The sequence below is a fragment of the Callorhinchus milii genome, unplaced genomic scaffold (assembly GCF_018977255.1).
Source record: "Callorhinchus milii isolate IMCB2004 unplaced genomic scaffold, IMCB_Cmil_1.0 Scaffold4, whole genome shotgun sequence".
In the NCBI taxonomy this organism is placed as follows: domain Eukaryota; kingdom Metazoa; phylum Chordata; class Chondrichthyes; order Chimaeriformes; family Callorhinchidae; genus Callorhinchus; species Callorhinchus milii.
In genome coordinates this window covers 32,932,114-33,076,292 of record NW_024704745.1, presented here as the reverse complement: position 1 = coordinate 33,076,292, position 144,179 = coordinate 32,932,114, and the positions used below count along the sequence as shown (strand labels likewise).

The window sequence follows — 144,179 nt, the reverse complement described above, 5'->3', positions numbered from 1 at the left end:
AATCTCTTTAAAGTATATATCTGAAAATTTCTTGTGGTTAAGAATAATATTTAAGACATCCAATTTAAGATTGACTCTGATATGATCTCATTGTCATTCTGCTTAAGATCAAACATCTCAATGCACAGTCTATAAGTCTACAAGATGGTCGACACGTGAAGCAATGTTTAACCTCCATAATTGAAGGTGACTGGAAAACTTGCAAACTTCTTGGCTTCCAATTCAACAATAAAAATATCAGAATGCAGGCACCAGTTTAAATTTGGAACCTGAGTTTCTGCAGTTCAACCGCTTCCAAATTAAGACGGAATTGAAGAGTTTTCCACAATTATGTGTGATCTTAAATTTTAAGACAAAATGGTCATAACAGGCTAAGAGTAGGTGGAATTTCTGTGCACTAGTCTGAGGAAGATGGAATGTAAAATATATTTAAGATACAGCAGCCACCTACTGATAGTTGACAACTTGCGCCAATAGATATTCATTAGGTTCCTTGTTATGTGTTTCATGTCTACAAAGAAGGATTTAGTAAAGTATTGTTGGTCAATGCAATGTAAATATGATGGATGAGCCATTGTCTGATTAAAAAGAAATTAAAAAGAAAAACTAAATGCTAAAATTCTCAAATAGAACCAGAAAATACTAGGAGTGCATAACATATGAATCAGCATAGGGAAGAGAGAGATAAATGTTTCAGGTATTACCTTTCATCAAATTATTTTGATAAAGGGTATTATTGTTGGATTGGAAGTCCCTTCAAAAACAAATAATAAATTGGGTCACTCAATCCATGACTGTTTGTGGGACACTGCTGTGCGCAATTAGCTTCTGCGTTTCGTCCACAAAATATACAGTTAATTCATTTTACAGTGTATTCTGTGAAGCTTTTTGAGATGTCTCGAAGACATGTTAAGGTGCTATATCAAATGCAAGGATTATTTTTATTATGTGTCTCAGGAACACATGCACATATTCATCACCAGATCCCTGGGGATTAAAGTCATATCAACCAGCACTTCCCCCCCCCTGTAGCTAGTAAGCACAAATCTACAATGATCATTGCAATTGATATAATACCGATATTGTTGAAAGGGCATAAAGGTAACTGCAGTCATGTACAGTGATGATCCATTTCAGTCATGCAGTAGCCAGTTGGTATACAGCAAGGTCCCAGAAAAGGCTATGAAGTGAATGACCAATTCACCTTTAAGACTGATGGCCAGGACACTTACTGTTCTCTTTTTGAATAGCCTTACGGGATCTTTAACGCCCACCCGAAAAACAGAATGTTGTGACCTCAGTTTAAAGTCTCAACGGAAGGAGTGCACTATCAGCCCAGACTATCAGCTCACAGCCCCAGCCCAGACTATCAGCTCACAGCCCCAGCCCAGACTATCAGCTCACAGCCCCAGCCCAGACTATCAGCTCACAGCCCCAGCCCAGACTATCAGCTCACAGCCCCAGCCCAGACTATCAACTCACAGCCCCAGTGGGGACTGAATGCACAACATTCTAACCAAGTGACACAAGCTGACACCTAATAGACTTAGAGCAACCAACATTTCACAAACATAAAATGAAATTAATTAGTTCATAGATTCAAAATAAAGAGGAAAAGAAATAGGAATGGCAGATTTTTTTTAGTAAAAGGATGATTAGCACATGGAGCAAACCATCATGGGTTTTGAAACTATAAATTAACTATAACAGTTTGAAAAATGAACTTGGCAATTTCCTAGAATTGAAAACATTCAGGTTTATTAGATGATGAGATAGATGTGTTGAAGGTATGTTTGGGGGAGCTGGATGGGTAAGTTAGATACACCAGCGATAGATAAACCTTTTCTGAAACTATACTTTCCTTGAGGTGAAAAATACAATGTTTCACATCAGATTCAAGAATTATTAACTGGATTGAAGTAAAAAAAGCCCTTTAGTACATGATTGATCATTTTTCAAATCTTCACACATCTGTTTGGCAACATCTCTAAGAGGCTTTCTGTCACATCTCTTTACTTAATTACAATACTTTACCACTTTGATTTCTTAGTTAATTTCCTTTCAATCCTGTGCATAAAAGTTCCATCGAGTGTTTTGCACATCTCCTTTGGTGATGTTGGTCCCTGATGGGATTTCCCATTGTAACCACTTACCACCAAAGAAACTTTGTGTAATGGACAGTGGAATCTTTTTTACCCAAACGCCCTACAACTGCAGGGAAAATTAGAAATATTCATGAACTCAATAACAATTTGCTGACTTTTCGGCCTTTGTTTAAAAAGTTATTTAAAGATCGGTTCTGATTTGTCAAACAAAACAAAACCTCATAGTAGATTTTAAGAAACAGCAAAAATGCAGCTGCCAAAGCTCACAGAGTATTTATTTCCACAAGACCAATGTCCTGGGGATTGGTAACTCATATGGCGTTGTATTTTTGCAATTTATTTTCAGCGGGAACATTTTTAAAAATAACTGCATATGTAAACTTTGTGTTACTTCAGCGTCAAACACTGGGGTTGTGATGGTTCAATGATACGGTTGTTCACTCCTTCACTCCAGTACTTTGGAAGCTGATGTTCAATGCCTTCCACCGTGCTTCAATATTTTACTATATCTCCTCTAGTCTTTGTGGTATTTTGATCCAGGTTCTCTCAAGACCAATGTGTCAGTTCAGAAAGCAGCTTTAAGTTGAAAATTCCATGGAGGAAAAATAACACGAAAGTGAAAATAAGGGAAAAATTACAAAATAATATTTGACAGCTCATTTGTGGTGAATAATTAGGCAGGAAGGTTGTGCATTATAAAACCTGAACTATTCTGTTTAGCTTTGCATTTCTGAAGTGAAAGATGTGTATCATGTTCTCAGCAGTACAGTATCTCAAAACCATAAAACCTGCTGGTGAAAAGTGGATAATGCTGTCATAAAATTTTGTGTGCTTAAACTCTGAACAGATTTAATACATTTTCTCCTATGTTACACAACTCACATGCTTCAGCTCTCTTTTTGTGTTATCAATAGCCTTCAATTGAATCACTACCCTGCCACTTCATTTAAATTAATAAATGTGCATCTACTAGTATAAAAGCAGGAAAATATTAAAGCTGCGAGAGGAAGCTCAACCACACTTAGAACCTTGTACAGTTGTTTACCAACATAATCCTCAGCAGGATGAGAACTGGGTGCTGTTGATGGCAGGAAAAGCACGTGGCCGGTTGTGGGATAAAATTTTGCCACCCATGCTTTCAAGATTAAAATCTCATGACACTACAACTATATGTAGCCTGTGTATACTTTTCTACAATATTTTGGATCATAAAACATGCGTATGTTTTAAATATTTATTGTAGTAATTACAATACAGCAAGGCTTCATCTCTTAAAATACTCTAAATGCTCCATTGCCTTTTGTTCCAATTCCAGGACACTTTTCCCAATTTACTTTTGATTTATGTGAGCTGTCTTTAATAGATCAATTAATATTGAAGGAAGCTTTTCTCTTAGGATTGATGTACTATACCACTTTGATAATAGAAGCAGCTTCAATTGGGAGGTATAGGGTCTTTCTCTGATGTCCTGGCCAACAATCCCCCGAATAAAATTGATCATTCGCTTCATGGCAGTTTGTGAGCCATTACTTTGTACAAATTATCTGCTGCATTCACCCACAAAAAAATACAGGCAGTTCACTTTACGGTATATCCTGTGAAACACTTCTGAATGTTTCCTGATCTGAAATGCACTACACTGTAAGGAATATTATTACTTGTATTTGTATTTGCGGCTCTAAAAATGGCCAATGCCATATAGTTAACAGCAAGTAAATATTACAATTAACACACACTAAAATATTTGTAAATAGGATAGAATAAAATCAGTGACTTCACAACTTGAAAAGGTGAAGTTTTTTTTCCCACTATTATTATTCTTTGACATACTGTATATTAATGTATCTTTTATGTTCTTAGGAAAATATAAAAAAATACAAATAACTAGGAATTATAAATATCAGTTGTATTTGAGAACTAGGTTAATAGATGAGAGAAATTGTACCTCTCCATGAAATGGAATGGTTACTGTAGTAACCTGTGTGTAAAGGGGAAACAACACCAGCTGTTGTCCAGCAATTATTTGGGACAAATAATGACCCACGCAGTGTAAGTGATCATCGATCAAGTCATTTCAGGGCATCCAAATCACCAAATACAAGATACGCAAAACAGGGAATGGCATTGAGATCTCCAGATATCCGGATCCTGAGTGTCTGTTACAGAGTAGAAATATAAGTAGAAACCTCATCAGGGGGCAGTCATGACAGCAATCTCCTTCCAGCTTAGCTGTGATTTACTGCTGTCATATTTACATAAGTAGCATCACTTTTGGCACTTTTTCAGTCAAACTGTAATCCTACGCTCTGACCTGAATATCATGACCATGGACCATTACAGTTATTTTATTAATCCATGAAATAAAAACCTGTTTTTTTTTGGAGGGGGGCGTCAGGATCTATTTTTCATGTCAGTAAATAGGGAAAATCAAGGCCAAAATATTTGGTGTAACCCTTCTTCCTTCCCTGGATAAATTAGGTGTACATCGGTAAAAAGCTGCCCATTCATTTATATCTTCTGCTCATGTTGAGGGTAGTCAGAGAACACCACAACATTTCTCACAGCGCAACTCCAAACAGCTCCCTCACTCTCAGATTGTTGGCAATAAATGTGAGGGATTCTTGTGCCAAGTAACATACTTGAGCTCCAAAAAAACGTGTCCTGAAGCGGTTATGTACGTAATCCTTGTCCCCGCCTTCAAGGACAGCCTTGCTCTTCCCTATCTCTGTGATCTGTTGACCCCATAGCAACCTGTCCGCTCCCTCCGCTCAGCAGGTTGTGGCCTACTCCACGTCCCCCACCTGGCCTGCCCCACCTTTGGAGGTTGAGCCTTCAGCCTTTCTGCCCCCACCCTGTGGATCTCATTCCCACATTCCCGTTGTCTCACTTCCTCCTATGCCTCCTTCAACGCGCATCTCAAATCCCTCCTCTTCGACCAAACCTTTGGCTTTGGCTACCCTCCTACACTCATTTCTCTCCACCCTCCCGATCCCCGACCCCCAGCTCGGATCCAAATCCCTTACTGTCCAGCGCCTTGGGACGTCCTCCTGACATGAAAAGCACTTTACAAATGTAATTTTGTATTGTATTGTATTGTGAAGTCATCGAATTACGACATCACAGGGTTCAGATGTGAAGTCAAAGGTCAATTAGCGTTTCATTTGGCTGCGAGGTTCCCATTTCCCAAAAGCCTAAAAAAGTCAGAGAATTTGTATATTTTGAAGAAAATTATTTTTAAATAATAATTGATAATGACTGTAATTTTAATAATAATAAATGACTATATTTTGGGGCCAAAATATTCTGTATATTTTTACCAATTTACATTCACCAAAATTTCCAGGTGCTTATGGTTAAAAGCTGATGAAACTGACTTTAAGGATCCCCAAAGATCCTCTTCAAGCTTACAACATGGGACTGATTTTATGTTATCAATCAGTGTCAGTCAGTGACTGTGTGATACAAGTAGAAAGCTGCAGTGAAGTTTTATTAATTTTAAACAATCAAGATCACAAAATTATAACAACCCTTGCATTTAATACACTGCCTTATCACATCATCGAGATATCTCAAAGCACTTCACAAGTAGTGTTGTAAAGTGTAGTGACCGTGTATTTGATAAGCGATTGTACATATTAACACTGAATGCAAACTTTTTTTTAAACTCATCGAATGTCATGAGCAGATAAGTCATAACAACGTTTGGTGAAACATGTCTCTGCATACCACGGTTAAGGCTCATTTCCATCTCGTCATTGGTATTTTGAAGTCATATTTTCTTTAGATTTTCATGAGTATATTTACAGAATAATCTTGCCCCATTATTCCCTGAAGTTAAATGTAATGAAGTTTTATATAATACTGTTTTCAATGCTCAGTCAAAGCATTATGCTTATGTGCAATATATCTCCTTGCAATTTCCTGAGAACACAGACCAGGGATCGATGTAGTCTGTCTGTTCAGAGTTATGTGACCTCTATGGCCAAGTATTGACCACAGGTCGTGTTTATTCTTAAGCCACCAAGAGACCCCCACTCCTCCCTTTGCAATTTTTAAATTACAATACAATTTACAATTATCGCGTCTTTCATGTCAGGAGGACATCTCAAAGCATTTTAAACAGCTGATTGAGCACCCGAGTAATTACAAAATAATATGTGAAGCCAATCGAAATCTAAGCACATGATACATCAGGGACTTTTTCTGGTAACTGGAAGTAAGTCAGGCCAACTCTTTGAAACTCTGCTCTGACACAAACTACTTATGGACAGAGTTGCTTTGGTTGACAGAAATTTAAACAGGATTCTTTATTAATGAATCCTATGAATATATACTGCAAATTGCACACTGATCGGTAAATAAAAAATCATAACTTCTGAGCTTTATTTGGGCACAATTTGTGATGCAAAAAAACAGTTTAATGCCCATTTCAAAATGAAATTCAATTTAGCTTCATGGGATCAAGGGTAAAACTACTATATGTAGAAGAAAGATTTGATAAACCATCTAGTGCTGTACAAATCTTTGAAGTTAAATGCTTCTGGAATTACTGGAGAAAAAAGCAGATTGTGTATTAAAAGAACATTATGGCTAACAAATTGTCTTCTAGCATTTCGTGATCTAACCAGCACAGTTGCATTCGTGTCTATGTTAAAAAATTTGCATTCCCATGTACTTCTGAAGCTCTGATCAAAACTTACCACGGTTTTAATATTCTCTCACATGGAGTCAGAAAAGTGACAGTTTTTTTTTGTCAGCCGGGTGTCTGACACATGCAGAAACCCATCACCAGGCTTAAGTGTATCCAAACCAAACTGAGAATTCCATGAATCCCACCTACACATAGAAATTCCAGAGATAGATTCCTGGAATGGAATGCGCACTCTCTCCCTGGCGGGACGCATCCTGCTTACCTAATTCCAGAAAATATTAGATGCAGGTTGGCAAGAGCCTAGCGTTAGGGACCCCAGAGGGTACGTTGGGGTAACTGCTGGAGTCTAACCAGTTAAAACCGCATAGGTTGCCAGTAATATCGGGTTCTGGCAAGCTTTCCCGCTGCTTGTCCAGCTAGGACCACTCTACCTGTTAGGGCCTTAGTTTGCAGGTTAACAGGAGCGGAGTGGGATGACTCCCTGCCCCAGTGACCTCCAATATTATTATTATTATTATTTAATTGCCAAATATCTAGAAGTTGTCTATTTTTGAATTCCTGTTCCAGATCCACTAAGTGTTACTCATTAGGAGTGATGATCATTCATTTTGATATAAATTGTGACTTATTTTATCTTTTTTATACCACATCTTTGAATCGTTTTGTGATCTGGATCGCTGCAATTGATCATCAATGTAACTCCCAGGATTTCCTTGAGGCTCACAGTTCAGTTATTCTAGAGTCCAATAGAATCCTTTTTGCGGCCTCAAATATTTGTTTGTGTGAAGATTGTTGGCTTCATCTTTTACATTCTTCATTGCTTGATGCTGTTTGCCTTCTGCACCATATCCTTGTTTTGAGTTTAAAGGAAACTCCAGTACTATGTTCCAACCATGATTTATCACTCAGTTGATGTGAAGAAGCAACATGGTGGCTATCTCCAATAGTGAATGGGTTAATTTCCAAAGAGTTCTGATGTACAGTTAAAATAAATGAAAACATATTAGCATTATATTTGACTACAGCAAACAGTGAAGCATTGCTCACAATGACACAAAGCCAGAATGCATTATGTAATGTATTTCTTTATCTCAAGGAGAGTTATTCAATGCCAAAAAGACACTTAAAATCACATTTAAAAGTAAAGCAGACTTGGCATTGCAGTTTGGTTGGTGCAGTGCATTGTACAAATTCTCTGTTATTTCATTTCAGGATTTGAATTCAACCATGAGAAAAGGTTACTTAAAAGTCATATGTTCAAGGGACATCCTGTTCGCCCACAAATATACAGTCAATTCACTTTACAGTATATTCTGTGAAGCGCTTTGAGACGTCGAGAAGACGTGAAAAGCGCTATATCAAATGCAAGGATTATTATTATCCTGTTTCTAAACTGGATCCTCCTTTCTATAGACCTTTTATTTTCCCAACATATTTTGAGGGATGCTGGTTGATAGAACGGGATCACCACATTGTTACTGTAACCTAGTAGGGAGATTCAGACACACCGTAACAAACCAAGGCTTATGTGTAAACAATAGCAGTTCTTAATAATAATAATAATAATAATCCTTGCATTTGATATAGCGCTTTTCACGTCAGGAGAACGTCCCAAAGCGCTTCACAGAACACACTGTAAAGTGAATTGACTGTATATTTGTGGGCGAACGCGGCAGCCAATTGCGCACAGCAATGTCCCACAAACAGTCGTGGATTGAAAATGACCAATTTATTATTGTTTTTGGTTTTGGAGGGATTATTATTAGGCTCTGTGTGGAGTAAGGAAACTTGCCCGAGGTTTCGCCCTCTGCCTGGAATTGAACTCAGGTCTCTCACTTGCAAAGCGAGTGCTCTAACCACTGAGCTACAGGACTCCACAAAGGGTAGAGGGAGGAGGGGGAGAGAGAGAGAGAGAGAGAGAGAGAGGGAGGGAGGGAGGGAGTGTGTTCAGTGATGAGTTTTGGGAGGTAGAGACATAGAGCCCAATGTCCCCAGATTGAAGGAGATGGAGGAGGTGAACTTGCATCAACTACACAAACCAGCCAAATTTTGGGAGCTCTAAAATCTATCTGCTTCTTCTTTCCATAACACAACCCACCAGAGATCTCACAGTCACATTATAGGACTCTGGAGGTGGTGGACTCCCTTATACTCCAGGCTTCGCGACCACATCACTCCCACCCTCGCTCGCCTCCACTGACTCCCCATCTCCCAGAGGATCGAATTCAAGATCCTCATCCTCACCTACAAGGCCATTGACGGCCTTGCTCCCTCCTACCTCTCCGACCTACTATCCCCCCACGTACCTGCCCGTACCCTCCGTTCCTCTGGCTACGGTCTGCTCCACATCCCCCGCCCCAACCGCCCTACCATCGGTGGCCGGGCTTTCAGCCTCTCAGCCCCTAGGCTCTGGAACTCCATCCGCCAGTGCCTTCGCTTTGCTTCCTCACTTTCCTCCTTCAAGGCCGGTCTCAAGACTTTTCTCTTCAACCGTGCCTTCATCTCCCCTCTCGACTCTCTACCCCTTCCTCGCTCCCTTCCCTCCCCTCACCCTGACCATTACCCCCTGCTCGGGTCCCGACCCAACTATCCAGCGCCTTGGGATGTCCTCCGACGTGAAAAGCGCTCTATAAATGCAATCTTGTTGTTGTTGTTGTTGTTGTTGTTGTTATACTCCCTTTTTGATTGGGGGGAGAAACTGCTCCGAACCTGGAGCCAGATAGACTAGTGTAACTGCAGGAACAGCCCTCCCTGTTACTCCTCCTCAGTTGTGATGACTGTTGTGATGAAGTGCTCCGGGACGCAACCCCACGTGAAGGACGCAATATAAATGCGAGTTGTTGTTGTTGACTCTCCAGTGGGCTGCACTTATTCCTCTGCTGCTCTGATCAGGCACACCTCCCAGGTGTGTTAATACATCTCACCACGATACATTTCTAAATAATAAAAAGTCAATGTGTGATTCAATATCTCATCTCAGCCTGCTTCCATCACTTTGGCTACCAATACAGCTGTAGTACGAGAGATATAAGAGTGACTGTGAAGTATCTCCAAAGATCAAGACCATGATAACCATGCTAGATATTGCTAAGTGGTTATCTGATATTGAGACGCTCTGCTATATTGTAACTAGCTTCACTTAGAAAACAGAAATACTCTTAAGAAACAAGAACTTTTGTTTTTATAACATTTGTTCACGTCAAAACATCTCCAAATATTTACAGATAATTACTGCCAAGGGTAGTGGCTGTTTTTTAGGCAAATTTTGCGCTGATTTGTTGTGGCAAGGAGCCATGAAGTGAATGACTAATTTATTTGGAAGATTGTTGGACAAGACAATAGGAGAAAGTCCCTTTTCCTTTCAAATAGTTACTTAGGACCAGTCAGGTACACGGTACCTTAGTTCACCATCACATCTAGAAGATAGAACCACTGACAATGTTGTGCTATTACCAGTATTGCTCAAGAGAATCGGGTTTGTCAAAGAGCTAACATCCGAACGTAGGACTGGAACTGAGCCAAACTGACAGTTCTGGACTCTGCAGTCATATAGACCCTCACACATTGACTTTAAACAATTGGCCTTCAGCCCATGGGCTCTCAAGATCCCAACCACAAATAACTATCCAACTGCACTATTAAGTATATACAGTAATTAAATTTAAAGTATGAAAATCCCGCTTGCCTGCTGTCAACTCTATTTTACTTTTTCTGATCTAGATTAATTATATTGGAGTTTCAAATTACTGTGTTAATTATGAATAGCCAACAAACACTCCTCACCTAATCTTAGGAAACAGAAATGAAGAGTGACCACTTAAGCAATTTCATTACCATTTGGGCTTCGAGTGATTTTTAAAGATTATTTATCCACATCATGTGCTGGGTCCTGTGGCCTGAATGATATAAACATGGCTGGAGACAGGTTACCCAAATGCTTTCAGAGCACTGTGTCCAGTAAAAAGCTTTGGGCAAACCTTGTATAGTTTGTTTGCAGAAGCATTACCAAAGCTATAAATTGCAGTGACACATAGCATCACATGCACATGGTGTTTCCATACCAGTAGTGGCATACAGCCACTTCCTCTTCCCATACAAAAAATAAATCTTTGCATTTGATATAGGCCCTTTCTTGGGAGCATGTCTCAAAATGCTTCACATGATTTAATGTAAGATGCAGTGACTGAATATTTATAGGCAAGAGCAGCAGCAAATTGCACACCGCCATGTTCCACAAAGTAAATGATTATGTTAACTGGAGGAATGCTGGCCCCCACACCGGGAGAAAGTCTCTTCTTTTTTCAATAGTGCTATGGGATCTTTAACCTTCACCTGAACAGGCAGATCAGACCTCAGTTGTGTCTCATCCGAAGAACGGCATCTATGATAATGGAGCAGTGCCTCAGTACCATATTCAAGTACAAGTCTAGACTGTAAGTTTTAGTCCCAATGTGAGGTTTGAACCCCCAACCAAGTTGCCTGACAATTCTAGTGGACTATTATAACAACATCATCAGTAGTTGTTTACCAAAGATTTTAATTTACATTTCAAACTATAATATTGCTCGATGTTGTTTCTCAGATACTGAGTTTGCAAGAAATCCCTTTCCTCCTCCCTTTCGCCCACAACTTCAACACATTGGTACAGTCTGAATGAATCCTTATGCTAAAACGTTGCTTCAATATCAAATATTGATATTTAATTGCAGTAGAAGAGAATGCTGACTATATTAAGTCACTTTCCTCTTCCGTTGGTGTCGAATTCTGCCTCCAGGATGGTAGGTATCAGTCGACCTCAATGCCTGAAAATCCAAGATAGTGTCTCAACATTCATGAATCAATGCAAGGACAGACAATCTCGAGAAAGGTCAGTTGGGTGTGGTGTTTATTATCAAACTGTATGAAATAAATGATGATTCATAATGAGAAATGCATTGTAAAAGTCACAAATGTTACCCCTTTGGAGTATATTTGGACATGAATGTATGATCTTTTAATAATCGAGTGCACAAAGAAATCATTGTCGCTGTATGCTATATGTGAGTTTATTGTATGGCTTTTTGGCTTGTTTGACTGAAGTCTTTTTTATCTCTGAGTCAGCCTGAATTACTGAATACATCTATACCAGAGGTTTGTTGTTAGACTGAATTTATAATCTGTGACAATTGTCAGATAGACAATTTGTGGAGTCCTGTAGTTCAGTGGTTAGAACACTCGCTTTGCAAGCGAGAGACCTGAGTTCAATTCCAGGCAGAGGGCGAAACCTTGGGCAAGTTTCCTTACTCCACACAGAGCCTAATAATAATCCCTCCAAAACCAAAAACAATAATAAATTGGTCAATTTCAATCTACGACTGTTTGTGGGACATTGCTGTGCGCAATTGGCTGCCGCGTTCGCCCACAAATATACAGTCAATTCACTTTACAGTGTGTTCTGTGAAGCGCTTTGGGACGTCCTCCCGACGTGAAAAGCTCTATATCAAATGCAAGGATTATTATTATTATTATTATAGATGGTGGCATCATTCCTGAAAATAAAGTTAAATCCTCAGGCTAAGCAGCCAAGACCAGCCAGGATTCTTTGTTATATAACCACCTCTATCTGGATGACCTCTTCCATAGCAACAAATGTAGGACATTACTTAACCTCAAGTATAGTGTGGAAAAGTGTGAGTTTCAAAAGAAGACAATTATTTTTATTGCTTGAGAGATCGATGATTTGATGTCTTCACGCAAAGGCTTTTTTATATGGAACTTCTGAAATTGCCAAATAATTTTTTTTCACAAAGAAGGTCATTATTAACAAGCTGCTGTGGGCTTCCTGTGAGAGGTAAGCTGTCTGCAGTCAGAAAATTCCTGATCAGAGCTCTACAGAATTCCCTGGCCCTGAAATCTCAAGCTGTGCATCTGTCTTTTGCTAATATTTAAATTTTTCATTTCCCAGAATCGTTTAAAACAATGCTGATTCTTGTGGTTGAAATAAATTGACGAACAAATGCTTTTCCATACTGTTATTGCAACTGGGTGACTCCAAAGTGCTCTCATTCTTCAAACATGCCGTGGTGGTTGGCTGAAGGTGATTCAGGAGTAGAGGCTGACAACAAGAGTTCCTTGGAGGCACGTCCTTGCTTCCTTTGGAGTATTTGCTTAGCTCACTGTACATGGTGCACAGGACCTGGAATATAATACTTCAGGGTTTTCAGACCTAGTTCTTGCCAAACTGAACAGTTGTGCAGTTGAAGGTGTTTAACCCTATCACTTTCAGAATGGTTGAACAGTAATATAACTCAGAATGTGTGATCTTAGAAATTAATGCATATTAAAAATGTATAGCCATCAGCCTGCATTCAAATATGAATGTTTGCACAGGTTAACTACTTTGGATTTGTAAAGATTGTTAATAATGGGATTTATATTTTGAATATACAAGTCTGAGGAGTCCTGTAGCTCAGTGGTTAGAGCACTCGCTTTGCAAGTGAAAGACCTGAGTTCGATTCCTGGGAGGGTGAAACCTTGGGCAAGTTTCCTTACTCCACACGCTTGATAATAATCCCTCAAGAAAAAATAAATAAATTGGTCACTTCAATCCACGGCTGTTTGTGGGACACTGCTGTGCGCAATTGCCTGCTGCGTTTTGCCCACAAAATATGCAGTCAATTCACTTTACAGTATATTCTGTGAAACGCTTTGAGACATCTAGAAGACATGAAAAGCGCTATATCAAATCAAGGATTATTATTAAAACCATTAAGGTAAATAGCACCAAGGATGGAGATATTTTTATGAAACATTCTCATCATATTCAGTACTTTGCTGTCAGTTGTGATTTACCAATTTTGTTTAAAAATGATTGGAACAGTGGATTGCAAAACTTTGGTATCACTTACAGGACCTGGAATTGTGTCCAGTACAGACTGATGGGATGAGATGCTGCCCTCTGCCCTTGCTGTAAAAGACCTCTGTTAAGTGAATGTAAGCAATCACAAAGTCCAATCTTAGATAGATTCTTAACATCACTTTAGCATTTACTGCTCATTTCAGTCAGAGGTCATGAAGATCACCTGCTTTGGAAATGGAAACATTCATATTTTACAGGGCAAAACCTTAGCAATGTTTCCTTACTCCATGCGTCTCTGTTTACCTCGCAGTGAGTAGGAACTCCCTTGTTAGTCGATTGACGGATCGTTTTTCTGGGGTTAATAATCCCTTCAAAAATAAATTAAAAAATTCTGTTTGTGGGACACTGCTGTGTTCAATTGGCTGCCGTGTTTCGCCCACAAACTGTGCAATTCACTTTACAGTGTATTCTGTGAAGCGCTTTGTGTAGTTTGTGGGTGACAAACTGAAAACATCTGCCTGTTTAATACTAAATAATATTTTATTTATGTGTTATGTAATACATAGTCTTGCATTGTCCATCTATTCAGAGACATATTTTCAGAGTTTGTATTTTTTGTTTGCAACAGTGATTTTGTCTGAGTGGAAGTATATCATATGACAGACGTAGACAGAATTTTTCACGACACTAGTCTGCATTAAACCAGGGTCAGTTGAGAGAGAGAGAGAGAGAGATGGCTTCACTGGAATATAATAGGCTCTTGTTTAAAGAAGAAAATGGTGCTATTTTTATAAATGCCAAGTAAAGCAGCTGAATCAAGAAATAATCTTTTCTAAGGAAAAGCACATTATTTGTGCTGATGACACAGCTGATATCCAGGGGACTTAGAAACCACAGTACCATTAAACAGACAGATGTTTTCAGTGCATCAGATAGAGCAATGTTGTTCTGTCACCTTTCTCAGTGCCTAAAGTGGTAAAATTGTTGATGCAAATTGTTCCTTATTTATAAATCAGAGTGAAAATCGTGTGAAGCAGTAATAATAATCCTTGTATTTGGTATACAACTTACAACAACATCAATTTTTTAGTGCCCTTCACACGGGGTAATGCTTTACAGTGGTGCAGTCTACCAACGAGCCAGGGGAGAGGGAGGGGGAGATGATGGTAAGCATGATCAAAAAGGAAGGTATTTATGTGGCATTTTAAGGTGGGGAGGGATTGGAGGAGAGAGTTCCAGAGTTTTGGAGGTCAATGCGAGTGGGGAGCATGCGGGGCAAGGTTTGGGTTGTAGATTGTGGGGGACGACGACTGTCGAGTATGAGCAGGGAGAGTTGGGAAGGATGCAGATGAGAGAAGGGGGGGTTTATCAGTCAGAGGCGGGGCAGACGGCCCTTGCAGAGTAAGTGGAGGAATATGGTAGTCGGGGTGGCTGCTCTGGGACAACCAGCGCCAAGTGACGCAGTGAGCTCGGTGGAGAATGCCCAGGCTGGAGCAGAGGGAGGCTGTGGGAAATTCCAGAAGGGAGAGAAGACGGGAAGGCAATAGGAGAGAAGGACTGAGTGGGAGTAACAAAGGGTGGGGAGTTGGGACGGGGACATTTTGAGAGGGGGTGGCTTGGGTCAGGGGTGTTAGCCAAACGTGCACACCGAGACTGGGAGCAGAGCAATTAACGGGGCATCGTCAGCCCGCGGGCATGACGGGGGCTAGAGGAGATAACACAGTGGGGAGAGAGGGGGTGGCACTCGTGGCTTTGTTTGGACGAAAGCCAGAGAGGGAGGGAGAGGTTATATTGCCAAATCAGTTGAGTTTGGATCTTGAAATATCCTGCTAAAGCTCTTTGAGCATTCTGAGATACTGCCCCAGGTGAAGCATGCTCTATAAATGCAAATTATTGTTATTGTTGTAGCGCATTGATCAGACCATACATAAAGTTCTGCTTACAGTTCTGGTCACAACATAAACGGGCTGTACAGTCAGTTGTGTGAAATACATTGAGTTACCTTACTGACATGAAAGATGCTATATAAATGTAAATTGTTGTGTTATTGCTGTCTGCTCGGGCTATAGAGGCAGTGCAGAGGAGAGCAACAATGTTGATCTCCAGTATTAAAAGAATTAGCCAAATATAACAATTAGATAATCTAAATGGGCAGAATAACCTTTTATATCATCTTATCTTGCATTCTTAGAGTGATTAAGAACATAAATAGAAATAGAACAAGAAAAGGGCATTCCTCCCACAAAGGCACACAATTTACAAATGATGATGTAATCGTGAACATCATGACACCCACTTTTATCTCCTGTGAGAAAGTTCGCAAAGATACTCTCTGATATCCAAAAGTTCTCAATAACAATAACTTGCATTTACATAGTGCTCTTCACAGGATGTAGCATCTCACAACAGTGGTAGAGCCTGACACTGAGCCTGAGAGAGAGGGGAGATGACCATAAGCACAGTTGAAGAGGACTTTCTTCAGGTGTGATTTGAAGACGGATCAGGAGGGCTCAAAGCGGAGAGTTCCAGAGTTTTAGGGTGCCGTGGCTGAAAGCATGGCCACCGATGATAAAGTAAAGGGGATGAGGATATGCAGGGGGCCGGAGACAACTGAGGCAAAAAGATGGGTTGAGGAATGGGGTGCAAGCAGGTCGGAGAGGTAGGGAGGTCCTAGGATAAAAACTTCATAATTATCCGTCGCCACAGTTCAAATCGGCCCTTTCCTCTTATAGACAATTGCCCCTATAGATAAGAACCCAGTTACTTAGCCAACAATGCAATATAAATTTACAATTGTATAGCACCTTTCACATCAGGAGACATTCCAAGGCACTTGACAATACTGACTTGGGATCCGAGCTGGGGGTGTGAGCCCAATTCTTTTTTAAAGAGTTAATAGATACAGCATCAACATAATTAGTTGGGAGTCTGCTCTACATAACCACTGCTCTTAACAAGCCTTGCCATCTTTAGTCCTGCGACAGGGAGATGTTTTAATTTTGAAGCTATGCCATCTACTTCTGCTCCCATGGTTTAAGTTAGATAGCTGGCTTACATTAGCACAATCAGTTTTAACCTGCTACTGAATGTCACAGAGTGGCATTAAAAAGGCCTGAGAACGTTATGGTTGTGAGGCAAGACTCAGTACCGAACAGGGGGAAAATAATCTTTGGTGTATAAGTACGAGTCAACATAATAGCTTTCTTCTCACAAGTGCCACTGCTGTTGAGTAAAGGTCAAGAGAAGTGCTGGAAATGTTGTTGCCAAGCAGGGTGCCAAGAATACCATCAAATCTATGAGCTGAAGTCATTCAAGGGTCAACCAATTTCAGTGTCAGTTTCTCTGGTGACTATGCCCTAGGATTCTGGGATTAGTGCACACCAGATGCCACATCCTGAAAGCATATATACTTCCTTGAAGATCAAGAGTACTAAACGTAGCTTTGATAGAGTTTCAGTCAAATTTAGAACAGGCTGTTTAATTTTGCCTGTGTCAATTTTGCCAGGTGCTTGCCCATGCAGATTGGCAAGTGGTCAGAGAGGAAGGGGTGGAGAGGGGGGAGGTACATGGATAAATCTACAATTATATTCTAAAAAAAACTTGCTCCTTTTATGCCTGTCCTCAATGGCTTTTTCACATCTCAGAATTCACATCTCTTCAGTCATGCAGCATCTGCAGAATAATTCTGTGTCAATGCTTAATGACGCAGATTGTGATGTGTGGCTGAGAATGTACAGGGACACAGCAACCTTTCATCATTTGCAGTACTCTGTATAAATGATGAACTAGAAACATGTAATCTTGCTATTTAGAATTTGTATTGAAACGCTGGACTGATCATGTTTTTGTTGTTTAATCTTGGGATCTTTTCTCTGTGCTGCTTCCTGTTTTTCTGTGGCTCCACTGTTTGCCTCAGTCCTTTGGGGAAATCTTGAGAAAATAAGCATGTTGCGCATAACATGAGAGTTCTTCACCCTTAGAGAGATCAACAATGATGACATTACCATTGGAGAGGAGGGGTGTGGGGCAGCTACGTAAAGTTGCACTGACAATTGGCCAAATTCTTCAGCTTTGTACTTTTCTGATCAAAGCACATAACATTGTTACCAATGCTTTGGGCTTGTTGACAATATTTGTCATAACTCAGGCTGCTGGATCACTGGCTGTGGACTAACTTGGTTTGTGCTGCATTCAGAGAATTCCTTTGAATTGATGTTAAACTGATAAGGGATGGGTAATACAGCCAATACCTACTATAACTATTAAATTTTTATGTAATTTGATATGATATTCAACAAAACAACAGTGATGTGGTTATTTAAAACATTTACAAATTTGTGGTTTGGATTCTAGATTTGGATTGTTTTAATTTCCCAAATATTAAGAGTTTTTTTTTGCTTGATAGCCCATTGGTAGAACCTAACAGACTACTTAGTGTGCTGGGTAATGGCAAGTTGTCCACATAGTGAGGTCCTGGTCTCAGTTAAACTTTTGGGAGAGGACGATGAGAACTCAGTCACTGTCAGGTTCCTCTGGTCCTCTGAGTGATCAGTTCCACATGGCATTAGTGAAGACTGTGGTGCAGATCTTGTGGTGCCTTCTTGGTTTGAAGTAGTCAATGATAAAGAAAATAAATAAGTAAAGAGTGGGGGGATTTAAAAAAAACACAACAAATTTACATTTCTACAGCTCCTTTCATGTTGGGAGGACATCCCAAGGTCCTGGACAGTCCAGGGTTTGCACTTGAGTTGCGTGAGGATGTGGGTGTGTGGTTGAGGAGCAGGATTCTGTTTCTAGGACAAATAAAAATTTGGTGACTCAATCCATGATTGTTTGTGGGACACTGCTGTCCACAATTGGCTGCCGTGATTCGCCCATAAAATAAACAGTCACTTCACTTTCACAGTCACTGTGAAATGCTTTGAGACGTCACATAGATGTGATAAGGCGCTATATCAAACACAAGCACTATCATTATTATTAAATGCACAGTAAACTATCCTAAAGATTGTGCTTCTAGACTGAAAATGATGGTGACCTCCCTTAAATCCTGTCTAGAAAATAATCATTTTACAATAACTTTGAAGTCCAAAGAGGATTTGCACAAATAAACTTTCCTTCAATTTTCTCTCGACTGTAGCAGGTGGATATGCATGACTTGAATGCACTTTCAGACATTTTTGGAATGTGTTAGTGTTAGAATATTGTCAAACAGAAAAAGAACATAAATTATAAATGTAGGTCACTGCCAATCATTGGGATTGAAGCTGATTGCTAAAAATAGCAAACGTTTCATTCTGTTAAAAGTTCACTATTTCAGCCGTTATTATAAGGTAGACCTCATCAAAGAGTATGTGATTGTAAGGCAAATACTAACAGCTATAGAAATTTACAACACAGAAGAAGGCCATTTGACCTATCTTGTCTGTGCTGCCTCTTTTAAGAACAATTCTTATAGTCCCATTTACCTACCCTTTCCCCAAATCCCTGTAGTTTACTCTTTTTTATAATATGACTCGATCCGAATCAAGGGTGTGTTAGAAGCTTCTTTATTTGTCAATCCAAACAGTCATGAATCCAAACGTTTTAAACCGCTCACTTTGTCTTTTTCTAGTTCCTTGAAATAATATTTTTTTGTATTTTTCCCACCCCAATTTTGTCCCCTCTTTTCCTGATAGGGCTGAGTCATGTTGCAGTATGGGGATTGAGTTATGTTGTGGTATGATTACATGGGCAACAGCTCCCCCAGTCCCTTTCCAAGTAACTATGTGTGAGATTGGACCAGTGATTTGACTGTCCTCCCTGCATAAGCAGATACATAGATTTTCCAGAAAGCTGTCAGAGCATCAGAAGTGGGAACTCTGTTTTTCCTTCTCTATCGCAGAGGCACTGAGATCAATTGTACTGCCTTAAGTTAAGATCAGCTCTGTCAGCACAACCTAAGGAATCAAACCTGGAATGTTTCTTGCCTGTAAGTCTACACTTCACACTAGGCAGTGACTTTCCAAATCAGCCGTTGGAGACCCATAAATCTAAGACTGACCTAATACTTTGGCAAGAAGGACAGACCCAATTCAAACACCTAAACGTGTTTTGAGTTGGTTTCTGGTAAGCAGAAAATTAACTTTGGCTTGAAGAATTTAGGGTTGTGTATTTCAGTGTACGGAGGAAGCATTCAAATTGTAATTTTGTGGGGCACTGTTGGATTAATAAAGGGTTTAATTTGTGGTATTTTTCTGAGTACTTTAATAAGGTATTGAGTTACATAAAAAGAATTGTTCCAGCTGTGTCAGCTTCACCAGTGTATTGAGTTGTGTCATCAAGCCCCATGTTGGTACTTGGAATCAAGTAGTCTGAACTGACACTCCAATGCAGTGCTGGGCTTTTGTTGCAATGTCGGTGGGGCTGTCCTTCAGATGAGACGTTAAGCTAAGGTCCTGTGTCGCTATTCAGGCGGACCGCAAAGATCCCATGGCATGATTCGAAAAGAGAAGGGAGTTTCTCCTGGTGTCCTGGCTGACAATCCCCCTAATAAAATTGGTCACTCATTCCATGTGGAACATTGCTGTATGTAACTGGCTGCCACATTTCACTCACAAAATAAGAAGCCAAAAAATACTTTACAGGATATGTCTTGATGACATGAAAGGTGCTATATCAAATGCAAGAATTATTATTCCATTAATAACTAGGAAGCAAGTTTTGCTCCTTCATTCCAATACAGTCTGCTGCTGGAGTGATGTTCAGTGGGGGAGGGGGGTGGGTTGGGGAGGAGAGAGGAGGGAATTCTAATGTGAGACCGTTTAAATTAAATTAAGATAGACCTCCAATGGCAATGTTGGCTTTAACATGGGTGGAGCAGCTTTGGAATTTCATGTTGATCTGATGCCAACTCTGTTTTGATAAAAACAATGGCCAAAAAGGGGTTCTGTCTCGGTTTATTCTTCCTCCAATGAAAACAATGGAGCATGAATTTTCCTTCTCCAGCCCAGAAAGGTGAGACTTTCAGGCTGCTCTTATTAGCTAATAGCAATAAGCCAGTATGTGTTGGAAAGTCTCATGTTTAAAGGAGAATGTTATTAACGCTGATTTGTATTGATAGAGAGCATAACTCAGTATTTCCAGGAAAAAAATAAAAAATGTAGACAAAGAAGAAATGCTCTGCAGTTTTCTGCTGCTCTAATACTCAGCGTGAACGGTATATACAGGCCTGTGAATGTACAACATTTTAAGATCTGCACGCCATTTAAAGGCTATAAAGGGAATGCAGTATTACGGGTTTGGGAAAAGTTAATATTAATTTAATATAGAAGTAAAAGGGAATTTTCACTTAACATCTGAAATATAGAAAATTGCAGCTTTAAGTTATGGTGCATAAATTTCTAGCAAGGTCAATTTCAAGGCATTCGCCACAAACAATGTCAGCAGACTCTGTTCAGCCAATGATATCAGACCGAAAACTCGAAAGGAAATTGTGAAAGCAGACTGTCATTTCTGTTAATATTCAGTGTGTAATTTTTTCCCTCTCCACACTCCAAAACACAGTCACAGCTGTTCATTAATTCAGTGTACACACAAGCTCTGTGTTAATGGTTGAAATGATCCTGGACTCTCCCTCCCCCCCCTTTCCTTCTCCCTCTGGGCATGCTTTTCAGCTTTTTTCCACCCACTCCTCAGTCATTCGACTATGTTTCACCCAGTGCAATGCAGCAGCAGCATGAAGCACATATCCACTGGGATATGTGCTTCACTTATCCACTGTGTCTGGCATAACACAATCCCAAGCTCCTTCGTGCAGCATTACAATTTGAGCTTTTCTACCCATAAGATAAGGGAGCTATTTTACTAGGGAAGAATTTGAAAAAACCTTTTGCTGCATAACCAAAATGAAATAAATTCAATGATTTGATTTTGTAGAAAACCTTGTTGCGAATGGCATAAAAGATTACAAAGAGAGCACCGGAAGAAGAATGCACTTTGTCTCATTTAATCTCATCCTTCAATAATACAACCCCACCATCCTCGTATTACAGCACCAAGCTGTTTAATAATTCAATTCAGTCTCCTGGCCTCAACTACCCTTCCTGGTAACCCGTTTTAGTCGACAATTTACTCTGGGTGAAGAAATATCTCCCTGTGTCGATTGCCCTTTGCAACTCTAAACCTGGAGAAGACAATGATCCAGGCCACAATCCAAGCATTCCAGTATAAAGGAAATAAAACAGGAGTGGGAGGAATATTGGCAGAATCAAGTTTCTGCCACCATCTTCATTACTTTATGCCTTTTAAATGGAGATATAAACTGTTTCTCTTTTTGGCGAAACTGCATGCTTTTCTGCCAAAAAAAAGTTATTCACCAAAGTCAAATATTGACAAAATATCAACTGGCTCAACTGCTTTTACTCTTGACTGCACCAGATGGCTATAGGTTCAAACCCCACCACATGAGGGCTTGAGTTCATGTCTATGCTCATATTTCTCCTCATCCTGCTGAGCTAGGAGACGTTGTGCTGGGGAAGGACATGGAGAAAACTAAAACTTTGGTTTCCTCTGCAAAATAAATAAATGTGGAAATGATTAGCAGAAGTATATTAATATCCATCTGTTAAATTTGAAAAACGCTTCTACTGTAACTATTAAAATTGGAAATCTTAGAATCTGCTTGTTTGAAGATTATGAAATATGGATTTACAATTATGTAGTAAACGCTCAAAAGAAAGTAAAAAACACATTGAATGAACAATAGGCTCTTTTAGGTGTCAGTCTGCCTCAGTTAGTAGCATTCGTGCCACTGAGTGAGAAGGTTGTGAGTTCAAATCCCACGTCAAGACTTTGAACTCACCATTGAGACTGACATTCCAGTGTTCGATGTGCTAAGCTTTGGATAAGATGTTAAAATGAGGCCTTGGCTGTTCAGGTAGACTTCAAACATTATGGTACTATTCGAAAAGAGAAGGGAGTTTCTCTCAGTGTCCTGATCACCAATCCCCATATAAGATTGATTATTTGTTTCTTGGATGTTTGTGGGACATTGCTCTGATCAATTGTAGTAATGTTTGCCTACAAATACAGTCACTCCATTTTGCAGTAATTCCTGTGTGGCACTTTGATATGTCTTTCTGACGTGATAAGGTGTTGGGCCAAATGCAAGGATTATTATTATATTCACCTCATGGCTGTTTGTGGGACATTGCTGTGCATAATTTCATTGCCGCGTTCGCAAACAAAATACAATCACTACACTTTGCAGAACATCCTATGAAGTGCTATGAGAGGTCCTTCCTATGTGAAAGAATTTATATCAAATTCAAGGTTTATTATTTCTATTGTAATATTTCTTATTTTGGAAAAGAGTCTGTTAGATGTACATATATGAGGGAAGAGGGAAATATAGGGGTATGAAAGGACCATAGGGAGAGTGGATCAGGATATTTGGAGACTTGTTGAGCATCAGCATAGGCATAACCAATTGGTTTGTTTTGGTGTTGTACAGTCTCTATATAATTCTAAGTAAATAGCATATTCCACCCACTCATGCAGCTTCCCAAAGCGTTGTCTACAAATTAGTATGAAGTGCTCTAATACATTTTATATAGTCATAGAAGATTAATAGGAGGCAGAGCCTGTAGTTTAAATTAATATTTGTATTCAATTAATAGAGTATAGGTTTATTTAAGCCTGGTGGAGTGAAAATTGCAAACTGTGATGTGTTGATTAACACCAGCATTAAATAACACACTTACTAATTGCATTCATTTGATAACTAAAACATTAGTCTGTGCATGTTAACACTCTGGATTCTAGCCTACAGCGTTGGAGCTCCAGCTTTTTTTTTGTTGAATGAAATTGGTATCTCTCTAACCAACAACCAATGATCTGCTGGTTAGCAGACTAATGTACAGTCTGGGCAGTTTCAGGGCCGACCAATGTGATGATAGTTGGGGGAGAGCAGTAATAGATTGTTACTGCATTCCTCAATAATGTCTTCATTAAGTCTGAAGTTATATATTTCAACCCTGGTACTTAACTTTACACTGTGATAGTGTGAATATTTGGTGGTACTGGGTGAGTCTTCTGAAGCAGAAGAAGAAAATAGAATGACAAAATCAAATGACAGTTTTCTATTGCTCTCATTATGTGTGACTATTTTTGCACAATAGCTTAGGAAGGCATAAAGTTGAATAACTGACTGATAGTATTTCTGGTTTGACTGGGTTTGTCTTTGTAAGTGAAAACCGGGGTCTACCAGGGGAAAATACAGTACGTGAGGTGATGATTATCATTGGTGATAATAATTACATTGTATAACAAGTGGGATGGATCAGTGTTGATGGTGAGTCATATCAAATGGGATGACAACGAACTAGACTAGAGGTCTCACTGTTCTGACCCTAATGGTTGGTGACAGCACAGACAAATTATATGCAGATACTAACCCACAGTGTACAAATTTCATATTACCCCTTACAAACACCAACAGCCTTGATTTAGCAAGAGATTAAATTATAAATTCATGCACAAGGGATAGAAAGGGAAAGAATGATGGTCCTCTTTGGTACATTTTGTGTTAAATACAGACATGCTATTTCATGCATTTCAATTTAAGTTTTGTTATTTGCATTTTGTGTTTTCGGTTTCTTCTTATTAGTTTTAAATACATTCCGCAAGTTTCACTATTTGCCTTTAATCTCATTAGAGAAAAAGATGATATATTATAAGATTACTAGGTTAGATTGGGTCATAATAGGAATGGCTGACAAAAAAGGGAGTTTTACAGAGAAGAATCAGCCTATTTTATTGTGTTATCACACACTAATGTTACACATTTTTGACAAACTCTCACATGCAATGCTATTTAGATAGGAGTAGGTAAACTTTATAGTTGCTGAATATAACAAAGAACTTGTATTTTTATGGTGCAGTATCACATCAAAAATGCAGTGCACCCCCAGTTCTGTGTTGAAGTATGACAGGACAGGCTCACAAGCTTCTTTCATTTCTACCTTCTTGGGTTCTCCTTTAAATTGTTGAACTTAATGATTAATAACCTTAATAGAATAAGAACCATTCTTTAACATGAATTATTTCATTACATTTTAAATGTAGTTGTTTGTTAATTCCATAAACATGGCCGTGTGATTACATAATGTGCCGTCATAATCAATGCATAATTTTAACAGCGTAAAGTCACAATTCTTCATCTTTGGCAGACTTCCTTTCAATGAATTATATTAAACTTAAGAAATGAGAATGAAGATAAAGAGTTTCTCTTTGACCAAAAATTCCAATTACAAGAATCAAAACTCATTTCTCAAATTACATATTTCAGACTTGAGTCATAACGTTTATAATTAAAACGTGTGGGCAGATTATTCAATGCATCAGTCAGCTGCAGCTGGAGTTGACTAAAATGTTGATGGGTAATTGATTTTAATAATACTCCTGGTGCTATTCAGCTTCAACATGCACATTCCAATAACAGACTGAACATTTTTAATAGTAAAGCCAAATTACATTCAACTGTTTTATAAACCGCAGCTTTCTATCTTGCTAAACATGTGTGGGAATACCAGCATAAACAGTGTCAAACAGTCTTGCAAGCCAAACATTGCATGTGAAAATACTTTTGTATTATTCAATATGGTGGTGAACTGTGAACACATTGATTTGGTCTTGTCTTCCTCTTGGTTTGATGGGACAATAAGCAACATAGTGAGTCAGTCACGTTTGCCTCTCCCTCAAACTCACCGAACCAGTGCGCAATCTAGGTATCTGGTACAACCTCCAGCTGTCCTTCCTTTCCCACATTTGGTCCCTGAGCAGGACCGCCTTCTGCCATCTCCGCCACATTGCCCGTTTCCAACTGTATCTTACCCCAAATGCATCTGAAACCCTTGTGCATGTGTTTGTCACCACCCACCTAGATTACTCCAACGTACTCCTCACCGGTCTCCCCAGTTGCACTATTCAAAAGATCCAGCTCTTTCAGAACTCTACCATCCGCATACTGACCCAGATCAAACTCCATACCCACATCTCACCAGTTCTGGCCAGGCTCCACTGGCTCCCCATCACCGAACGGATCGACTTCAGGATCCTCACACTCGGGTTCAAATCCATTCACTCCCTGGCATCTCCCTCTCTCTCCGACCTCCTCACTCCCCAACCCACCACCTGGCACCTCCGCTCAACTTGGCTGCTGCCTCCTGCTCATCCTTCGCTCCCTCCACTCCACCATTGGAGATTGTGTATTCAGCCACTACACCCCGAAACTCTGGAATGCTCTCCATCAATCCCTCCGCTTTGCCACCTCCCCTTTTTCAAGGCCTGCCTGAAAATCTTCCTTTTCTACGGTGCTTTCGGTCATATCCCCTCCCCAGCTCGGAGTCAGGCTCCACCACTGTTAAATGCTCTATATAAGTGCAAGGTATTGTTGTTGCCTGTCTCCCAAGGGGCAGGTTGTTGGTGTGCGATAACTACAACCTATTCACTGTTAAAAGACAGTAATGATGATGCTTGCAATTTAAAAACAAAATAAGCTTTTTAATTGACAGTTTGTTATCAGTTCTACCACCAGCAAATTAAGGAATATCTCTTCCCTAACAAATACACTCTACAAAAAAAATGTCTACAAGATTGAAGGCGGCAAGAAAGGGGGCATGCCATATACATTATGGCATGCTTAAACAACAACAACAAGATTACATTTGTATAGCGCCTTTCACGTCAGGAGGACGTCACAAGGCGCTGACAGAGTACAGCATTTCAGACCCGAGCTGGGGTTGGAGGTCGGGGAAGGGAGGGGAAAGGGGATGGCTGATGGCATGGTCGAAGAGGAGGGTCTTGAGGTGGGACTTGAAGGAGGCGAAGGAGGTCTGCTGTTGTGGATATGACCATACCTATGACATGTCAGAAGATCTGTATCATTTCCACAATTAGTCATCTTATCCAACATAGATGCCATTTCCAGCAATAATGCACCTTCAAATCACATGTTTAATTGTCTAAGGGAGTCAAATGTATATTCAAACATAAAGTACAGGTTGATAAATTCTATTTAAATTCTGAAACTCTGCTCATCGGACTGCCCTATTGCTTTCTCACTCACACAAGATTCCAAGATTGGTCCAGTTGTAGAAGGCCCCACAGCTCATTCAAGCTTACCCTTTCAGAATACCCAGCCCACCGTCTTACCATCCCGACATTGAGCATTTTGTTAAAATGAGTCCAGCATCCTGACATCAACCACCCTTATTGTTAACAAATACCTGGTGACATGTTCCAGTTGTTAATTACCCCTGGATAAAGAAATATTTTCTCCTTTCTGTACTGCAATTGCCCTTTTGTTCTACTGATTCTGAAAACATCTGAAAACACTGTTCTGGGTTTACTTTCTGGGTTTACGCGCTCGCCCCACTATTGGCGGGTGGGGCTTCTGCCACTCTCCCCCACCCTTTGGAACTCCATCCCGCAGTCTCTCCACCTCACCCCCTCTCTTGCCTCCTTCAAGACCCATCTCAAGACCCTTCTCTTCGACTGTGCTTTCGACCCCTCTACTTTCCCCCTGCCCTCCAGCCTCCCCGACCACGACCCACAGCTCAGGTCCAAAACGGCTTCTTCTCAACCCCACGGACCGTCTTATGCGGTGTTCCTCAGGGCTCTGTCCTTGGTCCCCTCCTCTTCAGTATCTACATGCTCCCTCTTGGTGACATCATCCGCAGACATGGGGTCAACTTCCACATGTATGTGGATGACACCCAACTCCACCCCTCTGCTTCTACCCTCGACTCCAGGACCACTGCTGTGCTGACAGAATGTCTTGTCAGACATCAAGTCCTGGATGAGAGCTAACTTTCTTCAGTTGAACGTCAACAAGACCGAGGCTCTCCTGATTGGTTCCCGTCAGTGCCTCCTCACCTCAGGCGCTGACAGCATCACCATCCATGGTTGCACACTCCACCTTGCTTAGCCAGTCCAGAACCTTGGGGTCTTGTTTGACCCTCATTTATCCTTTCTACCCCACATCTGTGCCATGACCCGCTCTACCTTCCCCCACCTCCACAACATCCCCGGCTACGCCACTGTCTCATACCACAGACCGCCGAAACCCTCATACACGCCTTCATTACATCGAGGCTCGACTATGCAAAACCCACTGCTTGTCAGCCTCCCCAACTCCTCCCCCCACAGGCTGCAGATCACCCAGAACTCTGCAGCCCTTGTCCTCTCCCGCACCAGGCTCCGTGACCCTATCACCCCCATCCTTGCCCAACTCCACTGGCTTCCCATCACACAGAGGATACAGTTCAAGATCCTGGTCCTCACCTTCAAAGCCCTCCACGGACTTGCTCCCCCCCATCTCTCCGACCTCCTAACCCCCTACCATGCTGTTGGCTCCCTCCACTCAGCGGACTCTGGCCTGCTTCACAATCGGCGGGCGGGCCTTCCGCCACTCTGCACCCACCCTCTTGAACTCCATCTCGCAGTCCCTCCATCTCGCCTCCCTCCCTTGCCACCTTCAAGAACCACCTCAAGACCCTCCTCTTCCATCGTGCTTTCGATCTCCCTGCTTCCCCCTCCTGCCCTCCACCCTCCTCCACCCCAACCCCCAGCTCGGGTCCGTAACACTGTCTGTCCAGCACCTTGGGACGTCCTCCCAATGTGAAAGGCGCTAAACAAATGCAATTTTGTAGGTGGTGGTGGTGGTGTCCATCCTGCCCTCTGAGACGCTCTTCTAAAACTCCTTTGCCTTGCTACCTTTCTCCCTGCCATCAAAACAATTAAAAACACATCTCTTAAACAATGCACTTGTTAATATCTTTAAATTTCTTATTTTCCTGCTCATCATCCACATTTGTCTTGGGTATTGAAACATTCTTTTACGTGAAAAGTGCTGTGTTCATGCAAGTTGTTGTTGTTCTTGATTTTGTTGGGAGTCTAAAATAAATACATAGTTTTCTCATCCCTTCCCCTCACACTGAGCCTAATACTGTCTCAGCACAATGGTAGAGTCTGAAAGAATATCCAATGTAAGATTTAAGAGACTATTTTATTGCTGAAAATTAGCTATTACATTTGCCAGGCTGCAAATACCTCATTAACTCTGAATTTCTTTGGTTGATTCAAGTATTCAAATGATAGTTAACAGCATACCATCCATCTTACATCACAATAATTTTTTAAAAAATGAATGCAAGCTGTGGGCAGGCGGGTAGAGGCCTAACCAAAGTGAGCAAGTTGGAAAGGGAACAGACATCCACAGTCAGTTATTGGTCTTTAGTTATTGGCTGGCCTTATTGAGCAGATCTGTCAGCATTGTGATAATCATCAATTACCTGTAATTAGCACATCATACATTGCACTTTTTAACTCTCAATTTCTTGTAAAATTTGACAGTGGCTGAGTATTCTCAGCCTTTACAAGTTCTTTAGCTTCATTGAGCCACATACTAAAAAAATGAATCTGATTGAAAGCTCATTGGTTCCTATCTTTGTGAAATAGAAACTTGGGGTCCTATCATAGTTGACATTTATTGCATAAAATTCTCCTTTGGTTTCTGACATGAATTCATTTTTCCCATTTGCACAGTCAAACGTTTCGAAGGGAATTTTTTCCACCTCCTGGTGCTTTATTTAACCTGTTAGTGGGAGTAATACATTTTATTTTGACTGCACACAATTGAGTGTTCCTGGTTTCTTTAACACCCTAAGCACCACTGTAGCTGTGCAGATACATTTTCAACACAAGATACAATTTCATGCACGTTGATGCTTCATTTCAAGGAACCCAGGGAACGCAGTCCATGCTGTCAATGTAACTTCATCTTTTACACAAACATTATACTACTGTCGGTGCATTAATTATTCATGTGATACCCAACTCCGCTCTGCCACCACCTTTGATTTCAGGACTGTTCCTGACTGCCTGCCTGTCGGACTTATTAGAGATCAGCCATAATATTTTCCAGCTGAATATCAACAAGAATGATGCCATCTTGCTTAGTTCCCTCCAGCATCAAAGTGCATCTGGCTCTGATTTCATCAGCTTCCCCTGCTGCTTGCTCAAGCTGAACCAGATAGTGCATAACCTTGGCATTCTGCTTGACACTGAGTTGAGTTTCAATATGAAAACCTAACCACATCCAGTCCATCACCAAGGATGATTTTTGCACAACTGAAACATCATCTACTTACGTCCTTGCCTCATCCTGCTGCTGCCAAAAACGTTATCCGTGCCTTAGTCACCTTGATGAAAGACTTTTCCAACACTTGTTTGTCTGGCTCCTATCTGATGAGAAGATACTTCAATTAATCCATAGCTGCAGACAATTATTTATAAAGTTCTCTGCTGCCCAAGTTCCATGCACTCATTATCTCAAACCCACTAAACTCAATTGACTCCCAGTATCTGAGCAGATTTTAAGATCTTTTTCCTGGTCTGTAATCTCTCTCAAGTTTCATCCTATACTTCTTTATCCCTACATTTCAGTTTATACTCTCCTTGCTCATTCCCCATTCCCTTGAATCACTGTTGGTGGCCAAAGCACCATTCTCCTGTCTTCTGTAAACCTCTTCCAAAACCATTCCCTTTGTTACCTCTCTGCCAACCATCAATATCCTGAATCATATATGACTGTACCATTGGTCAACTTCTTTATATCTCTAATGTCTCTGCTTATTGTAGGCACTCCGAGACACTTATGAAAGGCACCTTATAAATGTAAGTTGTTATTGTTGATGTATTCTATGTTTAGTCAAGCACTTTCAGACGTTCCTTTACATGAAAGGAGGTATAAGTGCAAGTTGTTGTTAGCCACATGAGTTCAACTGCTGGTGAATACAGTAAAACTCACATAAGTCATATCAGTACCATAACAGTTAATATAATTGATATAGGCAATCATATGAGCTATAGGCAAACTGGCGTAAGTTGTATAAAATTGATTTAATCAATAATCTATACTGCGCGTGCATACTTCAGTGCAGCCAGCAAGTACGTATGCATCGACGGGTCAGAACTTAATTTTGTGCAGTTCAATGCAGCCGATAAGTTACTGGCAGCGTTACGAGTTAGGAGATGATCTACTTCATAAAATACGTCTAGTGATTTTTTTATAAGAATTGGGTACATGTATGACTTAAGCAATTATACGATTAATAAAGATAAGACTAATGCGAGTTTTACTGTGTAAAAGATGTAACTTCTGGTTACTTGACGTAATTAGCCTGGGCCTAAAATAATGTTATTCCACTACCAGATTATTGCTTTGGTAGGTCTCTGTGGAGGAAATGCAGTTGGATTCCCTTTAGGATTTGGTGACCTTTTTCTTCTGGTCCAAAAATCATGGAAATAAATGCGCTGCACAATTATTATCCACTTTGAAGCTGCTTATGACACTGCTTGCAACCTGAAATACAAAGACAAAACTACAAACTGGACATATTTTTACATTAGGAGATTTCATGTATGTAAAAAAAACAGATTAACTGGAAAATGTTGCTGAATGTTAAAAGGATGAGCATCACACTTTCATGGAGATTTTGGAAAGACTCCTTTACTGGAACAGCATGTTCTACAAAATCTATTTCACAGCTGTCATGCTGACCTTCGGGAAAGCTCACACTGTAACAGATGCAACATCGGTCGAAGCACCAGCTATTTCATTTCAGTTTTGGTGTGTGATGTTTGATTAACTAAATCTTATTAAATTATTAGCAAAGGCATATCCGGTAGCTCAATTCTTTTATTCCCTTCATCCTCGCGTCACGGCACATCTCCCATGTATAAACCTGATTAAAATCATTTGAAATGGGTAATGTCCCTTTAAAGAGATAATTTTCACTCTGGTAAAAATAAAGAAACAATTAATGCCCCAAATTGCTAGGCTTTTATGGAATTTCAAACTCCAGGAACCAAAGTGCCAAAATACTAGGGTGACCAAAGACTGCTAACTAGATCTCCACATTAATCAATTTCTTGTAGGAAGTACAATATGTCTAAAAGAATGATTTAGTGCTGGAAACCAGGTATAGGGTGAGTGTTCTGTGTATCAAATGGAAAGAACTTTCTGCCTGGAGGCTTAAATTATGCAGTTCACTGAAATGTTAGTTGGTCACACTGAATTCTTAACCAGGTAATGTTAAGATTATGGTAACGTAATGCTCAGGACAAAGAAAGCAGAGAGTAAGGGAAAGTAACATGTATTATCATCATCATAGGCAGCATATAGCTAGCTCTTGAGGGGACTCAGCCTTCTTGCCCCCAAAATATATCTACAGCTCATCTCCTTGAGGTGAGCTGGGAGGGGAAAACCCTGAGTCCTAAGGAGGACCACAGCCAAGTCCTCTGAGCAGCCTCAACCCGCGACACCCATGGGCCCCCTCTTGCCCCTCTCCCAAGTTGTCATCAGAACCCGCCCACTTCCAGTCCACTGGGCTGCTTAACAGGGCGTCCTCACCTCTGATGGACCGATGGACTCTGCATCTACATGGTAAGGAGGAGCAGGCAGGGAGGTTTGCACTTGTCTTAAAGGGGACCAACCTTTTAATTGAGTTTTACTCAAATAATATTTTCACCTGCTGCCTTTGATTATCATTCTTTTGCTGAATTAACTATTGTGTTGAAGCACTCTGAGACACTACCCTGCATGAGGGGCGCTATATAAATGCAAGTTGTTGTTGTTGTGTTCATTACTCACATAATGATTTATATGGCAAGAATAAATAAATATGTTTTCTTGAGAGCAATTTTTGGAGACTTTTCTGATAAATAAGGGACAACAAAAAGAAAATACAGTTTGTTAGCAACCTCCTCCACTCCCTGAGGTTCAATATGTTTGCCAATATTCATTATTAACTATTCTGGTGTGGGGGAGCNGGGGGAGAGATGGCGAGAGGGAGGGGAGTTGTAAATATAAGCTTACCAGGCAGGTTCTGTCACCTGAGCAAATTGTTTGATTTATAGTACATAAAAATTGATCAATAATCTGTGTCATTTTTCATCATCTTAGGAAAGGGCTGTGAAATGATGTTATTAGTAAATCATCTTGCTGTTCGTAACACAAGCAAATCCATATCTTATAGAGACTGCAACCTTCAGTCAATAATTGACAATCGGGAAGATTTCTCAACCAAAATAACATTGGAGCTGTATTTGCAAAAATAAATTGTTTTCAAATGTAATTTTGTCCTTTTTGCAATATTTGTTAACCTGGAAATATGTGCTATACTGTATGACACTGGCAATATGGTTAAAGCAAGGATTTTAAGTGGATACAAATGATTTTAGTGAACTAATATAGTCATATTCAAACTAATCAGCGGATTGTATAAACCTATTTTTAATGGTTGTCATATTTATATTATCTCTATAAGTGGAAAAAGCAGTGATAGATCACAAGAGTGTGAGGTAATAAGAAAGAACGGAACAGAAGAAATCGGTTTGTCCAATCCAACCCATCCACAGATCACATAAAACTTGATTGGCTTTAACCATCTGAGCATATGTTCAATGAATCCATCCCAAGGCAACAAAACAAAAAAATCCTCCAAAATATCCTTACATTCTCTTATTTATCCTTTAGAAACTCTGACCTTCTCTCCATAGGAGTATCCGCCTGCCACCCCTCCCCCCACCACATACACATACTACACCATACACTGTGGGCCTTGGAGTATTTTGTTTATTTTGTTCATAACTATCCATTGGATCCACTAACACCGTTCTCAAGCAGCCATGCACTGCAGTATCAATTGCTTTTGTTGGGAGTCTGTGAATGAGAAAATGGTTCAGGCCATTAAAAGCCCAGTTTTCCAATGGCTAAATTATAATCTACAATACCACGACAATGCTACTGTATATTCCATCTCAATATAGAGCACTCATAGTTTGTTACATTTGGACAGGTAAGATATCACAATAACAGTGCTATGGAATGATAATTAAAATTCCGTTTTCATTTGAAGACACTTGTTAACTAAAACTATTCATGGTTAACAGAGTGAAATATAATGACTATTTCTGCGTATGAGGCTTAGCAATAGAAGATATCTAATCAGCTTGAGTGCTAGAGATGTTTATCATCTTCTACTAGTTCCCATGACATATCCTTTAACACCAACAAGTGTTATCGAGTGCTCACTTTACCTTTATCCCCAGTCCCTGATGATGTTGGGTTGAATTAAAATAAAGGAACAATAGTTCAGATTGTGTTGAGAAATAGAGTGCTGATGCTTCATACAGCGCCAATGTGTTTGATCCCTAACTCGGACTCACAGCTCAATTGAGCCATCATGAGTGGAGATTGTGGTGTTTTCCTGCAAGAGAAGGCTGTTTTGGGGTAAATAAGATGAGAAAGTCCAGCTGTTATGTTATGCCTCTTAAGATGCAGTTAGCAATACTTTGAGTGGCAGAGGCATGGGTGAGCATGAAAAAGTGGAAATTGAGACATTTTCCTCTGGATCAAGATGTACTTTGTACTGTTCTGTCTCCATAGTACTTACTCAACCTCATCTTCCAATGGGTTCATCTCTTAAGACCTATCTTTTTGACAATGCTCTTGGGCACCATTCCTTGAGCCCCAGATAAGACTCCCAGTTAGTTATATGAAGCACTTTGAGACTTCCTCCAGGTGTGACGGGAAATATATAAATGTAAGTTGTTGCTGCGATTATCCTATTCAACATTACATTATCAACAGAGATACTGTATGATTCATCTCATTAAACCACACAAACCATTTGGCTCCCAAGGACCATTTCATTATAGGGGTCAATGCACCTCTGAAAATAACCATGGTAATTACACATTTATTTTTTGTTTTATAATAATTTTAAACTGTTGTTATTTTTAGAAGTTCACTGGCTTTTCATACAGAATGTCAGAGAATCAGTTATTATATTTCAAAGAATCCAGACATGGAATATCCTTAAGAATCTTGAAATCTGTTAAAAAAAATTGGAAGTTCCAGGTATCAATATGAAGTTTAGTAAGGTACCGCTCAGTAATTAAGTTGTTTCAATTTACACTGCGCTATGTGAAACATATCAAATTATTGATGGTAAATTAATGTAATGTAGTGATGGAGAATAGGAATGCTACTCAGTTATTAACTGTGTCCATATGACATTTCCATTCACAGTGATTTAGTCAAACATATATCAACAAATTGATAGTTTGATAGCGCTAAAGTATATTACAGTGCTGCAGTGAGTATTTACCTAACTATAAAGCACTGTAGCATTGTACTAATAGCAACCTTGGAGTATTTAATAAATACAAATTGCATCATGTAATTGACACCCAACTAAACTTTGTTCTCTAACTTTAAACAGAATTTGAAAGGAGTTCTCACATGAATAAGAGAGCAATGGTTTAAACTCCCTCATCCCTTGACCAATAGTAATCTTAAACGGTACTATAACAGAATCTTGAGCACTCTCTTTTGATGAGGCATTTTGTGTATTTCCCCTGGTAACTAAGTGAGTAAAATTTACATCTGGAAGGTCCCAGGTCTACTATTCGTGTGTGCTTTTATTTTATCCCAGTAACTACATTTTTTTAAAAAAAGTGTAATTGTAACAATTGCAATAGCTAAAATTAACTAAAACCACAGATTAATGGTGAATCCTGGGACATTTTACCACTGAATTGCCGTTAAAGCAGTAGTAGGGTTCCACAAATTGGCCTCATTACTCCTGGGACGGAGAAGTGGGAATATCAGACAGGAATCCTCCTAATTTTGTAATTTATGTTGTCTTAGATTACCAAAACTAGAAATATTTTCAAAGTTCAGTTCTGAAAAAAATGTTTTGTCTTATAAAACTAAAGTATAGTATTATGCAAATTCATTGATTTACATCCACATAACATTGCATTTGATAACAACTAAAACAACTTGCATTTATATCATGCCCCTCATGCAGGGTAGCATTCCAGAGCACTTGATGGAGCACACATTAAATGGAGATCAGTTTGGAACAGCAGTCTTGTCAACAATGCGAAGTGTGTTGGTTATCTTGTAAATTTGTGATTATACCTATTGAACTGAAGGTGAACATAACAGTCGCTTTACAGCTCATAACTTGAGTAAACAATATTGGCAATATTAATGGATTGGTAGAACCAACAGCTTCTGAGTTAAGAATAAAATAAACTAAGAAAATAAGGTTTCAAAGGATTGGCTTCAAGTATAAAGGAAATAAACTGCTCAATAGCTGATAATCGCTGTAAAACCCACTATACTTGGCAAATGGTTGGGTTCATTGCTGTACCATAAAATAATGTAGAGAATAAAAAATAGGTAAGAAAAGAGAAATAATTAACAAATGAAATTCCTTAAAAAGGAGGTTGAGCAAGAGGGACAAAGGAAGGAAGACAGAAAGGGGAAAATTAGGAGCATTGCATTGGAACTGGAAAAAATTCACAAATTTAAGAGTGTCACTGCATTAAACTTTCATTAGTCCTGTAACTATTTTCTTGCAATGCTCAACAGTTCCTTCCTCATTTCTTTCCTTGTGTGACTGAAACAATCAACACTCTGGCATTTCAAGAGTGTTCCGTTCTGTATCTCATTTCATTCACTCTCTTTGTAGAATGTTGTTTTTTAGTAAGGGGAGAGAGTATAAGTGAAGGTTCATTAAATCATTTGTATCCTGAGGTCACCAATGGGTCATTGAAGGGCAGGTTTTCCTGCACTGGCTTGTCGCCTTATATTGATCAGCCAGTCATTCATTTCAGCATGACTTGACGGTGTCCCACAGTAGCTATGATTGCATCAGTCACTACTGATTGCCATCTGGGGCTTGCCATTTTCATTTGGCACTAAGCACAGCCTGTTCACACAAAAGATAAGCGAGGAATAGATTCCTGTATGCAGTTTACATAGCAGTTTAAGGGGGATGGGGGCAGGTGTGTCAACTATAGTTGGCTGAATACATCTGGCATTTGCAAAATGAACATATTGTAATCTTGTGTATAGCGGATGAAGACTGATGAGAGATAGTAGTCTAGCATGGCGTTGAAATCCCCAGGACCCAAGCTGCTTCAGTGACTGACAGGTGCAGCCATTCGTGAGTGGCGAGCAGATATGCCTAAAAGGGAAACAAACTGAACCAAGCAGAAAGAGAATTTCTAATGCCATGTGCCATCAGCAGTGGATACATGTTCAGCGCTAGCTGCAACTGTGCAAATAACATTGACTACCTGTGTGATGCTATTCTTCAAGATGAACAATGAGAGGCAACCTTTATGTAAACTAGGTCAGACTGAGTATTTATTATCAACTGACCCGAACACCTTTTCTGATGGTTAAAGATGAGATTATTGGCATGTGCCCTCAGAGCCAAGGCATTGTGAATCTGTGTGATGTACATAATAATAATAATGCTTACATTTGATATAGTGACTTTCATTTTAGGAGGAAGTCTCAAAGTACTTCACAGGTTGTACTTGTAAAATGTAATGACGTCATTTTTGTGGGTAAACACGACAGTTAATCTGCGTCCAGCATGTCCCATAAACAGCCATGGAGTGAATGGCCAATGTTATGTGGAGGATTGTTGGCCAGGACACCAGGAGAAATCCCTTTTCTTTTTGAATAGTGCCATGGGATGTTTCAGCTGGAAAAATCTCAGTATAAGTTTTTGGCACTACAGTATACATTCAAGAGGAATTCCACCTCTAGGCATCGATTTTAAAATAATATTGACCAAAGATTGACAAGGAGCCTAGACCAGCTTTAATCATCCTATCAATAGCATTAAAACACAGTACAATGTATATTTATATAGCACCTTTCACGTCGGGAGGACGTCTCAAAGTGCTTAACACTGCCTATCTTTCTTCACAGCTTCCATCAATGGTGCTCCATGATCAGCAGACAGGGAGTGGGATGGGTGAGGTAGGTTCTGCCAGATTTTCTTGTTGTTTTTCAACTTTGGGACTATACATTAGGTTATACAATACTGGTCATCCATGTGATAGTTGGCACGTCAAAGTGCCAAATGCAGGACCATCCTCTCTGCTTTCTGAATGCTTTACTCAATGAGGAAGTCTGCAGAAGCTGGGTCTGTGGAATCAAACTTCCAGCTCACCACTTTTGACTGCCGGTTAGCAGGTTGTTTTCATTGATTGTTTAATTTACTAAAAAGCATGTGTCCTACTAACCATCAGTTGAAGAGTGTGATGTGGACATCCAGCATTTCAGACCTGGAAGTGGACTGCAAATTTGGTTCCCCGGGAGTTCATGAGTTTTTAATACCTCTTGAAGAATTGTTTTGGAAAGTCTTCACATTTCTTTTTCTTCTATTTTTTATTGATAAGAAAGTCAAAACTATTCACAAGGTTTAAATTTGAAGTATTACCTAATGTAATTCCTTAATAAAGATTCGGCACTGCCCAAAACTTTGTTGCACCAACCTGCAGAACATTGCTCAGATGCTATCTAGTCCTGCAAAGAAAATGTCTACAGGTTAATGGGTATTCTAACAGAATTATCTATTGTTGTCATTGGAGAATATTGAACCTCCACCTCACCACTTATCTAATTTATTATAATAAACCTCAAATGGCTGACTGATATAGGACCTTTCACATCAGGAGGACATCTCAAAGTGTTTCACTAGATTTACTGTATAGTGTAGTGACTATGTATTTTGTGAGTGAAAATTAGCTCTCACACACAATTGAGCTCTGTAACTGTTCGCAATGACCACATGTAACTATTATTTAAACAGAAATATGTTCTTTGTGTTCCATGTTCTGGATATTGAATGCCAAACAAACCAGCAGTTATTTGTAGGGTGCCACTGGGATTGAGACAGAGCATAAAAAATCCACATGTGTGTTCGGGGGAAGGAAATGGGTGGTTCAGTCGACTCCCCCATCCTGTTTTTAAACCACGGTTAATTTCAAGAAAACGAATCAGGCCAAGGTTCCAAGGTTCATTCTTGTTAATGCTGAATTAACTGATCTTCCCTGAGCTGGAGCAATAGAATCCTATACCATTTCTAGGGAAATTAGCCAGCGTTTCCTGCTCTTAACTGCTACAAAGAGTATTAACCGTATTTCTTGAAAAACTGCGGGAGCTACCCTCTCTCTTCCTTTGATCGGTGACAAATTGAGAAAAAGAACCTTTAAATATTACATACAGTCAAACGGCTCAACATTACTGGTGATCTATCCGCTTCCTCAGTAAAATTGCTTCAGAAGTACCGGTGATGTGACATGAAACTGAACAGTGATACTGAGATGAAAAATGCAATATTTCAGAATAGATTCAGTGTGAGACTCTGTCCTCGTGTCACTTACTCTTAACCATTCGACTGAACAAGTAATGTAAAGTGCAGAAGGCAACACTGAAAAATGTTTGAAGACCTGAAACAAATGTTAAGGTTGCACAGTATTTTTGAGGGGGAAAAAAAAGGCTTGGCAAATCTGTTATTTTGCAAAGAGAGAAATGTCAGGAGAACAGAGTTGTGTGTATATACCACCTCCAGACCTCCCAATATAGTAATAAGGGGTTTATAGGCGTGGCAGAAACTCTTGGATTTAGTCATACTTCACATCATATGCAACATCTATAATATAATTTTCAACAGCCTTGTCCATTTAACCCATTTTCTTTCATAGCCTGCCCCAGGTTTCAAGCTGTTTCTCTGTCTTAATGTTCCTAATTCCCTGCTCAGAACCAGCCACTCTCCTCTTTACTCACAAAAAATGACCTCAACTACTGAATGGACCGAAAAGCTTATGAGAGGTCAACCAATCAAGCGTCTTGGTTAGTCCACGCCCTCTTCCCCGATGTTTCAGTGTCAAAAGTTCAAGACAGCTATCTCCTGCTGAGAACTGTTGAGCTGACCTGAATCCCCTATTTCTGGCACTATTCCATCTCAAAGAGGTGACTGTCCCTTTTTTCTGACCTTATGGAATTTGGCTTTCCGGCTGTTAATGCTTTTGAGTTCCAAATCCAGTTGTACTCCCAACTCTGTCCAATTCAATGGCCTCCGCATTTATGAGTAATGATGCCTCTCGATGTCCTTCACAATACTAGATTGTTTGTTTGCAAATAAACAAGAAAGGTTTTACCATTTTTTTTCATGGCAATGCTGCTTCTCTGATGATTGGTAATTTTATCAACCTTACTAAGTGAGTGTGTCTGATTGACCACCGGTCAGCAAATTTCACTAGCAGAGATTTAGATGCATTGGTCCTCTCCCTGATTTTGTATGGCAGATTTAAGTGAACACATTTCAGTAACTGGTTTAAAATCAACCTAGCTGACTGTCCCACTACAGCACATAGTCCTAGCAATTGTAGATGTAGGTTCCATGTACAATATTAACTGCTAGTATAGTTAGTGTCAATTATTGGCATAGAGTCATGATTGAAGGCAGATATGATTTTGAACCAAAGTTCAATTGTTGTTAAACACTATCAAGTGACCATGTACTGAGGGCAAGACGCTTTGGGATAACAGCCAACAAGCTGTTCCTCTCCCTGCTTCACTTTGGTGCCAAAAGGGAACACCTTTAAAGGAGGCACAGACTGCTCCCTTGACCCAACCTATTAACCTCTGCTTCAGGGATGACTGTACCATTCCATTGTAGAAGGGGATACTTCTTTGACCACTAGTATTGATCAGAGATCGGCAGTGTTTCCCACATTTATGGCGCGAATCTGTAAGAGGTGGCAGACTGACTCCTCTGCACAAGTTGGGTGGCTGTTTGGCAACCCCATGGTTCACAGTGCACTGACATCGAACAGATCAGTCAACATCATGGCCAAGAAGTCCTGCCCATTATGCATCAGCCCAAATACCACTGTAGCCTTAGTCCAAATAGGAATTCCTGGTAGTGCTTCTTGTCATTTACACATATGCTTAAGTTAAGAGCTCAGTCCAGTTGCATTTGTGGTATTACAGCAGTTTTACAGTGCATTGAGCAAAATGTACATAAAGGAAAAGAACATAGATGTGGCTTATATTCTCCCAAAGATGCAATGAAAAGATCACTATATTTAATGTAAGATAAGTCTCAGAATCTGCATTGAAGAGCCCATGGTTTAAGAACACTGGGTAGCAATTAGTCAGTACACAGCACTTAGCTTTGAAGCCAAGCCACATTAATGTGATGAAAGAAGTGATAATAATGTAATGGAATACTATTATTATAAAGCTTAACCAATAAAAAATAAAATATTCTTTCACTTGTGATATTGCTATTGTGTATCGTTTTCAATGGAATAGTAGGGGTGTGGCCAGCTAACTGACTGTGTAAATAGAAGTTCATAATTTAACTTAAAAAGTGCAGTGGTGTCATAAACCTAGACAATCTACTACTTAGCAAAGGGTAATCATATCCTTCAGCTAACCACACCCAGACCCTGCACTGAATTTTCACAGGTCACACATTATTATTGATTGCTATTTTGTATTTTATACAGTGAACTAAAAGGTAGCGCTCATTTAATCAACAAACAACAACAACAGTTGCAGTAGATGTAATATATTTAGATTTCTGAAAGGCGTTTGATAAGGTACCACATAATAGACTAATGAATAAGGTCAGAGCAGGTGGAGTCAGGGGTAAAATAGCAGAATGGGTAGCAAGCTGGCTGCAAAATAGAAAAGAGAGTAGGGGTAAAGGGTAGCTACTCAGACTGATAGGGGGTGGGCAGTGGTGTTCCACAAGAATCAGTATTGGGACTACTGTTGTTCATAATATACACTATTGATTTGGATTCGGGAATCAGCAGTATAATTTCAAAATTTGCGGACAACACCAAATTGGGGGGAGTAGTTAATACAGAGGAGGACCTCAACAAAGTACAGCAAGACATTAATAAACTTGCTGAATGGGCATTTAAATGGCAAATGCATTTCAATGTAGAAAAGTGTGAGGTGTACATTTTCGTAGAAGGAATAAGGAAGTCACATACATCCTGGAAAATAAAAACCTAAATGGGGAAGAGGAGCAAAGGGACCTAGGGGTACACATACATAATTCACTAAAAGTAGTAACGCAGGTTAATAAGGCCATAAAAAAGCAAACCAGGCATTGGGGTTCATTTCTAGAGGGATAGAAATGAAAAGCAGGGCAGTTATGGTAAACCTCCATAGAACCTTGGTTAGACCACACTTAGAATACTGTGTGCAGGTCTGGTCCCCGCATTAGAAAAGGGTTGTAGAGGCATTGGAGAGGGTGCAAAGGAGATTCTCAAGGATGATCCCAGAACTGAGAGGTTATATCTATCAGGAAAGCATACTTAGACTCTTTTCTCTTGAAAAGAAGAGGGTAAGGGGTGACCTGATAGAGATCTTTAAAATGATGAAAGGTTTTCATCTTCAACCGTGCCTTCAGCTCCCCTCTCGACTCTCTACCCCATCCTCGCTCCCTCCCTTCCCTCCCCTCACCCTGACCATTTCCCCCCTGCTCGGGTCCCGACCCAATTGTCCAGCACCTTGGGACGTCCTCCCGATGTGAAAGCCGCTCAATAAATGCAATCTTGTTGTTGCTGTTTTGTTAGGGTAGACATAGGGAAGATGTTTCCACTTGTGGGGGAGACCAAAACCAGGGGCCATCAATATAAAATAGTCACAAATAGATCAAATAGAGAAGTTGGAAGAAATTTCTTCATGCAGAGAGTAGTGGGAATGTGGAACATGCTACCACAAGGAGTTGTTGAGGCAAATAGCATAGATGTATTTAAGGGAAGGCTAGATAGGTTCATGAGGGGAAAAGGAATAGAAGGTTATGCTTGAAGGCTTAGTTGAGGAAGGGCAGGAGGAGGCTCATGTGGAGCATAAACACCGGCATAGACCAGTTGGGTCTAATGGCCTGTTTCTGTGCTGTATATTCTAATGTATTCTAATGTAACAAATCACAGTTATATAGTGCCTTTCACATCTAGAGGACGTCTCATATGTCGTTGACTACGAGTTTTGATCAGAGATCAGCAATGCCTCCCACACTTATGTTCCCCGAATCCATAAGAGGTGGCAGACTGACTCCTCTGCACAAGTTGCGATGGCCGTTTGGCAGCCCCCATGGTTCCCAGTACACTGATATCAAACAGATCAGCCGACCTCATGGCCGAGAAGTCCTGCCCCGTAGCCTAGGCCCAAATATTACAAACCCTTCACATATCTTACTGGGAGCCTGAGATGGGGCGGGGAATGGGGGTAGAAGATGACCGGAAAGCATGGCTGAATAGATGATGGTCTGAGGCAGGTTTTGAAGGCAGAAAGGGATGGAGCAAGGCAGCGGGAGGCTGGAATGGAATTTCAGAGTGTGAGGCCCGAATGATTGGCAGGTGACAAGCCAATGTTTATTGAATGGAGGGACTGGCTGGAGAAGTTCTGTTTTGCCTACAAAATACACAGTTAATTCACTTTATAATATATCCTGTGAAGCGCTTTGAGGCATCTCAACGACATGATAAGGCTCTAAATCAAATGCAAGAATATTATTATTATATTATATTATTATTATTATATAAGTAGGGTCACAGGAGGTCACAGAGGTAGGGTAGGACAAGGTCACAGAGGCATTTGAAAGTGAATATCTTCAACTCAATCTGTTGGGAACGTGGAGCCAGTGGAGCCAAGGAAGAATATGGAAGTACGAGAGCCTGGTATGAAAGAGGACACAAGCTGCAGGGTTTAGTTTGGTTAGCAGTTTGTTTAGGAAGCACTGGAGAGTCCAGTGAGTCGAGCATTGCAATAATTGAATTCAGAGATGATGAAGGTGTGGATGAAGTTTTCAGCAAATTGGGTGGGAAGGGGGTAGGAGGTGGGCATTGTTGTGAAAGCGAAGTGAATGAGAGCCCTATTTTTAAAGCCTCGGATTGGAGTTTGAAGGAAAAATGGGGATCAACCGAAGTTCTGTCCTGGTTCCGTGTGGTTTAATGAGCATCCATGCAGGTCGATGTAGCCAGTGCCTGAAGTGAGAAGGTGCTGGTGGGAACCAAAAAAGAGAACCTCGCGCACGTCAACATCGAGCTGTAGAAACTTAGAGCTCATCCAGGACTTGATGTCTGACAGGCAGTTGTCGAAACAACAGTGGTCCAGGAATCAACAAGTAAACCAAAAGGGATTGTTTCAGAAAAGTCTTCTTCCCTGAAGTTTGTAATTCATGTTGAGTGCACTCAGCTGGATAAACTTTCCTCTGGTAATTTGCTCAAGAAACTCTTCATCACAAGTGAATGTAGACAGTGGGTATGTTACCCTTTGCTACTCGGTGATTCCCATTATAACTTCTCAATGCCAAAGTTAGAAAATATATTAACCAGCAGAGAGTAATATACTCATAATGTCAAGGTCAGTAACATTATTGACAAGTGAAGAATAATACCTTAGTGACCAGCTGCAGATTGTTTCACCTTCAGAGACATACAGCCAAGAACAATGCTGTCTTTACTCAACATCGTCACATAGTTCACAATAGAGCAGCTATTCTATTGCTGTGTAAAATATTTCCCACATTTTTATTCCATTAATAAGCGAAGAACACATTTTAATACCACATAGTAAACATTGTAATAAGAGTGTTTTCCCTGATGCTTAATCCCTTTGAGTCGGTGTTGAAATTCCTATGATTGTTGGTGAAATTTTGAGTCGCTCTACACTCCACTCTATCTCAGATCAAGAGAGCAAGTGGGTAGCCTACTCTAGCTTTCTCAATCTCATTCTGAAATTTCCTGCAAGGAAGTGCGCAATGGTGCTGTGTGGGAGGGGGAAATGCTTGTTGCTTTAATTCATGTGGAGAATGTAGGGGATTATATGTGCAAACCCACATCCTGCAGCTCAATGCCCATCAAAGTTAACCACACTTACAGTGCTTTGAGAGGAGGGATTTGAGAGTGAAAAAAGTTTATGTGCAATTTTTTTTCAAAAAACGATATTAATAAATGTAGAGTTTTTTTGTGTTTAAAATATTCCACTGTTGATGTATCTGAAGTTGCAGATATGTTCCTCCAGGGAGTGAATTCATAAGAACCACAAGATGGGTTCCCACAAGATGGGTTCTTCTAATAGGGTATAGTAAACCTAAACGATACTGTAGCAGATGCCAAGGATGTTGGGGTAGTGGTAATTAAACACAGATATTGTTTTAATTAAAACTAACTACTACGTCATCTCCAACCTCCCTTTCCTTTCCAAGGTCCTTGAAAGAGTTATCGCTTCCCAGCTTCACTCCTTCCTCTCCTGCCACTCCCTTTACAAATCTCTCCGATTGGATTTCCGTGCTTCCCACAGCTCTGGTCAAGGTGACAAATGACATTCTGTTCATCGGTGACCAGGGCTCCCTCTGCCTCCTCGTACTCCTCGACCTCTCTGCTGTCTTTGACACTGTGGACCACTCTATCCTCCTCCACCACCTCCTCTCACCCTAATCTTCAAGGTTCTGTCCTTGAATAGTTCAAGTCTTATTTCTCACACTAGCTCGACTTTGTCTTCACAAATGGCTTCTTCTCCAGCCCCCACACTGTCTTGTGCGGTATTCCTCGGGGCTCTGGCCTTGGTCCTCTCCTCTTCAACCTGTACATGCTCCCTCTTGGTGACATCATCCGCAGACATGGGGTCAACTTCACATGTACACGGATGACACCCAACTCTATCTCTCTGCCTCCACCCTTGACCCCAGGACCACTGATGTCCTGACAGACTGCCTGTCAGACATCAAGCCCTGGATGAGAACCAACTTTCTACAGTTGAATGTCAGCAAGACTGAGGCCCTCCTGATTGGCTCATGCCAACACCTCTGTACCTCAGATACTGGCAGTATCAGCATCCACGGATGCACACTCCACCTCACCAAGCCAGTCAGGAACCTAGGTGTCTTGTTCAGCCCTCAATTGTCCTTTCTCCCCCACATCCATGCCATGACCCACTCTGGTTTCCCCACCTCTGCAACATTGCCCAACTTCACCACTCCCTCACCCTTCAGGCAGCCAAAACCGTCATATATGCCTTCATTACAACCATCCTCGATTATGCTAACGCCCGCCTGTTGGCCTTCCCAACTCTTCTCCCCACAAGGTGCAGGTCATCCAGAACTCGGCAGCTCATGTCCTTTCCCGCACTAGGCTCCGTGACTCCATCACATCCACCTTTGCCCAGCTCCACTGGCTTCCCACCTCTCGGAGGAGTTCAACATTCTCGTCCGCACCTTCAAGGCCCTCCATGGCCTTGCCCCTCTTACCTCTCCAACCTGCTAACCTCCACTCAGCAGGCTCCGGCCTGCTCCATGTCCCCCGCCTGTCCCACCCCAACATCGGCGGTCGGGCCTTCAGCCTCTCTGCCCCCACCCTCTGGAACTTCATCCCAAATTCTCTTTGCTCGCTCCCTCCCTTGCATCCTTCAAGGCACGGCTTAAGACCCTCCTCTTTGACTGTGCCTTTGGCTACCGCCCGCTCAGGGTCTTAAGCTCTGACTGTTCAGCACCTTGGGACATCCTCCTGTCATGAAAGGCACTTTAAAAATGTAATTTTGTATTGTGTTTGCATCTAACAAATCAAGTACATAGAAGTGAGTGCTGATGGTATCACAAAGGTTCATTACCTTTATTTGTTGGTGAGTAACAGTCATTTTGGTAGTGGTTCAGCGCTGCACATGCATTATAAGCAAAGAATTCAGATAGCAGTTTGGAGCAATTCTTGGCCACTGATGTGCAACCCACGCAGAAGTGCTATGACTTGATATGTAAATTAGGTTCTTTCACATTGGGTGTACAGCCTGTGCAAAGTGCATATTGCAAGGGGGCAAGCTGTGTGTTAGGCAGAACCTCGGCAGCAAAACCTGCAAACTGGCCAAACTGGCCTCTCACAGCAATGGAAAGTTCTTTTCCAAGCAGCTTCAGGGTGAAAGAATTGTGGATTCAAATTGTGATAGGGAGCCAAAAAATAATCTACAATTATCTCTCTTGTTTCATTCTTGGAATACAAACTTCAATATGTGAACTTTGAATTATTACAGCATTGATAATTATCATATGTAAATATGATCATAGGTAGATGTAGTTGTAGTTTCCCCTTTGATTCTTCTAACCTCCCCCTTATCTCATATATCACAAGGTTTGGGAGGGGAAATTTGGGTTTGAGATGGATGATGTCAGTGCTATTGAATGGGTAATGTTTCAAATACCAAATAGTAGTCCAATTTGCTTTTAAGCGCTCCGAGACTCCATCCGGCGTGAAGGGCGCTATATCAATGCAAGTTGTTGTTGCTGCTGCTGTTTAAGAGAAATATTGCAAATCAGATCCTCGTAATTCTGAACTCAGAGTGTTCCCTACTGTATCAGTGTGACCCATCAAGTATATAGAATGCCTTTCCCAATAAATACCAGCATTTGACCTCTCTGGAGGTGCCATCTATGGGTAGCTTTGTGCTATGGGTTTATGGCCACTGAGGAGCAGGTTGAGGCCAGTCAAACACCTTGCATATAAAATCCTTACATACAGCAGAGAACCTTTTCGTCAAACTAGTGTGGGTTTCAAATGAACTCAAATGAAAAAGGTGGAAGTGCAATCAACAAATCAACTGCACTAGCTGGTCCTCTTGTCTTAAAATAGGAGCCCATCATCTTAAAATGAAATCTAGGTCAGTTAGAAGTGAAATCTCAAAACATTTTTTCACATAAAGGGGTGTGAATATATGGAATTCTGCATTATCACAGAAGACTGTAGGTACAGAATCGACTGGGGTGTTTAAAGGTGAAATAATTAAATACTTGTGAATTAAGGATAGTAAGGGATATACAAAAAGACACAAATAGATAGATTAAAAGATATGTTGTGATCTAATAAAATGGCAATCAACAGTACAAAGAGCTGAATGGCCTCCTCTTGTTCATGTTCCCAATAGAATAATGCTTTGATCTTGAAATCTTGGATTTAAATCGATAGCAAAGGAAATATTTGATCTATACTTAAATACAAGGATCGTTGATGTCTTTCAAGAAGCTAGAATATGATAACATGCATTCAAATGATATATTGCAATAATAATTGTGTGATTTGACTTTAATAGATTAAACAAAAATAATATTTTTTTAAAAGTACACTGGCTAAAAAAGTTTAAACTTGAGCCTGCTGGAACATTAATTTTTAGTTAGGTTTTACAGGAGAGGTTATACATAATTGGCACTGAGCCTATCTACAAAACTCCCTGCTCTGGCTACTATGTTGGCTTTTATAGGTCAAGCTGTTCCTGGCGCTAAACCTGTCTGCAAACTCTCTGTTCTGGCTAGAGCTTTATAAAACTGTCTTTACACTGGAAGCTGTTGCTGACCATTCAGCCTGCCTGCTAAACTTTCTGTTCAAAATGAATCACACTGAGAAGACTGAATTCAAGGAACATAAGCTGTTATAATAATAATAATCCCTGCCTTTGATATAGTATCTTATCATGTCATTGAGACGTCTCAAAGCGTTTCAAGGAATATATTATAAAATGTATTGACTGTATACTTTGTGGGTGAAATGCGGCAGCCAATTATGCATAGCAGTGTCCCATAAACAGTTATGGATTAGGAGTTACCAAATTATTATTAGTTTTTTTTCCAAGGGATTAATATCCTCGAAAAAGCAATCCGCCATTGACTAACAACCGGGTTCCTACTTACTGTAAGGTAATCAGAGGTGTGTGGAGTAAGGAAACTTGCCTAAGGCTTCATGTTATGAACTAGAGGCTATCAATTTCATACTGCTAGAGACATCCCATGACATGCTACAGGCCTACCTCTTCTAACTCCACTTTCCTTTATTTTCCCTTGATTTTCACCATAATCTTTAATATTTCTATTTTTCAAGTACCAATCCATCTCTTTCTTGAATCACTCAATCAATTCCTCAACTATGGTTTTCAGGAACAGTGTATTAGCAATTTTTGTCACTCTTGGCATTGAGGCTCCCTCCAACTCTTCAACAAATGTGACATATTTATGGAGCAAGCTGCTCCTGGCACTAAAGATTTGTAACCCTGCCATGCAGAATACTTACAAAGATAAGACCATGATATCGATTAAAGGCTTTGGCTCGCAGGGTTGAATATGCCTACACCTCCAAGTCTTATTGAGCCAAATAGACTGGTCATCTGTCAACAATTCCTTGAATTATTGCAAATCTACCTGGTCTCCATTGAGCCATTTAACCCACAGCAATCTTGCTTACCACCAGTCTCCCCAGGAGGATGTGTTTTGACGTGGTATTAATTTTAATAATCTCGAAAGGGTCAAGATCTTAGCTTGACATTGATAGCGCTGTCTGGCAAACTTTCTCGCTGCTTGTCCAGCTAGGTTCACCCTACCCATTAGGATTTTGGCTTACAGGGTTAACAGGAGCTCAGTGGGCTGACTCCCTACCATAGTGACTGGTCTGCTCTTCCAGGTCCTGCTGATGAGCCAGGCAGGCTGTGCTGTCATCAGCAATGCCCTGGAATACTGGGGACCCACCTGGCTCATGAACTGGACTGTCAAGACCGCCACAAAGGGCTGAATCAATTCCGATATTCTGTTGCCAAACATGTCACCTTGGAGCCAGTTAATCTCTAAGGAGACCCCTGCCTATTTCCCTCCCAAGGAGGATAATCACTATAATAATCATTGCATTCGATATAGTGCTTTTCACGTCTTCTAGACGTCTCAAAGTGCTCACAGAATAGACTGTAAAGTGAATTGACTGTATATTTGTGGGTGAAATGCGGCAACCAATTGCGCACAGCAGTGTCCCACAAACAGTTGTGGATTGAAGTGTTGGTCATTCGACATCCGACAAGCGCGGGTTTGAGTCCTCACAAGGTGGACGGTAGATACAAGGAATTCCCTGCTAGCTTTCTGGTGGGCAACAAAGCTTAGCATGAAATGTGTGAGAGCACTGCCACCATCTTCCTGTCTGGAACTTGGGCGCATGTTCTTTCCCATTGAGGAATGGTTCCACCAGTTGGAGATGTGGATCTTATGCAGAAGCTGCTTACCTCTCTATAAGCCAATCAAGGTATATTCCAGGCATTGGATGTATGAATGTGTGTTCATGACCTTGGACTCCAGGTAACTCCTTCCAGCAGCTATCGCCTCAAGCACCAAGAGTTTCCTTATCAGCTATCTGGCAGACATCTGCCTTCAGTGTGGTGGGAGGACTTTTACAGGACAGCTTGTGATGTGTCAGCCACCTTAATTTTCTCAAAGTCCGAGCCCAATGCCGTGTACCAGGGTTACTCAGAACCAGCTGCTTAATCCAGGCTCTTATGGTGGGGCCCTGGCGAATAGATGTGCTCTCTGTGAAGCCGCCTCCACCTCTGGGGTGCTTAGTGACAGGTCAGTGTAGACCAGAGAGCTCCACATCTGCAGCTGCTTCCCGTGTTTGCCACAAATCCACCTCACTGCTTGATACTGGAGAATTACAAGGACAGCAATATTATGGTTGAAGAACCCAGTGAGAAAATGAAAGGAAGTGACCACTATTTATACTATACATAATCTACGGGTTCCAAGAATGAACTTGAATATCATATTCATTATTTTAGTCAATCCTATCAAATTTTATCTGAACACATCATGTTTCTCCACAATTAATATATAGTCTTATAGAGTTTACAATGTAACTAATTCCGTGTGCAACTGAAAGGTAAATAAAGAATAGGTGCATTGGAGGCAAAAATGTAGAGTCCTGTAGCTTAGTGGTTGGAACACTCATCTCGCAAGCGAGAGGACCTGGATTTGATTCCCGGGCAGGGCAAAACACTGGGCAAGTTTTGTTACTCCACATGCCTCTGTTTACCTAGCAGTAAGTAGGAACCCGATTGTTAGTCGATGGATGATCACTTTTCTGGGGGTAATCATGTCATCAAAAAAAATAATAAAATAATAATTTGATCACTCACTCAATCCACGACTGTTTGTGGGACACTGCTGTGTGCAATTGGCTGCCACATTACACCCCAAAAATACATCGTCAATTCACTTTACAGTATATTCTGTGAAGCGCTTTGCGACATCTTGAAGACGTGATAAGGCACTATATCAAATGCAAGGATTTTTTTATATTACTAAAAACAAAAGGTAATGTAGATGATCAACTGAAAAACATGCTGAAACAGGAAAAAAAAATTAAAACAATGTACCAACCAAAACCTTTCTTCAATGGGTCCCTTGGGAAAAGGAAAGTGAGCAGAGACGTGGAGCAGGACACAAGGTAATATGGGGTTAGAGGAAAGGCGAGAGTACAAAGCAGACAATCTGTGAAATGGTATGACTAATGAGGTATTCAAGGACTTAAAGGGAACAGATGAGGTGACCACATAGAGGGTGACAATGACAGAGAGAAGTCAGCTTTAGGCATAAAGCAGGCATTGTAAAGGAAAAGTACCAAGAACAAAGAAAAAAGTGAGTATAGACATATAGAACAAGGAAATAAATGTTGGATAAAGGTGAGAGAGGAAGAAACGGAAAATGGAGAGTTAGAGAAGAGGGAAGAAATATTTATAAATGGTAAAGAAATGATTTAATCCTGGGCTCAGGTGATCTAGTAGGGCAACAGGTGACTTTAGTTTCTGCCTTTTATATCGACAAATGCAAATACACAGGTGGCAATATCTTGTGTGTGTGTGTGTGTATGTGTGTGTGTTGATGGGGGGTTGTTCCATTCTCTAATTGTTGTGAATTGTTCACTATGTCTTTATTATAGGACTTCTTATCAGCAGATCTGCAATAGTTATAAGAAGTAACAGGAAGGCAATGAGTTCAGGAAGGTTACTAGAGTAGGTGAATTTGATTTACACAGTCGGGTAAATGATGAGCGTTGATCAAATTCAAACCATAAGTAACCGTGGTACCTTTCTCAGGCTGCGATTTAACGATGTGTTTATCGTAGCTCGTGGTTGAGCACTTATTCTGGGATCAGCTGTAAAATGTGGTCTGGAGAAAAAAACATCATCGGTTTCTAATTATTTTCTAACAGTTCATTAATCAAGCATTTCTCAGACCTCTCCCTCTCTCTGTCTGTTCCATGGTATGGGCACTTTTATGTAAGGCAGCTGCTTTCCTTTTGAGCAGCACTTCCTCATGGGGGCTCAGTTCTATCCGTTCATCCTTCAATGTCTGTGAATAATGCAGCCTTAGGCATTAGTGATTACTGTATTCCGAGCTGCATTCAGGAAGTGATCTTACATTACACACAAAGCAGGAGGGTAAAGACCTCCTAGGTAACTGATGAGGAGAAAGAGTGCACGAGGAGACCGAATACTAACTTGGCTTGTTGCTACTCCACCCTAGTCAACAGTCAAAACCAAAGAAATGACTGATTCATCGGGATGCTACAGAGATATATGAATAGTTCAATGTGTATATTTGCAATAAATGATATTTATGTTGAGAGGGATTTCTGTCTTGTGCTCGATCACCTTTTATTACTTTTGTGGGAAAGGAGTGGCAAATGCTCTTTTGACATTGCTATTTTCTACATCCACTGCAGAGCTCTGAAAGCAAAGTCGCCTCTGAGAATATAATGTTAATGCTTGACGGGATGCCAGCAGCAAGAGTCAAAGCAGAGCAACTGGAATCTGAGCAAGGGGTGAGCTACACAACTTTGCCCTTTTCTGTAATCATTTCCAGAATTTTTGGGTGCTTGTCTCTTCACAGCCTGAACCACAGAGTTTGTATCCGCAACCTCAGCTCCAACCTTGAGAATATTGATGTCTGACATCAAGACTGGTAAACTTGAAACATGAGGCAAACTTGCTCATTCAAAATAATTTCAATACAGATTATCAAAAAAAAGTTGCCAAGTCACAGAAATATAAGGGTGAAAATGTGACATTTTGTAAAGCGTGATAAACATCACAAGCTACATGTTATGAAATGCTGCCAATTAAAGATATGTTTATCAAAATATGTAAATATCCTCTCAGCTAACCATGTTTTTGGGTTATGTAAGTTTGGGTAATTTTCTGGCAAATGTTTCAGATATCGACAGAAAAAAAGTTCATTTAAATATTGCATCAAGAAAGAACTCTGACTTTGACTTCTCACTCTCGTGACTGTAGCTATGATTCCAAATGGATGATGCCAATAGTGTTTAGTACCAGAGCCATTCAGAGTGGGAACACTCCTCGAGATCTAATTCTCAGGATTAATTTAAAAGAAGGTGGAGCTTTCTTTGCAATTTTTTTTAAGTAGTAATCCTTAATAAGGAATCTTTCTAGAAATCTTGTTGACTTTTCGGAATTCCACTCTGGAAATAGTTTGCATTAGAATGGAGATCTCATGTGTTGGTATAATGTACTTTGGTTATGGAGGAGTCCTCATTTACTTATTAGGGAATTCTGTTAAGAAATACCACAAACTAGATTCTGATACAAACAGTTTGTAAATTGAGTGTTTCCTATTTACATATTAGAGCTAAGTTATTAAATGCTTTGAAGAAATAACCTCAATTAACAGTTTTATATCATTGGAGGATTTCCACATTCAATTGCTTATGAAAGGAGTGTCCTACTCACACAGAAGCTAAATCATCCATATGCAGTTATACCTTTGAGAGTTGGCTTTTCCTTTTGAAAGACCTTAGGAACTTTAACAACATCACATCTGTAAATCTGCTGAAAATAGAAACTGATAATCTCATAAAATATCCCCAAGGAATGTTGCATTTGGATCATAGTCTCTGTATAATGGAATGAGTGAAAACAGGAACCATACGTTAGAATTCTTTTGATGGGAAAGAGTGTAAATTGTACTTTGGAAATCTGTTTTTGTAATGGGACTTTTAATTGGGTTTCTACTTATCTGGACTCTATTGTAACAGATCTGAATATAAGTATTTTACCAGTACCTGGTGTCTGTTTGGATGATTTCAGCTTGTATTATTTTTTAAGCTTCTATTTTTTCTTTAACAAGTTGCTTTGAGTAACAATGTAGTGAAATCAGCAACCCTTACGACAGTTTCACACATGGTACGGTACATAAAAGTCATTCTGGGATCTGAAATATCTATACATTGAGGCTGATAGGTATCAGGTCTGCAGAAGGGTGGTCCAAAGTCCTTAACCTCTCCCAGCTGAAGAAAAATGACGAGAATATAAACAAGAGCTATTTAAGAGACTGGAAAGGAAGGTTTTTAACTCTAATTTGGTATTTTGGTGGACTTTATAATGAAAAACATTATAGTTGTTATTTGCACTGAAGAACTAATGTTATGTGTATTTACACAGAATCCTTACATGTACAGTGTGAGGTACTGGAAATTGCCTTATCCTCTTCGTTATATTCGAATGTTACTATCATTTCAGATGGAGGAAAGGTTGGTATACACGTATGTTCTTTACCCCAACCACACACATACATATACTCTAGATACACAATTTAATCCATTTACAATTACTGTAGTAGTTTGAATTTAACTTCTTTGGATTTTTAGATGCACTTGAAAGCATTCTCAAATTACACACAACGGAGATTAGCATTACTGGTGCTGAAACATTAAAGTGAGTGGAAAATGTGAGCCATTTACATTGATTGTTTTTCATTTGTCAGATTTCCTGTTCATGCAGCAAATTTTAGTGAGAAATCTAACTAAATTAACTAGTCCTGGGAAGATAGGGAAGAATTTTCCAGGTAAACTTTTTTCTCTGAAATTGTCCATGTTTGATTTTTTTCTCTTTATCACCTTTCCTGGGTGGGTGGAACCAAAAGCCTGGAGAGATGTATGATTACATATTGTGAAGGAGGTGGAGTAGGGGGGTTCTCTCAGGAGCAAACTTGATGGGCTTTTTTCCCCACTCCTTTTTGTCTATGTACTGTATTCAAATATGTATGTATTTAAAAAGCCTGTCACTTGGTGGAGATAAGACTGAAGAAACCTCTTATATCTTACAGTTATATTACCATTCTAATATAATTTACAGTATTTGTAACTGCCATTTCAAACAGAAAAGCCTTCAGAATCCCTGATTTTCTTAAACAACATTAATATTGTAAGAGTTTTTGTTGAAGCAAAAAAGTCATAAAGAAACTGGCAGGACACCAAGAAGCATATTGCAATACGGACAAGATTAAAAAAAGTTGTGTCTCACTTCCCCCAAATGTGTCGGATTTAGAAATGTATATATTTGATAGTTTTGCTTGTTTTGTTAAGGTTCAAATTGACCCTCTACAGATTTGTGTTTGTCTAAAATTATTTTAGGGTTTTTAACATTGAATCCATAAAATAGATCTGAATGAGTATCAATGGCCCAAGTTTTCAAACCCAACAAAGTACTGATTTCATAAGGAGCACATCAAATCCATCCTCTCAAAGACAGGATTATGGAATGACACACCATTTGCTGGCATAGTTGTCCAATATAATAGCACATCAAATAATAATGCTTGCAATTAATATAGCACATATAATAGGTAGAAATATCTCAAAGCGCTTCACATAGTTTTCTTTAAGCTGAAGTGACTGCATATTTCTAGCTGAACACAGCAGCCAATTTGTGCACAGCAATGTCCCGCAAACAGCTATGAAGTGAACGATCAATTTTATCTGCGGCATTGTTGGCTAGAACAGAGAAAATTTTTTATTGTGGTGTGGGAATTCTTTTTACTCTTCTTGCATTGAGTGTTTACGAACTAGAACACCCACATTGATAAACTCTACATAGTGACATTAGCCTTTATCACATGACAGTGAATTTCATGTAGGAGAAGACAGTTTCCACTTTTTATATGGTGTTCAAATGCTTTCACTGCCAGCTATGAGAAAACACCCTGCAGTAAGATTTGGTTTCAATCTGATTTTCTGGGAGTACAATAGCAAACACAATGGTGTGTGAAGATATATATATTATAAAGTGGAATAAGGAACCTGACATAGGAGCGCTTCGTACAGCAGAACCACCTTTTATGCAATAGAGAAGTAAAAGAAATGGTAGGAGAAAAAATCAGGCAAAACATTTGTAGAGTCAATGACTGAATTTGGAGAATAAAATAATGCAACCCATGCTAAAGACCAACGACATTCCAAAGTCAAAAATGTCAAGCTATAACTGTAAAAACCTTAATTAGCTTTCATTAATAGTTGAGGTACAGACCAGTGTTAGATTACTCTGTAAATTCCATAATTTTAGACTCTTTAAAACCACCTGCGATTTACAGCTGTTAGATGTTGGCACAAGCAAGCAAGCTCAGTTCCTAAACCAGGTGAGTCCACAGTACACCACAGGACAAATGACAAATTAGCCAGCCTAGCACGTCAGCAGGACTTGGAAGGACAGACTGTTAACTGGGGGCAGGGATTCTTTTCATTCAGCTCCTATTAATCCTACAAGCTAAAGCACTAATGGATAGGATGGTCCTAACTGGATAAGCAGTGGGAGGTTTGCCAGACAGTGCTCACAATAGTAAGCTGTGCGGTGAGTTTTAGCTGGTTAAACTCTAGAAGTACTCCAGCACACACTCTATGGCATACAATCCTTGGCTGTCACCACTTGTAACTATCACTCTGCAAAATTAGGTAAGCAGTTAATAATAATAATAATAGTCTTGCATTTGATATAGCGCCTTATTACATCTTCAAGACGTCTCAAAGAGCTTCACAGAATATACTGTAAAGTGAATTCAGCACCTTGGGACGTCCTCCTGACGTGAAAGGTGCTGTACAAATGTAATTTTGTATTGTATTTGTAATTGACTGTAAATTTTGTGTGCGAAATATAGCAAAAGATAAGCCCCCGCCCCGAGAAAGGATGTGTATTCCAGATACAGGAAATTTCCACATGTAGGTGGAATACATATGTGGATCTCAGTCCATATTGGATAGTGGTTCAGTTGGTAGCACTCTCGGCTCTTGGTAGTTGGTAGCACTCATAAGACTGTGAGTTTAAGTATTTTGAGACATCCACCCAATGTGAAATGGTGCCATAAGAAATAAAATAATTATCATTTTATTTTTATTCTTATACTATGGAATGCATCTATATGTCAGTCTGACTCAATTGGTAACATTTTCACCTCTGGGTCAAATGGTTGTTGGTTAGGGACTTTGAGATCAAAGACATGATGTCCAACACTGCATAGTTTGAGATTCCATCCTTTATTAACCTGAGGTCTGTCTATTCAGATAGATAATAAAGAATAAATGACACTGTTTGAAAAGAGATGGGAGTTTTTCCCAGAGTCATGACTCGTGACCAACAATCCTTCAGAAAAATTGTTGAAACTGTCTGGTGCATTTGCCTACAAATACACAATTAACTACATTTAACAAAAATTACTGTAAACCAGGCATGATAATAATAAGCCTTGGAATTTGATATAGTTAAAGGTATTTCTAAATGTAAATTATATGGTTTAGTGCCTTTTCATATCAGGAGGATGTCTGAAAGTGGTTCACGGGATTTACTGTAAAGTGTAGTGACTGTACTTCATAGGTAAACAATATGCCAGATAGCTTTCTACGAAGTCTGTAGAATTCTATAAAAGCCTGCTCTAAAATTCTACGCAATGACAATGGCCATTTAAAATAACAAATTAACTGGTAAACTTGCTTATGACTAAAGCAACCATTATTCTGCGATAGTAGGAATAACAATTGTTTGTCATTTTGACATTGAAAGTTGATACATGTTGCATTCGAAAATCACAAGATTAGTTTGAATGAAGAAGGCCCTTCAGCCATTTCATCTCAACCTTCCAGAATACTGACTCTAGCGTCTTTCTATCACAGCATCAAGCCAGTAACCTGTTCCATTCATTAATTACCCTCTTGTTATTTCCTGGTCTGACCTGAAATGGCTTTTTGCAAGTCTAAATCCATGTCTTTTTGCACCCGAAACTATTGCTCTGGGTTTACTTTTTCAATCCCATTTAAAATGTTACATACCTCCATAAAGTCCTCTTACAGATGTCTCCTTTCAAGTCTGCTTGACTAATCATAGCTCATAGCTCATTCATCTAAGCAGTTGTTTATCATTTGAGTAACTAGCTGAAAGTTTGTAGCCATCATTAATCATTTTGTGTGAATGTCATCACACATCAACAGCATGTATATGGAGCACCCTGGCCATATGTGTTATCCGTAATATTCAAATCAATTCTCATTTATTTGTGCTGGGTAGGTAGTACCTGCATCAAGTTCAAAGCCAACAGAAATCAGCAGCGGTTTCGTCTTTCATGTAAATTGCATAAGAAGCCTGTTTATGGGTCAAGGACAAAAGACATCTACAGACATTTTGTGCTTGCTGACGCAGTGCAGAATGAAAGCACCACAAAACTCCTGTAGTTCTTTTTAGGGTAATTGATGCACAGCAGTAATCTCACTACAGGATTCAGATAATTATTATTCCTACTTTCCCAGAATTATAGTGGCTTTAGTTACCAGCAAATTTGCCAGTTCATTTATTATTTACAAAGGAGCATGTCACTACATTAAGAGGGTTTCTGATCATAGAATCAATAGAATTTATAGCACAGAAGGCCATCTGGCACATTGTGCCTATGCTACCTCTCTGAAAGAGATATATATGTTTAGTCCCCCTCCCTGCCCTTTTATGTTTTTATTTTTGCATTTGTTATTGAATTCCCTTTTAAAAGCTGTTATCAAGCTTGCTTCAGCCAACATTTTTGGTAGGATATCTCAGTGTCCTCTGATCACTTATTTTCTCTAACTTCTTCCTTTTATTTTTTATAATGATTTTTAATGTATGTCTTCCAGTTAGTGACTCGCCAACCAGTGGAAATAATTTCTCTCCATTTACTTTACTTTACAAAATGTGAGATAGGCTGATTTCACTGGGCATATGATAATTGGCCATCTCCCTCCCTGCGCATTGGCTGCTCCCCACACTTAAAAAAATGACCGATTTCCAGGTGATTAGGTCACGACTGATGACTCTTCCTGTCGCTGCACCTGCAAAAACAGGAAGCGGCATATCATCAGCAAATATGTTGACCATTTGCTTCAGCATAAGAAGCTAAAATGGCCATTGGTAATCCCTGTGTGCATGCTGTACATTCCCGACATGCTGATGGTGACCCAATAACCAGGAAGCCAGCTATTTTAGCACAAGAACTGGTATGTGGGAAGTGCGCACACTGGCTATGTGCATGCTCAGTGAATACAACAAATCTGCTCTATAATGAAGCACATTATAATGTGGTCTCAGTGTATTCAGCAAATTGGGGGTAGACATTGCATAAATTGCATAGCATACATGTTTTGAAATTCTTCATGTAATTTGGGGAGTGCATTCAGATGGGTGGGTAAATTTACTTATAAAATTCTGTTTTGTACATGGTTTCAAGATACAGTTATGTCATCCAACCTATGGAAAGGGCATTACATTCCTACTTGTTCTGGGATGATTTTATTAACATTAGAAACTGCGACATTTTGTGTGACATAAGCACTGAATAAATATGGTCTTTTTAGAACAGTGTAATCTATTGTTCTGTTCAAAATGAAGACCATAGACCTTGGTATAATGATAATGAAGAAGTACATACGTAAAACATAGAAAAAGATTTGAGGCCTGGAGTTAATGGATGAAAAAAATGTATTTACATATGTACATTAAAATAAATGGAGGGACCAGACACAGGGATGGTGGGAATGGGACAGGTCAGCGGTGTTAATAGGAAGTTAGTGGAGACACTGGAAGAAACAAATGTGAAGCACATGTGCACGTTTCATTAATAAAGCAGATGTTCCCTATTGCACTTAATAATACAGACCAGTTATACCTTTGATGAGTTACCGCTGCACACTCAGCATTAACCTTGTTCCTGGTGGTGAGAGGATCCCACCAACACCAAACTGCTCCTCAACTTCAGGGGATGGGGAAAGAGGGTCGAGGAATGTCTCCACTGTCATCAATAGTGAGTTAAGTTAGGACCTCATGTCTCCTGTTCTGTGGAATCTTCCCCATATCGGAGAAGCCATGCAATCGTGAGGGTCCATTTCAAAGCAGCACCAGCTACAATTCTATATCATTGGCCTCCTCACCTGAAAGATGGACAATAAAAGAATTTTGTCCCTTTGGTCCACATAAAAGTTTTTTATTTAGACATGAGCTGCATATTTCAAGAATCAATTCATTGGGATGCCAACGGGTCAGATGATATCAGCACCAACATTTTTTCACTGTACATGTGTATGTATATATATATATGTGTGAATGTGAGGACTTGAATAATTTATTGATCTACTTTGCTTTTTGTCTAGAAAATACGCTATAAATATAAAATCCCCTGCCAGTGTGTAGATCTGTATTAAATATAAAATCCAATGGGGGTGTAAACACATTTTTAGAGGCCAATTTTATTTACAGCAGTTCTGATAATTTTCAATACTGTCTCACACCTCTGTCTTGCTCAACACAATCTTTACCAAATATTTAATATTAGCAATATTTTTACAGAGAGATTTATGTCTGAATATCATTTTCAGGCAGTGTGACTAATGGCTCGAGTATTTTTTTTAAGAATCTTATTACTGTCTGGCGAAGTTTCCGAGGCAGTTGAAGAAAGCCAGTGGCCTAGACTGAGATCATTGTCTGGCTGAAGAGTTTGACAGCAGTGTTATGTCTAGTAACCATAGCTCAATCCAAAATTCTTCCTTGGACTCAAATTTAAAAAAAGAAGTAATTTAAAATCTTATATCTAACACTCAAAACAATCAAACAAGTGGGAGTGGATATGACATGGAATAGTATGATTGCTGAAAGATGACATAATCTTCTTACAATCTGGAATGAAGCAGCTCTACATGTTTCAGCTGCCCAGTAAACTGCTCCATGGGAATTAGATGAGGTTTGATGTCTTATCAATTATTTCAATTACTTTTGTGTATTAGTCTCTTAAACCTGTATTTTCAGACAAACCATGATATCTTAAAGCTGCATTTCCAGACAAGTAGCAGTTTCAATAAACAGTACAATAGTACTCGTTCAAATAAGTGAATCCTTAAAGAGCACTTGTGTCTAATTTTAAAGGTAAGTGTTATTTCAGCTCAGTAAGCAGTCTGGATCAGAAGATTGTGGGTTGGAGCCCAATGTTAGGACATGACTTTAAAGCTCTCCAGGACACTACTCCGCATGAAGGGTGCTATATAAATGCAAATTGTTGTAATGCAGCCTGACACTTCAGTGCAATACTTGGAGCTTGGAGTTGTGTACTGTGGATGAAGCATGAAATGCTAACCTAAGATTCTATTCTGTTTGCTTGTTGAGTAAAATATTAAAGAATTCATGACAATATTTGAAAAGAAAAAGGAGTTTCTCCTGATGTCCTGGCCAATATTCCTCCAGAAGAATTAGTCATGACTGCTTTTGGATACAACCTCAGCAGCCATTCACTTCAACTGCAAAACATGTTGCTGAGGTTGCATACAAAAACATTCCCTGCCATTGACAGGAATTATATTTCATGTACTATAATGTGTAAGTTTGTTCCTTTCAAGAGTAATATATTTGTTCTAATAAAGTGTTAAGTGTTAAAGGGATAACATTAAATGGCCACCTTTTGTGCAGAACATTTTTAATATTAATTTATTATTTATTATTGTTAATCATTGTTTGAAAACTACCATTTATCATGAATAAACTCCTGACTCATAAACATCTACTGTCCTTTCATCATAGCAACTGCAGTTGGTTAAAGTTAAATCAAACAACCAGAAATCTAGGTTATTGGCCTTCTGATTTAGATGGAGCTGTTAATTATACACAAATCGGTGACAAAATGTGTACAAGGTGTCTGAATACTGATGTGTTGTGGGGACCCGATTCCATTGGGGAAGTGGTTAACCACCAGCTGCCTCACAACTGTTCCTCCTACAATAATTCCAACTATTCCAAAGTTACATCTGCTTTCCCAAGCTGCTAGCGATCTTGAGCAGGCTCTTTTCTGGAAAAAAGAACTGATAAGGAGAAAGAGAGATGGACAGCTTTTGGGGGGAAGGATTCTGCCATCTCCCATGTTTCTTAGAATTGAGATAAACAGATGTCCCTCCACAAATATGCGTCTCCATCTGAGGCCACTTGTTTCACATCTGTGCTCAACAACATGATCAATTATCTCAGAGAAGTGACCATCTTCCCAACAAGATATATCAGACCTCAGCCAGAGTCAAGTGACTTCGCAAACGCTGATTATGCCGCATTTCGCCCACAAAATATACAGTCAGTTCACTTTCCAGTATGTTCTGTGAAGCGCTTTGAGACGTCTCGAAGACGTGATAACGCGCTCTATCAAATGCAAGGATTATTATTATTATTTATTATAATTCCCAGTCTGAACTGGTCACTGGAGGGGTGACTGAATGGAAATTAGATGGAAAGGTAGTAATAATAATAATAATCCCTACATTTGATATAGCATCTTATCACTTCATCAAAACGTCACCTTGCACAAAGATCATAGAGTGAGAGAAAGAATTGTGAGGCAATTGTGAGAAAGAGAGAGCCAAGGTAGGGGAGTGGAAAATAAGTAAAATATATTTAAAAAGTAGATATACTTGTAATTTTTTCTTTATGTAGTTGATGAGAACAAAACCATGTTACTTTGAAGTTAAACAGCTTGATTTAGATTCCATCAGTGCATACAAGCTATACAGTGTTATACAAATCACACCATACAGCAGACGTCTGAAATAATTTGTTCATTACTCATGGCTGTATATGTCTGTGGCATTGCAACCGTAATGTAATTTCAGTGTATTCCCTGAAGAGCCTTCCATTCCATATTCTGAATACTACTGTATGTTTAACACCAGAAAAGTAAAAGAATATACATCTTTATCTCTGACTTTCCTGTTGGCCACAATAACACAAGGAGCCAGGTCCCATTATACCTGATCAGTCTGTTGTGTGACATGCTGCAAAACACCCATCTGCAGATCTACTGTTTGCTTTTGACATGAATATCTTTTGGAACAGGTTGCCAGGAAGAGTGGTTGATGCCAGGACACTGGACTCATTTAAAAATGATGCTGTGATAGGGGACGGTAGGGTGAGTGTTCTGAATGGATGAGATCGGATGGGCCAAAGGGTTGTCTTCCACCAAACCAATCTTGTGATCTTGACATTTCCAACAGAAGGGAAACTTTATTTTTTCTATTTTGATTTCTTCACTTCGTCATAACTTTGGAAGCCTCATCTACGTTTCTTCCTCCAGCGAGAAGGATTGAATGGTCTAGTTATGTTTTTTCCAACTACCATCAATAGCAGCTAAGGTCAAAATGAATGTAGTGCCGGGCATGTAGGGTATTCTATGCATTTTTTTTATTTGCTTCTGTTTACCTAGCAGCAAGCAGGAACCCAGATGTTGGTCGATTGGTGAATTGCCTTTCTGGGGGTAATAATCCCTTCCAAAAAAATGATAATTTGCTCATTCAATCCATGACTGTTTGTGGGACACTGCTGTCCGCTACTGGTTGCCACGTTTCGCCCACAGAATATACAGTCACTACACTTTACAGGATATTCTGTGAGGCGCTTTGAGATGTCTTGAAGATGTGATAATGCACTATACCAAATGCAAGGAGTATGATTATTATTATTTTCCCTATCATTTAAGACAAAACTTATTTGATAGAGCCACGAAACTCCCAACACTAAACTGCTGATTGTCCAAAAAAGCAGAATCTTCCGAAAATTAGATACATTGGCAGCTTCTGCCTGAATGCGAGCCTTCTTGTGCCTAGTTGGGAAATCTTTATGATGAGTTTGGCACTGCCCGCCCCAACTTTACGAGTATTCTCTGCTGAAGACCTTTCTCTCTCTGCTGAAGACCTTTCTCTCTGCTGAAGACCTTTCTTTTCGACCGCGCCTTTGGTCACCTTCTCACCCCTCCCCCTGGCTCGGTCCTGGGATCCTAAACTGAAAGCGCTCTGAGACGCCGTCCAGCGTGGAGGGTGTTACATAAATCCAAGTTGTTGTTGTTATGGTTTCTCCCTCAGGTTCCCATAGCAGGTGCCATTTTTTAAAATTAGTGAGTAACAACTTTTATGTTTCCGAATATTAGAGTGACCTTACAACTTGGAAATTTTATTTTTAGAAGTATTTTGGGGCTGGTAAAAGGACACTTTTAAACCACAATTCCAGTATCATTCCTCAATTATTTCTGCAAGTAATCAAGGAATACAATGCATTTAGGAGACTAGTTTTTGAACACTCTTAAGGTTTGAAAATGTAGTGAGAATCTTACAAAGGGTCTTCATTTCTGAAACTACCTGCTTTTCAAAGCCAATGCCAAGCATGTGCCTGTAACAAAAGGGAAAAAGCTGCTGATTGCTGCTGATGTTCCGTTTACCTGCCACATTTTGAGCTATATACAGAGAATGGAAACAAATAATCAGTGAATGTAAAACTGCGGCAAGGAGCTACGAATAAATAAAACCCATTTACAGTATTGTGAATCAAGCATTTCCAGGGGGGCTGGCTAGCTTTAGTGAAAACTGGCTAAAAGAGAGTGACATCTGCAACCTTTGCTGTGGGTTTTGTCAAATCAAGACTGAATCCTGGGACAGTGCCACTTAGTCTGTGTAGGTCAGAGTGAAGGCTCCTCTTTAATTTGTACTAATTCTGAATTACAAGGGTTTCATGTAACAGTTTAATAAGAAGGCACTGTTGAGAGGCAGAGGGGCATTGTGAATTTGCAATGTTTCCATGGTTACTCTAAGGTGTTTCCATGAGCTTGTCTTCTAAACCTGCTGAAATTTATTAGGGCAGCTGTTACACAAGTAATAATTATCTATGTAGTTAAAGGCTGAGAGTGTGGGTGGACAGTTTGGTAGTTGTGTATCTCACCAGTGTTTGACGATTAAAGCTGCACTGCCTAGAGCTGTAAATAACCCTCAAGGCGAAGAATGCCATCTTCACTTCTATTACACTGTAATCATTTTGAAATTATCATCACTTAAAATGTGACAGAAAGGTCTTTTCTCCCATGCATTGAATGTGACAGCAAAGTGTCTTGTCAATCATTGTGATACTGTCATGTGGTCGTGGAGATCCTTAGTCAGGCAGGAAAGGTTTTCAAGCTTGCAAATTAAACGTTACATTAAGATAAGTAAACTGAAGGCAGTTTTCTACAATCTGGTGTATTCTAGTCACTAAATAAAGAACAAGGGTATGATTCAAAATTGTAAAAGAAAATCTTCATTTGTGACAATTATAAATATATATAGTGTTGTTTCTGTTAAATCTTCAATGTATTAAAATGTTCAGCAATTGTTTGCCAGTCCTTTCCTTCTATTCTGTTCTATTTGTCTGCTCCACTGCAATATTAATAATAATAATCCTTGCATGTACAATAGAATTTACATTTATATGTTGGGTGAGTGTCTCAAAACACTTGTTGCACCCATCCATATGCACCTACAACTCCTACACCTACAATTTTCCGTAAGGTATTCCAGCTGTTTTTCAGTGTGCCTCTATCATCTGAGCTAATGGTGTCCTTTTCATTCTATTGCACAACTCTTGGTTCCGCAATCCTCTGGGAACTTTGATTCCTTGACAAGGTTTAGACTAATCCCTTTGTCTAAGTTTAGATTGTTTACTCATTGCTGAGAAATCTTGTTACAATTCCTCTAGCTCAGAGGAATCAAACTTGTGGCCCACTGGGCTGTCGAGAAGCCCCCCCACCCCGAAGATTTGCATGAGTCTAGCTAAATCCTTGTTCAATCGTTAGTGTGTTTTCANTTTTTTTCTCGACTGAATATTCCTTGATTTACAGCATAAATCAAGAAATATTCAATCAAGAAATTTTATTTTGTTAGCCGTCACTGCTCTAGCTCATCTGAAAGTCTCTGGCTCGTCCAACTCTAGCCTACTCTAGAATTGATCGATGAGGAAATCCCTTTTGGAAAAGACATCTCAACAGTATATCTACTGCCTGTGGCTTCCCAGAACCTGGACTATGTGTGCTGTCTCTTCAAACATGTGGTTTCCCAGATATCCTGTCTGCTCTGGAATTCCCAGATATCCTGCCTGCTATTCCCTTTTGCTCCCAATACCTTGGAGCCAGAAGTTTGACAGCCACACCTATTCTCCACTTTGATTCCCATCTATAGGTTGGTATCAGCAGCTTGTGCCTCACTAATCTAATTTATGGTATTCTTAATGAAATTCTGTAATTGTGGCTCCCGAGTCTCAAACATGAGGGCTCCTTCTGTACTTAGTAAAATAATTGATATTAAAGTGGCATTTTTGGAAATTGTTTTAGCGTTCAGATTTTTTGTAACGTGTAATTTATTCAGGAAGGAGCAGACATCATTTAATAAGTAACCTAAACCGACCCAAATTTGATGAATTCAGTTGAGGCAGGTTAGAGATTTGAATTTGTTTCAAAGTTATGGAATTCTCTGTCCTGTGACAACATTGGAGGACACTAAGGCTAGTTTTAACTTTTATTGTTGACTTGAGCAAAGTTATTGCTATCTGGCTTTCACTTTGATGGAGGTGGGATCAGTTTGGGGTCAAACTGAGCAAAAGAGTTAGTTGATGCAACATCTTTCAGACCAAACAACATCTAAAAAGCAAAAAGGTCATTCATTGTAATCATTATCATAAGGGAAAGTTCACCTGATTTATTTTTTAAAATTCTTTAATTTCCCTCATGACAGTGTTGTTCTCTCCTGAAGATGCTCACTTATGAAGTGGTAGGTTTTCAAAAGCAGGTCACCCTCCAGTACCTCAACTAAGTGTTCATTCTTTATGTGTGAAGTTAGACAGTGATTGTTGGCAGGCTATTCGATAATGGATAGCCTTTCTGAACGCAATTGCTACTTTAGAGTCAATTTGCTTTGAAATATGCACACTCTTGGGCCATTGATTCATGTCCACTAGGAGCTGGGCTATAACTGTCCAAATTGACTTTACATCATAACAATTGACAGACAGAAAGGGCTTTGATTATCAGTGTGAGACAGATTTAAACCCAGGCCCAGAGGTAAAAGAACATAATGCCACCCATTGCTACTAGAAACCCTCTGCAAAAAGGACAAGAAAGAATTGGAGGGGATCACTGCCATTATAAACGAATGCAGGATCTACAGCCGAGCAATATCCAACAAATATCCAGGCGTTGATTCAGTTTTTAAAAAATGTACTTTCCCCATTCAGATATTAATGTGAATAGGTTTTGTGTGATGTTCAATCTGGCTGGTCACGCATATTGTGATTGACACAATTCTTCATACATTTATTGTTCCTGTCCAGTTCTAAAGCAAGATTAATGAAAATAAACAGCTTCAGGTATCTTACTAACATAGGGTGTAGATTTCATACTGGCTCTGTGATCCAGGTTTGCATAAATGGTCCTAACCAGTCTGTCTTGTTATCCTGGCAGTCACACAAATATGGATATTGATAGGATGCGCTAATAGAAATAAAACACACTTCTATTTATCAGTTTATCTTGATAGGCATGCTGTTGTCCCTTTCAAAAGGGTGAGTCAGGAAAATAATTTAAAGAATAGCAATCTTGTCTACTACTAGTGTCTGTTTAAGCGCTACAAGACACTACCCTGCGTGAAGGGCACAATATAAATACAAGTTGCTTGTTGTAGTGGTGATGTCAATGTCAAAGATGGCAGCACTACAATATTTGACAACATTAGCATCAAAGAGCTTCCACAGTAATATCAGATAGAACATTCTCAAGATTGCTAGAGTGCTACGAATGAAAAGCTTCTTCACTGCATTTGATCACTTTCTTCCTGAATGCCAACCTCCCAACCTGACTGTCTTTATATTACATAATCAAAAATGCTTTCTTAAATGAATCCAACGTCCTCAACCATCTTTCCTGGTAACTCATTCCATTTGTGTGAAGAAATATTTTCTGATAACTGTCATCAATTTGCCCTTTACAACCTGAACATGTGCCCTCTAGTCCTGCTGCCTTAGTGTATCTGAAATGACTATTCTGGAATTGCTTTCAATATGCCATTAGTATCTTATGTAGGATCTCTATAAGGTCTCCTCTGAGACATTTCTTTTTCAGACTGAAGGACCAAGCTTATCTAATCATTTTTCACAGTTCACCCCTAACACTAAGATCTCATTCTTATTGCTCTTCTCTGTTACTGACATTAGGAACCAGAAATCCCACTTAACTGTGGCTGCCATAAATATATGCATTATTCCACATGTAGTTTGACCACTGTGTAGCTTAGACAGGATATTAGGGGATCTGAAGTTAACTGATTTAGCAATGTTGCCCAAGATCTTGTTTGCTTTGTTTTATTGGTGGATTACCTTGTTTCAACCTAGTGAGAAAAATCAGGTAACCTTTTAAGTAAAAGTCATTCATACTAATTCAAATATATTGGGAAGTAATTGATGCATGAGAATTGGTCCCCTATAATATAATACACCCATTAATTACATCCCAATAAACCTGTGATATCTAGGGACAAATTTTCTGCCCGTAACTGAGTTGCTGTTCTCAACATTTGATTGTTCCTATCAGCCACATAAGCCACTACCCAGTCCAGATACTTTTCAGATCTAGGTCAATCTTTGTACAAACAATACGCTTGTCTCCAGCTTTGCCACTGTAAACACACAGAGCAGATCTTATCTATGGACTTTTTACCTGCCACCTCCTGCCAGGTGTTAACCACACTTCTTTCTGTGTAATTAAATCTCATTGCAGTAATAATTATTACGAATATGGTACCTAATCATTTATATACATCAAAAGAACCTTTAAATGGGCAGTATATCCTGGCAACAGTTTATTGTATCTTAGTAGTAAAGAGTTGGAAGTCGTAGAATTGTTGTCCCGATGTGTAAAGCTGGGCCTTTCCCCATTTTTTCAGAACACAGCACTGTCTATTTTTAATCCTGGTGTTAATTCCTAACAGAAAGTAAATCCAAAATAACGAGTGAGTTTTAGTTTATTGAAGGTGCTGCAAGGTTTCATTTGATAAGGCAAAGGAAATTTGTGTTCAGCCATCTATATATTTCTACATTGTGGGAAATAATATGTACTCGTGAAAATGATCCCTGCACCACTTTAGAAAGTATAGACGTGCTCCATGTTTTGGCTTGCAAGGAAGAAAATCTTTGCTGTTCTTACTGAATTTTTGGTTGGTTCCTGCTTAGACACGTAATGTTCCATTGCTCCAAGAAGCCACCCCAGGTGAAAGGAGCTATATGAAGAGGGTCATTATTGTTGTATGTAGGGGGTTATTATATAGACGTTTACATATACTGGAGAGCCTATACTGTTCTAAACCATCATAAGCATCACCCATCTGATTGGGGAAAGGACTGAGGTATATAAGAATATAAGGTTCATAAGAACTTGATTAGCAAAACCATTTTCTTTTTCAATTTTTCTTATGCATTTGTGTTGAGACATAAGAACCATCAGTAGACACAGGGTCTCCGCTTTGTTTGAAATACGATAACTAAGAGGTAAACCATTATGTTTATGGTTTAGAGTCTTGAAGAATACAACGAAGAGAGACTTCTTCCTACTGCCAGGTGTCCACCTGGCTCAGTTGGTATTTTTGAGTCAGAAGGTTGTGGATGCTGCATTACGCATGCGTAAAATATCACGTGGGCCGCATGCAGCCCACGGGCTACAAGTTGGGCTACAAGTTGGCCATTCCTGGTCTAAGATGATGCTCCATCGCAGTGCTGCAGGTTGGGAGGTGCCACTCTTCAGATGAGTTGTTAAACCAAGGCCCAGATTGCTTGTTAAGATGGATGTTAAAGATCCTATGGCACTATTTGAAAAGCAAAGAGAGTTTCTCTCACTGTCTGGCTAATAATCCCCAAATAAAATTGCTCATGGTTGTTTGTGGACATTGGTGCGCACAAATTGGCTGCAGTGTTTGCCTACAAATCCACAGTCACTGCACTTTACAATAATTCCTGTGAAATGCTTTGAAATGTCTCGAAGATGTGCTAAGGCACTATATCAAATACAACAACTATCATTCCATGATTGCAAAACTATCCTTGTTTCTATGTGACGTTTATACAACATTATGAGAAGCTCCTTCAACAATTGAGATCCACCAACATTAGTTATTTTGTTATGGTTATTCTGAGATTGTTGGTCTGACATCCAATGCCACATTGGTTAAGTAGTTAATCACTAAGTACCAAACAGAAATCTTCAAGGAAGAACCGTGTCTCACTCTCTCTCAACTCTCAGTATCAAATGTATCTCCTATATTATTTACGAAAAGGTGAGATCTGCATGAATAGAACACACTCTAAGGCCTCCTTGTCAAACATTTTAATTTTAGAGTGCTCATTTTGAAAGTTACTTTAAAATTAAGTGCATCTCACAAAGGGGAATGAAAGCTGAATGAGAATGTTTTACAGTTGTTATATTCATATAGCAATCTAAGCTACAAGCATGTTTTACATCATTATCAAAACCCCATGATATTACTGCAAGTAATAATATAACTTATTTTTAATCAATTGAAATATTTAAGAGAAATGTAGATTACTATTTAGTAGGCAGGGGTATCGAGGGATATAATGAAAGGGGGAAGGAAATGGTATTAAGTTGCAGATCAGCATATGCTTCTGCTTGCATATACAGTTTGTTTTGCTGAGATTTTCTGTATGAAGTAAAGAATGCATTTATGTACTTTTGTTATTATAGCATATTTGAGGATCATAACATGCAGCAGAACAATAGCTGTGGCACTGTTAGATAGTGAGAGAATTATTGCATTTTGTGGCACATCCTTGGTGTATTCATTAAGTTGAAGTCTGAGTCACATAGAATTTGATAGAATTTTTTTTAGTAACAATGGAAAATTAAATGGAACTAAAGTTCCATAGTCAAAGTTGACAGTGTAAGTGCTGCTTCTTGGTTGTGTGAATATTAAAGATCCTGTCGACTCATAGGGTTTGCAAGCTTGGGTGTGGTTCACAACAGTTTTAAGGCCTGGGGATAAAATGAGGTAAACATGGAATAAAAGAGTCTGGGTATGTTCTGAGGCAATAACACATGACTCAGTTTCAAACAGTGTGCCAGGATTATTTCAAACCTGAGATGTGTTGCTGCAATGGGAATCACTCCAGAGTGAAATATTTATAATTTCATAGAAATTATAGCAATTTACAATATTAAAGGGCTGTTAGTGTAACTGGGAATTAATCTGAAACAGGAAGCAGGTCCAGTTTATGTAATGTGATTAGACAAGATGAAATACTATGATTCGTTTTACTTATACTGATAGACCAATAGAAATGGGAACGATTTTTGCCGGCTGAACTGTCAGGCATTAACAAGGGAGCCTACTCTGTAGCCAAGCTGTCTACATAAGAGTAACTGACCCATAGTTTGTCATATGTTGACACTTGAATGTAAATAAGATATCAGGTGTGATATAATGACAATAATAATCATCGTTGCATTTGGTATAGTGCCTTTCATATCGAGAGAATGTCCCAAAGTGCTTCATAGGATTTATTGTGAAGTGACAGTGGGCAAACGTGTCAGCCAATTGGCACACCAATGTTTCACAAACAACCATGAAATAAATGACCAATTTTATTTGGAGGATTATTGGCCAGGAAACTCCTTTTTTCAAATAGTGCCATAGGATCTTTAATGCCCACCTGAACAGCCAGATAAGACCTTAGTTTTACAACTCATCTGAAGGACAGGGCTTCCAAAAATGCAACATCCCCCCCCAGCATTGCATAGGAGTGTCATCTTGGACTACGTGAATTCATGATCCAATGTGGGGCTTGAGCTTCTGACCCAAAGGCGAGAGTGCCAGCACTGAGTCAGGCTGCCACACCAGTATTCATATTCAGGAGGTTGGAAAGTATTTGTGCTGAAATGAGGATAAAATAAGATATTACAGTATTGCTTGTTATTTTTCTCTTTAGAGAATTGAATATTTCACTTTCATATGTCCATATCCCTCTTGTTCTTCCAAGTTAGTCATATGTGATGAAGTCATATAGGTAGCTTCACATAAACCTGGAGGAGTTGATTGATGGCATGAATAACATTTCTTTATTCCATGCTTCTTTACATTCTAAAAACATCATTGCTGAAATACCTAAAGATACAGACAGCATGAACAAATACTGCATCAAGCACAAAGGCCAGAGAGCAATGGAATTAATGTCTACAGAGGGAATGAGTGGTAGAAATGTGTGGATAGCTGAAGGTTGTACAGTGTTTGCTTGATTGCCTTTGTCATTCAGGGTGTGTCTGTTTGGGCTTCACCCCAATGATTGGAATGGGTGGGGCAGGGGCCAAGGGTGTGTTTAGTGTGGTCTGTGGGGGAAGCAGAGGACAATTTGATGGGAGTTCTATTTGTACTGTATCTTGACATGAGCCAATAGCCAATACTGATCTAACAGTATAGTTAGAGGATAATGAAATGTGTGAACAATTAAACTGTAATTTTGAGCATGATATGCCTCTGGTATTGCTTCAGCCTGGTTACCCTTTACATGGCATATATGTTGAGCCTGCCAAATGTGCTTCTGATGTAGGCTTGTATAATGGAAACGGAAAGTACTTGGTATGGGTCTGAGGGAGATCTTGGAGCAATTGGTAGGTGGTTTAAATACATTTACAAACTATGGATTGTATTTCCAATCCCTAAATGGTCACACAAGCAATTGATTTTGCTGAAAGTAACTGCTTTGAAATATTTCAAGAGTGGTACATTTTCACTGCTTTTTGAACTTCTAAAATCATACAATCACTCACAAGATTGTACAGCAGTTTTAATGTTCCTTCAATACTTGCCAATGGATTGATGCCAAGGGGATCAGGGTGGGTGGGCAGCTTTCTGAAATTTCCTGGATTATGGAGAACATTCTCATTTTCTAATGTTTTTTTTAAATTTTGCTTGCTTGGCAAGACTAGACAACATGCTGAGTTTAGAACTGCAGAAATTATATATCACCTGGTGTAATGTGTTAGATTTCAGCCTTGCTATCACGATCCCATGATCTGTTTCACCCACACACTCTCCACTAGTTAACAAGATCAAGATCACAAGATTAGTCTGGATGAAGAAGGCCCTTTAGCCCATCCAATCTCATCCTCTAGAACTCCCAAACAACTATTTCCCCCCCACTCCCCACCCATCACATCATTTCATCAAGCTGCTTTTTTAAATGAGTATAGTGTCCTACTCTCTACCATCTTTCCTTGGCAACTTGTTCCAGTTGTTGATTACCCTCTGCACAAACAGTTGTTACCGTGTTTATTAACAAGGGTGAAGCTTCTCAATAAACATGATGATTATGAAAGTACTTTCTTTTTTACTTAGAATTATGGGCAACGTTGGTCTTGGACATTTTAAGTGCGACTTTCACTTAGAAAAAAAGAATGAGAGCAAGGTTTGCAAAGGACTCATGGGAACAGCTGAGAGTTGGAATGAGGCTGACTCTTGGCCAGCAGAATGGTCCAATGTGTAGAAATAATGATAAAACAGAACCGAAAAACTGAGTGCTAATAAAGGAATGAGAGACATGTGCACAGAGAAAGACGGGGAGAAATAAGTATGAAATATAAATGGAAACAAGTATTGAAGAAATACCCAGGCAAGAGAGTTAAAATCTGGTTAATTTCTGTGTGATTGAATAATTGTGGCAAATCTGTTCACTATTAGGCTTGCTTTGTCTACAAAGAATATTATCACATTAATATTATTATTACTCCAGCCATTAGTTCAATATTTTCTCCAGAACTATGCATTTTCTTTATATAAGCCACTAAAACAGGAAGAGAGATTTGATGCCAAGTTAACAACCTTTTTGTTTCATCCATTTATGTGGGGTTCTTTGATTTAAACAATGAGAGTGAAAGAATTACTAAGGTTCACTGTTAGCGGTTAAATGAACAATAATTAATAATATTTCTTGCAATTAATATAATACTTATCGCATCTTTGAAAACATGTTAGTGCTTCACAGGATTTACTGTAAAGTGTAGTGACTGTGTATTTGTAAGCAAATGGCCAAGAATGATATGCAACATCAACTGTGTAGTTGTTAACTCTTGTGCCTTCTGGCCAAGTAGGACATGAAGCCAGAAAAACAACGAGATTGTCACTGATCGTGTTTTAAACACAACAATCATGGAATGTGAACAAAAATGTTGTTAAATTGATTCAGAATTTGTTGTTTCTTGTAAACAGAGTGGTGCAATGGCTCCTCCAGAATGTGGTTTAAATATTGCATTATCATGTGAATCAGATGATTTTTACCTAGAAAGTTCTGCTGTTTTCATGTCATATACCTGAAAAGAGGACATTTTCTGGCACTGTTCTGCAGATTGTTTTTCTTTGTAGTTTGTCATAAATTATGAGCTCAGCTATTGCATAAACACAATTTAATTGGAAGTATATGGGATAACCCCAAGCATAAAGTTATCACCATCTAAATAAAGACACATTGCAGAGCCAAACATCTTTCCTTTATGCTTTCTCTATTTCGGAAGCTTGAAATATTGTAAAGCTTTTTCTGTTTATGAATTCTAGCAACTGGGATAGGTAACAACTTACACTGCAGTAGTTCGATTTTTTTTAATCAAGCTAGATCACAGACCGTTAGCCTTGAGAAATTTGTTTAAAGTAAATATATGTTCAAGTACAGATTGTTTCCTTACATATTGTAATATCGTTTGCCCCCATATTCTCTGGAGCTCTCTCACGATTGCCTTGTGACTTTTCTACAGCATTCTAAATCCTCTTAAAAACCTGTCTTTGATGTACTTTTCATCAACATTCTCAACCACCCCTTTCTTGTATTCCTTCTCAGCGATCCTTATTATTTTTGTGAAGTTCTTTGAGACATTTTCCCATGTTAAAGGCACTATACAAGTACAAATTGTTGATTCAAAGGCAGACTAATTTATTACCAGAATAGCAGATGCAAGCAACTTCTGAACAAAAGCAATAGCTAAAAACTGATCTGAATGCATAGAATCTTAAATTCTGCAACAACTATGGACTAAATTTAACATATAATTAGTACAGAGGTAAGTACATTTTACGTAACCTCCAACTCTTCTCCATAAGACATAGGCAGTCGCAAGAGGCACTTTGGGTTAACATCCTCTGGCTCTGAAAGTCACTGTGGGTCCACCCATATTCTTGGAGGGATTTATTTTCAGTTTTTAACATTTAGATGCCATATCATTTGGGTATGGTAAAACCTTACAAACCCTTTGCCAACAAAAACATAACTTTAAAGCAATAATTGTAAAATGCTTTTAGATGTTTTGACAAGATAAGACGTGACAATTATATATATAATTATTCAATCGTGATAGCATATTATTCTTACCTTTCTCAGGTTACATGATCTTTCAGCTACGTTTCTTTTAAAAATATATCATACACTAAAATGATGTTTATTTCTGTTTTACTTTAACAGTCTCCTCCAGCCACTAATTATGCAGATATGGATGCTGTTCCCGTTTTGCTTAACAATGTGAAGGCAGAGCCTCCAGAGGACTTGCTATCCACTGATCAATATCAGACACAAACTGAGCCAGTGGACTTGTCCATTAACAAAGCCAGGATATCACCAACAGCAGTTTCATCATCACAGTCATCACCCAGCTCCATGACAACAACGTCAATCTGCTCAACCTCTTCTTCCTCTCCTCGATTGACTTCATCTCCAACTGTGATAACCTCAGTGGGTTCATCAGCAACAGGAATGCCAACAGTATTAGGACCAGGCTCCATTGTGGCATCTACACCGGGTGTTGGGGGCCAGCAGTATTTACATATAATCCACCCAGTGCCATCTTCAAATCCAATGAACTTTCAGTCCAACAAACTGAGTCATATGCATCGCATTCCAGTGGTTGTACAATCCCTTCCTTTGGTCTACACTGCCATGAGGTCACAGGGAAACCTCAACTCTACCATTGTACTCCCGATGATAGAAGATGGCAGAACACAACTGAAAGGTAAGAGCACTGAAATAACACACCTGCTGAACATTAATACAAAAGTACTACAGTGGTGTCCTGCAAAACTTCGGGAAGGTCTAAATGTACATAAACTGTCAGCCAAATATCCAGGTTTTTAAAATCAGCTTAGCAATAAATAAAGTCATAACACTGTTGTCCGCCTTTTTTACCATCAGGTGTACATCAACCTACATTGTTTCTTCATTTCTCCCCATGTTAAGTCAGACTTTCTCTCTCCTCCCCTCTCTCCACCATGCTGCACACCATTAACATTGAAAGCTTGGCTTAAGAATTCATAAAGGAGGATATTATAGAAGTTTCCACAAAATATCATTGTGGCGTTGGAATATTTGTGCTGAAGTAGCCATAAAGGTCAACAAAGTATTCCATCTACCAGGAATACAGAAGGGTTTAAATGATGTACCATGATCTTGCAAAGGAAGGTCCATATTCTGAGGGACAAGAAATCAAAACAACAAAGTCAGAATTCTGGTAAGTTGATTTATAATATTGATCTGAAATCTTGTCATGCTCAATATATTGACAGAGTTACACCTGTAATGTAGGTTAACTCAATGTTAACCTCAATTTGATAATTGTAGTTTAAGAATGATTTCAACTTTTCACATTTCTCTTATACATAAATTTAGAAAAAAACAGTTTCAAATATAATACTGCTTGTTACTATTAAAACACAGGTCCACAGATAATGATCTTAAAAAGCATAATTCTACTTTGTATCTTCACAGATGATTTATCACCATCTTCACACCTCTTTCGGAGATGAGGTCCTGAAGAAAGGGACACTGATTTCAAACAATTCTGTGCAAGAGGATATAGTGCAGACACTAAGTGGTCAGAAGACAAATTCAGGAAAAGTGCTACTATGGTATCACAATTCAACAGGTGGAGAATCATTCTGAAAGAAAGGAAGAGACACATCTGCTATCATGTCACCATTTAGATAAGCAACTTGCCCCATCCTGTATCTTAAAATTGCATCTGGTTGTAGACTTTGACCATTTTCGTAACATTTCAGAGTGGGCACATTTTGGAAACTTCTTAAATTGAATCTTGAAGTATGGAAAATCGGCTCCCAAATTTAGGCTGAATTAAGATATTTTCAAAATTTGCACACTCTGAAAGCGTCTGTGTAGAGCCAGGGGTAATTTCTGGCCCCATATTCAGAGCAGCTGGTTATAAACGTATTCTGGAAATATTAATGTTACTGTAATATGCCTTTTACAGACGTTGTATAATGATACTACATGTTTGCCCCATGGTGCATATGGCTCAAATAGCTGAGAAAGTTGAATAACCTGTTCACTATATTGGGGAACTATCAACAAGCCCCCTCTGTCAAGTTAAGTGATTTAGCCAAATACTGATCTGTCAGTAAAGTTAACTCAGGGATATCTGGCCTCTGATGGTCACGTGATGTCGCTTTTTGATCCTTCGATGTCAGTTCTTTTTAATGTTGTGAAGCAGCATTCACTGAACTTTGGATTGTTCACTCTTGTGAGCTGCAATCGGAGCATCAGTCGACTGGTTACATTTACCTTACTTCTGGTGTAATGATGCAATGGTAATCCTGCTCGGATCAAATTAGATTCCAATTATAATTTTTCCAGTTTTATTTAAATCAAGTTCCTTTGTAGCAATTAGCAGTAAAATCAACTGCATTTGTCTACAAAATACACAGTTACTACACTTTGCAGTAAATCCTGTGAAGTTCCTTGAAACTTCTTTCCAAACTGAAAAGCACTATATCAAATGTAAGAATTATGAAGTGAAAGGATTATGGCTAACCTTCTGAATTTTTTCAATTAAGTTATTTGCTGAACATTTCTTCAATAAAATATTGTTTTTCATCACTCCTGTGTCAAGATTTTGTTCAATGCAGCTGACCAGTTATATTTAATAGTTAATATAATCAAACTAAAAAGCTGATGATGTGCAAAACACAAGATGACTCCCCACCAACGCCACCTTTATCCAGCACTTTCTCTTTTCAGAGTCGTATGACACTTGTACTCTTTTATACTCTTGACTTCTTTAATCTGTGCATGCAACAGTTCAGAGCCTTATCTAGTGTCAACAACAACAACGACATGACTTATATAGCGCCCTCCATGCAGGGTAGCGTCTCAGAGCGAAGCCTGACTTCGAGCTGGAGGGGTAGGTGGGGAGGATGAGTGACCGTAAGCACAGTATCAATGAATTATAAACTGCAGCATTATATATAATATGAAATTATTACTGTTAGCATTTTTTGGGTCGGACGAATCACATACTGGAATTCAAATTGTGACTTTTCAAAGCATGTTGATGAGATATAACTAAGAACATAAGGACAGATCCCGTATTGACCAACCATATACAGTTAAAGCAATAACTGCTTGAAAATATGCCGGGTATATTTTTAGTTTTTTTTGGGTGGTTGACTGAGAGACTGAGAGTTCCACATGTATAAGGCATCTACACATGGAAATTCCCTTGGGTCTAGATTGCAATATCTCTCTTCCTGGAGGACCACATCCTACTTACCTAATTCTAGAGAATATTAGGTGCAAAGCAGCAAGAGTTCAGGATGTCAGAGTGCTATCATTTAAAATACTGCTGGATAAGTGTGCGTTGGGCACTACTGCTGTTTAACCAGCAAAATCCCATAGTTTGCCGTTGAGAGCATTGTCTGGTGTACTAGGGTCAAAGCATCATGTTTTCCATGAAAACGACAGGGAAATTTCCATGTGTAGGTGGCAGACATGTGGAATTTTCAGTCTGGTTTAGATACTCTTAAACATGGTGATAGGTTCTCCCATGTGTCAGACTTAAATGTTTTGCTGTGCAAATAACTTCTGAACATTAAATTTAAAAAATTAGTGTGACTTTATTGTGAAAAATTAAGACGGATACACTTTGATAATAGATAACTTTGAATGGTTCATTCAAATTGGATTCATCCTTTAATAATTGTGTTAATCTGTATTTTAGTTAAGTGATTAATTCTAGTACAGCTGTGTTTAATATTATGAGGACAATGCAAAGCAGCTGTGGTTGTGTAAGTGTTGGATTATCACCAGTGGTAAATTGTGGTGGCATTATCCACATAGGCTGATCAGCAAAATTCTGTCTGTCCTCCAGAAAGCAAAAAATAATTGTCAAACACCTCATTTGTTTTTCTTTCTTTCTTGGATGGAGGACAGAGGTGTTTGGACTTTTGTATTTTTGATCCAGAATATGTTAGCCTTTAGCAGATGGATGGAGTGAAATCTGAAAAAGTTCAGGCCAAATTGACAATTTGCGAGAAGCAAGAGAAAAGGCTGAGACAGAAAAAAGCTTTTGTCTGTAAGCTTCCTTGACATTGCCTTGTGCAATCGGAACTGTGATGCACTCAGCTCCTAGCAAAAGGGATCCAAATTGAGTAACCCAAGAGGCAGAAATAAGGAAGCACTGCTATTCCACAGAGGCTATGCAGTTCAAAGAAGAAAAAGTATCACCGCTGAGGATTAATGGTCTCTCATTTTCAAATAAACAATGAACAGGCAGTAGGTGTGCTTTCATGGCCCTCTCAGATTACAAACCAACAATGCAATATCTGAGTTTTCATCTCTGTTGCTGAGCTCGTTAACTAGTAATATTGATCATAAAATTAACTTGTAAAACAGGATAAACAACGCACAGATAAACAGTTGAACCCAGGAGTGAGCAAAAAAAACATATACATTCAGTTATAAAATACTGTTGGATAAGCTTCCAACCCAAGAATCAAGCATTTGTTACAAGATGACTACGTGATTGCTACCGTATTCTCCTTTTGAAAAACAAATGTTTTATAAATCCAATGCAATAATTGTTTTTTTTTAAATGGCTTTAATTCTGATTGAGGAGGCAAGGCTTCACTAGTTGAAAGGAGAGTTGAAAAGAGCAAACTCAAATGAATTGCATTTTATGTTGCCAATATTTGCAGATTTTGTAAAACACAACGCAATTGAATGTTATCAATGAATTTAATAGATTCATGTCATTAATGGATTAATTTAATAATTAAACTTGTCCTGCCTGCAATTTTTGAGTTCAAAAGTGACCCATGTAAATAATCCTCCTCTCATATCATCCTTACCCTTTCCAACTGCAATAATATATCACAGTGTAAGCCCAGTAGCATCGGATTTATTTTACAAATATTTAAAAATGCTGGCACGGAAACAAATATGGGAACACTTGACTGACATCTTTGTGTATGATAATGTGGAAAAAACTATGTCATTATTTAATTTAGTTGTATTAATGAACCTCACTGAACGTTATGCTGAAACGATTTGATACATTTTTCTACCTTTGAAATATGGTTAATTTTGGCCAACAAAAAGTAATGCTGTAATTGTAATTGGAACCAGCTTTACTGCCTGCTTCTTATTACACAAACCTTTGAACTCCCAGCTCTCACAGAATAAATCTGTGTTTGAAAACTGATTTGTGATAAGGTGTGTGCTTAATTTTTTGAGGGGTGTGGACCTAACCTCTGGGCTACATAAATTCCACAAAGCAGTTCACATTTTACTCTACTTCAATGTGAAATATCTGCATCTCGCAGGATGTCAAAGTGGGAGGCAGTTCAAAGAAATAGATTTTTGAATGTCAGCCAGAGAGATAGAGGTTTGTGTAATTGGGTGGAACTAACATTGTCGATGGGTGTGTTGCCACAACTATCTAGGTATTACATAGAGACTGGGTCCTCCACCCAAACTGTTTGTTAAATATAGTTTGAAGAACAGATAGAATATGACTTTTTCGCTTTCCTGAGCTCACAGTCAATGATGCGATGATGTCTCGGATGCATCTAAATCACTGAAGCTGCGAGGTCAGAGTGTCCAGAGCAAAGGCCATGGGTGAGCCAATGATCAGCGACCGGCACGGGGGCCGAAACAGTGACCAGCGTGGGGGCCGAGGGCTTGGGATTCCAGGTTAGGAGATTCCAGGCATGGAGACACCATTTCAAAATCTCCCGCCTGAACCAACGGCCCAAACTGCCTTTGACGTCACTTCCATGCGCCTTTTCAAATCCTCCAGGCAAAAGTGCACTTTTTTATTTCTATCTCCGCGCATCAGTTCAAACTCAGGTCAAGTATAGTTTTATTCTATTCATCTCCTTCCCTTCCTGTCATCTCTCACTTTTTTCTCTCTCAAATCCTCTCTGAATTATTTAGTAGGTCGGGCAACCGTAACACCATGAGTGTTATCCTCCCTCTCTCCCCTCTGCACTGCATCTGCTAGCCTCCCACAGACGCCATGCCCGCAGGCTGACGATGCCCTGCTGATCGCTCTGTTCCCCAGTCTCGCGTACGCGTTTGACTGCCGTCCTTGACCCGAGCTACCCCCTCCCAAAATGCTCTCACTCCTACTCCCCACCTCCCGTCTCTGAAAGGTAAACACCCCTTCTCTCATTAACATCCTTCCCGACTCTCCCGCCTCATACTTGAAAGTCGTCGTCCCCCACAATCTACAACCCAACCTCTTCCCCCGCCTGACCCCACTCACATTGACCTCCAAAATATCCGCTCCCTCTAAAATAAAGCTCTTGTAATCCACAACCTCATCCTGGATGAGCAATTAGATATTCTTGGGCTCACAGAAACCTGGCTATCCCCCAGTGACCCCATCCCCCTCACTGAAGCCTCCCTGCCTAACATGACAGATAGCCAGCTGATGCTTTAAATTAAGCTTTGTTGCAGAAACTGATGTGCATAACATCCTTATTTTTTCTATTTTTAGCTTGCATCTGTAATGTCTTTCTCTTCTTCCCCAAACGGACTTGTCTGTCAATACACATCAAGTTAATCGAGTTTTAATTTCACAGACATTCATTTCAAATAGATCAATCCTTTAGTCATAGATCTCCAAATTGATCATCTGTGGTGCTAATGGAATCAAGTCATAACTGTTTTGCCTTTTAATTCTGTTATTTTAGTAATAAAATACCATGATAGAATTTACTAGCTCGCCACAATAATATTCTGCTTTTAAACTAAGGAATCCTTTCTTGGGCCAAATATTGACATGAATTTAGTGAGGTTGGAGCTGTGAAAATGAAGTAAGAACGAAAGACCATTCAAGGTCCCTTTCAAAGTTGCAGCAGTAACAGTGTGTCAATCAATATCTGCCCTCCAAGATCACCTGCTTGATTGAATGGGGTCCCAATCACAATTTGGCTGCTAATGGATGGCCTACATAATACTAATAAAAGGAATAATGCCAAGAAACTGTAAAATCAATAGGACATGATTGTGATCACTGGTGGAGAAATTTGTTAACCTTCAAGTGTTAACATTATGAGCTTGGTTCCGATGGTGCTTGGTGCCTGGAGCCTAAATCTGTAACTTGAGCAGTAATCATTAGCCACACAGGACATACAATAAGTTCAGTGAACACCACCAAGTACATTGAATTGAAAGGTGAGCAATGCAACTGTACGCAATGCAAAATATTCCATAAAGTGAAAGATGAAATTAAATTCTTTCTCCCAATAGTTGGAGAGTTTAACCATGTCTAAATTACTCTTCCATTTGCAAGTTAAAATGACTAGAGGAACATGTGTAAAAATTATAAAGGGTATTGACAGAGTAAAGGAAGAAGGCCTTCCACTGATTGAGGAATCAAGAACCTAGAGAACATAAATATGAGAAAATTGTAAAAGAGATTTGTTGGGATGTTAAATGCCCTGCCAAGTAAGATAATAGAGGCAGAGGCCATTGTGGGTTTCAAGAGGGAAGTAGACAGGTATATGAAAATTAGAGTCTCGAACGAGTATGAGGATAAGGCATAGCAATGGGATTGAAAGTACAGCTTGCTCTGAGAGCCTGTGCGGGCTTGATGGGCCGAATGGCTTCCTTATGTGCTGCAAATTTCTATAATTCTCATTACCACTGTTAGCAGGTTAAATTGGAGATTGGTATGTGTAGCTCTTGGGCACAGTGTGTCAAGCATCCTGTGTGCATGACGTACATTTACGGTAGTCTCTCAGGAGCCATAATTGTCATACATGGACCATCATACATTGAGGTGGTCAGTCACATTTGACTAAGATGGCTAAAAGAGACATGGGTAGGTAGGAATCAGAAATACTGGGAAGAAGGAATTGTACTATTATTCCTACTTTGCTACTTTAAGAAAAAACTCAAACACAAAGCTGCAAACAAAAGATAACTCACAGCTTACCACTGTCAAGGTTGGTATTCTGACCGTATTAGTCCAACTGCTCCAACACATCATAGCCCCTGAAATTCAGGCTGCAGTATTACCTCCAGAGCAAAGATCAGAAAGCAGCCACTTAATTTTGAAACACTCAGCTTGACCATTCATTTTGACCTTTAAATTGGCAACCTCACCCAGGCCAGAAGAGCTGGTACAGTATCGCCATCAGAGAAAATCCACAGTATAACAACCAGTGGAGTAAAGAGTTTTCAAAACTCTTAGTTTTTTGGGAAACCAAGATTTAAAAAAAGTTAATCGTGGCAGATGTAAGCCAATTCCATCACTACTTTCCATTTAAACATATCATAACACACTTTACCTTCAGGACTATGGAGGTAAAACTACCTTCATGTTAATTATTTCCATCCTCGAATACATTGGCTGCTGCTTATCCACGAGGGAATAATGAACGTGCCTTTTACAAGGTACTACATTTGAATTACAGCTGTATCTCAAAGTTATTACATTTTACAATGATTGGATTACCACTCATGCACTTTTGATAATATCCCCAGAATGTTATGTCTGCAGTTTTAAGGAAGAGTTTTGTTACTTCATTTACTTAAAATGTACTTTATTTCCATTCAGGAGTTTCATATCCCATTGTCCTCAGCTGTCTCATCATGTGCTTTACATTCTTTCAGTAACATGTTCACTCTGGAATTATTTAAATAGGAAAAGTTTCAATGTAGTTCATTTATTAAATATTATATTATCCTTATTGTCCTCATAGAGTTGCTGAATATTTTATACTTAATAACCGCACATCCAGTTTCATGCCTTTCCTCTCCCATCCACCTTTTTTACAATACAAAAACCTAGACACCACATGCTTGGGTAGTTAACCTAAATCAAAGCAAGTTGCAATAAATCACTAAAATAATTGACCACAAGGCTTTACAGCTTTACGTGTTACTGTTTTGCATATATTACATTACACTGCATATTTAAGTGCCAGTTTGGCTCAGCACCTTGTTTCTGGGTCGGATGGTTCAAGTCCCACATTGGGCACTTTCAGCTCATGGTCTTGGCTGACATTCTAATCCTTTCCCTTAATTGCATTAATACCAACATCTCAAAACACAAAACTTACATGTGCTTTTTTTGCAAAAATACTGTGCTAGTATTTATCACCTTTTAGATAGCTTGGGTTTCACTTTAAGGGAGGGGGCAATCTTCGTAGATGGCTACAAAGTTAAAAAAAATCACAATACAAAAATTCTGTAAATAGTTTGTGAGTGTTTTGCTTGGATCAGGATTGTGATTAGATTAGCATGTGTCTAGACCATATCCTAAGAGAAGACCAATTGAAACTTAGTCCATTTTAAGAGTTCATCAGATGAATGTAAACAAAAACAAGAGAATGGGATTATTCTCAACAACAACAACTTGTATTTATACAGTATGCTAAACACGGAGTAGTGTCCCAGAGCGCTTGACAGTGGCAGAGTCTGACGCTGAGCCAGTGGGGAGAGGGGGCGCGGAGAGAGGTGACTGTAAGCAGAATCAAAAATGAAGATCTTAAGGCTGGATTTTACAGTGGGGAGGGAGCGGGCAAGGTGGAGGGATTGAGGGAGAGGGTTCCAGAGTTTCAGGGAGTAGTGGCTTAAGATACGGCCATCAATGTAAACCTTACATGATCTTGTTCATTTATGAACATGGATGAAATGAACTCTAATCACAATAGAGAAAGCAGGTCCAGTCACGCAGTACAGCTCAGTAATTATCACAGTGTAAGAAACTTTTTCAAAATTGAACTAAAATATTTACAATTCAATTGGGCTCATCATAACCTAGTATGAAATCGGGATCTCAAATGTCATCATTCATCTCTGAGCAGCAGTGTGTGCTTGTGGAGTCTGGAGAGAAGTTGTGAGGATATGTTCTGTTTTCTGACATCCTCATCTTTGACCTCCTGTCTCAGTAGTTCACTGAAGGGCTGTGAGTTAGACTTAAAAGATTTGGATTAAATACCCAGTGCTTTATTGTCTCTGTCTAGTTTGCAAGCCTCGAGGGTGGTGTGGACTAATTTTGTTAATCAGAGGTATAAAGGAGATGGGTGTGTCTGAACGGATGCTGGCCCATGAACAGTTCGGTTATTATCACTGTAACACACCCAATAAATGAGGGCGTATGCATTTTCAAAGTATTTGTTTTTTTTCCAATATAAACATGAACGTGATGGATGCATATAGGCAACAACAGTACATAGTTGTGAAACTGCTACCATGTTACCATTTTAAACTCAGGCTGTGCTGTTGCATCCAGTCTAGTCAAGAAGATCTTAAAGCTGAAATTTAAGTGGCTCAGTCCTGATCGCAGCATTTTCAGTTTTAGTAACAAAAGAACAGTGTATTTTTAATGCTCACTAAGATTTCCGTCCCAATAAGAAAAAAATGTTATAACTGTCTCCTTTCTGTGGTGAAGGTATTCCCTTTTGGTTTGGTTTATTTCTCAAGTACACACATCATTATCAATACAGAAATGTGTTTTTACTTCACTTCTCTCCCTCTGTGGAATTGAACTACCAATGCCAAATGCCATTCCCCTCTGGTTGTCACAATACAGAATATCTCTGTAGAAAACGCTCTGTACAGTTTCTGAAATTCTTCCAGAAAGACCTTTTTATTTTCTAAGGAAAAGCTTTCTCAAACATTTTTCCCACTGATTGAAACAAAAGAATAAGTTGCTGTGCAAGTGGGGACAGCAATCAACATGTACAGAATGACTGCATAAAATCCCAGGTTTGATCCTCGGTTTTAATCTAATTTCAGCTGTTTCAGCATTTAAGGTGCCGCAATCAGTCTCAGCACTCTAAGCTAGAGAGGGAAACCCAGCCAGGGTGCTCGTGCTTGCTGTTGATTAATAGCCAGTGACCTAGGTGGAAATTGCAAGTACATGTGGACGTTGCTTGAGGACAGGATCCGGCTCAGCTGTATTGCCTCCTGCGGTTGAACAACCTGCTAACATTCATTGTCTAGGATCGCACATGAAGAATGGTTACTTAATCGAGGTACAAGAGGGCTTCAGCACGAGTGAGCACCTTCAGAGGAGAAGAGGAAAAATTGAAGGGCAAAACTAAACACAAAACCCCTATTATGAGATGGCTACTTTTCATTCGAAAATAGGATCCATGCACATAGTTCAGTAAAGGCTATTTTGTGTGGAGTGTGCTCTAAAGGGATCATTAACCTATTTTGTAACCTCAGACATTGTACAGTAAACTGACTGGCATGTCTACAGATGTTGGTCTCAAAGGGTTCCATTGTAATTAGACTGAATAAAATGAGAACCTCAGTCTGGAATTTCTTTGTATTCCTGTAATAACCATTTCATACCTTCCTCATAATGAAACACATGAGAGGTACAATTGTGAGTCAAAGTCATGTCACCCCCAATATATGATTACTGTTGAAAACGATTTCTCGTCTCACTTCCTGAGGGAAGCTTCACTATAGCACAAGCTAGCATTTGAATCCATTCCCTTTCAGACCATTCAAGGGCTCATGAGCAAATTATATCTCCGCTCCTCCTAAAATAGAAGCTGAACATCTTATTGAAAAAAAGTGATTGAGATGAGATGGGATCCAACTCTTTAAAATGCTGAGGGACTTAGAACACGTGGATGTAAGAAAGACAGTTGACTTACAGCATGAGAACAGCACTAAAGATGACAATACGTGATAATACGATAATACACAAACGAGACCAGAGATTAGAACTGTTTTCCTCAGCTATTTATTAGACAAGTACATGTATGGAGTAGATTTGCAAAATAATAGAAATACATTGATTAACCCCTTTAATCATAATTGGATTTTTTTCTCGAAAACAACAACAAAATTACATTTGTATAGCGTCTTTCATGTCAGGAGGACGTCCCAAGGCGTTGGACAATCATTGTTTCGTACCCGAGCTGGGGGTCGGGATCGGGGAGAGGGGAGGGCAGGGGGGAAAGAGAGTGATGGAAGGCACAGTCGAAGAGAAGATCTTGAGACGGGTCTTGAAGGAGGCAAGGGAGGGGGCGAGGCGGAGGGACTGCAGGATGGAGTTCCAGAGGGTGGGGGCAGAGTGGCAGAAAGCCCACCTGCCAATCGTGGGGAGGGTGAGGCGGAGGACATGAAACAGGCCGGAGCCCACTGAGCGAAGGAAGCAGGCAGGTTGGTGGGTTAGAAGATCGCAGAGGTAGGGGGAAGCAAGGCCGTGGAGGGCTTTGAAGGTGAGGACCAGGATCTTGAACTGTATCTTCTGTGTGATGGGAAGCCAGTGGAGTCGAGCGAAGATGGGGGTGATAGGGTCACGGAGCCTAGTGCGGGAGAGGTCACGGGCTGCAGAGTTTTGGATGATCTGCAGCCTATGGAGGGAGGAGTTGGGGAGGTCGACAAGCAGGGAGTTTGCATAGTTGAGCCTGGATGTTATGAATGCATGTATGAGGGTCTTGGCGGCTTGTGGTGTGAGACAGTGGCAGAGACGGGCGATGTTGCAGAGTTGAGGGAAGGCAGAGCGGGACATGGCACAGATGTGGGGTAGAAAGGATAGTTGAGGGTCAAACAAGACGTCAAGGTTCCGGACTGGCTCAGTGAAGTGTGCATCCATGGATGGTGATGCTGTCAGTGCCTGAGGTGTGGAGGTGTTGACAGGAGCCAATCAGGAGGGCCTCGGTCTTGTTGATGTTCAACTGAAGAAAGTTAGCTCTCATCCAGGACTTGATGTCTGACAGACATTCTGTCAGAACAGCAGTGATCCCGGAGTCGAGGGTGGAGGCAAGGGGATAGAGTTGGGTGTCATCCATAAATATATGGAAATTGATCCCATGTCTGCGGATGATGTCACCAAGAGGGAGAATATAGATATTGAAAAGGAGGGAACTAAGGACAGAGCCCTGAGGTACTCCGCATGAGATGGTGTGGGAGCTAGAAGGGAAACTGTTTGTGGAGATGAAGTGGAGATGGTGTGAGAGGTAGGATCTGAACCATTCAAGGACAGAACCATGAAGGTGAGGTGAGAGGAGATGCGATGGAGGAGGATAGAGTGGTCAACGGTATTGGAGGCAGCAGAGAGGTCAAGGAGGAAAAGGAGACAGAGGTCGCAGATGGAGAAAATGCCATTTGTGAGTTTGACAACAGCTGTGCGGCACGGAAACCCGATTGGAGGGGCTTATGAAGGGAGTGGCAGGAGAGGAAGGAGCAAAACTGGGAAGGAACGACTCATTCCAGGACCTTGGAAAGGAAAGGGAGGTTGGAGATGGGTGGTAGTTTGAGAGCAGGGATGGGTCCAGGGAGGGGTTTTTAAGGATAGGAGTGATGACAGCTGTTTTTAGAGGAGTGGGAATGGTGCCAGTGGGCAGGNAAAAAATTGTGATGTCTGAGACTAAGGAGGAAAGAAAACAGTGTGGAATGAATATAAAAAAAGGAAAAGATCGAGAATAACAAACAATGTACAGTACAGGATACAATGATTTTTATGTTGTTGGGGCTAGGAGGAACACGGGTGAGGGCAGAATGGTATCTGTGGAGGGATAGAGGCCAGGTTTCACCAGTAGAAATGTGGGATGGAAGAATATTGTGATGTTTTCACCTTATTAATTTTAAGGCATAGAAAGTCCATGTGGAGCTTTTCCTGGAGGTAGAATGAGTGAAGGTGTGATCCCTGATGCATTAGGTTTTATGTGGCCATGGGGGATTATGGGCTTGATGGCCCAAATGGATATAACTTATTCCACACATTTTTAAATTTGGGAGCTATCTGGTAAATTATGTAGCATATAGATAGCAGAATGTTACAAGGTATAAAGTATTGAAGGTTGTAAATAATGTGGTAAACCATGAAAATGAGGTGAATTTTCAAACAGTTATTGCAACATCTTGAGAACTGCCAATCCACCCTGCCTTGAAAACTCACCATTGGGTTGTTGACAGCTTTTTGAATGCGGTAAAATAAGGAATCAAACTGTTAAATGTAATAGTAGTAGCCTCGTTATTATTACTGTAACTGTTAAGATGTTTATGTCACATGCTATGGTTGCCACCCTGGGGTGATCTGAAAACTGAATGTCAGCCTTTCCACTGTTCTTCTCAGTGGCTTATGAAATATACTTCACTACACTTTATAGTGTTTTGCATTAAACACTTTTAGACATCCTCCTATTGTGAAAGACGCTACATCAAGTACGTATTATTATTTTTATATTTGGAGTTGCAAGCCTTTTCTTCGTTAAGAATGAAACCAAATTCACTTGTTTCAACAAAGACACCTTTTGTCAAACACAGAGAGCCAGTGTTGAAAGAGTGGTGATGGAACTGTATGTGGACACCATCTCTCTCATCCTTGGAACTGAGTAAAGGTGGAGAAAGATCCTAAAGAACCACTTTTGTTACAAAGAATTGTCTGGGGGGGTTTTCTCATTTGTAATAATAATAACATAAAGTGTATCCAAACACACCACCACAATCACAAAGAAAATGGCATACGTTTCTTCTGTCTTTTTTCCTTCCCATAAAAAAAACACAGGCTTCGCAAATATAATAGGCACACAGTGTTGCTTTAAGAGAGAAATGCTTGTAACTACTGTAATTGGAGTGGTAGAATTGGAATAGAAAATGGAGTGGAAAAATAGTGCAACTGGGTGGGTTGGTTAATTAAAATGATCTCAACTTGCTTTATGGATGATGGAGACAATACCATGCAATGCAGACAAATGACTGACTGGCAGGAACTGAAGGAGCAGAATTTGTTCTACAGATTCAGATATAAGCCATTTGTAGCTTGAGAGGGTCATTGGTCTCGTACATAAAGTGAACCCCAAAGTCGGATAAGCTGTGTTTGTGAAGTGTTCTCAGTTTAAAGCACACATTACCTCTTTGTCAAACCACCTCAACTATTGACTGTGTTCCAAAAGCACAGTTCATAGTATAGCTTTACTTGTCCAGCTGAATAAACAGGAACTTACATCGTTAGCATAACAAACGTGGCGAGTTGTTTCTTGAGAGTTAGGATTGAAACAAATGNAAAAATACTGTACTTTTATTGTCCATAACTCCAATGGACCACCATATATTACAAAATTGTATGAGCGCTAAAGGGGATGTAAAGGAGTCAGTACCCAGTAGAGGTTGACTTCTGAAACTGTAGATGGAAAGCCCTGGAAGGGCCTCATACCATGTTTTATTCTAGTTCAAAGACTGTCTTGATGCGGTTTAAAGTGAAAAACGTGTACACCAGAATCATCTGAAGGGATATGTCCCCTTGGTTATTCCAGCTCAGATACACACAGAAACATTGGCAGCATGAACTCTCAGTGGATGTGTGACCCAATGCCCTCCTTCAACCACTTCCTTCTCCCATTACTGCTCCCCCAATACCACTTATTGCAAACTTTGAGATGAATTTCATTCAGAAGAAACAGGGCACATACCCAATATACATAATTTATAATTCATAATTTATAATGATATAGATATATATATAGAGAGAGAGACAGGGCTCATCCATATAACAATAAAAACAGTACAATTCATTCGATCCACCAATATTGATTTAATAATTCGTTCAGGATCATAGAAACAACGTTAGAAAGATCGCTAAGGACATTCAGGGAAGGTTTTACCTTGTGGATTTGGATAGCTCTTGATTTGGAGAGCTTTGGATTTCCATTTATGATTTTAGCCTTTGTGTTTAGTTTCACTCCGGAGTATTTGGATCTCAATGGAAATGGTGTCTAAAATATGAAATACATGAACCAGATTTGTTGCACTAATTCCAGCTTGTGAATTATACATCTGATGTGGATGTAGTTAGTCGTACTGAATACTTCAATACAGTATCAGATCTGACAGTATTGTTTTACTGAGATAACACAAAATGAAAGCTATCTCCTCTGCATTCTCATTCTTACCATCCTTCACAATGGAGAGTCAGAGGGGGATTCACATCTGAGGCTACAAATAATTGACTATTTGTGATCTCATTCTTGAATGAGGTGATAATTTTCACTGGTGATAATTTCACATCCTCTCCATTGTGTAAACCAACTTGAAACATGTGTGACAATCAAGAACAGGATTTATACTATGTTTATCTCAAAAGCTTGTTCATTTCACCCTCTTTTCTACCATCTAGCATTGTATCTTTATCTCTTCGTGTTTGCTGTCATTTGGGTCCAACTGGTTGCAACATTCTCTGACTGATATAGAAGATTGGTGTGATTATTCATAACAGATTCATTGATTTTATTCTGTTAAGAAATATGACCATTTTCATCCTTATGTGTGATTTAACTATGAACCAATTACTCTGTATTTCTCAGAGTGGAGTCCTGTAGCTCAGTGGTTAGAGCAATCGCTTTGCAAGTGAGAGGACCCAGGTTTGATGCCTGGGCAGGCCGAAACGTTGGGCAAGTTTCCTTACTCCTTACGCCCGTTTACTTAGCAGTAAGTAGGAACCCGGTTGTTAGTCGATTGGCGGATCGCTTTTCAGGCGGTAATAATCCCTTCAAAAAGAACTAAATAAGTAAATAATAATTTGGTCACATTTGGTGTTACATTTTCAACCAACAAAAGGAATTAAGGGATGGTTTTAATTCAGGTGTCAACCTGGCTCAGTTGGTAGCACCCTGGTCTCTGTGTCAGAAGGTTGCGAGATCAAGCCACCACATCGGGCTTTTAAACTCGTAGTCTAGGCCGGCACTTCAATACAGTGCCCGAGGTGCACTGCGTTGTTTGAGTTGTCATTCTTCTGACAAACCTTAGACTTGTCTGCTTGTTAAGGTGGATATTAAAGTTGTTTCCTGCTGTCTCAGCCAATAATCCCCTAGATAAAATTGGTCAGTCACTTCATGGTTATTTGTGAGACATTGCTCTATACAAATTGGCTCCCGTATTCAGCTACAAACATATAGTCACTATACTTTACAGTAAATCCTGTGAAGCACTATGAGAGCTTTCGACAACATGATGAGGCGGTACATAAAAATGCAAGAATTGTTATCTTCACTGTGCTGTAATCAAACTCCATTGCACCATCTAACTCATTTTTTCCCAGGATCTCAAAACAGGGGCACTCCTTACACCTTCACGCTTACCTTCTTCCTACAGTTTAATGGTTTTCAAAATCCAAGTCTTGGTATCACCTGACTACCCCCATCACCTATTTTATTCTCACTTCTGCTCTTCATTCTCAGTAATAGGCTTTAACCCTTCACAAACACCAACCTGTAATTATATAGCACCCTTCACACAGATAGCACCTCGGAGAGTTCTCGGAGCACGTAGCTTTTCCTGTTTGAAAAAACGGAACTGCTCAAAACAACTACAAAGCACATTGCAATATTTCACAGAGCAGTTTACCTTTGACTAATGTTATTGCAGTGAATATACTAACTGGAAGAAACACATTAGATTAAAATTAATAGATTATTGAAGCCTGTTAATTTGATGTTTTTCAGGCTTCTGAAGATGGGAGAGTTGTACTTCATATTCTGTTAACAATTGATAAAATGCAATCAAGATTGTATAATGGATGGATACTGTAACAATGTTCTTCCCTTTTGATTCTAGTGGACACACAGAGGTGCATTGTGAAAAGACCACTCAGCCTGCCGCCGCACAGCATAATACCACGGAACCACTCCTGGCACAGCACTATAATTGAAGGGGAGCTGGGTAAGTTACTGTACTAACAAAAAATAGAATGGCCTATGATAACCTTTCTCTAAACAATTTGCTTTATTTCTTCCACCTGTTCTTATATTATCTTGTCTAGGTGTAGCCCTCTGAAAACAGAATAAGAAATTCTGGCTTTTTTTGAGAAAATTAGGTGAAATCTTATTTTTTTGTGCAATTTTGTATCACATTTTTGTTCAGGTAGGAACAGCCGACATATTGAGGCTCAGGTTTGAACATGTTTATACCTCAAAGTTGCCTTGATAATTCAGATTGGCTGGTCCATCAACAACAACAACAACAACAAAATTACATTTATAGAGCGCCTTTCACGTTGGGAGGACGTCCCAAAGCGCAAAGGCATCAACAGTGCCAAGTGCATCTCCCCAGTGTCAGTTCAGCTCCAGGAAGCACCCCCTCACATACTCCCACCACCATTTTAAGTATCCTTTCAAAGTGGATCCACTGCTATTTGAGTACAGAACCTTCTGGTCTCTGTGGAGAGGTTAGGAGAATTGTTTTTACACAGTAGGTTGTTAGGATATGAAATGTCAAGCCTTGAACAATGGTTCAGGCAGAATTTATGTTAGCTTTTAAGAAAGAATTGGATAATTACAAGAAAAAATACGTAAGTGTACAGAGACAAAATAGGAACATGGGACTAAACTGCTAGCTATTTCAGTGAACAAGCAAGGGCATGATGGGCCAAATGATCTTCTTCAGGGCTATAAATTTCTACAACCCCAAGCTTAGTGTTCAAATACAGATATGGTTTGATTGATTCTTTCTGTGCAGAAAATGTCTATGTTTTTGTATTAGCAATTACCCAATAGAGGCTAAATAATCGTACACTCTTTAAGACAGTTCATCAGTCTTCCTTGACAAAGGCCTGAAAGACATATAAGGATAGATTCACAAAATCACAAGTTTGGTCTTGGATCATCCCAACTGATCTCATTCTTCCAGAACACCCACCCTACCATCCCATCTCAGCATCAAGTTGATTTTTAAATGAGCCGTGTCCTGGCCTCTGCCACCTTTCCTGTTAGCTAGTTCCAGTCGTTGATTATCCACTGCGTAAAGAAAAACTTTCTGATATCTGTCTTGAAATTGCCCTTTACAGCTCTAAACCTATGTCCTCTTGTTCTATTGTCTCGTTTGTGTTCAGACACAGAGTTCTTTGTTTTCTGAGTCACCACCTCATGTTTGCAAAACTGCCTTTCTTATACTGTAAAAATGTTTCACAAACTGGAGGAAGGAGAGAGGCAGTGGTAATGTTAATGAAAAACAAGCTATCTGTTAGTATATATCCTGATCAAACTTCTGTTCTGAAAACAATAAAGAATAAGAAGCATAAGGCTGTTTTTATGTCTCATATTTTTGTTCCTGGATTGAAAAAAGAAAAGATGGTAACACAAAAGTGATTGAGCCCTTCTGGCTTCGTATTTAATAATTTTCATTAGTAATTTTGTTTTCAAATTACACTCACCATGGAGTGAAACACAAAGAAACCTCAGCATGTTAGGCTGTTGAGCTAAGGAGAAAACTATTCTGGCTGTGGTTGTCATAGTGAGCAGATACCACAAGCAGTGTAAAAAGGGAGGAGTCTCCAAACCCCTTCTGAGCTGGAATGTGGTCTCACACAAGGGAGGCTTGACTGGCAAACTGACAACTGCCTATAAATAAGGGTGACAAATGCACTTTACATTTTACAAACAAATTGTCGTATCTCTACAGATTTTGCAAGTGTTCCTGTATCTGGCAATCTTGATGCACTAATAAATAGAACCATTTTAATAGAATAGGTAGTAAATGAAACCTGACCCATACTTGGCTATTGTCTCATTTGGTAGAACTATAGGATAAATAGGGAGAAGTAAGAATATAAAAGAAGATTGTAGATGGTGTATGAGGAAGTCAAACAGATATCTTAGAAAGAAGGTGAAAGACATAAGATAAGTAGGGAGGAATATTAATGAAGGAGATCAGGATACAAAATTGGTGTTAAATTAATTCTTTGGATTGCTCTTTGGCAAATGAAGACTGAAAATAAATCCTTATCTAGTTATTTTAGCAAAGGAATCTATAACATATGTAGACCACTGTAAAGCCTGTATCACAAAGAAATCAGGAAAATAAATATGCACAGTTCACTGCACCTGGACCTGGGTTGCATACATTCCAGAAATGAAAGGGGAAATAGATGTAGCTCCCATCAAAATTGTGAACCACAGAGGTTATATCTGAGGACTGAAGTGCAGTGAATATTCTGATAATCATGAAAGGAATTAGGCATGAATTAATTATCTCTAGATTTATAGACCAGAAGTTAGTCTAATATCTGAACAGTATGTCAAATGTTCAAGATCATTTTATCAGACGATAACAATATACAATGAAAAAATAGAAAAGCCAGTGCTGGGGTAGGTTTAGAAGCATTGGATTGTGTCTGACAAATCTACTGGAGGTCTCAGAATTGAATCAAATTGAATCAAAAAGAGCAATCCAGTTTATATATGCCAGCAGCGTAGCTCACCATAGGGGTTTCCTGCATGTTGAACAATGTTTCAGATCAAAAAGTAAAGCTATGTCTTATACATCAAAGTTTAAATGCAGAGCTAACTAATGTATTACTCACTGAACCAGGATTTTTCAAATTATAAATTACACTCCTAAGTAGGTTGTGGTGTTAAGATGGTTGTACTGTAGTAATTTCAGCACAATGATCAATTCAAACTCTTATTTATTTAGAAGGACAAATTAGTATACTTGATGTCACAGCTATGATCATTTTCAATTGATAATTGTATCTGCAGCACAACTAGACTCCAGAACCCTGTCGCCCAGGCATATCAAAAGTGATAGTGAAGATGATGACCTGCCAAATGTGACCTTGGACAGCGTTAATGAAACTGGTTCCACAGCGCTCTCTATAGCCAGGGCTGTACAAGAGTAAGTACAACTCTTCATTTCACTTTACAGTGTACACAAATGTTCCACCTTCTGTAAACGGTCTCTGTAAATGGGCGTTTCACTATTAATGTGGCAGACCATTAAGGAAACTAAAGTGTTAAGCATTTATACAAAAAAAAGGAGTGTCCCAAGATTGTTATTAATGGGTTTGTTTGTGACACACAGGAAAGAGCTCAATACTCCATGCCCAGCCAGCCCTACCTTCGGCGGACCGGCATTCAGCCTCTCTGCCCCCACCCTTTGGAACTCCATCCCACATTCCCTTCGCTTTGCTCCCTCCCTTGCCTACATCAAGGCACGTCTCAAGATCCTCTCTTTGACCGAGCCTTTGGCCATCCTCCTACCTCTACACTCCCTGCTCTCCTCCCCTCTTGAACCCAAACCCCTGCTTGTTTCCAAATCCCTGACTGTCCAGCGCCTTGGGACATCCTCCTGACGTGAAAGGCGTTATACAAATATAATTTCCACAAATGGTGGGGTGGACAAGGCAGGCAAATTTCCTATCCAACCTTGTTTTAGTGAATTTCAATAGCGAATCCTACAGTTTCAGTCACAAATGAAAAGTCACTACAGTATTACCCTAGACGTAAATACAGTAAACCTCACATGAGTCATATCAGTTGTGACCATATCTTTAATATGTCTTGTGTAAAGTATGAGTTAAGTGAGATCAAATACAATAATAGGAAATTCGATTCAACTTGGTCAGATGTATGACTTAGGCGATTATATGATTTATACAGATCAGACTTAAGAGAGTTTTACTGTACTGGACTTCATTTTCCATGCCACTGAATTGTGAGCTTGTAACCAAAACGATCTAGAAATATTTTTATGAAGCAAGTGGTCCTTTAATACAAAATGTCTGGTGCAATCATCAAAAGCAGAATATGTTCTCAACACAATCATTGGGCTCTAATAAAACTAGTGTAATTTCAATGTACGTTAAAGAAAGTTCAAGTATGTGATGAATGGGGTGATATTAAACAGAGACCAAGTTTCTAAGTCCATAAATTTAAAAAGCATACGTACGAATCATGCATACCTATGAGATATGTCTATTTATTCTGGTATTTGTACTGAATATTTACCTTGTTTGAGGCAAGGGAGGGAGGAAGTCAGAGGGATTTCAGGATGGAGTTCCAGAAAGTGGGACAGATAAGCTGGATGTCTGACGATTGATGATCAGGTGGGTAAGGCAGGGAACATGAAGCAGATCTGCGTCCACTGAGCGAAGTGAGCGGCTGAGTTGGCGTGGTTTGAAGGGATCGCAGAGGTAGGGTCGGGTCAAGACTGTGGAGGGATTGAAATGTGAAATGGCTCTCTCCAAAAGCATAATGCAAAAAGTTATTAACTTACTTTTATGTATATAGGAAACTGTATGTAAAATATTAGTTCTGCTCCCCCATCCCCCAGATATTCTCTTCACTTATGTGAAGTAAATGTTCTGCCAAAAATATAAATTACCCCTCAAGCCATAATAATTAGGACGGTTTGGGAGGTTTTCTTCCTCTGACATGGTGACCTGGCATAAGGTATCGTCTCTTTATCATTCTCGTGAAGGACGTGCAATTTATAGACATCCATTTACGTTCAGGATGGGTGACAATCCTCATAACCCACTATAAAGTATCCATTGATACGAGATGAATAGCTTTGCATGCAATTCCCAGTGATCATAGTGATTGTGCCCATGATCCTTTGAAGTCCCAGAGGTGTGCTTACATTATGAAGGTTATGGTTTCACGAATATTAAAATTTATGAAAATTCGCTCTCATTTTATAATGGATAGAGACAGGATTGTGAAGATCAGTAAATCTGATTTCCTGATTACTATGGCCCAATGTCACGCCTCACCGTCTCCTGTTTCGTTTTTAATCTGGTTTGCAGAGGAGCTGCCGGTTTTGTTCTAATAATCCCTCCAAAATCAAAAACAATAATAAATTGGTCATTTTCAATCTACGACTGTTTGTGGGACATTGCTGTGCGCAATTGGCTGCCGCGTTCGCCCACAAATATACAGTCAATTCACTTTACAGTATGTTCTGTGAAGCGCTTTGGGACGTCCTCCCGACGTAAAAAGCACTATATCAAATGCAAGGATTATTATTATTATTATTATAATGTCAGACCAACCCTACGCAGTCCAACTGGATGGGAGGGTCCATGTTTCATCCTCACTAATCTGATGGTGAGTTGGGAAAGAAGGGACAGGAAGAACTTGTCTAATCCATATCAGTTTAGTGACTTGTTTCTGGTTTTGCTCTCTAATGCTGTGTGTTATGTATCAATGTCTCTTCACAGTCAAGGGAGGCTTAAACACAAACCCAGCCTGCAGTTACTGCAATCACCCTTCAACAATATCAGAATGTAAGTGTTCTGAATTCTAAACCAGGAAAAATTGATAACACTTATCCTTTTAACTTTTAACTTGTGGTATTGGTAAAATGTTCATGGCTTTTAAAATGCAATAGACTACAAAGAGCTTGTAGAATAGTGCATTTCCTAAGTGTTCCTATTCAGCAAATAAGTTAAATACCATTGTATCTTCCTGAACAAGTAGATTAAAATAATTTTAATGTCAAGTTGGTCTGCGTCAGATATGTCCCATTTGTAGTCCCTATTGAATGCATGATTACTGAAATTTACCTTGTGACAGCTGAGAATGATTGAATGCTACAGGGTAATTGACCCAAGATATGGTCTGGTACCTCTGAATTAAAACGCATGTAATAGACTATAAATAAAACTGGATGGTACAGTGCTATAAGGTTAAAATAAGGGTCCAGGCAACCTTTGATAACATTTGGTGATAAATAGCACGATGAGCAGTTTGATTCCATTAAGGAGTCAAGAAAGTTAAATGATAGCAGCTAATGAATTTACAACAGTTTGCTAGAGAAAGCTGATTTATTGGAGACTTTCAAAACAATGAAAGATTTTAGCATTGAGGCTGGATTTTATTCTCTTTTAGTGTGTTTTGTGTGCCATGCCTTGCACTGCCTCATCTCAATGGTTTGCCCATTTTATTCAAGGCTATGAAATGCAGTTTGCATCACTAAATACATATTAATGAGTCCCTTTAAATAATTCTGAATGTGCCAAATTCTATACTCTGAAATGAGAATTTGCCTATTCTATACTCTGAAATGCTAGATAAGAAAATCTAGATCCAGAAGAAATTTTACACCTGTAAACTGTTCCTAACACACGTTTCTGATTATTATTTTCGTGCTTGAATCCTAATGTTAGTTTATTCCTCTCACTAAAACAATTTGTTGATATTAAGAAGAAGAATATTAAATGAATAACTTAATTGGGGTCTGGAACTACAACCAAGTCCACAGTGATTTCAGAGGTGTTTACAGCCAGTGACAAAAAGAACTTAAAGCAAAGCACTAAACATGTGATTACAATTAGGTCATCAGTCTATTAATGGAATGTCCAATACACAAAAGATTTTACATAAATTTATAAAAATGAGTAACTCCAGATTTCTAAGAACTGATCTGGGGATATCATTTTACACTATTTAAAGGAAAGAAATAAAGATGAAAGATGCTGACAGTTTTCAAATGAATGTTTATTTGAACTGCTTAGTTTCTAAAAGGTCTTTGGTGACTCACTGTTTGGTACAATTGAGCAGAATGGGGTAACAGCTGTATTGTTTACTTCAAAAAAAAATGTAGCTGTTAACTTTCTCTGTATAGCCTGTTTTACATTTTGGCCTACTAAACCTGGTTGTGCAGCAGTCGTTTGTTTTGCTATTTTTCTCATTTGGGTACTTGGAATAACAGAACCATCTAATTTCTAGCTGATTCTGTCATTTCCGTTAGGCCCCAGGCTGGCGGGAAGCCAAAAGCAACAGGTGATCCTGTGAGCTGCCAAACAGCAGGAAGTGGGCTGTGTGTGCCTGTGTTTGAGACAGTTCACAGGAGAGCCTGGCTGGCCTTCCTCCTACAGCAACTTTCAGTATTGGGAACCAGAACACAATAAATTTCCAAATTACGATTGAATTTAAGAATTTTACACGATACTGCTCCAACTTAAATTTTTAAGAGAAATCAATCTCGATGAGATTTCAGGCCCATGGAGTGAAACAGATTGGTGAGACAGTTTTTTGTTTTCCAATCTGAGACTTTTAAGAGAAATGAGACCGAAACTTTTACATGTCTCTCTGCTGGGAAAGGAGAGGGCATATTGACAGGCATCACAGTTTGACAGAGCACCTTTCATGTCAGGAGGACATCTCAAAGCGCCTCACAAGAATTGTTGTAAAATGTAGTGAATGTGTATTTGTAGATAAATACAGCAGCCAGTTTGTACAAAGCAATATCCCAAAACAGCCATAAAGTAAATGATCAATTTTATACAGCAGATTGTTGGCCAGTATACTGGAATAAGTGCCTTCTCTTTAAAATAGTGCCATGGCATCCTTAACTTTCACCTGGACATGCAGACAAGACTTTGTTCAAAGTCTAACCTGAAGGACCCACCTCCAACAATGCAGCACAGCCCCAACACTGTGTTAAGATGTCAGCCTAGATCACATGAATTCAAAGTCCCGATGTGGGGCTTGAACCCACAACCTTCTGATTTAGAAGCGAGAATGCTACCAACTGAGTCAAACCTGACACCTTACCTCCGAGCAGTCAGGGAGTAGCAGAGGGCAGGAAGTACGTAATTACCTCTTTCCTCTCAACCAAGGGATGCACATGTCCCCTACAGAGATGAAAAGAGAAACAAAGTTGAAGGTTTTCATGTCCTCCTTTATGAAAAGTGTCAATACAAACACTATTTTGGAGATACTGCAATGCTTTTAGAGCACTTTAAAACCAGACAAGCGTTTACTGGATTTCAATTGAATTTATACAAGTATGATTTGGGGTACCAAAGCTATACAATGTCAGACATCAGATTTCTGTGAGAAAAAGAGTAACTGGCTATTATTGGTATCTGAGATTGTGGCAAAATTTGAGATCTGACAAACCGCCACTACTCTATAGAGGAAGTGGTAGTTGTTTTTTCATTGACATGCACTTTGTCTGCCTGGTTCTGATATGGAGATGTCTGTAACCCTTAAGGTGCTACAGGATTTTTTGGGGGTCATTGACACATGCAATAACCCATCACCATGCTTAAGAGTATCCAAACCAAACTGAGAATTCTATGCATCCCCTACGCATGGAAATTCCAGAGATGTTTATTGGAATGGAAAGTGCACTCTCACCCTAGAGGGAGGCATCCTAATTACCTAATTCCGGAAAGTATTAGGCGTAGTTGGTAGAAACAAAGGCTTCTGGATCCCAGATTGTGCATTATAGTACTGCTCAAGTCTAACCAGCTAAAACCACATTGCTTGCCATTGATAGTGCTGTCTGGCAAGCTTTCCTACTGATTGTCCAGCTGGGATCACCTTATCTGTTAGAAATTTGGCTTGCAGGCTTAGCGAGAGCTGAGTGGAAGAATCCATGCTCCTAGTGAGTGGTCTGCCCTGCCAAGGACTGCAGACCGGCCTGGCTCAGGAGCTGGACTACCAAGACTGCCATAGAGGGCTGGCTTGATTCCGATATTGCGTTGCCAGACATGTCACCTTGGAGCCAGTTCAGCTCCAAGGAAACCCCGTTTACCTTTGTGCTACAGGAATGTGCTCCCAGTGCAACACAAAGAAAATGACACATATTTTCTGTGCTTGGTATTAATTACTTTTGAGCCGCAGACTTCACAATCTTAAGATAAGTAAGACAGTCAAAAGAAAAAGGAGCAGAAATGTCACCTGGTGTAGATTTACTCTATTCATACAGTATTTCTGAGTGTCCAGAATTTGACAAATGTTTAAACATAGTTGTTATTTGAAGCCCGTTTTCTGTAAGTCTCTTTTAAGAGCAACAAAAGAAGACTTCAAAGTTAAGATTGAATTCAACAATTTGCCAAATTTCTAGGCGATCTAAAATCATCCATGAACAGAATAAGTCGAGATTGCAGTGGAATTTCTCCCCAAAAGTGCTTTATGATGAGCCAGATACCAAACTCTCATTGCAGGGAAAATCACATCTTCCTTGCCTGGAAACATTTCAATACAGTCTTCATGGCATATCAAACCAAGTTAAATGTAATCACAGCAACGTAAACTCTTGTATGCTTCCAGACAAGCCTAATGCTTAACTTGTTTAAAGGAGCATCAAATCTGTGTTCAATTTATATTTATTTTCATTTAATGGCGTTAATCTCATTTTGCTATCAACATCTAGTTTTAACTGCATTTTAATTTTATTATAACAAATGAAATAGAATTTATGATAAGACCAGTTCTCTGAGGTTTATTTCTCTCAGGCAATACAAGATAATATGGGGTTAAGAGTTCCATTCATATCTTTTCTGAGAAAAGGATCATATTTTCTTGCTATCTTTACTCAAGAAAAAATAATCAGTTAAAATAGTTGTCAACAGGTTTGTTTTTGCTTGTTAAGGACCACCTAAGAAGTGTTTGTTCCCTATACATTATTCATCAATTTAATAATTCAGTGAAGGAAAGTAACTCTATGGTCTATGATAAAGGAGTGTTTAAAAGCTTGTGAATTAACCGATCACTATTGTTTCAGTATAGTTTCTATATGATGTAGCTCACATTCGTTATAGATAGTCTATTATATGGTTGATATTTTTGTTTTATGTTGTACTGTGGAGCATTTATTCACATGGGAAATGTACCAAGACTGGATTTGTATGGTCTGAATTAAATTCCACAGCCTTCTGTACATACCACACACACCGTGAAGAATTTAATCATCTATAAGAATTCCCTATGTCGGGAATGGACAAATGTTGCGGGCTGCGCTGCACAGATATTTATTTTGAGATGCTTCGAGGGGCTGTCATTTTGTGAGTGTGATATGTGAACAGTCTCCTTTCTAGTGAAAGACCAATCTGAACTTTGAAATCCTGCCATTCGCTCCTTCAATGCCAGAAAGAAAGAGCATTGCCCAGTTCCAAATGTTCAATTCATAAATGAAAGCAAATCATACTATTTTTCAGTAATTAATACATTGAATGTACCCGGTATACTCCCAACATTATTCTTAATGACACGGTTCATGAAGCCCCCTGCAACATGGACTTCTGGTTTGCTTTCAACTGACAGATTGTTAGTGAGATCGGTTGAGTGCAGGGGGGGATTTACAACCAGTATTATTTTGAATAAAGAAGTGACGCTTCTAATATGCAGGGAGAGGGAGATGTAAGAATCTGTTGGAAAATAACAGTGCTTTAAATGAGTTACACCTACAAACCTTGCGCTCATCCCTCCCCTTTACCTTGAAATTTGTTGACATTGCTTAGCCAGTATAGCTGCATTATGTTGTACGTGGAAAGAAGGCAGTGATGTGCAGCACTGTTTCATACATGCAACAGTCGCCACCCAGAGGCAGCGCTCTGTAAAAACAGGGTAACATGGTGCCAATATAATTCATCAAATAACAACCTTGCATTTATATAGCGCTCCTCACGCAAGGTAGCGTCCCAGAGCGCTTGACAGTGGTGGAGCATAACGCCGGTGGAGGGGGAGGTGATCGTAGGCACGGTCGAAGAGAAAGTTCTGTAGGGTGCGACCTGAAGACGGGGAAGGAAGGGGCAAGACGGAGCGAAAGAGAAAGAGCGTTCTAATGTTTCGGGCCGCAGTGGCTGAAAGCACAGTCACTGATAGTGGAACAGAAGGCATGAGAGACATGCAAAAGGGTGGAGCCAGTCAATTGGAGACAACGGGTAGTGGGTTGGGGAGGTAAGCAGTTCGGAGAGGAAAGGACGTGCCAGGGCATGAAGGAATTTGAAAACGAGTGTGAAGATCTTGAAATCGATCTGTTCAACAAAAGGCCAAATATACTACGTTGCACACAAGTCTTGAGTATTATTTTCTAAACATATCTCCCATGTCTGATGATGTTTTGCTATCACACTGCTTGCATCTAGTTAATGAAGGGGGCAGCCCCTGGTCATTCATTTGCTTTAAAATTTATTTGTGAGACACTGTGACCAACGTATATCTCAGACTCTTCAATGATCTATGATAATAAAAAGAATAATCCCTGCATTTAATATGGCACCTGTAAACTCGAAACGTCACAAAGAACTCCACAGGCAATTGCTGTCATGTGTGTGTAGGTGACAAGCGTGGAATGCAATCTGTGCACAGAAATGTCCAATTCATCTTGAGGATCTTTGGCCAAAACGCACTAGTAGAAAGTCCTTTTGCTTTCTGAATAATGCCAGGGGATCTTTAACAATCCCCTGAACAGACAGAATGTCACAGAATACACAGCATTGTTATTCATCACAACAAAGGCTTTATGCTTTGACAAGTTTGATCTTTTACAAGCCAGCGATTTGAGACTTCAGAATCTTTAATGTATCAAGCCTGGAACTTTCCCTTTTAGCCTCAGTGCTACTATCACCTACACTTAGTGGCACTGACATCAAAGCAAAGTTATCATCAATGTACAACGTGATATTCTAATATCAACATTGTCTATTTGAATATAGTAAAGGGCCTCTCAAAGAACAAACACCATAGTCCTGAAACACATTTTAAAAAAAATTCTATTAATAGTCTCTATATTTGATATTGTCCCTTATCGTATCATCAAAACACCTCAAATCGTTACAAAGGATGGACTGTGTAATGTAGTGACTGTGAGTCACACAACTTACTTCTAGCTAACCAAGGGGCAATTACTGGTCATTCATTCTACATATAATATGTTGCACTTAATATTCTACAATATTATATGCAAATAAATATATTACATTATATATGACTATTATACTAAATATTAGAATTATTATACAATGTTATTAAAACAAAATGAAATGTATAATGGGTAGCACATATTCTTGGTGCAAAAGTCCTATGACTCCACTGGGAGACATGAGCTGTGCCACATCACCAGCAATATACCATCAACGGAGCACGTGCAGCTTCCTATCAATTTAATGGGCCAGTTCTGTTGACATTTTCATTTCCTTCTGTGTTTATCCATGGAATGACAATTGACTGCAATGCATTCCCACATCAGTGAGCTGTGAAAATTAGCATTCGGACCCATGGAATATGAAACAAACCAATTATTTAGTTATTTTCTGCCAACACATCTCTGGTAAGACCTACGGCGGATATAGCTGCAAAGAGAAAAGAAATCCCCACTGCCAAAACGCCTGGGAACAGAGAGATCTGGAGCGTTGCTATAGCAAACTCCTTCAAGCTGAAAACATTCTAATGAGGGAAGGGCTGAATCCTTCAGAAATGGCATCTTCAGACCACACTAACTGGCCTCTTCTGTGTGCTGTATGTGTATCAGCAAAGTATATTAACAGTGAGGAGGTGCCCATTGACACCTGAAACAGAATGTGTCTTTGATGTGCTGACACATCTGGGTTCAAAAGTTCCCACCGACACCTCTGAAACAGAATGTGTCTGAGGCAGTGTTCATAAGTTGCTTCCAGATATGATATGAGAGACAAAAGTGCACACATTTTGCAACAGCTATCTGAGGGTGTTAATTCTACAGACATACCCTCCAGACAGTTTGGGTTACATATATACATTGTTCTGTTGGACGTTAAGCATCCTGTGATGTGACTTTTTCAGGTTGTTAATTACCTTCCAGGTATAGCCATGTTTCATCGTGTTTGTCCTGAAATTGTTCTTTGCAACCCTACACCTGTATCCTCTTGCCCCTCTGTCATAATTATTCAATCCCGTTGTGTATCTCTATATAAGGACATTTCTTTTCAAAAATGAACAGCCCCATCTTGTATAACCATTGCTCATACATAGCTTATTCTTCAAATAGTGGGGATGATCCTCATTGCTCTCCTCTCAATGTTTCCATGGCCTGGGCAACCCTATTAATCATCATGACTGTACACAACACTATACAGCTTGAGCATGACTTTTTGGGATCTGAACTCAACTGATTTGGTAATATAGCCAGCATCTTTTTTGCCTTGTTTATTGCTGCTTCGCACTGTTTTGACATGGTGAGTGTTGAGTCAATTAACACCATTAATAATACTTTCATTTGATATAGCACCTTATCACATCTTCAAGACATCTCAAAGCACTTTACAGAATATACTGTAAAGTGAATTGGCTGTATATTTTGCGGCAGCCAATTGTGCACAGGAGTGTCCCACAAACAGTCGCGGATTGATTTTTTTGTATATAAAAAAAAGTTATTGTCTGATCCAATTTGGTGGGTTCCATCCTCTTATTCCTTATTAACTCTGTGTTTGGAAAGAGGTTTGAGGCAGGAGTCAAAGTGAGAGAAGTAGAAGTCAAAGTGAGAGAGTTAGAAGTCAAAGTGAGAGAGTTAGAAGTCAAAATGAGAGAGTTAGAAGTCAAAGTGAGAGAGTTAGAAGTCAGAGTGAGAGGACTTGAACTTCAGAATGCCCTGGCTAGAGGCAGAAGTCAGAGAACTGTTTGGTACTGAATGAAATACCTTTCATTTAACTTTTCTGAACTTCATTTGAGAGTTATCAGCCCATGTGCATACCTTATCAAGCTAGCTTTGTAAAATTGTTGCTGTCTCCTCTAATTCCACAGTTATCCCCTCAAATGTAACTATTTTAAAATAGTCAAGTTATCACTGTATCCAAGGCACAAGAGGATGTCCCAGTACAGATGCCTGAGATTCCCTGCTTCTCCCCTCTCCCCATTTTGACCTAGCTCCCCTAACAACTATCATTTCCTTAACACCAATAACACACCCACCTCACCAGCTACCAGTAATTAGTGCTTTCTTACTATTAAAGAACCATGGACCTAATATGTTCACCATTGCGAACTCGTAACTGGGTATATGTTTTTCATCAGACTGCCAGAATAAGCACCGATACTGACTAAGGTGAGTAAATTAATCCCACAGCCACAAGCATTCCTGGAAACCTACCAAGATCAGGGACATACAAAAATCTTTTTAAAATAATTTTATAACCATTCATTCGTATGACTGGGATGTATATTTGGACCAGTCTGGATGGACTAGTTGGCCCACCATGAACCTATTGGGCTGAATGGCCTGTTTCCATCCCATATATTTCTATATAAAATTGCAATATGTTTATATTGCTGAGGATTTGAAACCTCAGTGTTTTTTGTACATCACTGTATTCTACATGTGGCATTCTCAACCGGAATAATTTGTGGGAAAATTGGGGAGGACCACCATGCAAAGAGATCAGAAGAAATGAAAGAAAATAAATATGATCAGAGATAACAGGGAGAGAATTAAATATCAGGTAGCAAAAAAATAACCAGTCAGCAGAAGACTAAAATATATATATTGACAGGAAGAGGAAGGGGCCATATTTGTTTTTAAATCAAAATCCAGTTTCAAATAAAATTCAAAGTATGATTTTAAATCGCTTTCAAATTAAACAGTGGACCTCATGAGTTGCCTGTTTCCTCCATAGGCAATCTCTAATTATAATGCAGGTTCTTCACTCCATGAAAATATTACCAACATATCAAGGCATAATTTTGCAAATATTCCCATCTTTGCCATATAAAGGTACAAAGTTCCCCACAAGACACTTGCATTCCAAACAAACTGCACCACTTGCACTATCTAGTGGTTCAAAGTTGAATGCTACAGTGCTTAATGTCGCTTTCCTTTTGTTAAAAGCAAGTTTGAGTAACTAGAAGAACATGTGTAAAAAGTATGAGGGGTTTTCACGAGGTAAAGGGAGAATCTATTTCCACTGGTAGGAGAGTCAATGACTAGAGGACATGGATATAACAAGAAGGACAAAAGCAGAGCTAAGGAGACTTTTTTTCACATGGAGCATTATTGGGATGTGGGATGCCCTGCCTAGTAAAGTAGAGGCAGAATCCATGGTGGGTTTCAAGTGGTAAATTGACAGGTATATGAAAGAGGCTTGAAGGGGAGGGGCAATTGAATGAACAACTTGCTCTGTGTGCCTGGTGGCCATTACGTGGGCCGAATGACCTCCTTCTACATTGTAAATGTATGATTCTATGATTACAAAAGCATTAATTCCAAGCAACAAAATTATACTTTCACAATACATTGTTGCATTTAAATGTTTTACGAGGGTTGAAAAAGCACTCGGGATGAAATGTGGCATCAGACAGGACAAACAGCACCTTGTGAAGTAAACTACATTTCCAGCAGGGAATGCCACATACTACTGACCACACTGCTACACACTGACCACAGCTCTTAAGGTTGTAGCAGATGCCTTGAACATTATGATACATGTTGAATTTCCTTCTGAAAACACTGTTTAAGGTGCATAGTACTTTTCAACCAGAAATTAGGCTGCTTTCAAGAGGAGGACTTTTTGATCCCTAATGAAAAGGTTTTTATAGCAATTTAAATCATATTATAGTCTTTCAACTTTAAACCACTAGATGGTGCAAGTGTCGCATATTGCTTGGAATGCAAGTGTCTTCTGTAAAATTTTCTCTATGGCAAAGTGGGAATATTCGCAAAGTTTACCTTGATACCATAGAATCATAGAATTATACAGCACAGGAGGCCATTCAGCCCATCGTGTCTGTGCCAGCTCTTTGAAAAGAGCTACCCAAAGCAATCCCACTCCCCCGCTCTCTCCCCATAGCCCTGCAAACTTGTCCTCCCAAAATAATTATATACTTCTCTCTTAAAAGCTGTTATTGAATCAGCTTCCAACACCCTTTTAGGCAATGCATTACAGATCCGAACAACTCGCTGTGTAAAGAAATTTCTCGTCACCTCCCCTCTTTTTGTTTTAACGACTATTTTAATTCGGAATCCTCGGATTACCGACCCACATGCCAATGGAAATAGTTTCTCCTTGTTCACCCTATTGAATCCCCTCATAATTTTTAAAGCTTCTATTAAGTCTCCTCTTAACCTTTTCTGCTCCAAACAGAATAATTCTAGCTTCTCCTGATAACTGAAGTCCCTCATTCCTGGTACCATCCTGGTAAATCTCCTTTGCACCCCCTCCAATGCTTTGACATCCTTCCTAAAGTGTGGTGCCCAGAACTGAACACAGTACTTTAGATGAGGCCTAACCAGTTTTTTATAAAGGTTCATGGTATGTTGGTAGTATATGCGAATATTAATTATAGGCAAATATTGGCTTAATTGGTAGTACTGTTGCTTCTGAGGCTGGTGCATGAGAGTACACGAGCTGTAGAGTTTTGGATGATCTGCAGCTTGTGGAGGGAAGAGTTGGGAAGGCCGATGAGGAGGGAGTTCCCGTAATCAAGCCTTGAGGTGACGAATGCATGGGTGAGGGTTTCGGCAGCCTGAGGGGTGAGGCAGTGGCGGAGTCTGGCAATATAGCAGAAGTGGTGGTCATGGCGCGGATGTGGGGGAGAAAGGACAGTTCAGGGTCCAACAAGATACCCAGGTTCCTGACTGGCTTAGTGAGGTTGAGTGTGCAGACATGGAGGCTGATGCTGCCAGCGCCTGAGGTGCGGAGGAGCTAGCGCGAGCCAATCAGGAGGGCCTCGGTCTTGCTGACGTTGAATTGGAGAAAGGTGTCCCTCGTCCAGGACTTGATGTTGGACAGGCAGTCGGTCAGGACCTCAGTAGTGGAAATTTATCCCATGTCTGTGGATGATGTAACCAAGGGGGAGCATGTAGAGGGTGAAGAGGAGGGGACCGAGGACAGAGCCCTGAGGAACACCGCACGAGATAGTCCAGGGGTTGGAGGAGAAGCTGTTTGCCATGAAGAAGTGGAGGTTGTGTGAAAGGTAGTACCTGAACCAGTCAAGGACAGAACCTTGAAGGTTGAGGTGGAAGGAGAGCCGGTGGAGGAGGATTGAGTCGTCCACGGTGTCAAAGGCGGCGGAGAGGTCGAGGAGGCAGAGGGAGCCCTGGTCACACATGGTCAGGATGTCGTTTGTGATCTTGACCAGAGCAGTTTCTGTGCTGTGGGCAGCACGGAAACCCGATTGGAGGATTTCATGGAGCGAGTGAGAGGAGAGGAAAGAGCGAAGCTGGAAGGCAATGGCTCTCTCAAGGATCTTGGATAGGAAGGGGAGATTTGAGATGGGCCGGTAGCTAGATAGTTGTGATGGGTCGAGGGAAGGTTTCTTCAAGGTGGGGGTGATAGTGGCTATTTTGAAGGGGTTAGGAACAGTGCCAGATGACAGGGAGAGGTTAATAGTGTCAGCGAGTAGTGGGACAAGGAGGTGGAGCTGGGATTTAAGGAGAGGGGTAGGGATGGGGTCGAGGGAGCAAGTGGTGGACAGTAGCGTGGAGGTTACTGTGTTGAAGACAGGGGAGAGGGTAACAGGTTCAAAAGTGTGGAAGGAGGGATGGGTAATTGTTGGATAGGTAATTGTGTGGGGTGGGGGGTAGGGAGGAGTTGGAAGTTGGGAGGGCAGTGGCAGCTGAGTGGATTCCCTCGATTTTGGACTCAAAGAAATCCAGCATTTTCTCGCAATGAGAGTCAGAGGAAAGTATCTGCGAGGCGTGTCAGGGAGGGCGGAGGAGCCAGTTAGTAGTGGAGAACAGGAGCCTAGGATTGCCTTTCGCCTCCAGGATTAACCTGGAATAGAAGGATGATTTGGCTGAGGCGAGAGTGGAGCGGTAGTTCTTGATGAAGTCCAGCCAGATGTGGCGGTGGACCGTTAGACCAAATTTGAGCCAAGTGCCAAAGAAAATTCCCCACCACACTGTCAGCAAACCAAAGAAAAGTGTCTGCATTGTTGTATCCTGACCACAATATGGCTGTCAATAATACTCAGTGCCTGCTCAAATACAACAATCAATTAAATAAAATGAAGTTAATCTTTTGAATATTAATAAGACTCCTGAGGGTTGTAAATAACCATTACTTTACATTTCCTGTCAGCTGCCTCCATTAGTGGCCTCACAGTGTGAATAATATACAACTATCCCCAATGATGGTATTACTCATCGTTAATTTATTGTATCAGAAAGGAAAGGATTAGAGAAACTGCAGTCAGTCAATGTATCAGAATGTCTTATCTGATGGATTGTCCTTCAGTAACCTGTGTTACATCTCCCACTTGAGGAACAGACCTGGGAGAATTATAAAATGTAAAACAATGGCAGGAAAAAGACTGACAGGAATGTCCTTTTCTTCTTTTTGGTATGATCTGGACTAGTCTCCGTGCTGTGCTTAATACAACAACAACAAATTACATTTGTACAGCGCCTTTCATTTCAAGAGGATGTCAAGGCGCTGGACAGTCTGGGATTTGCACCCGACCTGGTGGCTGCGATCAGGAGGGTGGATGGCGTGGAGGGTAGAGGTAGCAGAGTAACCGAAGGCACGATAGAAGAGGAGAGTCTTGAGATGGATCTTGAGATGAGTCTCGAAGGAGGCAAGGAAGGGGGTGAGGCAGAGGGACTGTGGGATGGAGTTCCAGAGAGTGGGGTTAGGGAAACTGAAGGCGGCGGACGCGAAGCACGCTGGAGCCTGCTGAGAGGAAGGAGCGGACAGGTTGGTACGGGGTTAGGATGCCACAGAGGTAGGGAGGAGCAAAGCCGTGGAAGGCTTTGAAGGTGAGGACCAGGATCTTGAACTGTATCCTCCGAGTGATGGGAAGCCAGTGAAGCCAGTGATAATAATAATCCTTGAATTTGATATAGCGCTTTTCACGTCTTCTAGACGTCTCAAAGGCTTCACAGAATATACCATAAAGTGAAATGAAATATTTGTGGCGAAACGCGGCAGCCAATTGCACACAGCAGTGTCCCACAAACAGTCGTGGATTGAAGTGACCAATTTATTATTTTTTTTTCTTGAGGGATTATTATTAGGCGTGTGGAGTAAGGAAATTTGTCCAAGGTTTCGTCCTGCCTGGAATCAAACCCAGGTCTCTCATTTGAGAGGCGAGTGCTCTAACCACTGAGCTACAGGACTCCACAAATATTCTAAGGAATTCTAAAATAGGCACAAAAACAGAGATCTTTTCTCTATCCCAAAAGTCGATGGATGCACCTCTGATAATTCAGCACTCACTAGACATTTCACTGGACTGTCAGTCTAGACTATTAATCTCAAGACTCAATAGGGTCACGGAGCTTGGTGTGGAAGAGGACACTGGCTGCAGAGTTCTGGATGATCTGCAGCCTGTGAAGAGAGGAGTTGGGGGAAGCCGATAAGCAGGGAGTTTTTGTAGTCAAGGCTTGATGTGATGAATGTGTGAATGAAGGTCTTGGCGACCCGAGGTGAGAGACAGTGGGGGAGCTGGGCAATGTTGCAGAGGTGGGCAAAGGTGGAGCGGGTCATGGCATGGATGTGGGGTATGAAGGACAGTTGAGGGTTGAACAGGATGCTGAGATTCCATATTGGCTCCATGAAGTATAGAGTGCATCCGTGAAGGGTGATGCTGTCAGCACCCAAAGTATGGAGGCACTTACAGGAGACAAGCAGGAGAGTCTTGGCCTTGTTGATATTTAACTGAAGGAAGTTTGCTCTCATCCAGCATTTGATGTCCGACAGCAGTCTGTGAGAACAGCAGTGGTCTTGGACTCGAGGGTGGAGGCAGAGTGGTAGAGTTCGGTGTCATCCTTATACAGTACCATTTTTATAATGTTGATCCAGGTCTGGAAATGTGTCACGAAAGAAGAAGCAATGCTGTGTTTCACGTCTCCATCACTCTCATATCAGAGAAGTTTTCACAAGGCCAACATGGTCATTTGTGTTACTGTAGGAATTTGAATTGAAATGAATCACTGCCTCGAGCGTAGTAAGTTATTAATAGACAAGAGATAATGATCATTATTTTAAAAAAGACAAGCGGCATTAATACAATCCTGATCAACTTTGTTTTGGTCATGAACTTTAAGAAGGATTGTGATTGAATATTTATCTGACTTCTGTCAGTAAACCGATTGCCCTCCAAAAATGTGCTTTCAGGACACTTATGACTCATTCCATCATAAACTGCTCATCTCACTCCAAATCAGGGCTGTCTATCAAAACCAGGAAAACAGACCATTTTACAATAGGAGTTACTGTCTTAGGCAGGCTTGTATCTGGAGACAAATACATAGTGTTAAAGTCTCCAGTTGCAAGTGCTGTTAATTCACAAACGTGGTTTCTGTTTGCAGTTCTAGAAGCTCAAACTCTGCCCTGGAGACCGCAGCAGCTAAGACTTTAGGGTTCTCAAAATTGTACAGATAGTGTTGAAGTGAGAAGTATCCCTTTCCCCCAGCGACATATCCACTCACCAGGCAGACTAGTCCTTCAACAATTCCTTGGATTGCTGCAGCCCTGCCTGGCTCAAGTAATGGACCGCTGCATCCAGCACAGAGTTTTGACACAGCTCTGCTCTTCCTTCACCAGGTATATTAACATGGGGCCAACTCAAGCCCAGAGAGAGATCCCAATGAAGATAGGGATTCTTCTGATAATGGGATAGAATACAAGTGAAAAAATTCATGGGATTATATAAAGTACTGAATATTCCCCAACTATGTCACGTCTTATATCTCGTTGGTGAGGCGGAAATAAAAGGGAAGGTTGGGGATAAAGCTTGTCCCATTAAGCTGGTTCTTTTCCTCACCATGTTCCGCACCTCAGATGAAATGTACCAATATTATGAGAATGTATGATTTTAATCTCAGGCTGTTATAGTGGAATATTTTGGTAGAACAGTGACATCATTTATTGACTGTTCAAATGCATCAAATTAGCTAGGTACATAATTTAATGTTATGTTGAATATGCCCAAAACATTCAGGCGACATTTTGCAGCCAATAAGTATGTAATTACTCACCTAATAACATAAAGGCGTCCAGTGTTATTAGGTTAGTTTTCAGTTTTGTGTAAAACAGGTCCTGTGCTGTGCTCATTGCATAAGGGCAGTTAATCAAGTTTGTTATTTTCTGTCCATGTGTGTTTGCAATCAGTTGTTGGCAAAATGTTTATTCTGTGTTTTTGTTATTTTTCAAAGTGCGTGAATGAAACAATATATACCACCATTAGATATAACTGAGCAGATGTCGAAGGCACTATAGGGGAATATGATTCAACACCACAGTTTTCTAAGATTGCATAAGCATGTACTAACAAGAAAATCTGTGTCAGTAATTACATTTTTTATCCAGTCTATTGATTGTTAAACTGAAATCGAGCAAGGCTGATGGAGAGATAATATAAAGGTGAGTGGCTATGCCGACTATGCCACTCAGGTCTAGACAGTGGGCTCTGTATCAACAACAACTTGCACTTACATAGCACTCTTCACGCGGGTAGTGTCTCAAAGTGTTTAGTTTCCTACCATACTGTAGAAATTCGGCCAACACATGGACAATACAAGGGCAGTATGGACAATTAAAGAATTGTCCTTTGGTCAACTGCTGACTGACTCAATGAACAGAATTGGTTCGGATTTTCCTAGTAGAAATGAGGTAATTTCACACAACCATTTCAGATCGGCAGAAATGTTAGGAAGTAGATTTGAGATAGAAATAACTTTTCATAGTGCTTTATATTGAAAACTCTCAAAGCACTTTACAATAATTGTTTTTAAATCTAGTGTTTTATTTTTGGTGTTTGGGATAGTGTCAGAAGGACATCTCAAAGCGCCTGGAAAGAAGTCCAATTCATTGCTGGTAGAGTAACACACAACAGACATTCTATTAACTTTTTCAAAAAGTTAACAAACTTTTAATTGTTTTTGTTCAAAGAGATAGAAGGGGTAAACAGCTAATTTATATTGATAACTAAAACATTGTGCTCTTTTTGCTATACTTTTGTAATGGAATTTCTCATTAGAGCAGTGCCCAAATGTCAAAACCTCTGTGTTTTCAATGTTTCTTCTTTTTGCAAGCACAAGCTAAATGTGCCATAAATCCTAAACTGTGTTTACATTATAGGCTTCATTGAAGCAGCAATTTTGTAATCTAGCCAGAGACTCTTAACGCAAAAGGATCCTCCTGCAATATAAACAGATTCCAACACCGGAACAAAAATCTCACACGCACAAACTTGTAACTTCTGTTCAAATATTGGGGTTAGTGTTCTATCATCCCCAGGCGTTGCAGCTGGTCCTTACCTACAGTACCTAGTATAAGAAACATAGTGCTGCCCTCACCAGAAAAGCAGTGGCTTCTCCCACTGGTATTATGCGTGATTTCCAATGGGATTTTCTAATACAAAAATATAAGAGTGTCACACAACTAAATAATATTTTTTACATTTGATATAGAGCTTTTCATGTCAGGCAAAGTATTTCATAGGATTTTACTGTGAAGTGTAATGACCATGTACTCATAGGCAAATGCAGTACACAATTTGCACACAGCAATGCCTCACAAACAGCTATTAAGTGAATGACTAACGTTACCTCAGGGATTGTTGGGCAAATTCACTTCTCTTTTCAAGTAGTGACATGGGATCTTTAACGTCTCGTCCAAAGGATGGCACCTCCAAAAGTGGAGCACTTTCTCAGTGCCGTATTTGATTGTCAGCCTGGACTGTGAGTTCAAAGTCCTGACATGAGCCTATTTCTGACTCAGATACCAGAGTGCTACCATCTGAGCCAGACAAACGACAACATATTCTACTTTTGGAGCAGAGTTCCTGTGGATTGGCATGAGATGTGTGCTGTACATCCACTTGTCAGGAGTTCTGCATTAAGGGAAATTAAACCTACATGGGATTTCTTAATGGGGTCTAAATTGAGCATCTTGTCAAAAGGATCTGTAATATGTGAATTCTTCAGGTATTTAGATGTGTCAGGGCCATCCAGCTGAAACTACTTGGAAGTCAATCTTAGGCTTCCATCAAATTGAATTGTGGGCAAAGCAGAGTCCTGGTGACCATCAGGAGATAGGCATTTATCGGAGTTCCAGCTATCAGGCTCTGATGTATCCAGGTTAATGGCAGGATTTACATATGGCTGATCCTTTTGTGAATCCTTACAAATTGGACTCTGCTGTCACTGGGTGTGCTGCTACCTCAAAAGATTAAAAACAGGCACTTTACAGCCCTCACATCAATGGCATGCGCAACATCAATGAACATTATTCACTAGGGTGTCAAATTAATGCAGAAGCAACTGATACATTTTGGGAAATAAGAAAACGAGAGCAAGAGAAATTGAACAAACTCATAATGTACAGGAATTATTACTGGTAAGTGTGCATGGGGCGACGGGTCAAGACGTATTGAATCACAGGAACTGTAGTCGTCACCGCATGCACACTTACCAACTGCAGTCACAAACTATGGCATGCGCAGGTAGATTATTGATTAAATAGAATTTATATAGTTTGCCTGAAACTCGGACTTTGCCTAAACTATATTAAATGTTACGGTCCCGACTGATATGACTTATGTGAGTTTTACTGTATGTTCTGTGAAGCACTCCTGATGTGAAAGGCGCTATACCAAATGCAAGGATTATTAGAATTATTCTTTTTGTGGAAAAAGTGTGGAAATGGGATTAAAATATCTTCCATGTTCTAATAAACTAGCAGAACAAACCCAATCGGCTGCATAGTTTCCTCTTGTGTCCTGAACCAGAATCAGAGCAATAAATCTATTACAGATTAGACACCGTTATGATCCGGTGTAATCATCGGTTAACGATCCTATCTGTGAAATTCTCTTTTTCAGTTCTGATTCATTGTTCAGTATTGAGGGTACAAGACGTCAGCGACGATCCGAGTCCCCTGATTCAAAGAAGCGGCGCATACACCGGTGTGATTTTGAGGGCTGCAATAAAGTGTACACGAAAAGCTCTCATCTGAAAGCCCACAGGAGGACACACACAGGTAGGTAGATAATTGGAAAATTCTACTAAACAACGGCAAGATTTAGGATGAACATGCAGGTATCAATTGACTCTTTCGATGTTAACTCAGTTTACCAGGTGCCGTCCTGATTTGGTAGAGCTCTCTCGCTTCTGGTAGTCGTAATATACCAGCTGACCAGCAGAAGGCGCAGTTGCTTCTTCACAAATACAGAAATGCTAAGCAGTGCCTCATTGAAATCAACTGTGAAACTGTAAAACAGTGTTCAGTGTGAACTGTGAACATTGTCCAGCTCTTTCAAACCTAAATTCATGTGCAAGTGATAACATTAAAATTTTACTCTAAGGGGATCAGTAAAGAAATAATGAATAAAAACGTATCGTTCAAACTGACTTGAATCAAAGGATTGGAACTGATCAGAAAAGGGCTGTTGCAATATTAGAGGTATTATTACTGGGACTGGTGACTGGGAGACTTAGACAGCTAAAATGGTTCTTAAATAAGTCCAGGCCTTTGAATTTCAGGACTTTCCTAAGCTGCTGTAAAATCCCTATAATTTTTAAAGGTTGGAAACAATTTCTAAAGTGCCACACAATTTTCACATTACAGGTGAAGAATGTTGTGCCATATCTAAGTAGTGCCATTAAATGAGTCCTGTGTCCTCTCCTGAACTTGTTCCTTGTAATTTGGTGACATCATCTACAGACATGGGGTCAACTTCCACATGTATACGGATGACACCCAACTCTATCTCTGCTTCCACCATCGGCTCCGAGACCACTGCTGTCCTGACAGAATGATGAGAGCTAACTTTCTACAGTTGAACGTCAACTAGACCGAGGCCCTCCTGGTTGCTTCCCATCAGCGCCTCCGCATCTCAGGCACTGACAAGATCACCATCCAAGGATGCATACTCCACCTCACCAAGCCAATCCAGAACCTTGGTGTTTTGTTTGACCCTCAATTATCCTTCTACCCCACATCCATGCCATGACCTGCTCTGCCTTCCCCCAACTCCGCAACATCATCCAGCTCCACCGCTGTCTCATACCGCAAAACGCCAAAACCCTCATACACACATTCGTAACATCCAGGCTCGATTACGCAAACTCCCGGCTTCTCCGCCTCCCCAATTCCTCCCTCCATAGAATACATTAGAATACATTAGAATATACAGTACAGAAACAGGCCATTCAGCCCAACTGGTCTATGTCGGTGTTTATGCTCCACGTGAGCCTACTCCTGCCCTTCCTCAACTAAGCCTTCAAGCATAACCTTCTATTCCCTTCTCGCTTATGTACCTATGTAGCTGTCCCTTAAATACATCTATGCTATTTGCCTCAACAACTCCTTGTGGTAGCATGTTCCGCATTCCCACTACTCTCTGCATGAAGAAATTTCTTCCAACCTCCCTATTTGATCTATTTGTGACTATTTTATATTGATAGGCTGCAGATCATCCAGAACTCTGCAGCCCGTGTCCTCTCCTGCACCAAACACTGCGACCCTATCATCCCCATCCTTGCCTAACTACTCTGGCTTTATTATTATTATAAAGAGTTCAAGATACTGGTCCTCACTTTCAAAGCCCTCCATGGCCTTGCTCCCCGCTACCTCTACAACCTCCTACCATCCTGCCCACTCCCTCAGCAGAGTGGGCTCCAGCCTGTTTCACATCTCCCGCCACACCATTGGCGGGCGGATCTTGAGCTACTCTGCCCCCATCCTCTGGAACTCCATCCCGCAGTCCCTCCATTTTGCCCCCTCCCTTGCCTCTTTCAAGACCCATCTCAAGACCCTTCTTTTTGACGTTGCCTTCAGTCACCCTCCTTCCCGCCCTGCCCTCCACCCTCCCCAATCCCAATCCCCAGCTCAGGTCCAAAATACTGACTGTCCAGCACCTTGGGAAGTCCTCCCGACATGAAAGACAATATACATGTGTAATTTTGTTGTTGTTGTATTGACTTAGTCTTTCACAATGCTACGATCTCTGGCATGCCCATTATATCATGCAGTGTGTAATAATAAAAGTCATGAATATCACTTTTGAAGTGTTTATATTTTAATTTTTATTTGCATTTCTTTTATATTTATTTATTAGGTGAGAAACCTTACAAGTGCACGTGGGAAGGGTGTACGTGGAAATTCGCTCGTTCAGATGAGCTGACAAGGCACTACCGCAAACACACAGGGGTAAAACCCTTCAAATGTGCAGACTGTGACCGCAGTTTCTCCCGCTCAGATCACCTGGCATTACATCGCCGAAGACACATGCTGGTTTAATGGTGCTGTGAGAACAGTGTGGCATCAGAACAGGGTCTCTTTTACTCACCAGAATTCAGCTGGGCTGAATTCTCATGAGTGTTGATCGAGGATACCTCCATACGTCCAGAAGAAAAAATGATATAGAGAAAGAGAAAGCACTCTTGGCATCTTTCTTACCGCTGACAGTCAGATCCGACTGTCATTGAGTTGGCATTTTAGATTATTTCATTTTGTTTTTTGTTGTTGTCAAAGGCGTTTCATAATAAGTTGGTGCATCTTTTTTAAAAACAAAATAGTTCTCAGATTTCAACCTTTTCATTACTTCCACAATTCTTCAACTACTATCTCAATTAGATACCTAACAAATGGCAGTAGTTAGCTCTAAATGTCAAGTTTTAAACATTATCTGAACGTATATCTTGTATTCCATTTTCATGTCATCTGTTAGTGCACCTGATTTTGTACATTCAGAAACCTGCCTTGTACTAACCTCATTTGAGAAATGGGAAAAAAAGAGAAAAAAGACTATTGTTCTCGTAAAGTCAGCTATGTGTCAATAGCAGGACTGTTGATCATGATGAAATGATCATTATTCTGCAATAATAGATCAGATCTAAACCTTCTGTAGTTGAAGAATTACCCAGGCACTGTGATCACACACAGAGATCTCTGTTAGGTTACATAAGCCATGGGACTTACCAACTGCAGTAATATATTGTATTATAACTACACCTTGAAAGTACTAGAAGCTGCAGTGTTATGCCACCTGCCTAACAGTACCCACCAGGAAAGTGCATTTCTCATTAAAACTGCGTTGTTCCTATCTGTCTGTACTTTTTAATAGTGTGTGGTATCACACAGTGTTAAAGACATGCACTACCTATTTAATGCACAAATTGGCAACATATATTTTTTCGGGCAAAAGTTATTTTATCTTTCAATTAGATAAGAATTCCTTCTTCAGCAACATTTTTAGATTTTTAGATTAGGTGCTTTCATTGCAATAGTTTTAATTACATTTGTTGGGCTGTCTATAATTACCTAATGCCTTATTTTTAAATCATATTTCATTAGAAATTATCACTTGGTAGAAGGATGGTATAAAAATGGAGAGTCTATATCGACTTGATATTATTCAAAAGTAAATTTACCATTAAATACAGTGCTACATTTACCTCCACAAAATACAGTAATGGTAGAGATAACACATAATGAAATCCTCCAATGCTGTATTGTCCAGTAATGCCTGTTATTTTTGGTGGGATTTCATTAATGCTACATTGAGAACGTGGCAGAGGCACATCAGGTTTAACCTGCAGCCACATCATCTTTCAGATCAATACCATTTGAATCAAATGCAGTTCTGAACTCCCCCACTCCACAATCGTTGGTCGCTCGCTGGCATGCCCATTATATTATGCAGTGTGTAATAATAAAAGACATGCAAGGTGAAAAATGGTCTAAGCTCCTGCAGATGAAAGGCAGAAGATGGGGAGAAAATTAATATGTTCGTAGTCATTGGCAAAGACAACCAGTGAAGAAATTGCTGCAGCCCTTCATCGCATCAGATATTACTCAGAACTATATATTGCAGTGCGCTACTGTACAAAGTAGAAGTGCATGGATGTATTAGATTCCTTTTTCTTAACAGGGATATAAACAACCATAATTGGTTCTTTACGCAAATGTAAAGGTCCACTTTATTGGATTTCTGTTACAGCACCTAATGATCGTGAACCTTGTGTATAGTAAATCTTTTCTAAGTGATCACTGTCTTAACCATGCAATCACAGGTAAACTCTTTTTCACCTCACTGTTGAGGAAAAGCCCAGTTTTTATATGAGTGTTTATCCATATTTTGTTGACTGGTTTGTAATCGACTTTTTAATTGTATGTACAGTAGATGACATATTCATTCCACTCATCTGCTTTAAGACAGCAATATTTCTAGAGAAAGAGAAACGGAAAAAACAGACAAAAAGACTGATCAGCACAGCAGAGAGTTGCTGATGTTGATTTTCAAGGCCTGCCAGTAGCAACTTCTAACCTGATTAATGTGACATTTATATCATATGAAGAAATAAAGGACGAGTTTGAGGTGGCTATCCTCTGATATATTGATTTTTAATTGTCTTTTCAAGGAGACAATACTATCTTTGTACAAATGTGAAATTGGAATACTAATAGTGCAGAGATGATTCTTGTGTTGCACAAACTCTCGATGATGTTGAAAGTGTTAAAGCCCCTTCCTCCCACAGGGCAGTATTCTTCAATATCCAAACTGTTGGCCTCCAAGATAGAGTTTGCTAAAGTGCCCACAGTAAAAGATGAACCATCGTCTTTAGCATATCTCAGTTTTTTTCTTCCCAAACCCCAGTTTTCTTCAACACATCCTCTTCTGTGAAACTATGAAAATGTTTATTCCACCTATTAAGAATAAAATACTTAGTTTATTTTCTGTGTTTGTTTCTCAAACTGAAAATCTTTCAGAAAATATGCATTAACCTTTTGCCTGAACTTAATTTTAAAAAAAACTTATACAACCCATCATTTTGTAAAACAAAAAAAGAAAATGCTGTGAAGGCAAAGGGTTAGAATTGCACCTTAAGAGAATAAGTTGAGGTGGGTCAAAGGATGAACATATGATTTCTTGGAAATGAATACTGTCCCTTTAAAAATTGTCATCTCCTTTGGAGCCAAAAGACATGAATGTCTTGCACTTTGAAATAGTCTCAGTTAAAAAGAGATTTATACAGGGATTAACATCCAAACTCTCAAAAACCATTCTGATATTTTACTGTACTAGTGACAACTATTTTAAATAAAATGTATTATACATGAGAGTTTAAAAGTATTTTGAGAGTCATAGTTTTACAATAGGCTGTAAATAGTGAGGGAGAAACTAAATTGGAAAACTTCTCATTTTTGTTCAAAAGTGCACCAAGTGAATATTGGGATAAAAAAAACATAATTGGCTGATTTAAGAAAGTGCTTGTGTTAAACTTGCAATAGCTTTTAATTCCAGTCTTTCTTTCTTTACAAATAAATCAGAACGTTTCATTCTTCTGAAGATTTTCTTTCCTGTTCTTTGTACACTATTTAGTTCAGGCAATAATTCATGACACGTTTACTAACATTTATGTAAGTGTTGTTCTTGTATTTATGTACAATGTATGTATTGTAAATATATTCAGAGCTTTTCATCTTACTGTAAAATGGTGGCATCACCCAAAAATTGAAAGGGATTTCCTGCATTGAGATTCTGTCAGGATTTTTTTCTCTCCAGTCTCTTCTGAGACATAAATGAACAAGTGTTTAGTTTTCCATGTGTCCCAAACACTCTCTTGTCATTGCTTTGCATTTCTGTATTCAACTTTCATATGAGCTGAGCTGTGAATTGAAGAACTATAGTACACATCTTTAAGTGTATGCATTTGTAATTACCTGAATTATGAATGGAGGCATGAAGGTTAAATAAAATTGCTTTTCTATGTAATAAACCAGAATTGCACAGGCTCAGAACAGATTAGATAGCAAGGATTTGTTTGTAAATGTGGGTGGAATTAAACACCTAAAATGCTTACATGCAACCAGTTGTTCTAGTAAAATATATCAGTGAATTTGGAACTTTGAAAAAAAGGATGGAAATGTGGTATATGATGATTATCACATCACAAACCACATATTTCATCCCTTTGTTTCTAATTTATCTTCTTGACTTCTTATGTTTCACCTCCACCTGCAAAATAGCCCAACAGTAATAAGTTTACTAAACGTACTCCATAAGGTGTGTTATAGCAGCAGTGTGTTACAAAGGGTATGTTATATCGTTTCTGTGTTACAGAAGTAAACCTAAGCAATGAATGTAATATCAGAAAGTCTTGGCATATGGCAAAGTATTAAAATAGGAGGCTATAATGTGTCAGATTTCATCCTGTATCTGACAGGTTACACACAATAAACAGTATTCCTCAGTGACTGTCCTTGTTACCCATTGTAAAGGATATTTTTTTCCCCCTGAATCAATGTTATCCTACTGATGGTAGCTATGTCATAGTGCTCCCCTGTGAAAGAAAAATAAAGTTCACAACTACTTTGACTATGGAAAAGTGGTAACAGAAAGTATGTACTGTTAAAACATAGCTGGCTTAATTCATATTTGACTAATGTACAAAATACTCTAGGCTCACGTGATCTTGAAAACAGCACAAACATTTGTCTTAGTTTATCATACTTGAATCTATCAATTGTGTTACCTCACTAGCTATGAAGCTCAATTATTCTTTCAGCATGACAGTTAATACTTTCCCAGTAAAGTACTCTATCTGCTGATACTGTTATACTGTTACAATCCTGGTCTGCAATCCTAATGTTATAATTCCTGCCCCTTCGTGTCAAAAAGTGTTACACTGCTAAAATGGTAGCTAATGGCAGTAAGTGCCAAACAGGATGGGCAAAATTCCATCTGGGTCTAGATATACTTTATTTTCTTAGCATTTCAGAGCAGCCAAAATTTGGTAAATTCTTAATCACAGTCTTAATGTAATTTTGAGGCCAGTTTTTACCACATCTTTTAAGAACTACAGAAAATCTGCTTGTAAATTAAGACTGTTTAATAATTTGCCAAATTCTGTACATTTTGAAATGCTAAGAAAATAAAGTAATAAAAATAGAGTAAATCTCGACCAAATTAGAATTTCACATTTTGTATAAAAAGTGCATTTATTATATAAAATGCAGTCTTGAAAGACATTTATGAATTATTCAAAATACCCTTTTATCCTTTAGAATATCCTACAGAACGCTTGAATACATTGCATGCTGTAAACGTTCCAACCATCTGTTGGTCCATATTACCATCGCAAACCAAACTCTACTCCATATGAAATATGAGCCCATACAGCCAAATTCCTATAGTTGTAATATGACAGGCAAGTCTAACCCTAGCAAATGTATATACCAATGTCACCTAACTTGTGTCAAGAGAGGTCAATCTTGGATGTCACACCTTAAGAATTGTATGCCATGCCGACAATCATTGCCAAGGTTCACGCATGAACAATGGTAACTGAGGTTTGATAGCAGAGGGTAACCATGGACCTGCATCCCAGCAGGAGCTAAACCCAGCATCAGGATGAACTAAAATTAATGCTTAAAATATAAATTCAATAAATGGTGACCAGGACCAGATGGACATATACTGATGCATGAAGAAAAATAATTGGGCAAAAAATTAAAAGTTAAAAGATAATATTATCTTTCCCTAGATCTTTTGGCTATCAAAGAATTAATAGTTCCATTGAAATTTTTTGTTAAAAGACTGCAGTTATTCGTTTTACAATTATTGAATAGTAACCGGTGTATTGGGGGTCACATTCCATGATATCCTTTCACTACTATAATTTTTGATGTCTGGCAAAGTGGCATGAAAGCTAGGGGAGGAAAGCAAGGAGAAAAAGATTTCATTATATGAAGAATTTTATTGCCACAAATTCAAACAGAAATACATTCCAGGAAATGCAACACAAAACTCCTGTGTTTAAAGGTAAAGGAAAGTAATAATGAGTGCTCCGGGACACTACCCCGTGTGAAGGATGCTATGTAAATGTAAGTTGCCATTGTTGTTGTTGATAGGTGTTCATCCCAAGATGAGTGCTTGAGTTTAATCTTGTCAACCAATTATTGCAGAATATTAGAGTCAAGGCGTTAAAGAAACTTATACTGGGTTTAACATCACTATGCACATTCCAATACAGGCTTAACACACCAGTAAGTGGATTCTACCAGTGAACTAAGAATGAAAACTCAATGCCATTACTCTGCACAGTAGAATAGTTTAAACGTTACATCCCCAGTGCTCACAATTTGCTCAAATACAATTGACCCAACAGCCAATACACTTAATGTATTTTTATAAGGATTATAAACGCAATTTTCATCAGTGAAAAATGCAATTAAAAGCTGTCAGCAGTTATTTCTCACCATGGAGGTGACTAACATAGTAAAAAAAACGACACCAAGCAGCTATGTTGTTTGTAGAATTAAAATTGTTTTCTGACTCACTGAGCCAAAGACTGATCCAATATTACATATTTGAAAACACTCCTGGAGTGTCCCTTATGGCAGACTATAAGGTATTGATGTCTGACATTCTTAGAAATGTAAAAAAAGCCATCTTAGCTATTCATGTAGTCAATATCCACATCTAAATCTGCAGCCCATCAATGAAGCCAGTCATGCTATCATCTAACTTTTATCGCCACCTGGTTCAGATTGCTGTGAAGCATATTAAAATCCAAAAAAATAATCTGCTTATCTGCTATACCCAAGACCTCAACCTTAGTACGTAGTCCCAATTTTACAACAGCAACAAAATTACATTTATAGAGCGCTTTTTACGTCGGGAGGACGTCCCAAGGCGCTGGACAGTCAGGGGTCAGGACCCGAGCATGAGGTAGGGGTGGAGTAGGGGTGAGAGAAGGCAGAGAGGTGGGAGGGCGACTGAAGACACGATCATACTCTACCGCCCGTGGAAAAGGCTACCCCGTGAGACCCTCACAAAGGTCCTCACATTCTCCAATATCCTATCCCTCTGGCCTTCCACCTGCAGAGATCCTGAAGCAGCCGTCCAGCTGCTCCATGATCGCCTCTCCTCCACCTTCAACTCTCTCGTCCCCCTGAAATCCAGGACCATCTCCAAACCCACCCGATTCCCCTGGTATAATAGTCATCTCCGCTCCCTAAAAACCCAAACCCGGCTGCTCGAGCGCAGATGGCAGAAAACTGGCCTGACAATTCACCACCAACTGTGGCTCGAGCATCTCCACGGCTACCGCCTTTCCTTGACACATGCGAAAACAGCCTTCTACTCCCTCTGCCCCCTTATCCTCCTGGACCTCTCTGCCGCTTTCGACACAGTCGATTCACCATCCTCCTCCATCACTTTTCCTCCATCGTCCACCTCAATGGGACCGCACTCGCCTGGTTCGAGTCCTACCTCACAAACCGCCAGCAGTTCATCTCCACAAATGGCTTTTCCTCCCGCTCTCACCCGGTTACCTGCGGGGTACCCCAAGGATCCATCCCTGGGCCCCTCATCTTTCTAATCTATATGCTCCCTCTTGGGGTTGTCATCCGCAGACATGGGGTACACTTCCACATGTATGCGGACGACACCCAACTCTATTTTTCCACCTCACTTTGCGACCCAGAGTCCCCCAGTCAGCCTGCCGGTCAGACATCAGGAGCTGGATGAGCGCGAAGTTCCTTCTGCTAAATGTTGACAAGACGGAAGCCATACTCTTTGGCTCTCATCAACGTCTTAAATCACACGGTCCTCACCTCCTCCACCTACCCAACCTCCCCCTAAAGCTCTCCGAACCTGTACACAACCTCGGCATCAGGTTCGACCCCCAATTATCCTTCCTCCCCCACATCCAGTCCCTCACCAGCACCGCTTTCTTCCACCTCCAACGCATCGCCCGTCTCTGCCAATAACTCACCCAAAAAGCCGCCGAAACCCTGGTCCAAGCCTTTGTCACCTCTTGGCTGGACTATTCAAATGTCCTCCTCGCTGTCTCCCCTCCACTACCATTCGTAAAATCCAGATCATTCAAAACTCTGACAGCTGCATTCTCACCCGCACCAAACTCCGCTCCCCGATTACCCCAGTCCTTGCCAGACTGCACTGGCTGCCTGTCCCAAAGAGGATCGATTTCAAGATCCTCACTCTTGTCTTCAAATCCCTCCACTCCTCTGCACCCCCCTACCTCTCTGACCTCCTCTCTCCTAACAACAGTGACCGTTGCCTTCATTCCACCGGGTCTGGCCTTCTCCTTGTTCCCCGAATCCTCAGCTCCACCATCAGCGGCTGTGCCTTCAGCCACTATCCCCCAGGGCTCTGGAACTCCCTTCCTCACTCCCTTCGCCTCACCCCCTCTCTTCCTATTTTCAGGTCTCGGCTAAAGACCTTTCCTTTCAACCGCATCTTTGGTCACCTTCTTCCCCCTCCCCCTGGCTCGGCCCCGGGATCCGTTATGTGAAGCGCTCTGAGATGCCATCCAGCGTGGAGGGCGTTATATAAATCCAAGTTATTGTTATTGTTGATCGAAGAGCAAGGTCTTGAGACCGGCCTTAAAGGAGGCAAGGGAGGAAGCGAGGCGAAAGGACTGTGGGATGGAGTTCCAGAATGTGGGGGCAGAGAGGCTGAAAACCCAGCCACCAATGGTTGGGTGGGAGACATGGAGCAGGCCGGAGCCCACTGAACGGAGGGAGCGGGCAGGTTGGTAGGGAGTCAGCAGGTCAGAAAGGTAGGAGGGGCAAGGCCATGGATGGCCTTGAAAGTGAGGACAAGGATCTTGAATTCGATCCTCTGAGGGATGGGGAGCCAGTGGAATTGGGCAAGGGTGGGTGTGATGGGGTCACAGAGCCTGGTGCGCGAGAGTACATGACTTGCAGAGATTTGGATGATCTGCAGCTTGTGAAGGGAAGAGTTGGGAAGGCCGATGAAGAGGAAGTTTCCATAATCGAGCCTTGATGTGATGAATGCATGGGTGAGGGTTTCGGCAGCCTGAGGGGTGAGGCAGTGGTGGAGCCTGGCAATGTTGCAAAGGTGGTGGTAGGCAGTGCCGGTCATGGCGCAGATGTGGGGGAGAAAAGACAGTTCAGGGTTCAACAAGATACCCAGGTTCCTGACTGGCTTAGTAAGGTTGAGTGTGTGGCATGGAGGCTGATGCTACCAGCGCCCGAGGTGCGGAAGCCCTGGCGCGAGCCAATCAGGAGGGCCTCGCTCTTGCTGATGTTCAGTTGGAGAAAGTTGTCCCTCGTCCATGACTTGATGTTGGACAGGCAGTTGGTCAGGAGGCCAGTAGTCCTGGAGTTCAGGGTGGAGGCAGAAAGATAGAGTTGGGTGTCATCCGCATATATGTGGAAATTTATCCCAAGTCTGCAGATGATGTCACCAAGGAGGAGCATGTAGAGGGTGAAGAGGAGGGGACCAAGGACAGAGCCTTGAGGAGCACCGCCCAAGACGGTCCAGGAGCTGGAGGAGAAGCCGTTTGCAGAGATGAAGTGGAGGCGGTGTGAAGGTAGTACCTGAACCAGTCAAGGACAGAACCTTGAAGGTTGAGATGGGAGGAGAGGCGGTGGAGGAGGATTGAGTGATCCACAGAGCTGGAATTTAGGAGAGGGGTGGGGATTGGGTTCAGGGAGCAGGTGGTGAACTTCATGGAGGATATAATGACAGAGGAGGGAGTGACAGATTCAAAGGTGTGGAAGGAGGGATGGGTAATGGGTGAAGTGTGGGGAGGTGTAGGGAGAGGGTGGAAGTTGGGAGGGCAGTAGCAGCTGAGAGAATTCCCTCGATTTTGGACTCAAGGAAGTCCAGCATTTTCTCGCAGTGGGAATCGGAGGAAAGAATCTGCAAGGCATGGTGGGGAGGGTGGAGGTGCAGGGTGGTGGTGGAGAACTGGAACCTGGGGTTGCCCTTCGCCTCCAGGATTAACCTGGAGTAGAAAAACGATTTGGCCAAGGCGAGAGTGGAGCAGTAGGTTTTGATGTGGTCCAGCCAGATGTGCCGGTGGACCGTTAGGCCGGAATAGCAATTTTAGCAATTTCTTCTGGCATATAGTAAATTCTAACTATACCTTGAGAATATCTCTTAGGGAATTATCAATCAGTCCTGAAACATACGCAGACTGGGTACCACTTAGATCAGTGCCTCCCTTATGTACCATTACAACATGAAAATATAATGTGCCTCTACTCAGTTAGCAAGCCCTTGCTAAATGTACTCTGCACATTACCTGAATACACCTTTGTAAATGTTCTCTCACACTCTTTATTTCACTTGGTGACTTTAAATGATTCCTTGTTTACCCTTTTAGCTGATTATTGTTTAAACTGACATTGCTAGACACACTTAGGGTTAGGGTTAAAGAATGAACACTGACATAACTCCTGGAGCAATCATCCTAAACCACATGCACTGTCACTGTTGTGGATGTATCTCCCTCACAGAGCCTCCCTCCTTCTCCCACATTGAACCGCCATTAACAACGTGCACCAATTGTAACAGCCTACCAAGAACTCGATTCCCATGTGGCTCCTCCTTTTCATTTAGCTATGATTTATGAATATTCAAACTTTATCCAATGATGATACTTTAACATCTAAAACGCTCAGTTTGGTTTGGATTCTATTAAGCTTGGTATTGGGTTTCTGCATGTGCCACACACCCGACTGCTGACCAAACCAAAATTATAAATCATTTTCTTTCATTCCCTTAAAGTTTTTAAAAACTATTTATGATGAACTGTAGTAGCGCATAATAGTATAAAATCTGTGTCACATCATCTGATCAAAAGCTTTGTTTTTAGCTTTTATGTAGCAGGCTTTTGCAATTTTTGCTGTAAAAATAGGTCATACACAGCGGTCAGAATAGCCTGTTCCTCATTATGCAGTATTAAAAAAAGGGGCATGTCAATGCGTTCCAGGTAATCTGTAAAGAATATTCTCTTTACTGCTTGGGTCGTAAACCTAAAATGTTTGAAAACAATGCAATCTTAACAGCATTCTGCTGAAGCAATTGTGTGAAAACTAGTGAGTTACTAAAACCTTAGGTAGGTTTGTAAATAATTGTATGTTTGCACACTTCAGTGAAGGTGTTGTGATCTGCATAACAATTGATAGCAAGAACTAATTACTGTATTTGTTTTAACTGATCAGAGTTAACACAAAGAGCTGACAACAGTTGCACAGTAAAATGTATCTCTGATTGGAATTTGCTTATTCTTGCTAGAATTTTAGAAATAGCTGCTCTGGAATAATAATCCTTGCATTTGATACAACATCTTATCATGTCTTCAAGACATCTCAAAGCACTTCACAGAATATACTGTAAAGCTAAATGACTGTATATTTTGTGGGAGAAATGCGGCAGCCAATTGCGCACAGCAGAGTCCCACAAACAGTCGTGGATTGAAGTGACCAATTTACTTTTTGTTACCCCTGGTATTATTACTCCCAGAAAAGCAATCTGCCAATTCACTAACAACCGGGTTCCTAATTTTTCATTCCACTAAAGTTGTTTTTAATATTTATTTTGAACTGTAGAACTGCAAATGGTATTAAATCTGTGTCACATCATCTAATCAAAAGCGCTTTTAGTTAATTAGCCACGGTCACTGATTCCTGCCATTGTAATACAGTGCTTCACGCATATTGTCAACAATAGACCTGTGCACCATTATACCAAAACACATACTGAAATATTAAATTCATGTTTTGGTTGACTTGGTTGACTTATTAATGCAAGGGATCTAACCAGAACAGACCAAATCCTCAGACTTTTACGTTTCAAGCAAACTAATCATTCCCAGAATGCCATCCTGATACAATCAAAACATTATTTTAGCCAAGTCTGTCATAAAATAGGGTACATTTTGTGTTTGTTATACTGATTATTAACTGCAGATTGTTGAGAATTTTTAACAAGGGTATTGCATGATGACATATTCTTGCAAGATGTATGTCACCCTTGTTACATGTAAAGGGCTCAAATCCAATATTTCAAGGCAGATTTTATATTAAACAAATATGTTATCAAACCTGTTAAAAAACTGCATTTTTCCATCTATTCCAAAGATGGCTGTGGAAGTGATCTCTTCTCCCCCAACTTTGAAACAATGCACCCAAACTTGGTCGCAATATCTTAAGAAACGATAAATTAATTAGCTTCCATGATTATTGTCCACTTCCCTGGAATCGGTATTTCAGTGCGAACTCAACAACAAGTTGCACTCTATAGGGCTCTTCACACAGGTAGTTTCTCAGAGTGCAGATTCACAGCATACATATTGAGGTTTGCTGGTATACCATAAAGATCCACTAAAACTGCCAATGGAAGACAAGAATGGCAGTGAGAAGATCTTCAGGTCCAATCAGTTTGCCAATGCTATAAATTCAGGATACAACACAGAGATTAGTCTCAGCATTTGATGTGCTGGTAATAGTAATTAATGATTAGTAATGCCTTACTAAAATATTTAGCTTTGGTGTTGCTGTTACTCTTCTTACCCTTGAAATAAGTTTGACCATTTGCTTCATAACCACCCAAAACTTAATCTATTGGGAACTCTAGCTTCTGGAGAGAATTTCTGTGTGGACATTCAGTAACCCTAAAAATAGAAAATGAACAACCTCAGAATATTCATCTATGTCTCATCACCACTATCCAAACCTCTCCTGATTCACTCAACAGACAAGGTTTCTTCCCCCACCCTGTGCCCTCTCATCAGCATGATATACATCATGTTCCTATTTTTTTGCCAACAGACACTTTTCCAGTTATGTTTTGGAATTATTGATTGCTGGAGCCTCAAGGGCTCTATTGTGGGTCTTTTTTCCATATACTGTTTCTACTATTCTTTAAGCAAAGACATCTAAAACATCTTCTCCTACAGGAGACTTTTTAATTTCAACCATACGCTCTTTAAAGCTGGGTATAATTCCAAATAAACATTTAGATTGTGTGTTTCTAATGCTCGGTAGTTTTGTTCACTCAGTGGCTGTTCAGAGTTGTGAGTATTGGTGCTCAGGGCAGCTGGAATTAATCATAAGAACATAAGAAATAGGAGCAGGAGTAGGCCATTCGGCCCCTCGAGCCTGCCCCACCATTTAATAAGATCATGGTTGATCTACTAACCTAATTCCATTTACCTGCCCTATCCCCAAATCCCTTAATCCCTTTAGTTTTCAAAAATCTATCGATTTTTAATCGTAACATTTTTATCTTGATCTTTTCATTGAAAAAGAATTAACATCAGATCCCTGTCTTAATGCTGCATGTGCTGCTTTTCATTTAAAATCAGAGACTCTGCAAAGCGACACAACCCAATAAAAACACTGTTTGTGGGATGTTGCTGTGTCCAAATTGTCTGCAGCGTCCACCTATAACAGTCACTACACTTTACAGTAAAATCCAGTGAAGCGCTTTGAGATGTTCTCCTGACATGAAAGGTGCTATATCAAATACAATGATTATGATTATTACTATAAAAATTGAGACAATTATATAACAATTCAAGAACTCTGAGAAGCTATCCTGCATGACTGCATGGAGGGCACTATATAAGAGCAAGTTGTTGTTGTTGTTGTTTGAGACAGTAAAGGAAAAGTAAAGTAAAGGTAGCAGTAAGTTCCTCAAACATCAAAAAATGGTACACAGGCTGCAAATCTTTTTCCCGAGCCATCAGCTATAAGGCATACTCCATTCCAATGCACTATGCAATATGGGCTTAATTGAAACAAAATCTTCACAATAAAACAGTGACAATTTTTTGCAAAATATTTAGAGAAATAAATATGTTCAGTGAGGAGCACAATGTTTCCATAGCTCCATAGTGGTTGGTATCGTAGAATCACAGAAATTTACAGCTCAGAAGGAGCCATTCGTATCGAGTCTACACTAGCTCTGAGAGCAGAGATGTTCATTTAATCCCATTGTCTCGCCTTAAACCTGTACCCCTTCAAACTTCTATAAAAACTGAAAATACCATAAAATGGAATAATTTAACAAAACATTTTCAGTATTAAACATTCCACAGATAATCATTGACAACTATTGTAAATTTTAAACTGCTTATCACAGAGGAGTGTAAGTTTGTCAAAATGTTTTGCTGTACTTTCGTCAGTCATGCTGGCATAAATAAATACGTGTGCATAGCTGGAGACTTCCCATCTTTTTATTATTGGAAGGAAATTGATATCTATTGAATGCTGCTTTTATATTGTACATTTGACAATGTATCGATGACAAATATGCAGTATACAAAACAAGCTCAGACAGTGTGAATTGTAATATACAATATATTATATATGCAACTGGTCCCCTACCAACCTGTCCGCTCCCTCTGCTCAGCAGGCTCTGGTCCGCTTCACGTCCCCCGCCTTGCCTGCCCCACCATTGGTGGGCAGGCCTTCAGCTTCTCTGCCCCCACCCTCTGGAACTCTATCCCACAGTCCCTCCGCCTCGCGCCCTCCCTGGCCTCATTCAAGACCCGTCTCACGACCCTCCTCTTTGACCGTGTCTTCGGTCATTCTCCTAGCTTCCCCGTCCTCCACCCCTCCTGTTCCCAACCATCAGTTCGGGTGCGGATCCCTGACTATCCAGCGCCTTGGAACGTCCTCCTGACGTGAAAATGCAATTTGTTGTTGTTGTTGTTGGATCTTTCTGGTCTGAATAACAATGTCATTGTTAGTGATTCTCTGACCAAACAAGCTGAATTAAAACAACATTTGCATTGTCAATATAAACTAGAAGGAAACAATGAAATAGCATGTGTGAGGTGGGTTTGCAAACTGATTTGTAAATAGCAAAGCATGCAAGTGCAAAAGGATATGCCTGAGATCCAACCACCTGGAACTCCATTTGGAGGCTGTCCTCTGCCAATCTCCTGCTGAGTATCAGAGGCCTGAAATTCCACCAAGCCTTGGCCTGTGTTTTAAAATTCAAAATAGATTTGCAAGAATTATTGTTATATATTATAGATTAGGTGTTAATTTGGAAGTAGGCTCTTTATACGAACTGCGGAAAATTGGGTTCCAAATTAAAACTGAATTAAGGATTTTGTTCATTACTCCCCCATCTTAAATTGTAACACAGAATGGACTTAAGGCTAAGACCAGGTGAAATTTTTCACCTCATAAGCCTCCTGTGGCTATACTCCTGCTTGACAGAAACAGAAACAGAGACTGGGATCTGGTGAATGTAGAACTTCTGCAATTTCCAAAAGGCGTTGTGACTGTGCCCAGCATTCCATCCACTTTATAGAACATAAATGATTATGGCCAGATGCATGATTATTGTTGCCAGAATGGATAACCTTGAATCCCAGAGGAAAATTATATTGTTTAAAAAATCACACACCCCTTTTAGCCTGAAAACTATCACAGCTGGGCAGTCTCAATCAGTGCCAGCAGGAGTATGGAAAATCAAAATAGGTAGTAAATGGATGCAGAAATCCTGAACAAAAATAATTAACACTGTAAAATGAACAGTATCATGGATGCAGCTAGAAAAAATATCTAACAGATGCTGCCACCCAGAAGGAAGGAAACGCATACTCCAGTACCCCACTCACAAGACACACATCTGTGAAAGCTGTCTGAATACCATGGGCTGAAATGTTTTGTAACACCTTCCATGTAACAGTTATGAAATCTCATAAATTTCCCCCCAATATTACTTGCCCACCTTAAGACCTATCAGCAGTGTTTTTGGTGTTCTCCATCTTCTCCCTCCATCCCTCCTTTTCCCCCACCCCAACCCCCCCACACCCGATCAAGTGTCCAGAGATGGTCTTTGAGGCATTCTACCAATGTCAAAGGTGCTGCACCAACGTAATTTGTTGTTACACATTGTCAGGAGAATAAACAGCTAAAGGAGGACAATCTTTTCGGCAGATTTTCCAAGATAGAAAGATTCAGGTAAATGAAAATAAGAATAACTATTTTGCAAAGACTTCATACGGCAATGAGTGCATATGAGCTGGAGTGTGATAAATCTGGACAATTTGAGACATTATAGGCACTACATCAAACATAAGTATTGTTGTTATTAAAGGTTGGCAGCTTCTGGGTGGCGAAATACAAAAATAAAGGAAATCTTATCCTGAAAAGATTATTTAATTTCCAATCTCAGAATAAAACTAGTTGGGACATAAATTAATGTTGATGGAATAGCACGTTTGTCAACAAAGTCTCAGGCAATTTTAACCAACTGTCTTAATGTAGTTATACAAAAAAACTGTATTTTCGTGCACCATTATCATGGCATTAATCTATCACATACAGATTTGTACCTGTGTTTTATTTGAATGTAGTTTAGTGAATTCATTTGTGAGCTTAAGAAAAGTAGCTTGGCTTGTGAAATCATGTTTGATCTGAAAGTATTTAAATATATTTATGTGGATGATGTGATTCTTATTGATGATTCACTTTAAGGCTTTGATTTTCACCTGGAGAAAAGTTAATTTTACCTGGATCACGTCAGATATTAAATCCACTTAACCCTTTAGGAGTTATGGAGGGGTTAGATGCCCTTCTTGACACCCACCCTGGTTTATTGTATGTGTATCCTAATGAGTGGAGCGGGATGCAGGCAATTAGCTACAAACATGTGCCGGTACTTCTACCAGTTATTGAAGCTTCAAAGGGCTGCAGCACTCAAAATTCAGTCTCCACAATTCAAAAACTAATCCAAGATGGCATATCTTTTATTGAAAGTGTGAAAAGGATGATTCCTTTACTCGGAAGTTGGGAAATGGTGTTTAATTCAACGGCCATTCTTTAGGAATGTCTGGTGATAGGTGGTGTTTCATAAAGCAATCAATACAATGTAGCAACAACAACCAGCATTTATACAGCGCAATTCACAAGAGGAGCACCTTGAAGTGCTTAGCAGCAGTGTGGTTTGTTGCTGAGCTAGAAAAAGAGCGAAGGCACGGTTAAAGAGGAAAATCTTCAGATGTGATTTAAAGAACGGGCAAAGAGGGGGCAAGACAGAGTGATTGAGGCAATACAATACAATTTACATTTATACAGCACCTTTCACATCAGCCACCAAGAATCCATAATGAAATTCCGCAAATTTCATGCAGAACTTCCGCGTGAGGAAAGGCTAGCCAGATAGGAGTTTGAACCCTGGATAGGCAAGACAGTGAGAAGAAGAATTTATTTTAAAGGTTCAATTTAGTCAATATTTTTATGTATAATAATTTTACATACAGTACTTATTATTTACTTATTTAGACACATACACAACATAAACACACACGTTTGGACACAACATTCTTCATTTTCCAAACGACACGGAAACTGTCATATAACTTTTATGCTCAATTGCCAAAACAAAAGAAGGAACGGAATGTCCTGAAAAAATAAAGAGTAATGATAGCTTAAATATCAGCATAAACAAAAACAAGAACAATCAATGGGTGTTTCATCCAGCCAGTCGTTGAATATTAATTTTGATAAACCTAAAAGATTTAAAGGGACATGTTTGACTGGCAATGAATAATAATAATAATCCTTGCATTTGATATAGCAGCTTATCATGTCTTCGAGACATCTCAAAGCGCTTCTCAGAATATAGTTTAAAGTGAATTGACTGGATATTTTGTGGGCGAAACGCAACAGTCAATTGAGTACAGCAGTGTCCCACAATCAACAACAACAACAACAACGTGCACTTATATAGTGCCCTCCACGCAGGATAGCATCTCAGAGTAAGGTACAGTCGGAGGCGGGCAAAGTGACAGAGATTGAAGAAAGTGATCCTGGTAAGAGACTGGATGTGGGAGAAGAAGAACATATGGGGGGTCGAACCAGAAGCCTAGATTGCGCACTGGTTCAGTGAGTCTGAGGGAGAGCCCAGGGAGATTTAGGAGTTTAGAAAGACATTGACAGGAGCCAAGGCTTCCATCTTGTCCACATTCAGCTGCAGGAAGTTTACACTCATCCAGGCCCTGATGTCTGCCAAACCAGCTGAGTTGGTGCTGGAGGAGGCAAAGTAGATTTGTGTGTCACCCACGTACATGTGGAAGTTTACCCTGTATCTGGGGATGACATCGCCCAGAGGGAGCATATAGATGAGGAAAAGAAGAGGGCCAAGGGTGGAGCTCTGGGGTACCCCTCAGGTGACCGGGTGGGGGCGGAGGAGAAACCATTTGCTGGGATGAAATGGAGGTGGTTGGTTAACTAGGACTCAAACCATGTGTGACCGAAGTTGACCTGCAACAATGCATTCCAGGACTTTGGCAAGGAAGGGTAGGGTGGAGATGGGAGTGTAGTGTGAGAGATTAGAGGGATTGAGGGTGGGTTTTTTGAGGAGGGGTGTGATAACAGCAATTTTCAGTGGGAGTGGAACAGAGCCTGAGGAGAGAGACAGGTTGCCCAAGAAGGGAGAGTTGAGTGACCAGAAGCTTGGTGGGGAGGGGGTCAAGGCAGCAAGTGGTGAACTTCATCCGGCTGATTGTGGTTGAGAGGAAAGAGGGAGAAATGGGGCCAAAGGAGCATAAGAATGGGGGAGTGACAGGAGCCGTGGTGGAGGGAGAAGGCAGTGTGGATGATCTGTGTGGGGTGGAAGGGGACATGGGGACGTGGGAGGATGATGCAGCCAAGCAGATGTTTTCAATAAATCAGTTGTGGATTGAGCAACCAAATTATTATTATTGTTTTTTGAAGGGATTATTATCTGTGGTTTATTTCTCTCCATTTAGCTGGTCAGTTTTTCTTAAAAAATTCTACTTTAAAGAGTACTGCACTAGGTTACAGACAAACATTATTACTGAGTGTCTCTATACCACATAGCACACATGACTTGTTGCAGGATGCTTTCCGGCAACATGAAAAAGTAGGCCTGTGATATTTTATGCAATCTTCATGTCATGATGTGTTGTTCATGTTCACTAAATGAACCATCACTTAGAAACATTACTTGGAGCCACATTCATTATTAATGGAGATTACTGGTAGTTTATTGCTGATGAGGAAATGTTTCCATTTATCTGTATATTATCAGCCCTGGAACTGAATTGCAAATATCAATCGCAAAATCTTCGTCAGACATTTCAACTAAATAGAATTTTTTTTTTGAGTTCATGTAATATTATAGTTCTTATGTTGGAGTTTAATTTTTGAGAAAGGGGGAAGGGAAAGAGCAAGGCAGAGGGACTTTGGGATGGAGTTCCAGAAAATATTCCATAATTAAATCTGCAGGATCCCTTTTATTCTGACCCCCACCTCTGATCAAAGCTTATGAAAAATTAACTTCTCTAAAATTCCTGTTCTTTGTGGTAATTTTTTTAAATTCCCTGTTAGAAATGCCTTCTCTGGGCACCTTCTTAACTTTAAAACTTAGTGAAGTACACTTTTTTAAAAAAAATCTTGATGGAACTACAGTTATTTGGAATAGCAAAGGTTTGGATTTTTTCCAATGTTTACAGGTAACATATGATGCCAACAAACTGGAAAACTTCTGATTTAGAAGTCATTAAAATCTATATCTTTGTGCCGTCATGTAACAAGGAACTAACTAGACTCCCTTATTCTAAGAAATGGAATGCCTTCCGGTAAAGCATTAATTTTTCTATCAAGATTACTGCAATTGAAAGCCTGGTACAAGGTGTATCCTGGTGACACCAGGCCATTTCCTTTCCAGATATAGAAGGCCTGACATCCGTATGCATATTGATTCCTATTAAAACAGAAACAACATTCAGAAATGACATACTTTAATCATTAACTACCTGTAAACCTGTAAGTTCTGACAGCTTTAGGAATACTATTGCAAAAGATGTAAAATAATAAATTCTAATATTCCTTGCATTTGATATAGTACCTTTCGTGACCGGAGTACAACTCAAACACTTCACAGGATTTACTCTAAAGTGACAGTGATTGTGTACTTTATTTATGCACAGCAATGTCCCATAAACTATCAGTAAGTGAATGACCAATTTTATTGGGGATATTGTTGGCCACGAAACCAGGAGAAACTCCCATCTCTTTTCAAATAACCATAGAATCTTTAACATCCATCTGAACAGACAGACAGGATCTCAGTTTAACATCTCATCCAAAGGAAGGCACCTGCAACGATGCAGTGCACCCCATAGAAATGCATTGGCGTGTTGAGTTCAAATGGGCCTTGAATGTATGTAGCCTACTAGCTCAGAGGCACTAATGCTACCAATTTAGCCAGGTTGACACAGGTCCAATATAAGCAAATGCAAATGTTGAGGAATACTTACAATATACCAGTAGTAACAACATTTATCATGAGATTTGATATTCTAGCTATGATGGTGAAAATTCCCACCTCTGTCCCCTCCCCGCACCTGAAGGTGTAAGAAAATAACCCAGAAAAGCAGCNAAAAAATAATCTCACCTGTTTATTCTCATAAGTTCAAAACCTGTTCTTGAACCTGCTAGATACCTTGGTCAATTGTTAACTGTAACACTGTGTAAGATGGGCTGCAGCAACGAAATATCTGATTATGGATGGCATAGCATGGCTGGGATAGGCCATTCTGCTCCAATAAGCAATGTTGGCATTGAACGTTCTGCAAACACATTCTACCAGCATATAAGTAAAGATGATAATAATAATAATCCATGCATTTGATATAGCACCTTATCACATCTTGAAGACGTCTCAAAGCACTTCATAGAATATGAGTGAATTGACTGTATATTTTGTGGGCAAAGCACAGCAGCCAATTGAGCATAGCAGTATCCCACAAACAGTCGTGGATTGAAGTGATCAATTTATTATTATTTTTGAAGGAATTATTACCCCCAGATAAACAATCTGCCAATCGACTAACAACCGGGTTCCTACTTACTGCTAGGTAAATAATCTTGTATAGATCCAATGACTTTTGTTTGTTGCTTACTTTTTTTATTTTCAGAAAAGTGAAAAATGGAGAAGCGTGCAAATGTCAAAAAAGTGTTACAAAAGTATATAATGCCAGCTAAAATAGTTTACATTTGATTTGGCACATTTCACATCAGAAGGACATCGCAAGGCGCTTCACATAATATACTATAAAATAATAATAATCCTTGCATTTGATATAGCGCTTTCCATGTCTTCTACATGTCTCAAAGCGTTTCACAGAATGTACTGTAAAGTGAATTGATTGTATATTTGTGGGCGAAATGCGGCAGCCAGATTGCGTACAGCAGTGTCCCACAAACAGTCGTGGATTGAAGTGACCAATTATTGTTGTTTTTTCTTGAGGGATTATTATTAGGCATGTGGTGCAAAGAAACTTGCCCAACTTTTTGCCCTGCCGGGAATCGTACCCAGGTCTCTCGCTTGAGTGCAGTGATTATATTTTGTAGGTGAACACAGGAGCTAATTTATACATAGCAATATCCTACAAACATCCATGAAGTGAATGACCAATTTTATTTCGGAGATTGTTGGCCAGGACACCAAGAAAAACTCTTTTCCAGTTTGAATAGTGCCATGGAAACATTTAACATTCACCTGAACAGGCAGAAGGAACCTCAGTTTAACGTCTCAACAACAACAACAAGATTTCATTTATAGAGCGCCTTTCACGTCGGGAGGACGTCCCAAGGCCCTGAACAGTTGAGTCAGGACCCGAGCAGAGGGGAAATGGTCAGGGTGAGGGGAGGGAAGGGAGGGAGCGAGGAGGAGGTAGAGAGTCGAGAGGGGAGCTGAAGGCACGGTTGAAGAGATCGGCCTTGAAGGAGGAAAGGGAGGAGGTGGCGAAGGCACTGGGGGATGGAGTTCCAGAGCCTCGGGGCTGAGAGGCTGAAGGCCCGGCCACCGATGGTAGGGTGGTTGGGGCGGGGGATGTGGAGCAAACCGGAGCCAGAGAAACGGAGGGTACGGGCAGGTAGGTAGGGTGATAGTAGGTCGGAGAGGTAGGTCGGGCCTTCAGCCTCTCAGCCCCGAGGCTCTGGAACTCCATCCCCCAGTGCCTTCGCCTTGCTTCCTCCCTTTCCTCCTTCAAGGCCGGTCTCAAAATCTTTCTCTTTGACCGTGCCTTCAGCTCCCCTCTCGACTCTCTTCCTCCTCCTCGCTCCTCCCTTCCCTCCCCACCCTGACCATTTCCCCCTCCTCTCTCCCTCCCTTCCCTCCCTCACCCTGACCATTTCCCCCCTCCTCGCTCCCTCCCTTCCCTCCCCTCACCCTGACCATTTCCCCCCTGCTCGGGTCATGACCCAACTGTGCAGCGCCTTGGGACGTCCTCCTGACGTGAAAGGCGCTCTATAAATGGAATCTTGTTGTTGTTGTTGTTGTTGTAGGAGGGTGCAAGGCCGTGAATGGCCTTGTAGGTGAGGATGAGGATCTTGAATTTGATCCTCTGGGGGATGGGGAGCCAGTGGAGGTGAGCGAGGGTGGGAGTGATGTGGTCCCGAAGCCTGGTGCGGGACAGTACACGAGCTGCAGAGTTCTGAATGACCTGCAGCTTGTGGAGGGAGGTGCCGGGAAAGCCGACGAGGAGAGAGTTCCCATAGTCCAGCCTTGAGGTGATAAATGCGTGGACCAGAGTTTCAGCAGCGTGAGGGGTGAGGTAGTGCCGTAGTCTGGCGATGTTTCGGAGGTGATGGAAGGCGGTGCCAGTTGTGGAGCTGATATGAGGAAGAAAGGACAACTCAGGGTTGAACAGAACCCCGAGGTTCCTGATTGGCTTTGAGAGGTGGAGAGTGCAGCCTTGGATGCTGATGCTGTCAGCACCTGAGGTGCGGAGGCGCTGACGTGAGCCAATCAGGAGGGCTTCAGTTTTGCGCACGTTGAGCTGAAGAACTTTGTCTCTCGTCCAGGACTCGATGTCGGACAGGCAGCTGTCAGGACATCGGTGGTCGTGGAGTTGAGGGTAGAGGAGGAAAGGTAGAGTCGGGTGTCATCCGCATACATGTGGAAGTTAACCCCATGTCTGCGGATGATGTCACCAAGGGGGAGCATATAGAGGGTGAAGGGGAGGTGACCGAGGACAGAGCCCTGAGGGACACTGCACGAGACAGTGCGGGGGCTGGAGGAAAAGCCGTTTGTGGAAACAAAATGAAGGCTGTGGGAGAGGTACGACCTCAACCACTTAAGGACAGGGCCTTGAAGGTTGAGGTGGGAGGACAAGCGGTGGAGAAGGATAGCATGGTCGACCATATCGAATGCTGCCGATAAGTCGAGGAGGACGAGGAGGCAGAGGGAGCCCTGGTCACAGATGGTCAAGATGTCATTGATGACCTTGACCAGAGCGGTTTCTGTGCTATGGGCAGCACAGAAACCCGACTGAAGGGGTTTGAATAATGCACGGGTGGAGAGGAAATAGCGCAGCTGGGAGGCGACAACTCTTTCAAGGACCTTGGACAGGAAGGGGAGGTTGGAGATGGGCCGGTAGCTTGATAGCTGCGACGCATCAAGGGAGGGTTTTTCAAAGTGGGAGTGATGATGGCAGTTTTTAGGGGAATGGGAAACAGAGCCAGAGGAGAGGGACAGGTTGATGATGTCTGTGATAAGTGGGGCAAGGAGGTGGAGCTGAGAGATAAGGAGTGGAGTGGGGATGCGATCAAGGGAGCAGGTGGTGGGTTTCAGGGACAGGATGAGTTTGGTGGCTGAGGGTGGGGAAACGGGTTCGAAGGTGTGTAGGGGAGGATGGGTAGGAGTCGGAGTGTAGGAGGGAAGGGGTGGGGGGTGGGTGGAAGTTGGAGGGGGAGTGACCGCGGAGCGGATTCTGTTGATTTTGGAGTCAAGGAAATCCAGCATCTCCTCGCAGTGAAGGTTGGAGGAGATGACCTGCGCAGGGTGGCGGGAGGGGACGGAGGAGTCGGGATGTGGTAGAAAACAGAAGCCTGGGGTTGTTCTTCGCCTCCAGGATTATCCTGGAGTAGAAGGACGACTTGACCAAGGCTAGAGTGGAGCGGTAGATTTTGAGGAGGTCCAGCCATATTTGTCGGTGGACCATTAGGCCAGATTTGACGCAGGTGCGTTCAGCGGCCTGCACCTGGCTCTTCAGTGAGCGGAGGTGGGTGGTGAACCAGGGGGAGGAGCGAGAGTAGGAGACAGTACGGGAGGTGATGGGGGCAAGAGTGTCGAGTGTGGAGGAGAGGGTGTTGTGGAGGAGGGTGAGAGCAGAAGAGGGGTCAGTGAGGGTTGAAGCCCAGAGGGAGAGGAGTTCAGAGGACTCCAAGGCAGTGGTTAGGGATTGTGGGGGTAACTTCTTCCAGGGGCGGTAGAAGATGGTGGTTGGTCTGGTGGAGGTGGGGAGGGGGGTGGAGGTGGTGAAGGAGATGAAGTGGTGGTCAGAGATGGCCTTGTCGGTAATGGTGACATCCGAGACACTGAGGCCCCGGGTGATTGCCAAATCGAGTGGGTGGCCGTGACTGTGAGTGGCAGAGTTGATGTGGAGGGAGAGGTTGAGCGAGGAGAGCAGGGAGGAGAATTCCGAGGAGATGGAGCAGGAGGGGATGAAGTGCAGGTTGAAGTCACCCAGGATGATGAGGCGATCAGAGCAGAGGCAGAGAGATGTAAGTAGGGTAGAAATAATCCGAAGGACGGTACCTCAAACAATGCAGCGCTCCCCCAGTACTGCATTAGAGTGTCAGCCTTGACTATATGAAATCAAACCCCGCTTCTCCCAATATTGTTTGCCAACGATCCACCAGAAAAAAATTGATCATTCACTTAAAGACTGGTTGGAGGGCACTATTGTATACATCTTCGCTGCCACATTTACCTAGAAAATACAATCACGACACTTTAAATAAAATAACTCATTAAATACATTTGTGTGAAACATTTTCAGTAGCCTCCTGACATGAAAGGTGCTATATCAAATGCACAGATATTACTATAGTGTTATTACTGCACATGAAGTTTGTTTTGCCACATACTCTTCCTCCTCACTAAATCCCCACTGTGCTGAAATCAAAACACATCACATACTCTCTTATTCTAACTTTCCTGCTTCAGACATCAAAACTGGGTTCCTTTCTTCTCCTCCTTGTGCAATCTACAGGCTTTTCAAGCTAATGTTTAGCACCACAAAGGACTTTTTGTTACTTATTTTACTTTTATTTTAATCTTTATAAACTGGTGCTGCTCTATACATTTTCAATTAGGTTTCTGAATTTTTAAAAAATTGTTGGCGTTACTTCAGAAAGTTTGTTAAATGATTCTTTAAGTTAATTTTTAACGAATGCGAGATTTCAGCTCCTCGGTTATAAAAAGAATTGAAAGCAAAGATAAAAATAGAAACAAGACAAATAAAATAATCTCTGCAGCAAACTGATGCTACATATTGGAACCATGAGAATGCTAGCCTTGGAATGCAACCACTCAGGATTATATCAAATATATTATAAATGTCAAACTAACATACTAATGTTTTTGTGCAATTAATAGTGACAGAGAAAATGCGGATCTGTATTTTTCTGTGGCAAGGATTTATAATATCAGTGTGAGTATTTGGGCATTTTTGGGTTATCAGTCTGAATCATCAGGTAGCCTCTGAGTCAGAAGGTTATGCATTCAAGCCCCACTTCTTGACTTTGAGCTCACAATCACATCTGACACTTCAATGTAGTTGCTGGAGCACTGTAACGTTGAAAGTGTTAACCTTTGGATGAATGTTAAACAAAGGTCCGATCTGCCTGCTCAGGAGGATAGAACCATGGACAATTATGGCACAGAGAAAGGCCATTCAGCCCGTCATGTGCGTGGTGGCTCCCTCAAGAGTTATGCTCTGTGCATGAAACAATTTCTCCTAACCTTCTCATTTGCTTGTTTAGTAATTATTTTATATTGATGCCTCCCAGTTACCAACTCACTGACCAGTGGAAATATTGTTTTCCCAATTTACTCTCTCAAAAATCCTCATAATTTTAATTTTAAAACCTCAATCCGCAAATTTCTTTTTCCAGTGAAAAAGTATGTTAAAGATCTCATGGCACTAGTTGAAAAAGAAGGAAAGTTCTTCCGGTGTCCTGGCCAACAATTCCCTAAATAACATTGGTCAATCACTTCATGGTTATTGTGCGCATTACTGTGTATAAATTGGCTGCCAAATTCACTACAAAATACACAATGCAAAACACATTCTGAAAGCCACTATATAAAGAGCACTTTCTTAATAAAAGAATAAATGAATATTTGGGAAACATGTTTTTGTTGAAGGAGGATGAGAGAATAAATTTGTTATTTATGGCTTGCTGACATTTCATGAAAG

The 144,179-nt window shown here is 40.2% G+C and overlaps 1 protein-coding gene across 2 annotated transcripts; it reads left to right on the top strand.

Annotated features, from left to right (window-relative positions):
• Positions 1–37,458: 37,458 nt before the first annotated feature.
• On the top strand, positions 37,459–122,520 carry klf12b (Kruppel-like factor 12b). 2 transcript variants are annotated; one of them, XM_007890738.2, is made up of 8 exons: positions 37,459–37,493; positions 52,061–52,159; positions 74,967–75,510; positions 92,322–92,426; positions 95,243–95,378; positions 97,705–97,770; positions 116,015–116,172; positions 118,253–122,520. In XM_007890738.2, the coding sequence occupies exons 1-8, from the start codon at positions 37,485–37,487 to the stop codon at positions 118,432–118,434; spliced, it is 1,299 nt and encodes a 432-aa protein (XP_007888929.2). In that variant the 5' UTR covers positions 37,459–37,484; the 3' UTR covers positions 118,435–122,520. The 2 variants fall into 2 exon arrangements, with proteins under 2 accessions (XP_007888929.2, XP_007888930.2); XM_007890739.2 differs by lacking the exon at positions 97,705–97,770.
• The last annotated feature ends 21,659 nt before the right edge of the window (positions 122,521–144,179 follow it).

What these genes read in the sequence shown, in the direction of transcription:
- klf12b (XM_007890738.2), top strand. An exon ending in TATAATTGAAGGGGAGCTGG is followed by an intron (nt 92,427 to 95,242) that starts GTAAGTTACTGT and finishes TTGTATCTGCAG; the next exon opens with CACAACTAGACTCCAGAACC. An exon ending in ATAGCCAGGGCTGTACAAGA is followed by an intron (nt 95,379 to 97,704) that starts GTAAGTACAACT and finishes GTCTCTTCACAG; the next exon opens with TCAAGGGAGGCTTAAACACA.